Genomic DNA, 128073 nt, shown 5'->3' with positions numbered 1-128073 from the left:
TCTTAGCAGTGACACTTATTTATGCTACTACTGTAATTGTTCAAATATTACATGTTGTCCAAAAGTGTTGTAGCGTACAGTTATAATGTATTGTCAGTGTAATGGCATCAGCTGGCTGTAGATATGAAGTAGATTTATATATATTTTTTTGAAACTTGTGTTGGCAGTATTGTTACTACACACTGAGAGGATTTCAGCGTTGATGTGTTTTCTAATTACAGAAGAAGTAGGAAACGTATTACTGATCAAACTGACTGGAAAAACAGAGATTCTGATATCTCAAATGCAATTTTATATGAACTTTTATTTTTTTCTGGAGTACCTGATCATGACTCAGTAAAGCTTTGCTACAGTAGGAGTCAATTGTTTTTCATTCATTGTTATTGTTTGGCTACTACAAAAGAGATTATCAGTGATTATAGTTGGATTTATACAAGACCAGACAATCTGATTTTATACGGAGCCCCATAAGGGTCACGGCAAGATATTTTTTTGAGGACTACTTTTGCGACAACGGGAACAGCTAGTGTGTCGGTCCAGTCCAGCTGAAACACACTGCCAGTTTAGGGAAACACTCTGCAGATACTACAGAGAGGAGAGATGACGTGACACTTTACATTCTGCTTTTATTGCCCATCACTTCTTTCACAAAGCCGAGCTCTCGACAGTGAGCACAGCTGCAGCTGCTCTGCCTGGCTGCGGTGGTTGAAGCTGTGGATCTGGTTATTGCTCGAGACTCCGGCTGCATTTGTGGTTAAATCTGCGATGATCTGAAAATGGTCGTTGTAGCCTGCTGTGGCTCGTCTTAACTACCAGTCTTTCTCTATGGATCAGAAGGAATGCGAAACGGTACAGCAACATAATGTTACGAGGGAACGCACAAGTAGTCTCCCCCTCCCCCTTGGGGGGGGGCTCCGTAGATTCACTACTGTGCTGTGGACCAGATGTGATTTTTGTCTTGTTAAACCAGCTATGAAACCGTGAAAAAAAAAAAAAAGACATGTAGCAATAACTGCTTCAGCAGCAGTCTGTGTTCAAAATGAGTTTTTTAAAGTGATAGCTTGCATCTGACTTGATTTACTAGTGTCACCATGTGCCATCCAATGAAGTGCATTACTTAAGAAACAAAGGGCTTTTTTGCTACAGCATAATTTATATATTTCTACTTTTTGAGGCACATATTAAGGAAAAAAACCCACCTTTCAAAACAATTCACATGGGTTTCTTAGATCTTGTTAGTTCAGTTCTGTTGGTTATCATCAAGGAAGTTAAAGGTAATTTACAAAGTAATCAAACTGATTCTTCATATGCTCTGTTGACCATAAATAATGTGCTGACGGTGGTGGTAGTGAAACCCTTATTCACTAGACTACATATTCAGCTCTCCGTCAGTTACTTAATATTGGTTCAACTCCAAAAAGCTAATTTGACAGCATCCCAGACCACAGTATGAGATCTGTTGGCTTTTGCTGTGAACAGTAGTATTAAGTGAGTGGTAAGTACATATTCACTGTTGTTTTTGGTTGAATTTCCCCTCTGTCCTGTAGAATATATGACGTTAACATTAACTGCCTTCACAAAACAGACTTATCTTTACATACTGTCTATACATTTCCAATAATGAGGAGTCTGGGAGGACAACTCTCTAACTATGGGAAACAAATATAAAAATCAAAAACATATAATACAGTATTGTGTAACCTGTGAGCCCAGCAATTAAACAAAACTTTAAAATGGCCTTTTTCACTGCAAACAGTTTGACTTGTCAAACAGGTGTTACTAATAACATTAACAATGGCTTTGTTCTATTCAAGAGTCCCAGTAAGTTGTGACAGTGAGCCAGCATGCACAATACCAGGACCCTGAAACTGAAGCAGCTACATGAATTTCAGCCATCAGTAATTTTATTATTCATACTGTGATTTTCATACTGATGAAAAAAAGTCTTCTGTGGAAAAAGACCCATTTATTACCCTTGCACTCAGAAGTGTGGAGACATGGAGCTTGTCAATATACATTTGCTAATACACAAATTAAAAGATGAAAGACGGAGAACGTGTCTGCAGAAAGGTGGTTATGAGTGGCAGCCCTTTAAGCCCGTCTTATTTAACTTCACTTGGAACTTTTCAAAAGAGGTTCATTGCCTAAAGGGAGCAGACAAACCGTGTTGTTACCGTGTCAGCGCTGTAGCCGCTGACCTCTGACCTGTAAAGAAACTCAAATCCATCTGGTGACAGTCTGTAATGTATGGTAGCCAAGTCGCCACTGGATGGCAGCATAGTACCATTTTTACCATTTGGGTAGATGAAAGTTCATCGTTAACGCTCCAGTTCAAATCTCGACTATATGGTTGGAAACGTGCTTCACGCAATTCTGCTTATATTAAAGTTATAAGGCAGTAAAGAAGTTGAAACAAAGTGAAATTAGGCTCTTCCAAGAAGCCTTCAAATTTGGACATGGCCTTAAAAAGATGGCACATTTAATTTACAGCATTTCCCAATATATTAATAGACCACAACACGCTGTAAAGCGGTGACATCTTGAACACACAGTGTGTCAATATGTGTTATGTGCTAAATGAATCAGATCTCTTTTAAAGAAACAGGCCAGGAGTTACTGCAGCCTACAGTTCATGTTGTGGTGAGATGGAGTATATAGAGTACCAGCAGCAGGACCTGGTGACTGCATTATGCTCGTCCTAACCTCTAGAGTGTAGTGTAGCTCCAGAGCGAGTGTGCCGGCTCAGCAGAAGTGGATCTTTTTTTAATCAACTTCTGGAATTATCATTTTCTTATCTGATAAATTATTAAAAATCTACACAAACCCCGATCACAGACTCAAACTGGGTTTCAGTGAATATTTCCCCCTGGATATACTTTGCCAACTCTATAAATCACAGTCTAATATCTCCAGGTTCAAGATTAGTGTCTCATTTGCATTTTTCTCATTCTCCAGTATCACCACTCACTGCAGAGATCTTGGTGTCACTTTTGATTACAATCTTAATTTCAATCAGCATGTAAAAATAATTGTGTAGCCTTGTTTTACCCATTTATGCTGAATCTAAGATGCATTCCTCACATCCCGTCTAGACCCTTCTAAACAAACACAACCTTTACAAACTTCAGTTCATTCAAAATGCCGCTGCTAGACTCACTAATTCTAACACACACAGCCCCAGTTTTAGCTTCATTACACTGCCTGTGCGTTTTAGATCCCGGAGTAAATCTATGAATGTTTAATTCCATAAGTGTAGCCTGAGATCCTCCGGTGAGATCCCTTTTAGAGATTCCAAGATCTAGGTTGAAAACCAGGGGTGACCGGGCCTTTTTCTGTCAGGGCCCCGGCGCTCTGGAATGATTTGCCAGAGGAGATCATGCAAACTACATCTTGGTCCTCTTTTAAATCTCTTTTAGAAACGCACTTTTTTAAAATGCGCTTTGGCCTGATTCATTTCTTGCTGTGTATGTCCAATAATCAATTCTATTTTTTTTATTATTTTGACACCTTATAGTATACTTATTTTATTTTAGTTTGTTCTCACTTTTATGTTCTTTTTGCAATGCCTTTATTTCATTCATTTTATTCATTCAGATTCGATATGAGCGATGTCTGCAGCAGTTAAAAAGAAAGGACAACTGTTCCTTCAGGATTGCATCATGTTAGAAAAGACTGTTATTTGTCTATTGCCTTATTGGTTTACATTTCAAAATGCAGTGATTTGAAATTGATTGACTGCGACTGGTCCTTGCTACAGAGCAATACATAGCTGGACCATTATTAAACAGCAGACAGCCTACAGCTCAATAACTCAGCCAGGACTGCTCCCCTCAGCAGATGGGTCGACTTTCCCCCACCTTCCAAATGAATAATTGATTACGTACATGGACCTTATGCCAGGTCATGATTGCTTAAGCATGCTTAAAGCTCTGGGTGGGTTCATGGACATTTGGCTCAGGGCCCGTGCCCTGATGTCACCAGTTCAGATCCCACTAAAAACAAACATTACAAGTCTGCTCTTAAATCTGAGTATTCTTTGAGGTTGGATATCAACACTGTGGGAGGATTGTTTATATCTTGATGACCAGCTGTCCAATGTTAGTTTTCATTTTGAGAGGGATTCATTAAACCATTGTTTAAAGAACAGCAGAGGATACAGAAAAAAAACATAATAGGTGTCAAGATTTCAACCTAACATATTTCATGAAACTCTAAAATCAAAAGAAAAGGTAATGTTAGTGTATCTGTTATCGTAGTAACACTTTGGCCTTTGTGGTAGGTTTTTTTGTTGGTTATTTACACATTTAGTGCCATCAAATGGGGCCATTTTAGGGTGTGGCTTTTAGAAAGACTCACTGATGTTATTCAGGAATTTTGTAAGGAGTCAGATTTTCTCAAAGCTCTGAGTAGCCAAATTAAGACATTTTTAAAATGTCGAAGGCGTGGAAGACATGTTTTCTGTTTCTCATTTGTAATTCCTCAAAATTGTTTACTGTTTTTGAAAATGGAACAAGGCAGCATTTATTTCTGTTCTCACAACTTACTTGAACACCAAGAATAATGTGTATTTAATTCCAAACGTCAAACATATTATTTCCATTTTAAGGCACAGAGGCTTAGTAATAAACATTAGCCACCAGCACCGCTAACCTGAGCGATAACTTCCAAACATGTTTTGCTAGTTCGCAGTGTAAGATTATTTTACAGGCTTGATATTGCTATAGCATAAATGAGCCACTAACAAGGTTAATTGTTTAACTGGACCCTTCCCATGTTGCGCTTCTTCATAAACGTACACAATTCGACATTTACGACACAAGAAAATTCGCTCCGCTTTCTGTCTGAACACACCTGAAGCAGGAACATTTTATAACTGTTTGTCAGTTGTTGTTGGACATTTAAACTGAAAGCTTTTTCATCTACATGAGGAAAACGTAATTTTTGCGTTCCTAATTAAAACGTGTTTTCACATTCTGGGTAAAAGCCAGATGTTGATGAAACACACTTTTCTCCTCACATCTGTCTCCATCGCTTCCTCTGTTCTGACCGTCAGATCCTGAGGAAGTTTCCTGTTTCTGCAGAATAAACTGACCTTGATGGAAAGTTTCATCCAGCAAAAGATTAACAAATGGGGGAGCATCTGGACAGCAAGGGAAAGTCACACACACACACACACACACACACACACACACGCACACACACACACACACACCAAGGTTTGATCATTCCTCAAAAGTGCTGGTCTCAGGTGTATCGACAGTTCCTGAAAATTAAACAGGTCTCTCTCTCACTGTCTCTTCTCTATCTCATACACAGTCACACACACACACACACACACACACACACACACACAGTCACACACACACACACGCACACACACACACACACAGATGGGATTCTCTCTGTCAGTCATTACAATAAAGGCTATTGTGTGGTTTGGCTAGCTGTTGCAGGAGATAGCATTCTCCGACAGGGCATTTTGAAAAGAAGCTTATACATCTCAACTATCAAAATGGATTTATAGCCTTGGCACGTGTGTGTGTGTGTGTATGTGTGTGTGTGTGTGTGTGTGTGTGTGTGTGAGAGAGAGCGTGTGTCTGGTTCGTGTGGGGAGGTATTCATAGTCAAAGCTTTGAGATGATAAAGACGTGAGTGAGCGGTAATTGATCCCTAAAGGGCTGCATTGTGCCAGTAAGTGTGCATTATTGTGTGTGTGCGTATGCCAGGTGATCCACATGCACATACAGTAATAGTATGTTGTTGTTGAAGTCTTCTACTGGTTATTGTGCGTGAGTATTCGGATATTCAGAAGTTTAGAGTGATTCTTCCATATTCAAAAAGGTGGATGCAAACGTCTGTGTGAGACACACTATGTGTGACCCCTCTGGCTCACGACAATGTGTTTATTTATCATGATTTATGCTACGTTATTGCACTCATAACACTGTATCACTTTGCATTTGTCAGTGTGTTTCTATTATTTGGTGGTTGCCAACTGGCAGGAAGAACCAGAGCCGCATACCTCTATGGCCTCTATGGTTTCAATCTGGAATAACCGATTTGTTTGGCTACTTGGGAGCAGAGGAAACAAGTTGTAAAGGCATTTCTGACATATCATCACCTTTTTAGTTGATATGGTGAACTTGTTAGCAAACAGTTGCTCATTTGCATTTTCATGTCTTGTTTCTGGCCACCTTGCAAATGTTTGCCCTCTTTTAGCTGGCTTTAGTTGCTGAATATGTTCAGCAGGTAGTTACTAACTTTGTCTGCTGTTTAGTGCTTGAAAAGGCAGCGTACAGTGGGTTCATCAGAGCTTTTTGACCGTGGTTGAAAACGATGCTGTGAAAGCGGTGCTTGAGTTAAAGAAACCTAAATTGGTTACTTAGGGAAATGGTCACGGTCAAAGTCAGAAGCTTTGTGCACCATCCCGACCTCCTGCCTAAAGCTGAATTCACGCCAAATCAGCTGTTGCAGCAATTACTGCAGAGTTGTGTGGCGGTGTGGGATTGTCACTATGTAAGTAGAAATACTAACCAGAAATCCCAACTTGAAGAGCGATACAACGCTAAGCGACTGCACAGCGAATAACGTCTTTGTGCTCCTCATGGCATCAAAAACATCACTGAAGTGACTCCACGGCACCAAAGTTTGATGACAAAAGAAGTCACAAACAGTGACGAGAGAGTTGTAATTAATCCACTTTAAGCTAAAACTAAGCGGCATACGACAGACAATGTGAACATGGCTGCCAGTGTATTGAAACAGCACTTCCCTTTGCCTCTCTATGGTTGTATTGAAATATAGCCCTCCAAATGTCAGCCTGGTCTTTTCAAGCCGTCCTCAGTGACAAACAAGTGACAGAGATTCCCCAACACATCAGAAGATACATATGAATGAGACGCTCTCTCCCTGCAGAGGAGAGGGCTGTTGTTGCTGTTATCAGTATACCAGGTTCAATGGCTGGCCACAGGCAAGGCTGACAGGTGTGTGTGTGTGTGTGTGTGTGTGTCTATGGAGAGGATACAGTGGGGTTGCTAGGCCTGTGAGAAGTGTGTGTTTGAAAGCAGAGATTCTGTGTGTGTTAAATACAAACAAGAGTCACTGGGAAAGAAATTGAGTTGTAGGCTGGTGCATGTGTGTGTGTGTGTGTGTGTGTGTGTGCGCTTGTGTGTATGTGTGTGTGTGAAAGAGAAAGAGAGAGAAAAGGAGTGTGTGACAGGCAGACGGGCTCTGCCAATCACCCCACATGCCGACAGGACCACACATCTACCCGCCAAGCCAGAGCAGACACACACACACACACACAAATGCATGTGCAAACACCTGGCACCAAGTCTACACGAGTGTCTATGTGCACACACACACACACACACTCCCTCCCTCTCTGTTGCTGTAATTTCTCACACAGCAGAACAACTGCGCTCTCACTCTAATGCCCCCTCAGCTCTCTTCTCATCAGCTGTAATCATTAGTTGCGGCACACCTGGTGAAAGTATTGGACTGATGTCACACGGCATCAAATTATGACTCCAGATTACCCCAATATCCCCTCGTTAGACCGGTTTCTCAAAGTTGTGTACACAACTTGAATAATTTCAGAACCACATCGACATCTTCAAGTCCCAGAGTGCACTAACAGGGTGGCAGCAATAACAAAAGATTTGAAATTCAAGAGGCATAAATGCGTATAGTTTTGCAGGAAAGTCTGCAGCGGGCCATTATACCCCAAACAGGTTATTAATCTACTACTACAATAACTAATCGTAGTTTTTTAAAATAATTTAATGAAAAATGTCAGAAAACAGTAAAAATATATATATATTTTCATTTCACAGAGCACAAGCTGATGTTCTTAATTGCTTATTCAGTCCAAAATCCAAAGATGTTCAATCTCCAGTGAAATAAAATAAAGAAAAGCAGCAAATCTGCACACTTTTGATGAATTATTCAACAACTATGACTGATTTTCAAAGTGGTTGAGTAAGTTTCTTTGACCAGGAAAATTGTGTGCTTTTCACTTTTTTGGTATATTGTCTTTTTATAAATGGTACACCCAAACAGCGAAGACCTACTAGCAACATTGGTAATAAAATGAACTTCTTGTCCAGTTGACATTTTCTCCAGAAGGATTTCTAAAGAAGGGAATCACAGGGGTAGCAGTAGTTTCTTTGGACCTACAAAGATCTGGCTTCATATTGACCTGCATTTAAGACCTGAGCCTCTGCAGTGATTAATAAGTATAACACTTTGATTTTGTGTCAACTTTGTGACCTCGAGCAGACTAACAAGCTCCTTGAATGTCACCGAATGTGCTGGCAGGGTCCAGCGGGTCACATTCACGTTGTTAACAAAAATTAAAAAAAAAAGATCAAAACTGCAGAATAAAATGAAACCCGACCGGATCAAGCCCGAAGGAATTAGGAGAAATCTGAACCTGGCTCAGACCTGTCTGGCCCAATCGTATTCGGGCTGAGAATCAAAGGCTACAAGGAAGGGTAGAAATAGACAGAAATAGACAAAGACCCAGGTTGTGTTGCTGACAGTGTGAAGCCTGAAGAACTCTTGAGCTCTTCCACCTTGACATTCTCATAAGTTTAATTACTGAGTAGTCCTGAGTTTGTAGTCTCTGTGTAACTCAGTGGTTCAACAGACAGATTGATCAACCAGTAAAAATGAGTCTTCTTTATTACTACATTCGCACATCTCAGCTAAACCTCCCAAAGTAATTAGAATAACATAGGAGGAACCTTTTTTTATGGTTGACTTTTCATTATTTACACTTGGAAATGATATGATTCATAATATTTACCCTTATTTTAATCTCCATCAGGTGGAATAATTTGGACTGGATATTTATACGAGTTTGTTGGCATTTACTAATCCCTTTTTATTTTATGAATGTGTTCACCCACTGTGTCCACTGTGATGGTTTTGCATTGTGTTCTTATTATTTGTATTGTTCTGCTATCTATTTGCCGGCTCTTCATCCAAATCCATGTGGGTCCCTTGTGGTTTTGCCGTATCCTGATCTGCCACAAACACATCTGTCACACCAAACATCGTTTCCATAACAACCATTATTGAGACGGGCAACTGCAGTCTGTGCAGAGCGTCAATTAACTTAAAAGATGCACTGCCTTTGGACACACATACTGTCCATGCAAATGTCGCAAACACACACACACACACACATATAAATGTCTCATTTGCTTGACTGAAGATGTTATTATTCTACCAATTCAAACAGAAAATAATGATTAGTTCACTCATTACCATCATTTTATTAATCTCTCCATCTCTTTTTCTCTCTCTCTCTCTCTCACAAACACACACACACACACACACACACACACACTGACTGACAGCAGTGCATCACTTTCTGGTTAGTGTCAAGCTGCCTTATTCAAGTTAATTAGCGACGTGTAATTCTGTCAGTCTGCGGGCCTAAATACAGAAGGGTCCCTCTATGTGAATGTGCCATAGAGACACCATCTGCCGAGACAACAACAAAATATATTATTTATATTTTCTGACTCAGTTTTATCTTGAGAAAAATAACACTGAATCGGAAACAGGGCTTAAGGGTTCATCGTGCGGCAACAGCTCATTAAAAGACATTCAAGCGTTTGTTCACAGAACGCATCAGAGGTTCAGATAGAAGTGTAATCCTAAAGTGTGAAAATGAATGTGAATGACCCAGGAAAGGAAAAAAAAAACGGATAGTGACTTGCAGGTGTGTAAGCTTCATGAGACTCTACGACTTCTAGTCATTCTAAGAGCGTTTTCATCAAGAACTTTTTGGAAACGACCTGCAAATGTAAGAAGAGGTATAAGACTATCTTCTATTTTTAATGGCAAAGTATTGCATTAGAATTAGGTAGAGACATTCGTGTTCTACACAAGATGAATTGCTTTGACTTTGGTGACCATCATTAGGTCCAATAATCACTCACAGAACTAATCACATTCCGGTCAGCTTCAGCTGGAGTTTGCATTTAGCGCTAATAAGTAAATGTTTGCACGGTAACATGTTAAACTAAGATATTAGCATCACCTGCTAAACATCAGCATGTGAGCGTTGTCATTGTGAGCATGTTAGCATGAGGACGTTAGCATGAGAAAGCGCAATAACTTGGAGCTGTAGTTTGTGTTAGCGTGATTACTGCTGCAGCTGCCTGTTGTTTATCGAAATGTGCTGTCTGGAAAACGTTTTGGGAATTTCTTGCACCTGTTAGGGGGCGGGACTAATTACATATTTTTATTAGTAAATATATGTTGGTGAGCTCATGTCATTTCCAGCATGGCTCCACCCGACTGCAGCCTCAGCAGAGGTCTAATCAGCCTGTGTAGGTGTGCAAAACGGAAACCGAACATCGTATTCAGTGGGAAAACAAACCAAGTATGAGTGCATGAAAATGTGCTTTTGTGAAAGCGACCGACACGAAGTCGGAACAGGAAATGGAAGGTCGGTCAACAGGGTAATCGTCCGCCCATCTTCACACACACACACACACACACACACACACTATAAACACACGCGTCTGCATTGTTGCCAGACACTTAGGTTGCATTTCAATGAAAAATCTTCAGATGCTTTCATAGAACAAGGAAAAGAGGAGCAGAGGATATTAATCATTACATCCATAAAGAGAAATACAGACTGATGGAGGATGAGTCAGTCTGAGCTTTGGTTTACTTTCATTTGTGTGTGTGTGTGTGTGTGTGTGTGTGTGTGTGTGTGCTCAGGAAATAGAAGCGCTGTGCTTTGATGGTTCAGCATAAAGTAGATGTGGGGAGTTTGCTTGTTTCTTGAAGACAGTGTTGTTGTCCTTGTCATGTGTTTGTGTTTGTGTTTAGATGCCCCAGTTAAAACTCAACGCTTTGTTCCTCAAACTAATACGAGTCTCAAAGCAACACTTAGACACACACATTTTACATATGCAAATGTGGCTGCGTATACAGTGTTAGTCAGGGATTTCAGAGTTGCTTTAATCACCAAGGGCAATACATGGAGAGGAGTTTGGAGAGATGGTTCATGAATTTACAGCTGACAAAATTTCAAACCAATAACCGAAAGTCAGTTAGTCAAGACTAACAGACTATGTCAACGTGTGGATGAATGCATTAGAGCCCTGCCACTCGTTCTCTCCTCATAACGTCACACTGACTCACATCATTTGCCTTTGAAGGGTGCAGATTGATCCCAGATGGTGACGTAGTTCAGAGTTGGGGTACTTAATTTGAAAAATACCTCATAACATTGCAATGAGATGACTTCGCTCATTATCACTGCTGCATTACTTTCTACCATCGACTCCTTTCGTAGACATGGACAGCATTTCCTCCACTTCACGACCTGATATGTCTTCATTTCTCACTGTGTAACTGCTGCACAATGCTGGCTGATCGTTTCTTTATGCTCATTGTAGCAGTGTTATTGGCCTTTTCACCATTACCTGAAGTTCTTCAGCCACCAGGGCGACGTGAACATGTGTTCTGTGCAGGTGCTTTGACAGATTGCTTGTGGATTTTGCTGCCAGTCAGATGGCTGAGCTGGAAACAACTTACATTTTACAGCAGTATTTCCTTCTCTGGATTTTATAAATTCATAATATTGAGTGTCAACACTTTTTCAAAGCATCCAACCCCTTCCCAACTGAACTCATTGAACTCAATGAAATGCCTCAAAAACTTTTTTAAAACTTCTAATATGTACCTGTAACTGTAATTTGATCACTGAAAATCAAATGGCAGTGCATTACAGTACTGAGATACCAAGGAAAGCAATGTAATTACATTGATGTGATTACAGCAGTGTAGATGTAGGTATGTCGGTAACCTTAAAGTAAAAAGTAATGGTGCAAAATGATGTGTTACAGGGTGATGATGTATGTTTTGTGTAATGAAGCGCTTTTTTTTTCAGGAGACCGAGCCAGCTGTCAATTACATTAAAAGAAAGATAAACAAATGGACAAATACACTATGATAAACAGGCTTTCTGTTGGAGGCACATGATCTTTTTACTTGAACTCTGACTGATGGGCCAGCTGTAATAAGGAACACTGAAATTGTCAAAAGTGAATTATCTTTTTAATTTAGTCAGCGTGTGTGTGTAATGATGAGGAAAACACTGAATAGGGCAGAATCAGTGGCATGAATAAAAATGATCGTCTTATTAGAAAAAAAGCCAATGTACGGGCAATCACTTTATTTCCACTAGCCCATACTGCGATATAAAGCATCATATTTCAGAGACATTCAAAACTATTACTATTACATACAGTATACACATGCATTTTCTTTATGAGAACAAAAAACAATGCCAGCTATGTCCAAGAAAAAAAAAAAAACACAGCATGAAACACAAACAAGAATAGAAAACAGCAAGTTACAGCAAAGACCCTGATTGGCAACACGCAGGAAAACTTTTGAGTACAGAAGGTGACACCTTTAACTAAAAATACATCTTTGTTTGTGAACAACACATATAGATCAAACATAACATTTCAAATGAACCATGAACAACAGCCATTCAGCTGTACACCAGAATCATCATTAAGTAATAACTTAATTGGTTGCACAGTATTCCTGTTACATCTTTCCATATGCCAAGACAACACTTTTTATAACACTGACACTCTATATGTGCAACAAAACTCACTACTCACAACAAAATCAAGACAATAAGGATCATAAGAACTGTTCTGGTTCGGCTGATGAGACTGATAAGCTCTGACTTATCTTTTGTAAAGTCAAACTGAATCTCTGAATTTGTTTGATATATAATTAAATAGTAAAATATTGAGTCCAGCAGAATATTATTTTTACTATTTAGATTGAGGCCAAGATTAATAATAATAATCTGTTGGGTTTCTTGGACTTCCCTGCAAGGCACGCTGCCTATTTTTAGCCATGCTAGTTTAATGTCATTCTGTCGGTCAGTCGGTCCACCACTTTGGTCCACAGCTATTAAGTGGAAATGTTGTGCAGACATTCATGTTCCCCAGTGGATGAATCCTAATTACTCTGGTGGATCCCTTAATTCATCATCTAGAGCCATTGTCAGGTCAAAATTTTAATTTCTCCAATTCTTTGGTTTATGACCAAATACCTGCAAAAAATGACATTCCCAGCAGCCTCAGCAGTACTTCATGTTTATTGCTAATTAGCATATGTTAGCATGCAACACGCTAAACTAAGATGGTAAACATGGTAAACATTGTACCTGCTAAACATCAGCATGTTAGCATTGTCATTATTTAGATGAAAGCACTGCTATGTGAGTACAGCCTCACAGAGCAGTTAGCATGGCTGTAGACTCTTACTTATATGCTTTTTATGTATAATTTGCAATTGTACAAAATAAACTCTAATCTCAAATCTCTAATCTCTAGTTTGCTTTATTCTTTATTCTTGCTTTATTCGAGGTGGAATAATATATTTTGGTGGTCCATTTTGGGGGTTTTAGCAATGTCCAGATGTATACAAATGTGTTTTTATGAGACTGACATCATATTTGCAACAGTTCACTGAATCCTTAACTCTTCTTAACTTGTGCACACCCATACCCACACACACATGTCTCCCACCTATTCATGCGGTCAGGGTTGTGATCTGAGGCGAGCCAAGCAGCTTTGTGAATAATATCAATTCTCCATGGGAAACTAATGAGCGGTGGACATGCCCACTGGCCACAGGGGACACAATCCATTCCCTCACACTGGGCGTCTGTCAGAGACTGTGTTGTGTCTCCCCGTTTGAGTGTGTGGAGCTGTCCGCTCAATGCTCTGCCATATGGCCACTGTGTCAGACCCCTCCAGGATTTTTCTGGAGAGTCACCCTGTGGTCCTGACTCTCTGTGCCCAGACATGGCCCACTCATGCTGGGCCAAGACGAAGAGACAGTGAGGCCCCTGGATGGGAGAAGGGGAGGACGAAGAAAGAAAGAAATGTGAACATTTGGAGGGACGAGAAATGGAGAATATGGGTTGAACAAGAAAGATTTAAGGATTAGCTTTGATGCCATAAAAGGAAAAAAAGGGAGAGGGAGGAGACGGGGATGTCAAAAGCGCCAATGGCAGAGATGGAGATGCTGTCAGAGGGAGAGAAGAGACAGATTGAGGAAGACGCACAGAGGAGAAAGGACTATTCAGTTGCAAAGAGGGGAGAGAGGAAGAGGAGGAGGGCAAGATGGTGCGAACAGAGAAGAAAGAGAAATGATGAGAGAAGGGGAAAAAAAGGAGTAAAAGAGAGGAAATGGAGTGAGAGAAAGTGAAGAGGCCAGGTGCAGTGGCAGAGCAGATGGAGGGAAGGAAAGAGGGAGGGAGATAAAGAGTGATGGCGGGGGGGAAAACAGAGAGAGTAGAGAAGTTAGTGTCTCGACTGTTGTGTGATGGGGCGTGTCTGTTCCAATGCCAGGCCGCTTTTCTACACACTCGTTTAAAGACCCTGTTTTGTTTATTTTTTTTTGCTTTTTCCCAGTCTTCTCCTCTTTCTCTTTTCAAGCTTCCTCTTTCTTCGCTCTTTGACTTGAAGATTCAGTTCACCACACATACCAGCGAGACTGTTCATCACAAAAAGCAAAAGAAAAGCACCCTAAACTGTAATTTTTAAACAACAAAATACAATTGAACCACATCAACACCGCAGATCATCTGGTGTGAAAGCATAGAATAGCATATAGTCACCAATATCTGTAACATAACTATACTATTTATTACTTACTTTGTTTATGTGTTCAACCCTAACACTTCTCACATCTCACATACAACAAGCTGCTCAAAAGCCCGAGGACATAAAGCAACAGCTTGACATTTTGGGAAAGACGTTTATTCACTTTCTTGCCGAGCGTTAGAGGATTGATACCACTCTCTGTCTGGTAAAAACAGCTACAACCAGCATTAGCCAGCTTAGCTTAGCTTAAAGACGGGGGAAACAGCTAGGCTGGCTCTGTCAGACGTAACAAAATCTGCCTTCTAGCACCTGTAAAGCTTGCTAATTAACACGATATATATTGTTAAAAAAAACAAACGTGCTGGACTACAGTATGTCCTGGTTGGGCTCAGTAACTTCCTGGATTATCACTCTACTCAAGAGAAAGCAAATAAGCGTATATCCCAAAATGTTGAACTATTGTTTTAAGTATCTGTGCTTATGTGTGTTTTAATCTTTCCATTATCTCCATGTCTACACGCACACACACACACGCACACACACACATCTGTCCGACGCTGAAGTCCTGGAGACGGTTTGCCGTCACAGAAAGCAGGGTGGAAATAGCATGAACAATCTCTCTTCTCTCCTGTCACAGGGTCACTGGAGCGGCGCGGACATAAACATAATAATCCCTTTGAGCACCGCGGGGGGACAGGATGCCCATATATGGAAGCGTGGAAAAAGGGAGGCGTGGCGGGCCCTACAGGGCCGCGTTGGAGAACTTGACATGGCGGAACGTCTGAATTATATTGGAAGGCCTGAGAACAGTTGAGCATCCAGACTGTTGGAGTGGAGTGACTGTCTGTCTGGGGCTGGTGCACACACACACACACACACACACACACACACACACACACACAATCTGCTTGTCTGCGTCCTTTTCCTCTTTCCATTTCCCCCTCTCCACGCCTCTGTCCTTCATGCCTTTTCTCTCTAAAACACGTATTTTTTTCTGAACCCATCTGTCATCCACGGCAAGTTTTAAGTCCTTTATTCTTTCTTTATTTGTGACTTCTCTTCTCTCCCTCCAGTCCTCCCGACGTCTCCACCTATGTGTCATACACCTGTTAGCTTTCTGTGTGGCATCCAGCATACTCCACCAGTATCGGCTACTGAATGATCAGATTTCTCCTGCAGAAACTGTTTCACCTCCCTCGATGTGCATAAAAACTGTGTCTAGTGTCTCGTGTCAAAACTCCACTATTTAAAACAAATGGTGTTTACTGTTGTTACAGCTTTATTTACCTTCTACCAAACAAATCCCAATAAAAACTATAGAAAGTGAAGTCTTCAGGTTGTCCTGAGTATCTGAGATGTTGTTTCTGGAAAGACATGCCACTGTGAGACTTTTGACGCTTTGAGCACCAAACTCAAGTCTATTCACCTCCATTGTATTTTGCTGGCAGTAAAAGTCTCAATACCTGGACAAAGGAAACCAACACTATCAGCATAGCTATACTAGTCAAAAAAACATAGTTTCTCACTAACTCCTAGTGAGAAACTATGTTTTTTTATGGGCAAACTGACCCTTTAAGCTTTAAGAGGTACTTTATTGGCAAAACTTTGCAGAAGATATAGCCTCTTGTGTGTACTCATAGTTTGTCCTCTGTCCAGGTCTTCCCAGACCTATATTCCTTGTGTATGCTTGCCTAATATTGTCATTCTGTTTCTCCATATTGTAATTACACTTTTTTTATTTCTTGATTCCTCATCTTTTGGAGTTTTTTTTAATTCTCCAGTTAATGGTTTTTTTTGGATGTTTTTCCATATCCGAACAGAGGGTCTATTTGGGTTTTGTGGGTTTGGGATGTACAAATACAATTGACTTGACGTGACCATTCGTGAAATACAGAGGAACGAAGCTGCTTACTTATACTTGCAGTAAATCCACTCTTTCAGTTCATGTGACATTTCTGCCTGGAATGATTTACACGTCACAGGTTAACATGCAACAGTGTAAAACTATCCAAGAGTGGATTACTGGGTGTGTGAGCCAGCAGTGAGGGTGGGGAGGGTTGTAAGTTCTAAACCTACAAATTCTCAGTATAGATTACTGTTAGAATAAATACAGCTGATGTTGCTTAACACACAGACATGACATTGACATCAATCTTCTCCTCTCACTCATGTGAAAGATGGGAAATATGTGTATTTCCCAAACTGTTAAGCTATTTTTTTAAATCGACTTCCTTGCCTCATCAGATTAGCACCTCTGGGTTGAAATGACACCCTCTGAGGGAATGTAGTGATCAGAGCTGAGGAACAGCCTTGTTGCTTGTTTTCTGTACACATTACAACCCGCAACAAGTGCTATGGTTAACTAATATAAGTGGATAAATAGGACATGGGTGAGGTTTCAGTGGCAACCTCTGGCCAGCGAAAAGCAGTTGTATTGTGTACAGTGTGTTATGTGAGAGGGTTTGTAGTTACTGTTCTTTCATTATCCTGCAACCATCTTACTGAGACGTTTTACTGTAAGTCAGTGCTGTGAATACGATGTAATGTTTCTTGGACTGCTTTCATATACCGGACTCCATGCTAAATTTACCCAGTTAGGTCCTGGACTATTTGATCAAGTTTTACTGTTTTACAACAGGACTGAAATCCCGACAGTGTCCTAATTCTTTAAAGAACAGTCTTGTATTTTACTTTACCTTCATACATGAATAATTTCTTAAACGGGATGGCTCAGACTTCTGTGGCAGCAAGAGCTAGTTTAACTTCCTCACACTCTGAATAACTTAAATTGGCTTTGATCAGAGCCTTTTCTTCTTTGCAATGTGGTGAGTCATTAGCAAAATATAGCACTTTAAAAGCACAGTCAGGATGTATTGTTACACGTGGGACTTGCGTCTTTTTCTGGACCGCGGCGGTGTTGATGTGGATTTCTGCTTATGTAGGATTAGATTGGATCATTAAGGCCCTCTGCTCTCTCCATCTTTCTCTTCACCATCACTCTCATCCTCCCCTCCCTCCACGCTCCTCTGTCCTGAAAGATTTTAAATGTTTAAACAGCGACTGTGGTCAGTCATCAATCACACTGACACAGATGATTACTGAAGGCACACACACACACACAACCTCAGTCATTACTAAACACCTAATGGACACGCAGCCAGGCATTGGCCTTTAAGCACTACGTCTGTCGTGCACACACACACACACACACACGTTATACTCTCAATCACTCAAGCTCATTAGCCTTCTCTTTTGCGTCATCTATCTTTCTCTCTGCTTATTTCTTACATTCGTTTCTCTTTGCTTTCCTTCTCTTCCTTGCACTGTCTCCTGCCAAAACACCCTTTTCTACCCTTTTTCACTCTTTCTGTTGACCGGTCTCCATCTTTGCTCCCTCTCTGTCTGTCTCTCTACCTGTGCCACATTTCAGTCTTCATTTCTGTCCAACTGCATCTGCATCTCTCTTCGTCTCTCCTCCCTCCACACATGCAGGGCGTCGTCCTCCGTAATAAATCTTGTTTCCTGTCCGTTGAGGCTGATGCTGCCTGCAGCTCTATGCAGAGTGATAGATGATACAATATTGAGCCACTGCAAAGCTGCGACTGAGATCTAGGGTTCTCATAAGAAAAGGGCCTCTGTAGCCTGTAGGGAGAGAAAGACAGATAGGAGAGAGAGGACAGAAGTGTGTGAGAGGGGGAGAAAGAGGAGCAGAACAGAGCTAGAGAAAAGGGGGAAGCAAGCAAAAGTAAGACATATTGGTAAATGTGTGATCATGAATAATTGAGGCAAATAAAACAAATTCTACTCATTTCTACTTGAATGTCAAAATAATATTATATTCATACAGTAAGGCCTATGGCAGAAATGTTACATCTTCAACAGAAAAGCATGAAAGCAATATGAAAACATAAACAATCTATTGTTTTTAAATGACATGCCTTACATCAGTGGTTCCCAACCTCAGGGTCAGAACCCCCGCGAGGGGTTGCACTTCTGCAACACAAAATTATCAGACTTCCCTTCAATCTTCCCTTCAAAAGCTTTTTTTCTTGTGAATTATCAGATAATTTTACCTCTGAAACTTATCCAGGTAAAAGAAGGGAAAAGTGTCACTTGATGAACTGGTCACAACCAGTAAACAAATGCAATGTGTGAAGAGGAGTCGCAAGCAGGCATTGCTTCATCTGAAGGGGTCACAAGCCAAAAAGGTTGTGAACGACTGCCTTACACTATTGGGAAACAAGTAAAATATGGACTCCAAAAAATGTAAAAGAGTAAAAAGCTTTAATTAAGCATTTAATGTAATTTTCAATTTTAAAACATGAAGGCCTAGATTCAAAAGCCATCCATAAGTGAACATTTCACTTGCATTTTCACAAGACGCTCCGCCTGAATGCTTCAGTCAGCAAACGTACTCAAGGTTTACAATGTACGTGTAATAATTCATAATTCTTAAGAAGATGGTATGCACATTACTACGCAGTATCCTGTAATATACATTATTTAAAAAGAGAGAAAAGCCCATTTGTCTCTCCTGAAAGGCTGGCGAGTGGTTTTCTTTGGTTTGGTTCCGCCTTTATTAATGCTACATACTACATGCTAACACTTCCCATGATTTGGGCTTATTTGAGTGATCCTTTATTTGTGATTTATTAACAGGGTGGAGCAGCACGTATTCCTCTTCTGAGTAAAGAAAAAGAGAGTTAGGCCTACATCTGTAAAATATAACAAAGAGCTGATCTGAGGCAGAATACTTAACTGGAATTAGACAGACCAGTGTCTTCTGTTTGATCTTCAGAGGACGATACACAGTACTACATACAGGGGCATCAGAGAGTAAAAGGGCGAAAGGAGCAAAACCTTAAAAAGTGCCAGTTATCTCTGAAACATCAGAAACTTGGTTAGGATGAAGTGATGTATGTGCCTCCCCGTTTTTTTTCTCCCTCCCTCTCTCTCTCTCTCTCTCACACACACACACACACACACACACAAAGTGCTGCTAGTCTGCGTCACACTGTTTGCTGCAGTGTTTAGACTGATTAATAGAGCCACCTGTGGTTCTCTATTACCGATAATGACATCACACACACACACACACACACAGATCCACACAGGCATTCACAGTCATCCAGAAGCAATTGGAGGTGCGCACACACACGCACACACACACACACACACACACACACTCACTCACAAACTTGTAAGCACAATGAGACTGTCCTCACCATAAAAACGACAGCAATGTTCAAATATTTAACACGACTATGATGTGCTTACGTTTTCCTGGCTGATCTCTGGTGGTCGTGACTTTATTGTGCTGCAGAACCTCTCGGGGAGGAGGTCTGAGCAGATGTTTGTGTGTCCGACTTTGACAGCGGAGGTCGCGACACCAGCTTGTAACTGTTATTGGAGGTTTGAGGTTGGCCGAAATGGCAGAAAGCTTTTGTCACCTGCAACTTCTGTTCAGTTCACTGTGGCTGTGTAATCTTTTATACTTTTTGCTTTTCACTTTGGCAAAATTGTATCTGTTGTAGACTTTTTACTCAACAGAGTAAACAGGAGTTTGCTTACCTTGGTGAAAATCAAAGCCTTCCTGTGGTTTGCCAGCAGAAAGCTTTTAATGTGTAGCAGGAGCAGTCGGAGCTGTACCGTTTGAATTAACTGCTTAACACAGAAATTACAGCTTTGACAGCAAAAGAAAGAAAACAGTGAGGCTGTCAACTCTCAGATGACTGAGCAGCTCTCAGAGCTGCAGCAAAACTCCAAACTACAGAAACTGCAGGATGAAATGTCTAAAAGATGACGGTTGTCAGCCTTTTTAAAAAAGGTGAACTCTTTCTAGTCACATGCACGACCACACACAGTGCAGCTGGATAATGAAAGCAGGATACATGACAACAGTTGTCAGAAAGCACAGCACACCTTCCTACTGATGTTTCACAATAAAAGTCTTCCAATTGGGTGGGACAGTTTTATGTTAGTGAACTGCTTCGGACGAGAAGTACATGCAGCAGCAGAAGGTTGGGAGAACCTCAACCCTCCAACACATAATGAAGGTAAGTAGAGACTTTCTGTGTTGTTTCTCTCAGCCTCAGGTGGTGTGTCTGTTGGCTGTATCCTCTCTAATTGTAGTCAGGTGCAACATAGTGAGCCAACAACTCTCCAGGTACACTGCTGCAGGTTTGGACTAGCCTCCCTGTTTTAATTATACTGTATGTGTGTGCGTGTTTTTATAAACTACCAATACCAATATTTTAAAATAAGGTGAGACTTTACAGAGCAGGTTTTTTTTCTATGTCACTTAATTCAGTTACACACTGTCACTGTGTTAACAGTTGGCTATTTACACATCCAGTACACACAGAGCAACATTAGCATTCATTTGGAGTCATGTTTCTGTCCACCTGCCCAATACTCTCTCTCCTTTTAGCTCTGCTTTTTGGTCTCCACCAGCTCCTGAGGGAAATATCTGGTTCTTTATCTGCTAAATTCTCCACTATGTTCACCAGCTAGTCGCTAACTGTGTCTGTCTGCTGTGTGGTCCCAGGCAGGTAGCATCCAGTTGGTTCACCAGAGCTTTGTAGCTGAAAAACATCTGCCTGTGGAGAAATAGGCAGGACATAAAGTATGGGGGCCAAATTGGTTGGGAGCCACTGTTTAAATCAGAATGAGCTTTTATTTACAGCTGCACGCTGGGGTTCCTCAGGTCTGAACAGTTGTTGCTCAAAATCACCAGCTGCCACTCACTGCTGCATGCTGAGAGGAGACTAGAGAAGGACACACAAATACACACACAGAAAGACACACCTGAAGGCACACAAAATGCACTATGTGTGCACCTTACACACACACACACACACACACCATGCTGTGCAGGAGGTGTTCAGGGTCCAGTAACCTTCTCTTAACTCAGCAGGAAATGGATGAACTTCCCCACCTCTCTCTCTCTCTCTCTGTCTCTCTGTCTCTCTCTCTCTCTCTCTCTCTCCAGCAGATTGATGGGTGATTCTTGTGCTGAATAAAAGCTGTATAGGGATCAATATTATCATTGTGATAGGAACTTCATATCTTCCCAATCTTGCATGTTGCTTACCACCGACCACCAGAATCTGAAAAAACGACTTAGATCTTTTACACATTGTCCACATTGTAAAGAATACCCCATTACAAGTAAATCTCCTGCATTCAAAATTAGTTTTATCAGTATCAATATACTTTAGTATCAATCGTAAAAGTACTCTTTATTTTTATTTGTTTGGCAAAAATCACGGTTTTAGTTAAATGTCATTAAAGTAAACATGGAGTGTCGTGTGCTTCAAGTCAATGTTGACCTTTTGAGGTATTTAACCTGGACGACAGGGCCTAAATATAACCATAAGAATGTTAATCACAGTGAACTCTTTGCAAATACATTCAATATCAGCATTCTGCAACTTGTCCGATATGTTAATTAATAATGTTTCTTCAGTATGTTAACAGAAAACAGGATCTTTCTTAGAAAACGTCGATAGAGTTGTTTTAATGTTGTAGCTGTCAAGATGGAAAGTGGCACAACATGGAAATACTTAAGTAAAGTACAAACACTACAAATGTGTACATAAGTTCAGTAGCTGAGTAAATGCATTTGGTTACCACTGATAATGATTTTCACTATCTTCCTCTTGGCTTCCTTTACTGTGTTTTGATGGATAGATTCTGTTTAGGACACACCCACATACTTTTGTGTCTCACACAAAGTACACAAAGGTTCAAAGAGACACACAGACGTAAGAACATCTACCACACAAACACGTCCACACCAGCACCTTCTCTTTATCACTTGTTAAAATGAACACGTCGATACACATGCATGGACCCATAAAGGGAGTCATCTGTCACTCCGCATCAGCTGATGAATAATACACCAGGCTGTCACCAATCCAATAAGCACACACTGCCCCGAGCTGCTGGTAAATGCACAGCATGGTGAAACACAAAAACACACTCAAAGACACACACAGGAAACCACACTAATAGTCACACACACACACACACACACACACACACACACACTCTGAGCTGTGATTGATGTGTTGGAGCACTGTTCACATGTGAAGCCATGGAGGCATTATTAGAAAATTAATGACAGAGGACTTTCATCCCTTAGAGAGGGAAAGAGTGCAACACACACACACACACACACACACACACACACACACACACACGCACACAGGAAAAGAGAGGCATTATTAGAAACCTCATGATGACAGACCTGCCTTACATCATTACTTATGTTTTCTTTGTTTTCCTAATGTGACATTTTTCAATACAGAATATCACAGACCACCAGAAGCCACTTTTTCCACTCACTAAAGATAAAATGTTACAAAGAGAACAAAGGACACTGTTACAGCAAAGAGTCTCTGTCGGCTGGTAACAGTATCGGCCTGGTATGCAGGCTGACCACAAGGCACACAGTTTTAAAGAGCTCCCTATGACAAGTTCGTAATCATACAGACTGGAAAAAATGGGATTCATACCTATACTACAAATTAGCTTTTGGATGCAGGCTGCATCGTGTCTGGTGAGTGTGTCAATGTGTGGAATTGTTAGACAGGGTTATGTACAGTATATGCTTTTTTTATGGTGCCTGTATTGGATATTGGTAGTTTTCTAAAGGCAGAACGCTCACTTGACAGTTTTTTTGTAGTTCATTGTCTTCTTCCTGATGGCAGGATTCTTATGGCGCTTCATGGTATTTTGTAATTACAGTGATCCTTATTTAAGTCAAATCAAATCAAATCAAATAGGCAGCAGAAAGTTCTCAACCTATAATATAAGTTTTTTCTAGCATGGAGGACAGTCTAACTGTGTTATATGTAAGGTATGGTTCAAACAGCAGCATTTTGGATCTGGTTATTAAATTTTTTTTTATTAGCACAGAATAATGTAATCATTCTAAACTGTGTACGTCACAGGTGACAGATATCATATTAGCTCTAGCTACTTAACGTTAATGCCTCATAACTTGCCAAAAATCAGACTTGGCTAATGTCTATGCAGTTAGCATATGTGCTGTTTAGGTCACAGACAGCTCAAATGGTCCAGTAGTCAAATTCACGCGTATGATACCGGACGAACAATCGTTTTGCTTTCTATCTGAACACATCTCAACACTGCCAGGGACAGGCAGGCGTTGGATTCCCTCTAAACACATTGTTGATGCTGTTAGTCATTTTAGAAAATCTAACTGTAAAGTATGATTTCATGTAACACCGCACAGCACACAGCGAGTGAGAGGTTGCTCAGTGGGCAAGTCCGGCTTGATCAAACACATATCGACAGGTATGTGTGGGCATGAGCCTTCGCAGTGAGGTAAGGTTGGCTGTGTGGGTGAGGACAGGGAGTACAAATCGCAGGCATTCTGCTGCTGGTGCCAGCAACACCCCTTGCAACACACACACACACACACACTTGCGCCACCTACCCAGATGAAAGCGTTGGCTCTGTGGCTCCCTCAGAGGCCCTGTTGAGGGCTATTGTTGCTATTTATAGGATAAGGAGTCAGCAGGAGGCATGCCAGTGTGTACTGTACAGTATGTTGTGTATTTTTTTTTATGTTTGTGTACACACACACACACACACACACACACACACACACACACACACACACACACATATTGCAGGTGTTTATGTTTACTTATGTTCCATATCTGAAGGGAATGTGTGTATGAGTGCACTGCCTCCTTGAAGGTTTTCAATAAGACCTGCTACATTCACACTGTGGCTGGATCTTCATAACTCAACACACACACACACACACACACACACACACTCTCACTCACACAATCCACTGAGGGGGGAAAAATCCGCAGCCTTAGATATTTTAAGAGTCTTAATGTCAACAACCACCTCTAAAAGCACAAGTGTTTGTGGCTGAGCAGCCGCTTTAGATAAGCCAAAGGCTACTGAACGGAAAGACTGATATCATCATAACACAATGTGCTTGCTCTAATGGTGACTGATGAAATGTTTTACAAATGAATAACAGGGATGAAAAAAAGGAAAAGAAAAAGAAAGAAAGAAGCCGGCAAGGAAGACACTGATGATGAAATGTTTCATAAGAGAAGTGATCAGTGATGGAACGAGGGAACGAAGATGAGATGTTTGAGATGACTGAGAGAATATTGAATAAAGTGAGGGATTAATGGAGGAAAGAAAGAACAGAGAGGATCAGGACAGAGACAGGAAAATACAACATGCAAATACAAAGTTAATTATACAAAACAAACTACTTTTTCAGCTTTAGTGTAACTTTTTCGTTTGGCAAAAAAAAAAAAATCAGGGACAGTTGCCAGCACCTGGCAAACAGCCAAACAAATGAAAACCCAGAAATGAGAGAGCAATAAACCTTACACTGTGATTAGATTTGCAACAATCTTATTTGTACTGGTGTAGTGAGGAAAAAAAAAGCTTTTGTCTGATGAAATGTAATTTGATTTAGCAGCATGCAGCCAGTGAGTTCGGGACATTGGGAGAGCAGGGTGCTGGAAGCTGCCAAGACCATGAACAAATCTCTCACCCAGACGCCCACCCAGGTGGGGGAAGATGAAGAAAAAAAACATGTAATGGATTTTATACAGTTGCTAAAGGAGACATTTTGCACTTAGCTTACTTTATGTTTTCTACAAATTGAAAAATAAGATTCGGTAAGAGGCTGCACAGCATGCAAATTCAATTTGTAGCTCATTATTTTAAAAATGCTTTTCAGTCCCATCCCCTCGCTGCTGATATCGGTTCTCCTTTGTACGCTCAAAATGATATTCAAATAATTAAAGTTGATCAGTTTGTGGTAATTAGCTGGGAGCAGAGAAAGCAAAGGAAAAAAGGTGGAACAGGTGCAAAGAGGGAGTGAAAGAAGGCAGAAAGGAAGAAAAGCGAAACATGTATTTGACCAAATTGTTTGCTACACAAATAATAATTTCAATAAATGAAAATAATTAAAGGGCTGGAAGTAGTTTGTGTCTCGGCTGAAGGCGGTATATTTTATCTGCATACGTAGAAATAATGCAGATAACCAAATCAACTGCAAAGCGATGTGAGTTAATACACAAACTCACAGAAAAATTCATTCCTCAGGACGTGTGGAACCTCAATAAGGCCCAATGTTGAAGTATTTAATGCAAATTTTGAGTTTTTACTTATTATATTTTGTTTATTGGAGTTGTTGTTGGTGTGGTAACACCCATTATGCAAATGTAATATTTGTAGTTGACATTATATTAGGAGTAATGGTTCATAATACAGTAGCTAAATGGTTAATGCTGCTGCCAAACAGTGAGGCAGCCCTGTATCCACCGGCTTTCTGGGGTCTTCTACAGCTTTAACAGCACGTAATGTGTTCACCTAGCTGTCAGTGCTGCTGCCAAGTATTACTGCCTTCAAACAAGAACCAAACTTACCACATTTATAAAGGGCTGCCAGTTGGTTTATGTGGGAGCTGTGTGCATTTGGTGGTGTACGTTATAAAAGACAGAGAGGCAGGAGTGGAAAAAGTGTAAGAGGAGTGATATAACAGTTGGGTAACATAACTTCTAAATTTAACCTTATCAAAACTGAAGATGGTCGTTGGGACTGTTCTTTATACTGTAATGAATGTCTAAAGTTCTAATTACTCTGAAATTAATTTGTTTGAAATTATAGATCTATAGATTTCCATCTAATTTTTAAAATATGTTTATATTTTTTATTTACCAAAATATTAATGTCTGATACTTTCCATTTTATGTGTGTATGTGTGTGCAATCAGTGACTTGTGCTACTAAGCAGAGAGTTAAGATCTGTGTTAGTAGGTTACACTCTCAGCAAAGGCCAACCACAAGAGACCTGAAGTGTGTGTTTGCTTCTGCAGACTAACATTCACGCTGGCATGCTTGAGTTTGTACGAGCCTGTGTTCAGGATCTGGAAAGATGAGAGCATGTTTTGATCAGTGTAAGAAGAGGCAGTGGTGGTGTAGATATGTGAAACGCTTGTACGCAGCTAATAGCTAATAGGGTGGACAGGTTCTGTGCATTGTTTACTCCACTGATGCAAAGGAGTTTGTGTTGTGTTCAGGGAAGAAATTCAAAATCCAGTCGTTTACAAACTGCAGTAGCACTCACGTTATCTATGCGGTGAAATGTCCCTGCAGTCTGGTGTATGTTGGCCGAACTAAACAAGCTCTCTAACGGCACTATTCACACTGAGTTTGCAATGGTGCATCATTATGTGAATGCAAATCATGGATGGGCCTCTATCCTGAAATTCTGGCGTATTGAAAATATTTCTTCATCACCTAAAGGAGGGGACATCGTAAACACGCTGTTATGTACTGAACACAACTGAACCATATGGATTAAATAATGAAATGAATTTTTCTTGTTTTCTGTGAATGTTGACAGAAATTAATCTGTTGTGTGTTTTACGATTGTTCCATGTTGTTTCCTAAAACATTTGATAGTTTCTATGATGTTTTTATAATATATATTTACATATGCTGTAGCATTGGCTAAACATCAGCTAATAGCTGGACGCAGGCATTTTAAACGTCCTCGCCATCATTGGCTCCTCTTACTCTGATGAAGACATACTTTATGTAGAAACGTTAGTTGCTGCACCTTCCAGATCTTGCCTCAGTGGTCCTGTCTCTCGAGGCACCGGTTTGACCTAAATTCACCCTTAAACTGCTTTAACTTTGTGTCTGCATTTTGATGCTCCTGTTCATGTGTGCAAGCACATCTGTGTGTACAGTTGTGTGTTTTTGTGTCAGGGGTAGCGTGAGAACCGGGTCAGAGTAACAGTGAGATGAAGAAACGATGAATAAATGAGGGCAGGAGTGATGAAAAAAAGGAGAAGAAAGAGGTGAAGAAATGCTTATACAGAGAAATCACATGATAATGGCTCTCTGAGCTAATTAGAGGGCTAAAACCAAACTAGCCTCAAACTGTATACAGTTACAGCCAATTAAGAAGCATTGTAAAGTTGGGCAGATGGTCAGGGATGTGGGACAGTCTAGTGAAGTTATTTGAAAAAACAAATCGCTTCTCTAGACTGGAATTCTTCTCACTGTGGTTTCACATGTTCCTGCCTACTTTTTAAATGTGTAATAATATGCACACACAAATAATTCCACATTACTCTCACTTTCTTACTTTTAAGATAAATTAGTTGAGTGGGTGACAGATTTCCTACTGTGATCTTCCAGCTAATCTCCACCCGGCTGGGTGCTTTGGGTTGTGTGTTTTCATGGGGACGTGTTAATTAGGAGCAAGCGTTCATGGCTTGATTAAATTAAGAGAATCTTTGATGCTTCACGCTTTGGCCTCTCATGGGTATAAACGCCAGAACACCCTGAAACAGGCAGAGAGAGTGACAGAGAGAGAGAGAGAGAGAGAGAGAGAGAGAGAGAGAGAGAGAGAGAAGGTGAGGGTGAAAAGTGAAAATGAGGGGAAGGAAGCGTTCGAAGTAGGAGAGATGAAGGGATGGAGGGATACAAAACAAAACAAAGTTAAACAAGGGCCAGGCTCAGTATTTGGGGCTTTATTTAACAATGGGTTAATGGTTTAGATGTTATCAAAAAAATCAGATGTTAAAAATGTAATTGGTGATGCAAACACTCACCGAAGTTTAACCACTAATCAACTATTGTTTTAAATGGTTATTCTGGGCCATAATCAGCAGCTCATTCACATTTATTCTCCTCACTTTGTAGAACTGAAAGCATTTTCTGAATTAGTTTCCTGTAAACTGCCGTTATCAGGCACGGAAGGGGGTTTCAATCCCATCTTCTCCTTTTATAAAAAGCATTTTTGGTGAAATTCAGTTGAAAACTTGAAATGATTGACCTTAAATAAAATCCCTCAAATACTTTGACATACTGAGGGCCTGGCTAGTTAGTACTAGCAAATCTATACAAACACACACAAACATGTAACAATAAACACCCTTAACAATAAAAACACTCAGAACCAAATCAGTTGTTATTTAGCCTTTATTAAATAATAATAATAACATTAAAAAAAGAAATTTTTCTGTACAAAGTCTACAAACAACAGTTTGAGTTATCTGGCCAGTGCCGTAGGTGTGTGTATATATCTTAATGTATTAATGCATATGTGCGTGTGTGTCAGTGTGTATATGTGTGTGTGTATCCATCGAGACAGAAGAGGTAATACTATGTGGACATCCAGAAGGAAAGAGTTAAAGTCAAGCCAGAGAGAGCGAGAGAGAGAGAGAGAGACAGAGAGAGAGAGAGAGACAGAGAGAGAGAGCGAGAGAGAGAGAGAGACAGAGAGAGAGAGAGAGAGAGAGAGAGAGAGAGAGAGACATTAGGTGTGGAGTGTGTGTGTGTGTTTCTATATAATTATGTGTTCATTTGTAGTCATTGGTATACAAAGTTACACACTGTTTCGTGTGTGTGTGTTTGTGTGAGAGAGAAAGAAAGAAAGAGAGTCAGAGTAAGAAAGCCGTAGAGAGAGAGAGAGAGAGAGAGAGACATAATAAGAGAGCTCCAAGGCACTTGGAAAACAGTCCAATGAAAATGCATTTAGATGGACAGAAGACCCTCGATCTCTCTCTCCATTGTTCCCTCCCTCCACCTCTCCTTCTCTGACCATCATTTCAACACCTCTGTTATAATCCCATAATTTTCTCTGTTTATTTCGTCTCTATATGCCTCCTGGCTACATCCGTGCATGGAGAGAGAGAGACAAAAAGAGAGACTTTCCTTCCTCTCTTTTGCTCTTTCAGTTTACACCTCAGAGGACAACAACTTGACCCGGATATTTCACAGATTCAGAAAATAACAAAAAAAAGAAGAAGGACTTTCTGGGATTGACCTTTATCTGCTGTGGCCGAGCACAGCGAGAAAGGAAAAAGACACAAAGTAAACACAAAGAAGACAGCGAGAGGTCAGCGTCTGGTCCTCCAGTTGTACTTTTTAAGATTTCTGTCTGGGCCACGGACTTTCCCTCCTGGTCTGTCTTTTTGTTTTGTCGTCTCTTTGTCGTTTTCTCTGAGTCTCGTTTTCTGTTTCATTTTGTTCATCATATTGGCTGTCTGTCTTCTCCATCTGTCAGCTGAGTGTCTCATTGGGTATGTTTACATGCGGAGAATCACCCGCCCACTAGCCCTACTCCGATCATTTACATGAATCTTTCATAGACTTCGACTACGTTCACAAGTTAATCAAATGTTCCCGACCACAGCTTGAACAGTCCCAAACCAAACAGTAGCATCTTTAACTGCAGATAATTTACTTCAAATGCAAGGAAAGGAAATGTTGATGAATGCAATCACTGCTGCCATGTTTTATGTTATTAAAAATGTACCCATGATGCAACAGTCGCCCCATGATGTCCATCCAAATGCAGGTAATTTGCAATAGTCATGTATGTTTACTCGTAACATCTACTTCTAATGTAGAAAGTAGTGCGGCGTTCACAAAACGCAGTCCAAAGTAACGGTGTGGAGGTCAGGATGGATGCTTTAACTGTGACCACAACCTTTACAAATTGCTTTTAGTTGTCGAACCATAACCGTAAAATCTCAAATTATGCTTTAGTGGCCACAATTTTATGATGGTATATAAATACTATTCTTGGGGGAAAACAGCTGCTCACAATGTTCACATGCAACCTGAACATTTTTGTAGGTCCAGTATCCTCACCTTACTTGGACTGATGATGAGACTTCTCCTGCATGTAAACACAACCACCACATTTTTTCCCCTGTCCCTCTCTCTTTCTTCCTGTCTGTCTGTCTGTCTGTCTGTCTGTCTGTCTGTCTTTCTGTGTGTGTGTGTGTGTGTGTGTGTGTGTCTCCTTCTGTTCATCAGTCTCTCCAGCAGCACTGGCCCTCCTCGATGGCTGTCCTCCGATACAGCGTATACTGTAAGTTAGCTTTAAGGCTCGATTGTGTGTCCAAGAAAGTCAAACGGTACGATTTCCATTCTCCTCCTTTAGTCATTCCTTCTCCTTCTGTGTTTGAGCGTCCTTCATTCAGGGGGTGATGCGAAGAGTGGTGGATAAAAGGCGGGATGATTCGTCACTCTCAGTCCGTCCTCCACCCAGCCTCTTTTTAACACTTGGTCAGACCCCCTGTGCACATGCACAGCTCTTTGGCAATCCATAGGTTGCAATAAAACAATCACTGACATTTTGTTCACACAGTGTCTGTCCATCATTTGGGCATCATACAGTCTGAAAAGCAAAAAAATATAGATATATACCAAAGACAAACCCTAGAATACTGAATCTAAAGCAGGACTCCATAACAGCATGTTAGATTTAGATAAACCTTTTTTCTGTCTTCCATCTTCCTTTCCCCTCTACTCTTTGTAAAGACTGATAATCTGCAATGGAAAATGTGCCAAAATAGAAAAGGCCTGAAGAAACAATTTAAGACCACGGAGTTCAACACAATGCTAAAGAAAGTCTAAAAAAAATGGCGTAAGAGCTCTACAGGGCGACTACGAACTGAAGCTGGCTTTTCTTTACCTTTTTTTTCTCCAAACAGACACAAGTCTAAAACAAAACAAAAACAGTCACCATTACTCTTCTATGCCACTGGTTTCACAAAGCGCAGACCAAGGGCAGACAAAGGAGCAAGCGAGCACCATATGGTGGGCTAATGGACGTTTGAAACTCACAGAACTCATATCTAAAACTCTCGGAAACAAACAAATAAGAAAGTCCTTTTTCATCCTCTTCTCCTTCTTCTCCTTTAGAAATCTAGATTCATTCGAGTTGTGTGGTTTGATATCTTTTAAACTTCTTTAGCGGGATAGGCATTCTCTTGATATGTGTTGATTTCAGTCAAAAGTACCCACACTAAATGGTCCACTGGTGCTGAAGTCTTCACCGACAGTCGGAAGCTGGAACTTTTAGATTTTCGGCATGCCGTCTCTATTGGCCACATTCAAATTCAAGCTAATGAGGACAGATTCGACATTGCCCTTCTGCAAAGTACCAGTCATGGATACGTGTTAATGAAATTCTCTTCTTCATTACCAACATTTTAACCAAACACCCCAGACTGTGCTGTCATTTGTGGTCCAAATGTCCAGATTGTCACGGGTGGTGTAGTCCATCTCCGTTCTAGCTTCATTCCAGTGGCTGGTGGGTTATATTCTATGGTAGATCTGTCATTCATATTCATTTATTCATTCCTTCATTCCTTCATTCATTCACAGGCTTTTAAAATCGAGCAGGCTCTCTCCTGCAGGCGGAGGAGATGTGGTACTGTGGGTAGGGGAGACTGGGGTCAGGTGTTCCCCCAGTTTAGGCCTCATAGCATGTAGGGGAGGTCACAAGTTCCCACTGGCACGCAAATAGGTGGGGGAACTGTGGGTTGAATGTTACCCCTTTAGACATCAGAGCAGGATATTAGGAAGGGGACACTGGGGATTGAAATAACAGATAGTGCTTGGTTTTCGTGTTTTTTTTGTCCAAACCGAGAACAAAATTACTTTAGCAGGGGATCACGGGACGTGTCTTTCCCTATTGTTCCCCTCCTCCTCCTCCTTTTCATGCCTCTGAGCAGCACCTCTGCTGGTTTATCTTCACTTTATGCTTAATGCCGTCGTACAACTCAAAGTTGTAGTTCTCCAGCGTTGTGGAGGAGCGTGAGGAAAGCCCGCTATAGGAGCACGTGCAGTAGAGGAGCAGTCCTGCGCAAACCGCACCCATCAGGACGCCTAGAGAGCTCATCACGATGATGGTGAGGAGGATGGGGTCAAGCGTGTACAGCCAGGCGTTGTCCTTGTCTTTCTCTGACACCAGGGTGACGGAGGAGGGGTCCACGTCAGAGGAGGAGGGGGTGGAGAAGGAGGACGGCCACCCCGGGAAGACATACTCTGGAAAGAAAACAGGAAAACTTTAGAAAAAACTTCTAGACATATTTACGTAATGCTTCATTCATCGTAGTGAACTTCAAGTCTGCCTAAGTTATTGTTGTGTGGCACTGCAGCTGAGGTGCAGCTTGATTTGAAAACTAATGTAACTTGGAAAAAAGACAGACTTGACGTCCACCTTGATAGACAACACAACTCAACACCTTTAAAGAGATAGATTTAATTTCTCATGTGTAAGAGAAGAAATGTGGTCTTCGTTCACACAGTCTCACTTTAAGGAAATTAATTTAACCGTATCAGAGGCAAATGTCCCACATGATGGCTGATATATTCAAGAATAGCAAATTCAGTTTTTATAGACGTGGAAACATAATGAAATGAATGACTGTAAAGGTGCTCTATTGTGTGTGTGTGTGTGTGTGTGTTGAAGTGCGCACATCTAGTTGGCATAAGCAAGAAGCATGCTAAACCACTTAATGAATGTATACACATGAACAAGCCAATCTGCAATTAAGTACTGCATTTAGAGTGTTTTATGGAGGAACACACTGAAACACACACACACACACACACACACACACACACACACACAGGAAGGCAGTAAACAGACAGTAAACAGTCTTGTTCAGTGAGGTAAAGGCTGAGCACCCTTCTTGTTTCTGTCAAGGAGCTGGGAGAAACAAGGGATAGTAACACAAGCATGTGGGCACACACACACACACACACACTCACATGCTGTTCACAGACACACACACACGCTCACACACGGGAAGTAAACTGTGATTGTAACAGACAGATGTTTTCTAGGTGCCCAGGAGGAGGCTGTCTGTCTCACTTTGTCTGCCACGTAACATGAAAGAGGAGGAGAGGAAACACATGCTAACATGCCCACATGCACACACACAGACACACTTTTCAATGAATGCTCTCTCACACTCTGCCCCTCTCTATACACACTGGTGCACACACACACACACACATCAGAGATTGTCTGTCACTGTTGCCACAGGCTTTTTTCTCGTGGCACCACATGTAAAACGAAGAGCCGTGGGCATGCCTCTGCTGAAAGATCTATTTCACTATTCTTCTGGTGACACTTGTAAAACAGCCAGTACTGCCTCAGGCTGAGAGGAGGAGAGAAGAGAAGAGAAGAAGACTTCAAATCTCACCTCCATCGATGGGGGGCTTGTGGTTGGAAACATGATCCTTTCCGAAATCCATAGGCCTGGGATCTGTTAAAAAGACAGAAAGAATAACAGTATTAATCTCAAGCGTCCAGTCAAGCCGGAGCTACTCTATAGTCCACAACAAGTTGCGATAACATCACTCCATCGCTTATGTTGTCGGCGCACAAGCGTCACTTGTAGATGGAGATCAAACTACACAAACAGCTCAAAGAGTGAGTGATCTTGTTTAAACTTTCTGAGGAGATCAGGCAAGAGATCTCCTATAAACCTTTTTGTTCTGTTACTAAACATTTCGCTGAGACTACCTGCATAAAGCCAGCAAGTTTCATTATGTGATAAGCATCATTGCTCTTTTTTTATTGGCTTAGAAATGGAAAAAGAGTCAAGAGGTTGAGAGAATGAGTAGAGAGAGAGAGAGAGAGAGAGAGAGAGAGAGAGAGAGAAAGGTAGACTTAACGGTGAAAAAAAGACACAAAACTGTTTCATAGAAAAATATCACTTTTATTAACTTCACATTCGCCGCAATATATTTTCTCTTCTATTCCAAGACCATGAAATTCAACAAGCTAAAATACCACATTATATTTCAGAGGCAGGCCGAAGTGCAAGGCTTTGAAGGGTTTGGAAGCTCAATTCTGCTTCAATTCAGTTCTATTCAAGGAAATTGATATTACAATCCTCAGAAAAAAAATCGAGCAATACCTGGGCAGCTGATAATAATTTATTGCTGGGGCAAAGGAACCCAAAAACACATTATAAAATGAAACCGTAAAAGATATACAAAAGACAAGAGGCAAAAAAACTAATTTAGCAGATATGAAAAAAAGATACAGAGTCTCATTTCCGCTTTTAGATAAGGTCATTTTTCTATCAGCCCATTTTAACATGTGGCATCCAGATTATACCTTCTAAAAACTGTCTTTACGAACTTCCAATACAATACAGTCTGTAAGTAATAGTAAGAGATGAATATTTTTAAATGAGACTAGCTATCTGTGAAATGAAAATATTAAATATGAGGTAATTTCCTTTAAATTAAAGACTCAATCACCTCTTTAATTGTTTGAAATTGACCCAGAATTGACTTCCAAACCCAATTAGAGAATAAACAAAAGACATGGACTCAATTCAAATATAACAGCAACCAACAAACCCGATGCTAAATGGAGTGTATTCGTTCTCAGATGTTTAGCTGTTGAGTATTTGCTCATTTAATGGTTTGATTGCGAGCATGGGTGCCTCTATTGGCTTTTGTATGTTTCTCTGTAGTTCAATATTTAATTAGCTTGAAGTGCAGGAAAGTGAAACCAGCGCAAGACAAAAAAGACAATCATAAAGTTGAGGTCTTTCCTTCACAGAGGCAGAGAAAGTGCACAGGAGTAAATATAACAGATGAAGCCAGGGATGAACGTTGAGGCAGTTTACCACTTTAAGGCTGGTTTTATTTAGTCTCAGTGAGTCTAAATTAGCCACAGTTTGAATTAAAACGAATTCAAATCCCTTTGCTGAGGCCACGTGTCAGAAAGATCAGTCTTTGCTGCTTCCAACAGATTTACATCAAGAAAAATCTTTCTGATTAATAAAAAAAAAGAACAAGAAATCAAAGAGCAATAAAAAACATTGTTGATTCATTTGATAAAAATGACATCATCAAGGTAGATTTTCCAAAAACTTAACGTGTGGTTGTACTTTACCCCTAAAATGATTTCCCATCACCGAAATTGACGGCGAAAAGTGAGAAATGAGAGTAAAATATTAAAAAAACCCATCTAAACCAACCGGACAGACATCTTAAAGCAAGTGGCCTGCAGGTTATGAACATGACTTCAAATAATGTTGGCAGAAGTATCAACCATCCTACTGAATAAAATAATGCTGTCAAAAAAAAAAAAGCAGTTCATGTACAGAATACAATGAAACAATGGATACCTGCTAAGCTAAATATGGCTGATTCCAGTAGGTACGCTGTAAATTATAATATTTTATGGAGGTCTTACTGAAATGTACCCTCAGCACATGCACATGAAAGCGCCTAATCAGCCATCTGATGGTGTACATGTACAGTCTCACAACAGACCCTCCAAATTCTAAATTCTCCTTTCTCACAGTCAACTCAAATCACCACAGGCCTTGACAAAACATTAAATCGCTAATCAAAAGAAGCAGGATAGCAAACGTGAGATGCTCGGACATTCTTTGGACGACTGTTGAACACTTTCTAATGATCCTGGCTCAAAGCCCTCAGGCTAGGATCCTGAGAAGAATCATCACGTGGATCTGAAAGGAGATTAAAACTCCCTGTAGCCCCATTTTATCTCCACTCTCCAATTAGTAAAGAGAAGAATAAAAAGGGGGCTTTTTTTTTATTATTCAGACACAGACATGGATGGCTCTTTGGCACCATATGCTGTTCCAGTGGGGGCTTGAGGACCTGTTAGAGTGCTTTCACTCGTAATATTTCTCCAGGAAACAGGAGGAGGAGGCAGAAAGAAAAAAACAGAGATGGCCTGAGGGCTAGAAATGCTTACCACAGGGTTTTATGAATGCAATCAGCTCCATTACCTAATTAGAAATATTAAAGGGCTTCAAAGTAGTCTGTGATGGAGGGAAGTGAGGGGAGGTTGATTTAAAAGCGTTGCATGAGGAGACGCCAGCACATTTTCCAAATCTCGCAAAAAGTTTGATAGAGAGAGAGAGAATGGAAGAGAAAAGTGCAGAGGGTAGCACAACATAAATACAGTCATATATCATTCCTCTGTTTGAATTTCAGACCCACATTGATTGGGTTACAGCGCAGGGCTGCTAGAATGAGTCACATAATGTGTAAATCATACACAAGTCGATTGAAATGGAAGGGAGAGGGGATGGATATGCAAGCATAAAATCACTAAAATACTTGTTGACTAAAGCACAAAAGCACATTTTATGATACACAATTTGAGGAAATAAGTCAATATGGAGAGCTGCAGAGTGGACGCACTCTCTGGACATGCATGAAACAATGATTTAAATGACTGCATTTGCTGGATCCTTTGCTACCACAGGTTTGTGTTTGTTGGACGGTGTGTGCGGCTGTGTGCGTGCTGTGCTTCTAATGTGTGTCTCCATCACACTGTCTATTCTGCCAAAAGACTTCTTTCATCTGCTTTTGTGTTTGAAACAACCTGCCCTCCTCCTTCAATTCTCTCCCTCCTTCTATCCAAACCCCAACCTGCCTCCCTGTTAGCCTTCCTCTCGGAGTAAGAGAAAAATCTATCTTTAGAAAGTATAGAGAGCAGTTTTTCTTTTTTTTTTTCTTTTCTTTTTTTTTACTTCTTTCATCTTCCTCCATCTCTGGGCGCATTCTTTGGAGGGAAAAGGGGGCTCGCTTAATGGGCCCTTCTCCTCTGAGAGATTTTGCTCTCCTCCATTTCTGCCTCTCATTTTCTCTCCTGTGTTTTTTACTGGGAGGATTTGCGATGAAGGGAACGAGTAGAATAGGAACAAGCAGGTTCTGATAAAAAGGCTGGGGGATTTCAGCACGAACAAAATGATGTAGGGGTGCAGCACATAACACGCACAAGATGGTGGGCTGCTGAGAATTCCAGAAAATAAGCAGCAAAGTGGTGTGCCCAAATTCACAGGTGTGGATCTGAATAGAAGTTGATTATAGGCTTCTCAATCCAGAAGCAAATGTATATATATTTTTTGTTTTTAAATCATTTGAATAATCTCCGCATATCATACTGATTTGCATCTGTTTCCTGTCTGATTTAAGCTTGAAACATGATGCTTTCAAACGAGGGACAAACATTTGCTGTTGCAAAATGGCTACAACTTGAGGATTTGACATCAAATGAAAGAGTTAAGATCATCTCAGTGAACACAATCCACCCAACTGTTGCCTTTAAACAACAGTCAGTGAGTATAAAAAAATAAACATTGTATAACTATTATACATTAGAAGTACATGTAGGCCTAATGTAACATGATTACAAAGAAAAAAAAAGGTTCTTAAATCACAACCAGTACATTACTCGACTTTCACAGTAAATGTAAGAAATTGTCATAAATCATCAGAGCCTTCAATAAATAATTAAGAAGCAGAAAAGTGCTAATGTTTCTCTCAACATTGCAAAATAACACGTAACCAAAAACTTCAAAAATACATAATTTCACACTCGCCTGGTTCATTTTCCATCACCAGTAAATAACACATACAGTTAGCAGATGATTAAGAAAACATCAGGAAAGCTGTGTTACGGTAGTGCTGCACTGGAATCAGTCTTATTTGACAGATTACTGTGAATGAAACGATCAAAGGAACTGACCGGTGACCCTGGATCAGTGGTTTTCTAAAAAGGCTTCATAAGTAAGAAGCTCTTTCTCACAGCATACGTTTGGTCTCACCTGTTGAATAGAAGCGAGACTGACAACTTCGTAGCCACGTGGAAACCACATTCTCAGGTTACCAGGCTGATGTGAGAAACATTCTGAATTTCACAAACGATTAATAGGATAACACACGAAACGACTTAACAGCCGTAAAGATCTGAACTTGCACAGACTTCAAAGAAAAATTTGAACAGCAGCTTTAGATCCTCAACACATATGATTTTTGGATTTGCTTCATTTCACCCAGTCTAATGTGTGCAGGACATACAAAGATGTTTAGTTTGAACATTAACAGACACAGGCATTGGATTTACCAAGAGATCCAGGCAAAAAAAAAAAAAAATGTATAGAGTCCATTCATACTCTGAGGCACTACCTCGTTCTGGAGGTGAAGAGGTAATAGTTTTAAAGCACATCTTTAAAAAGGCATATCAGGATGTAATGAAAAATGCACTCAGGGTACGTGAGACTCGATCATTATCAGCCAGTGAAAAGTTCTGAAGTGTCCGTGCATATGAGACTTTTGAGCCTCTGTGTGTTTTTGATGCAGAGAGTGTGTTTGCTTCTAGGTCTGCAGGATGTAAGCTGTCTCATCCTATCTTTCCCTCGTGTAAACCAGACAGAGAGCAGCACAACACTGATTTCCTTGTTCGCAGACCAAAGGAGCCGCCCACGGTGGACGTGTAGCTGTCTATCTGTCACGGATGGACGGCCAGCACTAATTCTCCCTATACCTCTTCCTTTTCTGTTACTTAATCTGTCTCTGTCACTCGCAGTCTCTCAAAGGCCAGTGGACAAATAAACCGCGGCTTCATTCAGACCCGAAGGAATAGCCGTCTCTCTTCATGCAGCACACATTGTGACTTCTATCTCCCTGTACCTGTGTGTAAATCCCTTCTCTGTCGGACAGGGTATTTGGAGGCAGGCAGTGTCCAAGCTGCAGATCAGAGCAGGGAGAACAGACATATCCTGCTCTGACATTTATAGAAGAGGAAAATACATTGACACAACACAGACATTGTATACTGCATGTGCATAAGTCCACAGTCTGTTAGGCAGTCTACCTGTGATTTGCTTGTTATTGAGTTCTGATCATAGTCCATTTCATTTCCAGGCTGGGGGTGCCACGCTTCAGCACATCAAAAAAGTTGCACTTTAATGTTGTTATCAGGCCCCTCATCAGCCATCAGAATTGGCAATTCAATTTCTTTCATCTACTCTCCCCTGTGAGGGATATTGGTACAATAATGTCAGGAGTTCATTCTGCCCGCCAACAAGGAAGTTTAGCAAAGGTGCATCCTGATGAGTGAATTAGATCAGTCATCAGCGACAGGACCTGCAGTGTCTCTTTCCGTGTAGGTTCTCATCAGTGAAGAGTTGTTGATAATCTAATCTAATCCTTCTCACTCCCTTTCATTGCTTCATTTGAACAAAGCATTCTAATAAAATGATATCATTCACATGTAGTCCAGTTGTTTTCAACACTGGGAATCATAGCTGTCATCTTTCTCCAGCCTGATGGTAAGCATGGGCTCAAGACTCGGCCCAGTACCTGGGTACAGGTGGTTTTGGTTGGGGCTGTGGATCAGATTATAGCTGAGGTTTTGGTTCTGGTAGCAGGTTTGGTGACCTTGCTGATTTGGATGCTGGCTGTTGTGGTACATCACTGACTGATGATGACTACCGCTGGTCTTCTTGGTCGCCCAGTGGTACCGATGGCAGCACAGTATCACCACCACGGTTACAGTCACCAGCAGCAAGAGGGCACCGCCTCCCGCCAACACATAGTACCAGTAGGCAGGGACAGGCTGCACCGCCACTGTGTCTACTGTGGGCTCCATCCCAGACATGGCACCCCCTGGAGGGCAGGAGGACACATTACTGGTTGGCACTATGGACGAGGGAGGCAGGCATGCAAACCTCATTGGAGAATTAAAAACTGTTAATTGACCATTCGCTAAACCCCTCTCAGAGGCAGTCATTGTCAAATCATGGCTTAGAAACCGCAACTAGGCATGGCAGGTCTGTCAAGCTTTGGATTTCTCCACATGCTGAATTGTGTGTCAGGCTGTAATAAGAGCGATACTAAGCATTTAAAGAGTTTGGAGGGTTTTTCTTGTTTGTTTAGCCCTTCCAAAACAAAAGCAAATGTGTAAGGAATGGATTAAACAGTGTTTATCTGCTCTATCATAAGCTGCAATCATTAGCATGTCCGGCTAATTAGCTTACTACCTACAGTAGCAAAGAGCATTACTTTCAAGGCCAAGGAGCAACCTAAAACTAAACTTCTGACTTAGTTTGTGGGGTTTCAAACATACTGTTTGAAAATACAAATAAGTATGTAGACGACCATAAGCTTAGCAGCAAAACAGTGCAATGTTAGAACAAAACAAGTCTTACATTTTTCCTTATCATAATTATATATATATATCCTGTTTTGGATGCTGACTTTTTGCCTGGGATGTGTAGCTGTAGCCTAAGTTGTTTAGCAAAATATCATGTGTGTTGCCATAAAGTGCATATTTAAGACCTCCTTTACAGGCTTCTCATTTTAAAATGAGCCAGCTGGAAACATTAAAAAGTCGGCCAGGGACAGTGTGTTTAACCAACTCATGGAGCTAACATTAGCTTAATATAGCAAACCAGCAACAGCTGATAAAATCGGCCATTTCAGCTGGCAAAATTGATGCTGTATGAGTATGGAAAGCTTGACAGGCCTAGTAACAGTAAAGAAGGGTGTGGGAGCGAATGGTCAATTTCTGTAGCAGTGAGCTGAAACTATTGTGCCTTGCTGGTATTCAAGTAAACATAATATGTAAGATCGACAGCAGGCAAAAAACAGACTGTAAGTTTCCAGATTTATCTCACTTTTTCATAATCCAGTTGCAAACTCGAAGTCATTTCAAGTCTTCATTCTTCAAAAAATCGCTGATGCATGTATGTTTTGATGCTGATTTTACTCACAGTATTTCTGGTTGATGCAAATGTCACAAGCATTAGCTGCACATTGACACGCGAAGGCTCATGCCATGCGTCCGGTTCAATCAGAGAGAGCAAAGCCTTGATTATGCAGTGACTGGCTGATTTGGACAAAGCGTTGGGGAGTGTTAAGTGGTTGTATTTGGTAGGATGCAGCTGCTTTTATCAGGGCAAGATCATTGAAGGGAGTTGAGTGGGGGGACAAAGAGATGGAGAGGGAAATCAGAGAGAAATTACAGGGGTAGAGAAAGGATAAGAGAGAGACCTTTATTGGAAGAAAGAATGGAGTGAAATAGAGAGGGGTGGTAGAAAGCGAGGAGAGAGGGTGAGAGGGAGGGGAAGTGAAGGGAGAGAGCTAATCCTGCCATGATATCTTTAATCCTGCATTAGAGGGTTTGTCTGAAACTTCAATACTCTGTCAACTCACTGTGAAAGAAACCCGCTGAGAGACAGGTTGTGGAGAATGAAAGACAGAAAAAAAAGAAAGAACGTGAGCAAGAAAGGAAGAAAGAAAGAAAGAAAGAAAGAGGAAATAAGAGCCGGGCCAAGCAAGAACTTGATGGAGGCGAGAGAGGAGAGAGAAATAATGAAAGGACAGAGGAAAGAGAGTTGCAGAGAAAGACACAGAACCTCAAGGAAACCAGTGAGCTTAATTTTGTCTCTCTTTTTTTTAAGTTCAGACATATTCTTTAAGGGTTTAAAATTGGCTTTGATTGTAAAGCTGCTCTGCACAGGGAGCCTTCCCACCAGTGGATTAGGACACATGATTTCTCGGGCTGCAAAAATTGACCGTTACTTAGCTTTTTTTGGGAGAGGGATCTAAAGGGGAAGAAGGGGGAAAGTTTCTAAAGCAAGCTAAAATGTGTGGCTTTCAAGGAACTTTGGTTTCACATCTTTCTCATTCCAGGTCTTTCGCCTCACACATCAACAATCTCGTCTTATCTGAATGAGTGGAAGTGTGAGTCCAAATTGAAGCCAGAATTAGCCTCTTTTCTGTGCGTGTGTGTGTGTGCATGTGTGTGTGTGTGTAGCATGATCTCTTTCCAGAAGCCAAATGCCACCTTGGTTGCCATGGATACAAAAACCCAACATTGTGGCACGCTGGTTCACGTCACACCACACTGAAGCTGCACTGTTAATATATCGTACTATGATTAAGGAGGAACATTTTATATTTTATCTCCTGTTCTCCTGACTGATTTTGGATCAGTTGATTTATTTCATTTAATACATTTTGGTCAGTTTTTCTTCACTGGGCACTTTCTCAAATTCTCCTTGAATTAATTTTCTGTCTCTGCCTTAATCACCTGCAGGACGTTGACAGAAACCACAGTTAACTGACCAGAGATGAAGAGCACGTTCTATATTTCTTATTCATAGATCATGGTCGATTTGAAAAGTTTCAAAAAACCTAACTGTCCACACGCTAACTCTTTAATTATCCACATCAAGACACAAAAATAAATAACAACTGAGGCATTTATATATATATACAGTATATATTCATACTATATGCAGTAAGTCTTGAATAGGGTTCAACTACGTCTGCTCACCCAAAGAGAAACACTTTAGTTCTTAGCTCATTTTTCAACAGGCGTCCCAGAGGAGAAACTGAATCCTTCTTTCCGGGGCTCGGCCTCATGAAAACACACGCATGTTAGAACTGACACTGTTGTCATACAGGGAGTCATATGATACCCGCTCAGGGTCCAAGAGTAGTCTAAGAAACCTGCCAGCATTAGGTCAAATACTGAGCGTATGAGTCGAGTGAGTGTTCTGAGTTTGGCTCTCGGCTTTTACTAGTTTTAGGAATGGTATTTCTGTTTTTATTGAATTGAACTGAGGTGAACAAAACCAAGTGCTGCTCAAGTATCTGACAGTATTCAAGGAATGTTTTTGATCTATTCACACACACACACACACACACACACACACACACACACACACACACACACACACACACTAAACTGACTAAATTAAGCACACAGCATCAGTAATATGGATGCAAATCAACTGAATGGTTGGCAATTATTCTTATTTAAAAACAAGAAACACGTCCAGCACTATACATGTGTGCTCCAGTGGTTTGCACGTGGTCAAATACAGTATATTTTTTATATGAAGTCCGACTTCAGTGTCAATGAGGCCCAGACACCTTTGTTCATATTTTGTGGGTCTCTAAACAACAGCAGTCCTGCAGCCAGTGTTTTAGGCCCCAACCCAGACTTTGAAAACAAGAGAGCCAGTGGCATAATCTGTCGAATCCCTTTTTATCTGGGTTTCAAACTGGCCTTTTTGAGGATGAAGGAGAGACAAAGAAAAAGGAAAAAGAGGAAAGGGAAGTGGGATGGTGGAAGTTCTGCATTTCATTCAGGTGGAAGCAGCAGCTTGCTGGGCAGAGACATAGAGTGAAAAAAATGGAGGAGAAGGAGCAGAGAGGAGAGGGGAGGAGAAAACGACAAGGCAAGGAAAGGAATGAAAAAGAATAGTTGAGATGAAAGTAAAGAAGCAGAGAGGAGGGAGGAGCAAAATGTAGGAAAGGGCAGAAGAGGGGAACAAGAAAAAGTAAAGAAGAGAGGCTCCTTGTATGGTGTTGAATGCAGAGAGAGAGAGAGTTTACATGGTGACAGCAAATCAGGATGGAGGGATGGATGCGGGGTGAGTGTGCTGTTCTCTACAATAGAGTAAACGTTAAGGACAGGAGAAGCAAGTTCTGCTTAGTTCTTTTAATTTCATCTATAAAAAGACCAGAGGGAGACTGTTTCACTTTGTCCCAGCGGTTCAACCACGACCTCATGACTTTAACCTTTGTTCCTACGTCACGTTATAAGTTGTTTACAATATGAGCAAGAAAAAAAAACGCATTCGCTGTGACTTAACAACTGTGTTGCATACATGTAAACCAGTGATCACGCACAACACGGTGCACACCATTAGTCAGTCTGTGGAATGTGCAAATACACCTCGATGTTACTCCGTTGCAGTTGCACTTGTTGCTTTTTCAGTCTGCCAATGTTGCTGTTGTAGGAAAAATCCTGTGTTTCTATTTGTCTACGTAGTGGAAAGCGCCATTTTCTCACCGAGGAACATACGAAACTACATAACCAAGAGTATCAGCCCAGCATGCAGGGAGTCATGCTGGAACAATGCAGTGGATCCATTCCATCAGGTTGCAATGTTGTCACCATCATTTGCTTGAATGTGGATAAAGTCCACATATCAAAATCTACCAATAAAGTATAAACACTGACAAAGTCTTACTAAGTACTCTTATAAAGTACTAAAAATGTAAGAAACCCTGGTTAGATCTGTCTGGAAATGATGTAACAGCATGAGGGTTGAAGTTTCAGTTGGAAAAAGTGTGGTTTATGTCTGTTTATCTGTATGTAACATATGTTATGCACTAACAAGGTCACTCAGGGCCAGTGCAGTGCTGCGAGCTGAGCTTAGCAACAAGCAGAAAGCACAGACATTTGGCACAGGAAGTACAAATGGAACAGGAAGTAGAACTTACTGGTTATGCCAGGAGTTAAGGCAGGGAAAGGCTCTGGAAAAGAGAGAAAAGAAGAAGTGTTATTGATGATGGTTAGTAACTGATATGTATGATAAGCACTGATAGGACCACAGGGATAAAAATCTCCTTTGGTGATGAAAGTTCAGATAACTTCACTGGAGCTGCACCCGGACAGAACTTTGGATTTCATTATCAATTGTATTTAAAGTTTTCTACTGCTTTAAGATAGAGTTTTTTATTCTTAATGTTGTGATTAATATAATGAAGTGTGTGTTCAATGTAAAATCGGTGCTTACTTCTTTATACAGTATATGAGAAGATAGTAAGCATCAACTAGCCTCTACAGGCCTCGGTGTCAGCGCCTTTCCATCAAGAATGAGTTAAACCACGAGGATGAAGCATGATTAATACATATTTGTCTAAACGTATTTTGATTAAATATATTTTGCATTCTAAAGTAGCCCTTTACGATATGAAATACCAAATATATCATCTTTGGGATTTTCTCAGTCTCAGCGTACTGTGGCATATTCTCATAATTAAACCGACATGGTACAACTATAGTTCTGGTGATTTTTAACAGAAATGCATTTTGATAAAGCTGAATCGCAAAATTGCAGGACGCTGCACTTTCTGCACTTGTTACTCCCTTTTAAGAAAATCAATAGAGATTTGTTGAGTTCTGAGATGGTGTAGGAGTCTAAAGGCCCATAAATCTTCCTGATCATTTTTACAAAATGGAGAGAAAATAAAGAGAGGAAGACAAAAGAGTGGGCTGACAGGGTTGGAAGAGAGGAAGTGTGCCTCCCCTGTCTCCCGCTCTCTTTGTGTGTCATGTCTGACTTGCTCTCAATTTCTTCTTTTTGCTTTGTCATTCTATGTCTCTCCTTCCTGTCGTTGCGCTCTAACTCTTTTTTCCTAAGGTGAGACGCAAGGTGTTAATGGCAGCAGACATGCCGGGCCGAGAAGAAGAAAGGAGGGAACGGATGAAAGATGGGGGTGAAAAGAGTGAGTGAAGGGTGAGGAGAAGGGAAGGGAAGGAAGGGTGGAGGTAAGTTAAAGGGTCATGGGAACAGCGACTGAAATTTACTGCTGTTTATTATTTGCCGGAGGATATGACATCTATTATGAAAGTGAGGGGGGGGGAGCAGATGGAAAACAAGAGACTATGGCAGCACAAGGAAAGAAGTTGCAGCAGTGTGCTGAGAGAAGATGAACGAAAGAAAATAAAAGATACGGAATAAGGGAGCGGGTGAATAATGAATTACAAAAAAATCACACATTGAAAGAGGTAAGAGTAAACATGTCTCCTCTCCGCCAGCCGCCAAATACGAGTCTTGTTCTGACCTGCGATTGGACGATCAGTGTGATATGTAACTGTGTAGCAGAGGCCAAGACACTCTGATTTTTCAGCTAAAAAACCTACAATCCCCATGATGCAACTCGATAGCATCTTTCATCAGCCCACATCTTTCAGTCATCAGTGTGACTCCCCATGACTAGTAAACTGATCTTTATGTGTTAAATCGTTAGAATTCCCTCTTGACGAATCTGCACAAATGTACTCATTAAAACATACCATCAGCCCATGAGGTGACCAAAATACCAATTATAGACATCACCATGATTTTACTGTGTTGGATAAGAACTTAAATGAAAAAGACGTTGGACAGAGATGAGCCAGATTAACCCCAGGCGAAATTAAACAGGGTTGAAAGAGAAGCAGCTCGCAATGTGGGAAGCCAGTTTACAAGAGCGTGTGGGTGTGTGTGTCTTCATGTGTCATGGTCGTTAACGTAAAACAAGTGCGGTGGTTTTTAAATGTCATGATACATTAATGTGTGTGTGTTTCTGTGGGCCAATGTGTGTGCTCACATCAGGCTAACATCACTGTCCTGCTGTGCTGAGTGAAGTGGTGCTTTGCTACATTAAATGATAACAATGTTCCCATTATTTCAAATGACAGAGAGAACAAACTGTGTGTGTGTGTGTGTGTGTGTGTGTGTGTGTGTGTGTGTGTGGGTGGGTGGAAATTATGTTTGTCAAACAAGGATATGTGAAGGATTTAAAACTTAATCCAGTGTCTAGCTTGTGTATTTCAAGGAAGTTTGCATTTTTTTTGTTACAGTAATAACAAAGCATCCATAATTGAAGCCAATTGTTGTTAATAATAGTCTCACTGGCCAGATTGTGTGTGTGTGTGTGTGAGAGAGAGAGAGAGAGAGAGAGAGAGAGAGAGAGAGAGAGAGAGAGAGAGAGGGACAGACAGGCATTTGAACTACATGTTGCTCTCTCATGTAATCATGCATGAGCACGAGCACACACATTTCTTTTAGGTGCTCTACGGCTCAGCGACGGCTCAGACTGAGTGGGGAAAAAAAGGGCCGGGGATAGAGAGAGAGAGAGAGAGAGAGAGAGAGAGAGAGAGAGAGAGAGAGAGAGAGAGAGAGAGAGAGAAGGAGTCATAAAACGGTGGGGTGGGGCGGTATAGGAAAAGACTGAAGAGAGAGAGGGAGATATGAAAGATAGATTAGAATCCATGCCCAAAGGCCGTTTGTGGCCTACTTTCTTTTTTTTTTTAATATATTTTTTCCTTTTTTTACGTGTGTGTGTGTCTATGTGTGTAAACGAGAAACATTAGTTTTTTTCCCCTTTTCTCTCTCTCTCTCTCTCTCTCTCTCTCTCTCTCTCTCTCTCTTTCTCTCAACCGGTCTCTGGTGAAAACATACCATAAACAGTGAAGGAGTCAGAGAGACAGTTGAGTGACTGAATAAAGCCTACGCTGACACAGACAGGTCCTGGGACTTACGTGTACACTGCTCCAGCTCGATGCTGTTGCTCATGTGGATGTTATCTATTCTGATGTGGCCTCTGGTCGGGTGATCAAAAAAACCCTCGAACACCACCTAGATGAAAAGGAGAGAGATATTACGACAGGCTCCTTCTTTATTATGTTGCAACAAACGATAGACATTAAACTGTAATATTTCAATAGGATTGCTCATCTATCATTTTGGCGTTTAAAGACGTCCTTATTCACACACCTTGCATCGCTTTAGCTACAGACGGGAGATCTCTGTCCCTGGTTATGTGCAGCAAAGATCAGCGATAGCTCAAAAACAACACTCACCTGATACTCCTTGGGGCTTTGGGGCAGGATGGTGCGGCCCTCCCTCCAGTGAGACCCCTGGTCCCCTTTCAGAGCCCATAGCAGCGTCTCCTCCTGGTCGCTGTCCCTCAGCAGGACCCTCAGACTCCCCTGTGCCTCCCCCTGGAGCTGGTAGTAGAAGACGAGGCAGAGCGGGCCTCGCTCCGGCCCCACCTCGGGGCTCAGCAGCCGGGCTCGCTTGCGCTGGGTGTGGGCGCCTGCGTCCAGGTGTAGGTAGTTCCCGGAAAAATCTGGAGGAAAGGAAGAGACGGAGAGGTGGCAGATGCTACATTATCGTATCATTGTAAGATCAATGATGTATTTCAGATTAATGAGTTGTAACAAATGATAAATTAGTGGCCTTTAAACTGATACATCGCCACTCTATTTAGCGTAGGGTTGTAAATATGAAGCCACATGTATGGTTTTCTCTTTGGTTTTTGCATTTTACTGATTTAATGGATTCCATTTTAATGGATTTGCGGTGTGTGACAGCGCTGCTGCAGAGAGCAGATTCACTCTTCGCTGGTGAAACAGGCCCAACGTACAGTGTGATGTAGTAATGCAGTGGGATGTGGTTGCTTAGAGTTTAAGGCATTACCACCATCATTCTGTGGTATGAGGCTTAACCGCAAATGAGACTGCCATTTCATCATGGCCGCTAATGGCTATGGATACAAATATACACACACACACACACACACAACCCTGCTAAAACAGCCCTAATCATTCTGAATGCTGACACCTCGTTCTTTTGCTCTCCTCGTTTTCGCTACTCAGTCAGCACAACCATCATACCAACACAGTCACAATGCTTGTGCACGTGTAGTGTATCTGCGTGTGTGTGTGTGCATAATGGTTCCTCAACACACACACACTGTATCAACTTTTAAACGAAATCTAATTCACTGCCTTTGTCTCCTCTCAGCTCAAAGAATTGATGGGTAGAGAGTGAAGGAAGTAAAGGGAGGGAAGGGGTGAGCCAGTGAAAGAGTGGGCAAACATGAAGAGAGAGAGAGAGAGAGAGAGAGGCAGAGCTATAGTGTTTTGCCAACCCCAAACAGGACCATTATCATTAGCTTGCTGCTGTGTTTGGCTGTTTGTCTAGTTTGTCTATTATGGCCGGAGAGTAAAAGCTTCGCTGGAGCTGCAAATAGTCTTTTTATCGACAGAGAGACACTGTGTGTGACATCGCATGAGCTCATATCTATCTATCTATCTATCTATCTATCTATCTATCTATCTATCTATCTATCTATCTATCTATCTATCTATCCACCTATCTGTTCTCCCTCCCTCAGCTAAGACAGAAAAAAAAAATCATTCAGACAGATTTTGCAGCACATCACACTTAATGAATAATGGATTTGGGTTGAGGTAACTCCGTTTCTTCACTTGGAGGCAATGAAAAAGAGGACCTAAATTACCGTTGCTCATTAAGTACAGTTAGAGAAAGTTGCAGTGTTTTTCTGTCTCTCCGCGTTTGATCTTGGCAAACGTACAAAGGGAGGGAATTAATTAACAACTCTCCATGGGAGAGATAGGCAGGGATGTAGAATTGGCTCCGAGGGAGGGAGGGAAGTGTGTCTGTTGGTGTCTGTTTGCATGAGTGTTTGTTCGTTTATATTTATATCTGTGTGAGTTCATCTGTCAGTCATTGCGTGTGTGTGTGTGTGTACTTGCAAGTGCCTTGTGTGTGAGTATGAGTTTGTCGTTTTGCATTCGCGTAGATGTGCGTCGTATTTATGTGTATTCATCTTCACTTCCACACAGGGCTGAGCAGTGAAGGTGAGCATGGGCAAAGAAGAAGTAGTACATGGTGAACTACAGTACAATGTCAACTCACGTTTTCACTTGAGATGAGTGCACTTAATAAAGTATGACTGAGCCATTACTTTTAATATGTGTCACACTGACTCCTAATATTCCTAATCACCACAAATCAGCAAATAGCATCTAGTAGTTTCAATGAAGCTGTCTCATTGAACTGAGCTGCACTAACGCAAATACATATTTCCATGGTTACCAAATGATTAAGCATAATTACATGCAGATTGCTCTAGAGATTTCTTCCTTGACAGCTCCTGTGATCAGCTCATGAATCAAGTGCGTTTTACAGAAGTTAAGCTTTTCAGTTCTTTCTAAAATGACTTGCTTAATATCACACAGTCCTGATTGTCCAAGTTCACATGGAAACGGACCGAGTTGTTTAGTCCACACCGGAGTTTGAGTGACAGTGTTCACACCAGCCTAAAGGAACCGAACCACTGGCAAACAGGTTCGAATCAGTTACGTGTGAAAGCACAATTATATATAGTTTACATAATAAAATATGAACTTTTGGATTATTATATTGCATTATACTGTTACAGGTTCACAGAAAAATGCACGTTGTTATGAGCCAGTGGGATGGTAGCGGCTGAAGGTGGAGCAGCGTCTTCGTGACACCTTTTGGAAATCAAAACAAACTCAAAGTGATATCATCAGGTGTTAGAAACTGATATTATGATGTCAGTTTTTTAACTCTCCCTTATTCTCGTTTCCTCTCCTTATCAAAAACTAAACCACTTCCAACAACGAGCAATGTGAAGGGTTTCTTTCGATGAAAAATCTCCACAGGGTATAGAATTTGAGTCTTGGCCTATCTGAGATCAAAAGAATAACTTATGAGCTCTGTTCAGGTCGGATTTTCTCTTTTCAAACCCTAAAAGGGGCTTTCAATGACAAGGGTTGGGGATTTGATTTGCATATCGAGACAGCTTCCAGACAGGGCGCCGCGCTAATGTTTCTGTAGAACAAGACTTAATGTCATGTTGCTGTCTAACACGGAGACAGGGACGCTGCTATATCAATTACACACACTCATACGCGCACGAACACACACTCATAACGCCACATACACTTACGTACGTTTGCAGGCACACACACAGAATCCTAGTGTGATGTAGAGCCTTGCCTTATGTCACGGCCCTGTCTGTTTATGAAGGAGCTGCTCAGTCAACCATAAACTGGATGGCTTCAACAGATACAGAGAAAACCTTGGTGGATGGCAAGGTCATGTGTGTGTGTGAGTGTGTGTGTGTGTGTGTCTGTGTGTGTGTGTGGGAAACAAACCCACACACCTTGAGTGTTTAATACGCAGACAGTCCCACCTTGAGCAGTTTGTGTAAGATGTGTAAGTGTGTGTGTAAGTGTGTGTGTGTGTGTGTGTGTGTGTGGAGCCTCCGGGGGAGCTGGAGAGCTACGGCAGCACTTCTGTCAAAGCCATCATCTGACTTATCTGACCGCTCTGGGCGATGTGTGTGTGTGCCTCATGGGTGTGGAAGTACAGTAAGTATGTGTGTGTGTGTGTGTGTGTGTGTGTGAGAGAGAGAGAAGTACGTGAGGCAGTGAATGTGTGTGTGTGCGTGATGGATAAAACAGTCTTGGTTATCCTCCTGCTGTCTTATTAAAGGCGGACAGATGTGGGAAAAGACAAGTACCACTGAGGGAAATGGGAGAGAGGTCAGTGAGGAGAGAAAGAGGTGATCACAGTGATGGAGTGAGACGGCTGGAAGCGACATGAAAATACAGAAATGATATACTGCAGTGTGAGTTCGAACCGAAAAAGACTTATAGAGGAAGGATGGAGTGAAGGAAGCACAGTAAAGGCAAGGAGGAGTGGGATGATGAGGATTGAGAGCAGAGAGACATTTGTAGTGACATTAGAGGCAAATAAAGAGGACAGGGAAAGAGCAAACAAGGAGGCTGAAGTAAGGTCATTACAGTATATGAAAGAAGCAAGCAAAAGATGCTGCAAGAGTGATACAGAGATACAGTGAAAATGTGAGGAAGGAGTAAAACTCCAAGAAGAGGCAAAGAAAGAAGAAAAAACTTAGAAAAGAGACAACAAAGTATCAAACTAGGTTAGGGAAAGTGAAACTGCTCAAACTCCAATTAAGTCGTCGTACACACTGTTAGCAGATCAGAGTGAAATCCTTGCATCATAGTTGCTGTCAGTGGTTCCTCCCAGCACTGGGATCTGTAATATTCCACCACAGGACAACCACTTTGCTCTTAATTAGCTACAGAAGTCTTTGTGCTGAGGAAGGTCAAACATCTCAACACGACTGCGCTTTCTTTTTCTGCGTTTGAACAAAGGAGAAATATCTTGAAATGAAGACACCCAGAAAGACGAGAATTGAACTGTGGTTCTAATGGGAACACAAAGTTTTCAGAAAGTTTGAGTGTTTAATTAGAGGAGAAGACCTGCTCGGAAATGTTCTTACAGGTCCTCACCCCGTGGAGCTTTTAAAAGATTGAAAGTACTGTTGGTGACAGAGACAGAGTGTGGATTGGGAAGTTTGTGCAGTGCGTCTGTGTGAAGTATCCGAATACAGATTAGAATAAATGGATACTTGTAAGTATTTAAGGTCTCATTATAAAATGTAATTGTAGTGTGTTATTGGTTACCAACAAATCAGTTCTTACTGTCTGATCCCAGCGCCAAATCCTGCCTTGTTCCGTGTGTGCTGTGTCCGTTTGAACTGCTGCTGGCCGTGTGCAGGGACCAGCTCACGCCTGACTGGGGATCAGCCGACCAGCCGCACAAGCTCTGCTCAAAGTCGCATACAGCCGACAGGGACGGTGTGGTGGCTGTGAAAGAGACACACAGATTGTGAATAAAGACGTTTGATAGTATAACGGCAACATAACTAATAACCAAGTCCCCTTTCAGAGAGCACCATATCAAATTTTAACTTTTTTTTCCTCAGTTTCTTATCTTATCATCCTATTATGAGACTTTATGCCAATGGCTGGCTCCTTTATTTTGATAGTGCTTTGAGAGAGATTCCCATTGTGTTTAGATGTTTTGGCAATAGTGCTCTTGTAATATGACATCTCAATAAATCATGCTGAATACAAATATTAGAGTAAAAGAGAGATTATGTGGCGAGAGAATGGGCTAGACAGAAGAATCAGTGGGGAGGATAAAAGAAAGCAAACATAGACAGAAAATGGACAGAAAGAAAGCAGCGCAGTGACGGGGGTGTAGATGCAAATCAAAAGGAGAGACCTGAGAGGAGAAAAAAAAACACATAAATAAGAAATTACATGACAATAAAGAATAGAGAAAGTGGAGCATTACGACATACACTTTGTACTCCTGATGCTGTATTCAGTTTAAGTCACTTAATGGATCCAAATGGATCAACAAGGACCTACATCACTTTACATTTACCCCAGTAAGGCTACTCTCCTGACAGCCGCTGACCTATAGCTGTGAAATCATATTCCCACTATGCATGTGTGTGTGTGTGTGCATGAGGAGGCGCGATCCTCTGGCTGTGAGAGCTTATTTTCACTCAAACAGAGCTTCCTGTGGGACTCTTGAATCTAACAGACTTCAAAGCCCACAGGCCCTGTGGTGCGCAGTGACATCATGAGTTTGACCTTAAGAGCAGGAGTGTGTGTGGACGAGAGACAGAGACAAAACTAATACGTGTGTGCTTTCAAGAAAGATGGGGATACTGTGCGTGAGACTGCTTGAACTAAGTATGTGTGTGTGTGTGTGTGTGTGTGTGTGTTTACCGGGTCTCATTGCAGCAGTGGTCTGTTCCTCTCGGGGCAGGGTGGGGGTCACAGTGTCAGGTACAGTGGTGGTTTCTGTCAACAGGAGAAAAAAAGGTTGGGTGAGCGTTCTTATGGAAGCCTGGTATTCATATTAAATGATGTTTTGACCATTAGGCCCTGCAGTGGCCTAACATAACAAGTTATATTCACTTTGTCTGCAACATCATCAGCTAACAGCATGCTAGATAATAACATGTCAAGCTAACATCACCGGCAGCATAATGCTCAACCTAGCAAATCTCTAAACAATAATCCTCAGCTACCACGTTAGCATGCTAATTAGCAGTAACACATGTATTACATCACACTTTACTCTTATTTAATGGAGGCGTTGGCCTGAGTTAGTCTGCTTTAATTATGATTAACTTCAGTACAGTACTTCAGACAATACTGGACTCACAATAACCTAATCTCAGCTCTTCTTTTTAAATATTCACTATTTGTTCTACAGCCGCACACTGGGAAAGAGTAATATTTCAACAGTGCAGCCGTGATGTCTGAGCAAAGCAAGATTTAGATATAATAGGCTAACTAATGATGTTTGTACATACGTCACTATTGTTTTTAAGTCTGGAGTTTGTCATGATCCAGGCAGCGACAGAGGGAGCTGAGGCAGGGAGCTGAAGAGTGTGCCACACCACTCATTTTACCCACTGCAGGTTGGCGCGCACACACACATACACCCGCAACGCTATGATGATAGATGTTGCACTCACACTGACCTTGGTGCACAGCAGCATGCGACCAGTGTATGATAGATCAAACAGAGGCGCACACACACAGACACACGTCAGCAGTGGGGTATGTCAGTGTAACCCCAAGACCTTCTGGTCTTAATAAGCAGCTTTCTACTGTTGGTTAAGATTCCTTAAACAGCCCTGAATGCTTTACCAGCTCCCTCTCACGCACACGCTGGTGTAAGTCAGTCTATACGTTGAAGATTGTCTGGCTTGCGTGGCACAAGGCCGACACCACAAACCTCTCACCAAATTATTCTTAGAAATGACTTCTTTCGCTCTCTTATTATCTGCATTTCACTTCATGGTCTGTCTTTGTTTTTTCGTCCCCTCCTTCCATCTGTCATTCTGCTCTGAAAATCCCCTCCATCTATCTATCTTCTCTCTGTCATTTGTCACAATAAATCTGACCAGTTTCAGTTCTGCTTTGCAAAACCACCATCAACACCACAAAAAGCTCTTTCTACACAAACACACACACACACACTAACATGCTGATCTCTCTTTTTCTCTGCCTCTCCGGCATGGACGTGAAACCCTATCTACTGTTGTTTCTGTTTTACCACAACCGCAATTTTCTTCTCCATAACTCTTTCTCTCGCTCTCTTTCTGTCATCTCTCCCTGAGGCAAATTTTGATTTCCACCCGTCCTTTGCTTTGGTCTGCCCGCAGATCTTTCTCTCTCTTTGTTAAGATTGTGTCTCTTTCTGTTGCCCTTTTCCTACGATCTCCGGCTCTCCTCTCAACCTTTCAGCTCTTCTCTCTGTGCTATAACTCCGGTCTGGTGTTATTTTATGTCGGTTCTAACCACCAGCTCAGTAAATCTGAGACCACTGTTGATTTACTGCTTGTTTGGTCATTCTAGATGTTTCCATGACTCACTCGGTGATCTGTGTGTGTCTTGTTTAGTGTGAACTCTTAACCTTTGCTAGCCTTTGCTAATAGCTTTGAGTTCACTGCAGCGTCCATCCCTCTAATGTGTATTGTGTGTGTGCATAACTTGATTGAGTTGTTAACGCAGTCTGCTCACAGTGAAAGTATGCAGGATTATTATGTAAGCCCAAACAGAGTGGCCTCATATTGCCGTCCCAACACACACATGGCAAGCACACACACACACACACACACACACACACACACACACACACAGAATTAGATATTAACATTGGATAAGTAGCTCCCAGCTGCTGACATTAAGCTGTTTTAATTTGGTGCCCTTTACCACTGTAATTAGCCCCCCATATGGAGGGGAGAGAGGGGGGAATGGAGATGAGAGAAGGAGAGACAGAGACACATAGAGACAGATAGAGAGAGAGACATGGAGAAGAGAACACAACCCTTTCCACCTCTCACCACCATTTTCCTAATTAGTGACCACACACAGCTCCTGTCAGCTTCCCATTTCTAACTCCATCTCCATCTCCACCCGTCTAATCCAATTTTGCTCCCTGTCTGTCGACTCCTCTCCTGTTATTTCTCCCTTTCCCCATCCTCTTCATCATCTTCCTCCGCCCTCTTACTTCTATCCATCAGGGCCCACTCTGTAGCTACTGTAAAGGTCAGTAAAATAATTTAAATGAATTACTTTATAATTAAATTCACTTTAAATTCGTTAATGTGGTTATTATGTAATAAACTTGTAATTTCCCCACTTGATATTGCAGGACGTTTTTTTTTTTTTAATCTGCTGAACTAAAACTTGTGCATGGCAGAAGTGTGTTTAGTGACTCGTGTGGAAAGTGAGGATGATAACACAGTCAGTCATGTTTTAAACATGAGGATTCAGACAGGGATGTAAAAGAAACACCAATCTTTACATCTGTATTCTGCAGATGGGTCATCCCAAACACCACTGAGCTACAGCAACCTGCCAGACTCTCCGTCTCTTTCTCTCTCACACACACACTTCAAACTGAGAAACTGGAAAGGTGTTCGGTTCGGTTAACCACACACACGTGTACACACACACACACACACACACACACACACACACACTGTCATAGGCCCCAGGGCTCATTGTAAAGCTGCTGACTGAGCAAGGCGAGGCGGAAACAGAGAGACGAAAACTGTTCAATTATGGAAAGAGCTCTGGGTATAAATCTACCTCTGTCAGCCTAAATAATGACTACTGACACAGTCTGTGAGAGTGTGTGTGTGTGTGTGTGTGTGTCTGAGGAAGAGAGAGAATATCGCCCCTACTCAAATTATTGGTGACATGGTACGTGTGTGTATGTGTGTGTGTGTGAGGGGGATTTCCTTTACTTAATGACTATGCGATTGACTGACTGACTGGATGTGTGTGTGCAGCTTAAAAAATGTCTCCTTTATAACAGGGACCTCCACTGATAGTTAACTACTGTTAGCTGTTAGCGCTGGCTAACCTGTCTGCTGTGGGTATTTATTCACTGTAAGCAGAATTTCCTTTGAAAAAGGCATTTTTCTATCCACTGTGTTCTACTCATTTACTGCAAAAGCTCCTTAACAACTTGAAACGGCAGCAGCTCTGTACAGCATAGCACTGACTACAGCAAGATATACTTGCAAGAAACATAAACAATTTCTGACCAAATTTGGGAACCAATCCTACATTTTATATACTACATGGTTATATGCAATGCTAAAACTGTATGCTGCTTTTGGAAGGAGAAGAAAATTAGTTCTTAGTGAAAGGAAACCAAGCAAGATTTGATTTCTGGCACTACCAAGAATGTGGCTGACACCAAATGAGAAGTGACGGTGGAAAACATGAGTGATTTTGGATGAAAATCATTGCCAGCAATCTGAATGACAAATCAGACAACTGTACGTAAAAACCTAAAGTGCAGGTCTGATTTGCATGTAGCTTAAAGTGCTGGACTAATTATGACTCCCTCTTCTGTAGATGAGTGGGTGGGAAAATGAGTTCTGTACAGCAGGAAACTCGAGACTAAATGCCTAATTAGCCCATTGTACAGCAAGCTACCAATAATATCTGGTTTGTTTTATGGTAAGTGCTGCACTGGACCGCAAGTTTTAATGCCTGGTAGACGGGAAGGAGAGTTTCTGTAACCCAGTAAAATGTGTTGGTGGTATAAGACCGAGCACATGACTGTAGTTAAAAAAGCCACCATTAATAGAGCTTCAAGTGTGGCTAAAGAAGCAGAGCCGTGCACTGAAAGCAAAGAAGCTCTTCGTGACAGGAAACTACAGACAGTGAATTGCTCATTAGCCGATTGTGCAACAAAGCACCACAAGGTATGCGATTGTAATTGTAGCCTTAAGTGTGAAGCTAAGTACGACAACAACTGAGATGATATAAAGAAGCTGCCGGCGATGAGTGGCTGACTTCATCAGTGAACAGTAGTGCGCTACAAAGGAAATGAGTGTGGAAGTGTGGGAAAAAAAGCATTAAACTAAGTATGCCATTAACTGCTCTGGAGAAAAGAAAGACAGCTTTCTAGATCAGCAAGCAGTAATATGTTGACAAGCATATGGTTTAAATGATTTCCAATGCCCAATCAGTACTTGTTGGCCATTAAATTAAAGGTAGATCGACAGACTGTATGTAAATGTTGGGTCATGGATAAAAATAATTGCATATTGTGTGTTTCTCTGAACATCCCTGAAAATATAAGCCTATGTTATTCCTGTGGCTTCAAACATCACAGAAGCTAACAACAAGCATTGTCTACTGCTGGGCTGTGTATTACAGTAAAAGACTCAGCTTGAGAGTGAACTCACAGATCAATTTAACACTTAAAGTGAGAGTCAGTGAGAGGAGGGATCAGAAGTGGATCTATGACTCTACAGTTGAATTTTTGCATAAGCTTTAACAAGGGATGGATGGATGGATAGATAAATAGATAGATAAGCATGGAGAGAAAAAAAGAGGCAGGGATATATGGGAAATACTGCAAAACCTAAATATTTATATTGGAAAAACACAAGCTTTTTTTGCACACAGACACATATAAATACACATGCACCCGCAATGAACCAGTGCCCAATCCTAAGTGTTGCCATGTGTGATATTTCAAGGAGGAGAAGAAGGAAGTGATAAACTTAACTGTCCCCCTGAAGTGATTGTAGCATGATTGTATATGGTTTAAAATAACTGTGGAACTTCTTTGGGTGTGTGCTTGACTTTCAGGCACTTGACAACGTCTTTGTAACACGTCCCATTGCAAACGTGGCCTATTTGTTGGAACAAATAAGTCAGGAGCAGTGCTGCCGAGCACTGATCCCCTCTGCAGTGGTGGGCAAGGGAATGTGCTGTTGGTGTCCTGTAAAAACCCCTAACAGGTACCCCTGTAGGAACTAAGACTTTAAAAACAGAGTCAGTTTCCATTTTTACAATCCTGTGTTTGGAAATTGTACAATACCCGATCTGTGGCTCGGCTTGGCTGTGCAGTCGTGACACATTTACTGCTGGTGGGAGATAATATTAGCTTTCAAAAACTATAAAGTAAAGGTAGCGCTGGCAACAGGTGTTGCATTGGATTCGAAAGGTTGCGACAGGTGAGGGATAAATTATAAAAGAAAGATGGGTCCATAGAAACAATGTGAGAAGAGCGAGAGCAAAAGGGAGAGAGGGAAACAAGTCCATGAAGGGGAATGAGGTCAGGGGAAAAGGGAAGGTGAGGACGTAGGATAGATGGAGTGTCTATGTGTGTGGTGGGGTGTTACAAGAGCCTTGGAAGGAGACGGGAGTCATTAAATTCTTCTGATGGGGAGGGAGTCAAAGGGGTGGAGACGGAGGGGGTACTGCAGAAGCCACAAACATTTGCACACTCTACCTCCCTCTCTAACATTATTTTCCATTCCTGTCCATACAGTTTATAAAAGAGCAGGTCAGGTCTGTGTGTATGAACTAAAAGTCTTATCTTTTGATTAGTGAAGTAAGCCACTCTGTTGCTACCCAGCAATTCATTATGGTTATCTATCAGTTCATTTTAAATAACTTTGTTTACAATATTAATTAAAAATGAAACAGTTATTAATAATAATGATTTAATAATATGTCTACGCATTGCTTGCTCTTTGAATACTATTATTTCTACTTACTACCAGTACAAAACTATTTGCTAGGATATATAACCACATTTACAGCCTACTTCTGTGCAAAGTCATAAATGCATTAATTACCTTTTATTATATTTTGCAATCTGGTTGTTGTCTTTACTGGTGAATGTAGTGTTTTTATAATCTCATTACTGTACTGTCTGCGGTGGGAGGAGGAGTGGCTGGGGAGAGATGAGTGGGTGTAAGTGAGTACAAATCCTACCAATCACATGAAAGTATCTGGATCGGAGCCACGGCTCACATGTGAAAGCGATCAGCAATCTTGGACCTGGAAAACAGACACACACACACACACACACACACACTTGGCTAAACCTGAACGACTGGCTGGAAACCTGGAACAGCGGAACACCTCTGCAATGTTCTAGAACAAGAACTCTAAACAACATTCCCTCCAGGGTGCCACTGTAACTATGGAAGTGTGTGGGTGTGTGTGTGTGTGTGTGTGTGTTTTCCACATCCAACATCATCAGCATGTGAAAGACAGACACGGTGAAGGTTCTTGGCTATCAGTCATCTAGCATATTACAAACTCACTATTATTGTAACCCTTATTTATCCTTCCTACGTGGACATTTGACCCAGTAGGCTTCTCCAACAACACACATTCATCACATTCATAAACGTCTACGTTCACACTTACGTGCAAACGCCTCTTTTCTTGGACTGGACGCTGTTTGAGAGTAGCTGTTGAGGTATTTCCCCTGTTCATCCAGAGATTCAAACGGACACACGCCAACCTCTTTGCTATAACTGGCCTTACTTCACACACTAGATGTTTTAGTGAGAGGCAACTGAAAGCATCAGCCTGAATGATGCAGTCTACCAAATGCAGCGCCCCTATTTGGCTAATCATTGTGATTTCGTCGGAGCACAGACGTAAGAAGCATCATTTCTGTCAGAATGTGGCTGGCAGTGTCTAACGTTTCGTGACAAGTGAAGATCCATGATCCAAAGAGCAGCAACAGCAGCAGATGAATGAAGACAAAGCTGTTATTAGCCACTCTGAGACACCGGACACAAAGCCGCTTTCTCTCTCTGTCTGTGTATTTCAGTGTCCCTCTGTTATTTTCCCCTAGTACCCCACCCATAGCACCGCAGTTTTCAATGGAGATGAGAACCTAAGCATGTATTTACACAACTAAGAACAAACCTTTGTCTTCATGCCAAACAGGTGGTGTGTGTGTGTGTGTGTGTGTGTACATATGTGCCTGCCTGCCTGGCAACAAAGGTGTGGAGTGAAAGAGATGAGAGCCTAGCAGATGTTCTGATAGCTCAGTCATTTAAAACATGAACAAAACTGGCAGCTTGGCAGCTCTCAGTTCACATCCAATAGTCGGGGTTACAAGACCTAAATTACATGTTGCCTCCACAGCTAGCGTGAATGATCAGAATGAGTTCTGCAATAATATTCTGGCTTTTGTTTCTGTTTTCGCAATGAGGGTTTGGCGCAATAATGAGATGCTAAACCACATTATTGTGTGCCCCCTAAGAACCCTGTATCCGTAATTTTGGATTTCTTCATTGTAATTGGGTGCTGAGATTGTCTCTCGCATGTGAGGAAATTGTTTTACAACCCCGGAGCCAGGTCAATGCGCTTCATTGTAAAATATAAAAACAATACAGGGGCAGTAATGGAAAAGCAATTTCTTTGTGAGTTTGCTAAAGCTGATGTTTAGAGGATATGAGGTTTGTGACTGACATCATATTGTCTTTGTCTCTACTTTTGAACAATGAATTAACTCGTCTTAAAGCAAAACAACATGCTGTCCAAATCAGTCATTTGGAATGCTAAATATGGACTGCAACGATTAGTCAAAAATCAATGCCAATGTCAAACATTTGCTGGTTCCAGCTTCCTAAATGTGAGGATTTGCTGCTTTTCTTTGTCATTTATGATAGTAAACGAAGGGTTTTTGGGTTTTGGACTGTTGTTTGGACAAAAGAAGCAATCTGAAGACGTCACTTGGGATTCTGGGAAATTGTGATGAGCATTTTCCACATTTTTAATCGTGAAAATAATCGTTAATTTTAGCCCCTAGTTAATTATATTATATACATATCATACATACATGTAAAACATTTTAAACAGGTCCGGGTTTGTTATTTAAGTCAACATGGAACAGAGGTCTGAAACCAACAGCTGAATAGTAGAAAGGCCGCTCTGATTGCTGCATCCACTGCTGGCTGGCCTGTGTGTGTGTGTGTGTGTGTGTGTTTGTGGGTGTGTCAGCGAACATGTGATTGCCTTACACTGCTGATGTCTGCTTTTATTTATTCATCGATTCATTAATTCACCCCTTTACTTCCTGAGCAGTGCTGAGGCAGGCGGGGCTGTGGCCCGACTGCACGCTGAAGCTCTTGGAAACAAAAGGAACTCCTGCAATTCCAATTTTTAAAGGGAGGAAGGACGTCCCTTTTTATGCGAGGTAACCTCATGGATAGCATGCTTGGTCAATAGAATAATAAGGTCTTGAACTATTTTGAATGCTGTTAGAGAAATGGAAAGGAAGGCGACCTCATAGGAGTTCATCTGAGCGGAGATGGAAAGGTGCTGTTAGGACTTTTCCTGTATGACTTTACTTTATCTTCCTTCCTATCTGTAGCCCTGTGTGTGTGTGTGTGTGTGTGTGTGTGTGTGTGTGTGTGTGTGTGTGTGTGTGTGTGTGTGTCTGAATTTATAGAAGAGGTCCACTAGAGTTGAACGTGTGTGCGTTTTTGTGTGCTTGTGACTTATGTATAAACAGCTATGTTCAGTGGACTGAAGCTGATGCACTCTGTTGAATATTTTATCTCTCGTTACAACTCAACACACACACACACACACACACACTCACACAAGCGAGAGGAGAAACAAAGCCTACTTTAAGTCAGATGTGCTTTTCAGTTTTATTGTTTTCATTTATAGCTCTAGCAAAATGATTGCGACTTCATGACTGGTGAGATCATGTGTTTTTCAGTGTTATTATCCTAACGTCACTTAACGCGTCGACAATTAAAAACCAGACAAAGTGAAATTCAACAGAATCAACTTGCTCTAAGCCATTAAGATGTAGGATTATCTTGGTGTGTGATTGTGTGTGGTACTTAGGATGGTAGCAGGAGCAGTTGCTGTGGTGTTCATGTAAAGCGGGAATGGCCTGTTATCATGTCTACTGCACAGATTACATCCAGAAGGCAAACATCTGGCACGCAGACATAGGCAGCCAGACCAGCAGACAATCGCTGAAACTGCAATAGCCAAGAGGTTGATCCGTACGGTGATCATGGAGATGATGGCTGCAGATATGACGTGCATAATGTCAGCAATGTGTACTGGCAGGATAAAACACTGCCGGTGCAATCACATAGGTTGCAGTCAGCATGATTGGACATGTCACATTTATCTCCGTTAGAGAGAAACCCTTTGCTGCCATTCATGATATACCACTTGTACATGCTAGAAATTCAGTCCAGTACAAAGCTTTATTATTTTTTAAGTCAAGGTTTCTCTGTGTTGGGTTTTTATATCAGCGTGTGCATATTTAACACTTGGCTTACTGCCAGTCACCTGAAACTCAAAATGATAAAAGGAAAATTTCTACCGGGAAAAAACTCCTATACATGCCACCTCTTATGTCCTCTCATTAAGGATGCCATTAACTGGGGGAGGAGTTAAATTAGAGCTAAATTGAATTGGAAAAACCGTAAAATGGACAGAAGTAAATAGGCAATTATTGCATATAGTACAGTAAGCCTGATGATGGATGAAAACACATTGTTCAAGGGTTTCCCTAGATTTTCAGTTTTTCCACTGAGTGCTTTATCGTTCTATTATATGTATTATAATACATAACCCTCCATGTAATCTCTATGGTAATCACAGTACTCACTTCTCCTACAAAGTAAAATCTTTCCCTGATGTAAACTGTTGATTTAAATCAGACCTGTTATTTATGACTGGATTTTATTTTATTTAACTTCAGTCATGGTAACCTGTTAAAACCTGTGTGAACAGTGGAGGATGCCCCTTCTCTCCCCATCATCACTAACCTCTTGGCTAGTCCTGACACATCTAGGATATATTGTTCCCTTTGGACTCTCTCTCTCTCTCTCTCTCTCTCACCCCCCCACACACACACACACACACACACACACACACACACACACACACACACAAAGTTCAGAAATACAGAATCCTAGCAGCAGGCCATCGGTTGTAGCCCACTTCATGTCCACTGGGATCAGGTACGTGTCGTTTCCTGTTCTTGTCTTCACCTTTCACATGTCACATGTGACTAAAGTAGTAAGATCTGATGGCACATCAGAGAAGAGAGGAGAGGAGGAGAGGAGAGGAGGAGAGGAGGAGGAAGCTGGCCATAACAGAAGCTTTTAAAGTGCCATTTGTGACTAAATACAGATGTCTGGTGAAGAACACCTTTAAGCAGAGTACAATTATTGTTTTTAGGTGCGTCATTATTGAGACTGTATCTGGGCTCTGAGTTCTTCATGAAAAATATCACAACTTCAGAGATAAAGTCTACGTTGCTGCCGAATGTATGCAGCACATCATTGTTGCTCAAGCTATGTAACACATGTGGGGAGATTTGTACAATGGCCTGCTTTATTGTTGAAGTTATTGTACAGCTGAGAATAATTTGCTTGCCCCCGCTAACAAGCTCCATACAATACAGTAACATATTGTAATAAATTATACTCGCACAGCTCAATAAAGCAACATATAGACTAATGGTCTGCATTCATCACTCTTTACACTAAATCATCACTCTTTATAAACAAAACCAAACCTTGAGTGGAGAAATTAAATGAGGTGGAACATAGTGAAAAAGAAAAGTGTAGATCAGAATAGATCATGGATTGATCATGGATACCAACGTTCAGCAGACAATGTACCGCACCTAATCCTTCACTACACACTAGCTACATGTTATTAACATAATAGGCTGTGAACACAATATAGTACACAGCTGGCCACATTAGTAAAAGTCCCATGACCTAGACATGTTAATCCCTGTCCAGACATGCTGCAGTACCTCCTATAGAGCAAGATGATTAACAACCACTATACAGAATGCACATGAGTAAGTATGTGCACACGCACATACACTCGAATACACATATATACATACACTATCCACAAAGCCACACATACTAAAGAAAGACAACACACAATCAAAATGCTCAAACGCAGATCCAACAACGCGCACAGACTAATTAGAGACGTCAGAGAGATTAATGGTGTGATTTACACAGGACATTTCAGTCACTAATGTGATGTTTGTAATTATGTTTATGGATCATGTAATATACATGTATGTTGAAGTATCATAATGATGATATATGTATGCTTGCTCTTGATCACAGCTGATGGATAATTTGTCTTAATAGTACTTTTTCAAGGCTGTGTGGTATTTTATCTGTGGGCCATAAACTCTTATATGAACAAGTGTGTTTGTGTATTTATCTGTGTGCACAAATGTACATTCCTGCAGTTGTGAGTTCATCTGCATACATAAACAGTGTGTGTGTGTGTGTGTGTGTGTGTGGGTTGCATGTGCACGTTCCTCTCTGGAAGTGTGTGTGTGTGCAGCCTTCTGTTATCTTACTCATGCACGTGTGTGTTCTTACCAGGCAGGTCACAGCCAAGGACCTCCATCCTCATGCCGATCCCAGCGGGCGACCACCGCTCCGGGAAGACTCTGATGTACTGGGCCACTATCTCATCAAACCTCCGCACCTCTGGAGTATCGTAGTGGCCGTTCCCCTCGAAAATCTAAGCGGAGGCAAAAGGCATGTTGAGAGTGTTGTTATTCGTGTTCGGAGAGTTGTTAGAGAGCGCTTTACTATTTTCATTTTACAACAAGGAAAAAGGAAGAATCAAATTCCCCTCCAGTATAAACGATGTTTTCCTGCCAATTTTGACAGTCCTAAGTTCCATTTGTGCACTCAACAGGAAAATATGGCAAAGTTTCTGTGGCCTGCTCCACTGATGACAGCTGCTTTTTTGACTGTAGCTCATGATCACAATAAGATCCAACTGTGTCCGCCCAGTGCTGATTTAAAGGGAAATGTGTTACAAGTGTCATTGCTTGTCATAGAGTTTATCTTAAAGCCAAAGCTGTCTGAGACGTGTCTAAGACATGAAATGATGAGTGATAAGCTTTACTCCATGTTTGTTTGATATATGTGGCATCTGTCAGAGTGGGTCCACTGATACATTGTTCTGTAGTGAAGACAGCATCGAGGATGAGTATCCTGAAACAATAAGATGTAAAAGCTGCAGAGGTAGTTAAATTTGTCATTTCGCCACTCTGCCGTTCACTTCTAATTGAAAAACAATAGCAAAATGGAGAGGCTGTCTCTCCAAAGTCATATAACACTTCTAATCAGCATTGTTTCCAAGCACAGTATGACACGTGTCATAAAAATAACAACAGAGACTGTGTTTCCTTTGATTGTCAAGTAATTTTTTGAGGCGGCTTGCTGCAGCCTCTGGCAAAAAAAGATTTATTACAAGCTGAAAACTGAAGAGACTGCACCGATCCTCTCAAAATGTGGGCTGTGAAAGTTGTAATATTGGTTTCATTAATTGAATTGTATCTTCTGTCTTCCCCATTTCTGTAACTTTAAAATGCGTATGATGAATTTCCCAGGATGCTCATTTAAAAAGACAGGCAGATGAGAGAGAACAGGGTTTTAGCATCAGGAGAAAAGCCAGCCACTCAGTAGTACTATTAAAGCATTTTAAGACAGAGTCTCTGAAAGGAGAACAGAGTTTAAAGTGCCCTGTCTCACTGTGCGTTAGACAGCCAGCAGTGTTGAGTGGCGATGCAGGAAAGACATTTTTAATTAACACCCATGAGAGACAAATAGAGGAACGAGAGGATGAGACACAGAGAGTACAGAGGACTTAGAGAGAGGCAGTAGCAGGGAGAATGAGGAGTGAGGTGATTAAATTAAATTATTATCAGAGCTGAGGCTGTAATAAAAAAAAAAGAAATCCTGAAAATGACAAAGCTGAGAGAGAGACAGGTGTAGAGAGGGATGTAAAGAGAGGGACTGAGTTGAAAGACACCTATAAATAAACTACAAATGAGGGAGAACTGACAGTGACAATAAGAGAGAGAAGAGTACATATGTATGTGTCAGACAGACAGAGATTAGATGTGTGTGTGTTCCCCTCCTTTACCTTAGCGAACCCTGTCTTGCTGTCAGTGATGTAAGTCCAGTCTTTGCCAGTCAAGCTGTGGGCCAGTTTGTACTTCCTGACAAACGCTCTGTTCTCAGCACTGGTACTGCCCTCCAGCCCTCTTGCACCCTGGGTAATAATGCCACGCACCATCTTGGGCACACCAAGGTCCGCCTGCAACACAGACAAGCATATAACTATCGTTGTAAGATCACTCTGTTCTTCAATAGTGATTCCAGTGATTTTGTGGTGCTCTAGTAATGATGGTTGTTGTTTGGAGTTTGTTCTATTAGTCTTTGTTTTGATGGGATGACGCATTTTGGACACAGTTTAGTTCCAGAGACTTCTCCCCATAGAGAACGGAGAATATTGGAAATAAAAAGCAGAACCAGTGACAATGGCTGCATGTTACATGGAAAAGGGGCAAAAAGATGCTGACTGAGATATAAAGAGGCTCCAACAACATTTACTTTATGGGGAAGTAAAATGAAACCCACCTGTAGCCACTCTTCTCCAGCTATGGGCTGTGTCGGGTTGGGAAACCAGCCTGACCGACTGGCCACCAGCCTGGCTGCCCCCATGGAGCCGTGGATGTCCCTCATGGACGACGCAGAGATCTGGGAGTCGGGTAGCAGCCCAGACAACATGCCCTGCAGCTCTGAGCAGGGTGCATCTGGACAGAAGACAGAGAGAGAGAAGGGATTAAGAATACTTTATGTTACTGCTGGGCATTTTCTAAAGCATTAAGTAAAAGTGGGAAAGCTGGTCATTTTTCTATTAAAATCAGCTCTCAGCCAGAATGTTGATACTTTTAGTTTTGTTTTTCAAAGAACCGCAGTGTAACACAGTTGAAAGCAGAAAACTTTCCTCTCTTTCTTAGTGTTTCAAAGATCAGTACAGCATCCAAGAACTGATAGTCAGCTGCCAAAAAGCATTGCATTCATGAGTTGTCTGAAAACCAAACCCACAGGACAAACAACAAGAAAACTTAACCGATGTGAAAAGGATACTATGAGTCGATCAGTTTTTTGCATTACAGTAAAAGGTTGATGTTTGTTTGCCTTTGTTGAGTGAACCAACATTTTTTTTCCAAAATGGTCTCTGGATACAACTCCATTACCACACAGTAATAAAATAAAATTGACCAAAAAGTTAACTAAATATTTACTGTGATGGATTTTATATCTCAAGTCTATGAAATGAAAATGTGAAATGACATAAGAGGGTGTCAGGAAGGTAGACATTCAATTGAAAAACTGCTTTGGAAATGGTCAGGAGTGAAATTCAAAGTAATTTGAAGTTAACTGGCATATACACGCTATTATTATTTGCCTTTAAAGGCTATTGGATTTTCACTAAATGTAAGGACACAGTCTAAAATGTTAACTTTTCTGTTCTCTAAATCCAGTCTCGGCTAAATGAGGTTGCTGCATTGCTAAACATCTTATGAATCAAAAACTCTTCATGAATGAATGTGACTTAGAGGTCAGAAATAATTTGGTGTCACCGCTTGATCTTAACTTGGAGCAAAACTTGTGTGCGATTGTGACATGAATTGTTAAAACAGCGACTGGTGTGTTGCACTCCGCTGCTTTTCATCAACCCGTTTCATTATTTTTCTTTCCTGCGGCTGCAAAGTTGATGCATAACTTTAACAAAGATACCAAAGGGGATTGTTCGTGGGGAATTGAGCCAGAGAACTCCCAAATGGAGGAACTAAATGAAAGCATGTTGCAGATCAAAGTGATGCTGTTTATTACACTGACAAATGTGTTTTAGTCTAACAAGCATCAGTATGTGTTATTGCCATGAATAATGACAAAAAGAAAAGGCAAGAAAACAAAGTGACTGCCTCTATTCGAAAATGAGGGGATAAAAAGAAGAGAAGAAAAGAGAACGTGAGGGAAGTAAAGAGGAAGAGGAAGGTGAGGAAGAAAAAGAAGCGGGATAAAGGGTGAGGAAGGTGAATCGAAGGACAAGGAGGAGATAAAGAGATAGCAAAAGGTCAAACTGAAAAATGGACAGCAAGTGAATAGAAAGGGTGAGAAAGATAAAGAGAGATGCTGGTGAAAAGGAAGAGAGAGAGAGAGCAGACTGACAGTGAAGGGTGACGGTGATTGATGGTGACATTATTCGGGTCTACATGGAGATGAATGTTTAATGCTGTGACGTTTGCAGCAGCGCACCATGGTAAATAATGAATCAACAATAAACAACAACAGCTAAGCCAAGCTAGATGAGCTCCCTCAAGCTCTAAATAGAATAGAAATAGAAAACTGATTAGCCAGAAGAAAATTCTATTATTGTTTTTGTTTATTCTATGTTTCTTATTTTTTGCATCCATCTATTTGAGCATCTGCACTCCAGCAGGCTTTTTTAATACAGGAGTGCAGTGGGAGTCGCTGAGAACATCATCTCTGGAGATCACAGTGGCAGAAATAGCTAGATATCACACAGCAGCATGAAAGCCCTTAAAGCTCACGCACGCACACGCACACGCACACGCACACGCACACACACGCACACGCACACACACACACACACACACACAAAGTGATACATGCACCAGCACATAGAAGTTGAAACATACTTCCACTCACACATGCTCTGATGTTTAGCCCACACATGGGCGCGCACACACTCCCACTGCGCTTTTCCTGATAACAGGGTCGTACAAAAGCCGTAAAGTACATCATTGAGGCTCTACCTAGCCGTTACACATGCACACAGCTGCGCACACACACACACACACACACATACATATAGTTTTGCAAACACACACACTGACTACACAAGCCTGGTGAGAAAAACGATAAAGGTGCTAAAAATACATGATTGATAGGTGCTGCAGGGCTAAAATAAAATGAGATTAAGGAAGGAGAGAAGGACGGATGGAGGAACCGAACGAAGAGTTGAACGAGGCAGGGACAGGGAAGATTTAAGGGAAGGGAAGGAGAGGAGAAAATAAGAGACAGCAGGAGAAAAGTGGGAATGGAAGCTGTCAGCAGAGGAAATTGAAGGACAGAGGAAAAAGTAGAATGAGAAGGAAGAAAAAACAGAGCGACATTGAAGAGGGATGGGTAGAAAATGGGAAAAAAGGTAGAGAGAGAGACATAAAAGTGTGATTTAAGTTAATGACATGTCACTGACTGACTGCTTTATGTCTGCCTTTATAGGCCTGTGTAGGGCATTATCACATCCCCCCTGGCAGTGTGTTCGGGTGTGTGCTTGTCAATATGTCTGTGTGCAGGAAAAGCAAAAGGAAAGATACTGCATTGCTATTAGCGGGTATGTTTATAAAGTTTTCTCTGCAGGTTATGTAGACGTATCTTGCTGAAACTGTGGCATAGCAGTGTGTCTTCCCTCCGCTTACCTCTGAAGTAACAAACTCTGTCATCCTTCTCAACAAACTAGTCTGAAGCTGTCAAGACTTTGCATGTAAAGTCAGTGTTTTCCTCAGGCCCGTGATGGATTGCACACATTACGAGGCAGCAGAGATGGGCAATACACGGGGAAACAGAAATGGCCAAAAGATGTGTTGAATTGGTTCTCACTGCTGAGAGTATAGTGGGAAAAGTAGGGTGATATATAATGCAATTTCATGTGTTAAAGTAGGGTAAAAAATAGCCAATTGGTAGACAAGAACACAGGCAAGGATACCTGATGCCACATCCCTGTCTCTTTTGCCTGCTTCTCTCTCCCTCTTTCTATCACACACACACACACACACACACACACACACACTACACACAGGGACACACAAGAAGTATCATATTGTTTTGGTGTGATTGTGATTTGTGTGGGTGCTGAAATAGCCCTCCTAGATAAGAGCATATCTGTCCCTCTCAATGGCCACCACAATGGCAGCAGAGAGAGGCCCTAACCTAATAATGATACAGTGGAGCTGGGACACACACACACACACACACACACACATGCGAGCGCACACACACACACACACACACACACACACACACACACATACACACACACACACACACTTGAATGGATTGAAACTCTCTCTTACCATTTCTATAACACACAGACACACACACACACACACACATAAACACAGACAGTCTAATTAAGTTTTATCTATTTATAGTATTGAGCTGATTATACTGGTTGAAATCATGTTTGTTTGCCAGGGCTGCAGATGAAAGCTGAGAGCCTGTTACTCTCTGATGTTATCACCCACACATCACACTCTAGTATTATTCTATTAGGACTGAGTGTGTTTCTTTGTGTGTGTGTGTGTGTGTGTGTGTGTGAGTGTGAGTGTGAGTGGGAGACAGAGAGGGAGGATATGTATATGAAAGAGCGAGGGCAAGAGTGTGACTGCACAGGAGAGTGGGTGTGTTGTGAGCATGTGAAGGAAGGAGAGAGAGCTGACAGACAGGAGAGGAAAGTAAGAACAGAAGCATTGGATGGATGGATGGACAAATTAAGGATTTATTTATCATTAGGTTGTGTGAATGAAGAGGAAAATAAGAGCCTCTCCCATTTTCCTGTTCTTTTCCAGGAAATGTTTTCTAAGGCGGGTTATTTTTTGCTATGACCCACCTTCTGACCCGGTGTAAAAGCCAGTATATCACTGGCATAAAATTTGGCAAGACCACTATCGTGTTTTCATAATTTTGTGAGTCCCATGAGGAGGCAGGCCAGAAAAAGTCTGAGAAACTCTACAGAAGGAAAAGCTTCATCTTTCTTACCCGTAATCTGACAGCCGTAAAGCTCGAACCGCAGCGCAATGCCGTTCTTCCACGTCTGAGGTTTGATCCGTACGAAGCGGGCCAGGACCGGCTGTGGGATCCGATTGAGAACCACCTCCGTGGCGTCAGAGTTGGCATGGAAAACCTATAGAGAGAGAGGAACAGATGGTATTTAATGATACTACATTAATGTAGGGATTTTCTGTCTTTCCCTTGTTAACCTCTACATGAAGGGAAGTCTCAGGGTCTTCTTCAGGACGCTTCATGACAACAGAGGAGCCTGCACTGACGCAGATCCTCTTGGTCAACAGGACAAAGGATAAAGTCTGATATCGCAGACTCATAAAGCATTCAAAGTTGTTTTGCTTTGATATATGTCTGTTTACTGCAGGAAGAGTTTTCTGTGACAAAGGTGAGGACAGCGGAGTAGTCTTATTAACCCTGATGTCGTTCCTTTGGTCAGTAATTGAGATTTTAGCCGGCTGGTCAGTTGCAGCCGTCAGTAGTCCACCACTCTGGACCAGATGGGAATTTCTACAACTACTAACTATTCGATGAACTGTCCTGAAATTTTCTACAGACATTCATGGTTCCCAGATGATGTCTCCTAATTATTTTGGTGATCATCATCCATATTAGGGAAAGTTATATACAGCTATACTTTTTGTTTAGTGCTAATTAGCACAATTTAGCATGTTATATATATGTATGGTTTACACTGGACTTCACTGTTAACCTGACTCAGGCAACATAAAATTACAACAGACTAATCTCTCTCTTCTACACACACACACACACAAACACACACACACACACACACACACACACACACACACACACACTTCACAAAGGAAGAAACGAGTGCTAAGGTTTTCCAACACACTCACACACACACAATCGGAGGGCATGCAGTGTCTAATAAATCAAGGGTGTGAGTATGTGGGAGAGCATCCTCTTCTCACATCCTCTTGACTCAGCCCCTCACACACACACACGGGAAAACATAATCCTGACTCCTTCACGCACAGAGAGCAAAGAAAAACACACTCCGTCACCCCTCAATGCACAGACACACACAACATGATATTCACAAATACACTGCTTCCAGACACAACACGCACACACATCAAAGAACACACTCTGCCTTTCCACTGCCTTACGAAGTGCCCTCCGAGCTCCCACACTCCCCACCATGTGCACACACACAACACACACACAATCATTTCCTCCAAAAACACACACAAATACAGATAAAAGGGAAATTGAATGCAAGCGCACATGGCCACAAGCACTCTTTTTGTCTCTTGACACCATGACTTTATATCTCTGTCTGTCTGACAGAGTGTCATGTCTCTCTCTCTGCCTATGACTGTCATCTCGGTTGGGTTCACCACATAAAACACAGCTGGGCTTCTGCTCCTCTCCCTATCATTTCACTTTCTATCCTCCTCTCCTGTCTTTCTTTTTGACATCTCTTTCTCCGCCTCTCTCTCGCTCTCTCTCTCGCTGCCATGATGATATACTGCTGTAAATTTAAGGAAAAAACATCTTTCCTGTTGTTTCATTAGAGAACCTCAAAGGCTGTTTTCCCTCGGTGTCTCTAACACTCTTTCTATTATGTTACATCAGTGCTGAAAACACAACATAGTGTGTTTATCACAGAGAGTAGTAAACCTCATCCAACAGAGCCAAAGGCCTTGCAATTACTTGCTTGGGCACTCATTTATAGATGTTCGCTTTGTTTTAGGGGTGTGTGTGTCTGTGTTTGTGTGTAAATTCACTATTTTCCTCCTGTTTGGATTCCATTAAACAGCAGGACCCGTCAGGGGTGACAAAATACGGATGAAAGGAGTTTCTGACTTGCAGGAGCAGGAGCAGGCTACCAGGCCAGCTGGGAATTGAACCCATGACCCACTGGGGGTACGATACAAAGTCCGACCCAGTGAACTCATGCCCTTACATTGGCCTTAATACCAGAAACTGTGACCAGTTAAATGAGGGGCCTCAATGCCCCAAAAGCCTTAATGGGATTGTAGTAGCGGACTGTAATTACAAGTGTGTGCTGGTATGTGTGTGTTGGAGTGTTGGTGTTTAAAAGTGTAATTATGAAGTCTCACTCTAAGGACTTCGAGGCTGGCGGGTGCTTTCTGATTTCCCTCGGTGCACACTGAAACACTTCCTCAGCAACAGAGCCTCTGTGTGCACAGACAACCACACACACTCACACACACACACTATGTATTTGCTTTTATGTACGTTTACATCTTGAGTCATCAATCTGGTGTCCATTTTTTCTCTCCATTGTCGGCTTTGGTCGAGGTCACCAAACAGAGCTGCGACTCTATTTCAGCTTCTGCTAGACGCAAACTTTTCACTGTTACAACTGCTGTTTTACAATCTCTCAAGTAAACCGAAATCCCTTCAGTAGCAGGCTGAAAACATGATAAGAAAATACCAGCAATGGTTGCTGTCTGAGCTCACCACCACACACACTGATAATCTTTATGTGAACTGTCAAGTTGTCAAGAAATTATCTCTTGAATATTGTGAATCAATGCTAAGCTGACCGCACTGTCAAAATTTAAATATATTTTTCTATATAGTGCATATTTTACACTGCTGTGTGACTTTATGTTGAGTTTTAACCTCCCTGTTTGGTCTTATTGACCCACGTGGGAGCGACCACAGTAAGTGCAATGTGCATAACCTATTTGTTAACATGTGTTAAACAGCCATTAGTCAAAGGTAAAGCTACCTTAACTCAGGTTTGCTCTCTTTTAATTTTCAGAACATTGCTTTTTTTTGTTACGATATATCCAACAGAAGCCTCCCCTCCAGGTCCTGGCTCTGTAGTGAGGCTCCACAGTGAGGAGGTGTAAGGGGATATGTAGCGTCCCTGAGGTCTTAAACTCCTAAATTCACTGTTAACAGTCTCTTTCTAAAAGGCTTCTGCAACAATCAGCTAATGGACTACACCCGCAACCCAGCTCAGGTTGTTATGTGTGTGTGTGTGTGTGAGAGACAGAGAGAAAGGGAGACAGAGGAGGATAGAAGAGGTGGAAAGTTAAGCATCTGTTCACCCCAATGTTCATGGTGTCAGCTTGCCTCATCTCTTAACACAGGTGGAAAATTCACACACACACACACACACACACACACACACACACACACACACTCGTAGGCCAAAACAAACAAGCAAACAATACTGTTTAACCCCAATACTATAAGAGCAATTCCAAGCAAGAGAAATCCTTCCAATTCAAATGGTGCTTTCATCTCTCAGAGCAGGTCAAAGGTGACAGTCATGAAGTGAATACTGTTTTCTCCTTCATTTACACACACCCACTCTGCTGAATAATAATTAATGTGCAGGGCAGAAGGACGCATATTGTGTAGCTGCTTCTGAGTTGTAGTCAAAAGGCAACAAACCAGGTCTAACGTGTAACTACAGGATAGAAAAAGAGCATGACGAAGAATATGCCCACTGATGAGAAAGAAAAGAACAGGTGTGTGTGTGTGTGTGTGTGTGTGTGTGTGTGTGTGTGTGTGTGTGTGTGTGTGTGTGTGTGTGTGTGTGTGTGTGTGTGGCCGTGTCGTGAGCCTGCAGGGCCACAGTCAGTCAGCCAGTGAGGACCAGCGCAGACACGCTGAATTATTCAAATGTCTGTGCTGTGTGTGTTTGGTGTGTATGTGTGTGGATAGAGTTATAAAATAGTAAAACACAGCCCCTTCTCCTCTCATTTCATCACACAAGGACACACACACTTCGGGGAGGTAACCTGTTTTTGACAGCTGAATCCTGGTAAGGGTGACAGACCACAAATCTCAAAAACCAAATGACACACGGCTCAGGTCCCTTTCCTCCTTTCCTCTCTTTTCCTCTCAGCTTTTCTTCCTTCATTTGTCACAAACTCTTTTCTCCCTCTCTCCTTTGACCTCTCCCTCCCTCCTGCCTTCCCCTCACTTCGCCCGGCCCCACCCTCCTCCCACTACTCTGCCATTTTATTTAATTTCCCCTCTCCTGACATCCTTCCAGGCTGTGTTGCTGAGACCTCCGATCTATCCGGAGGGATTTGCGGTCAACACCCTTGTCTGCTATTCTCATTATTCCTCCTTTCCTCCGTGCCTTCGTTCATCCGTCCATCCCCCTTTCTTTCGCTCCGTGGTTCCCCTGTGAACACTTCTTTCCCCCCTTCTGCTTCTTTCCTTCACTCACTTGTTCCCCTATGAACCTCGCTTTTCTCCCTTTGGTTTCCACCTCTCTTCCTCCCTCTGTGCCGCTCAGTTTCTCCCCTCTCTATCAGTTCGATGCTTGACTGGTTGACCTCTTGCTTGTGTTTTCTTTCTTTCTTTCTTTCTTTCTGTATTTCTTTGCTAATTTTTTTTTCAACTTTTCTACACTTTTCTCTCATCACGATCCCTCTCCCTCCCTCTCATTCCACCCATGTCTGCCTCCTCCATCCCTCTCTCTCCATCCATCCTCCCTCCCACAGATTAAGGTGGGAATAGGAGGTTTTAGTCTTGGCCGAGGTCCAGTGTTGTAATGGCCGCAGACAGCCCTGCCTGCAGCAATTCAGGAGGGCTACGTAATGACATTTGTACCACGTCGAGCTTAAATGTACCTCTCCCAGCAAAAGGTCTCAGGCTCCTCCAGATGACGACTCAAACTGAGACAACATCATTTCTCAACTCGAGACCTCGGGTCACTGAAAATCGCTGCTTTTCTCTCGTCATGTGGGCAACTTCCCATAACCAGGCCCGCAGCCAATTTTGTGCACTGAATCATAGAACAGTTTAAGTAACACTGATAGTATCTTTTTTTTCTGTTTCTGCATAATGAAAGTTCAAATGAGCAGTCGAATGATCTGACATGACCTGATCGTCAAGGGGGGGTTATGAAAACGGCTGCTGCTGCTCAGTAAAAACAGGAACAGAGGAAAACAGAAACATTTATGAATAAAAAGAAAACAAAGAAAACTTTTCCAATAGAGAAACAGCACAGCATATTGGTTCTGCAATGATGATTTCTAATACAATCTTGTTCGCCTGGTATCCCGCCTGTGTCTTAGACTTGACATATACTTTGCCCAGCTGCTTCTTTCCCCTCTTTCTCTGGCAGACTTGAGTCAGTATCTGTCATTCGTGAGCCTGTCAGTAAAACGTAGGAACAAACGCTGTACGAATATTACTTCTCCTTCTCTCCAAAGTTAACATGTATTCCATATGACCCATCTGGTTCACAACAGGCCTTTAATGACATTATCAAATACATTACAGATGAGACAAATCATCATGATGTTGTGTGACAGTGGCCCCGCCCCTGTGGGCTGGCTCCCAGATGTTTAAAACCAGAGTGTGTGTGTGTCTGTCTGCACAGTGGCTGCTTTGTTAAGACTTACTCATCTGAGACAATTTGTTAGCATACAAGAAAGAGGTTGTAAACATGCATTTGTCCACATGCATGCATGTATTTGTGTTTTTGTTATGTAGATACATAGTTGTGTGTTAGCATGAGCACAGACGGTATGCTATGCTCATACTTTTCTTTTCTCTCCATCCATGTGGCTCCCATTAATTTTTGTCCTCCTTTAATGCCTCTTGCTCATAAAACACTAATTCAATAATTCTTCCAGATTAACACACACACTCTCTCTCTCTCACACACACACACCAAACCATCACTGCAGCCAAGCACAAAAAGTAATTTGTTCGAGCAGCATAAACTAGCCTGTCTGTTTCGTGATGACTTTCTCAGAAACGAGGGGAGGGAGGACGGCTGATGGAGTGTCGAGGGAGGGAAAAGAGGAGAGATGGAAAAGTGGAAGTGGTGGAGAGTGGAAGGATGAGGTGAATGAAGATGTGAAGGCAGTGAGTGTGTAGACAAGGAACGAGGGTTTGATGGATGAAGAGATTTTGAGGGAATTGGTGAAAGGGTGAGTGAATGAAAATGCCAGGCGAGAGATGGATGAATGAACGGACAGTTCAGAGCAGGTTCAAGAATGTAACCCTAAAGGTGTTGGGCCACCTCTATTCATGCCTTGCATAGGCAGAATGCTACTTTATCTTAAAGTAATAAATACATTCTTCTATGTGGCTTAGGTGTAAGTTCAGAAAGAGGAAATATCACATGCTTACAGCTGATCCATGCATGGAATGATCCAGGATCTGCTCTCAATTATAAGAAAACATTTCCTTGAATCATCCTGGGAATGCAGACACAGCATTTTACACACCCAAACTATAAAACACTCTGCCAAAAGAGTATTCTTTGCCATTGCCATTATTTTTTATATATATTTCTAACATAAAACCCCACACTCTCACTTACAGCCCAAAAAGTTGAAAGAGACCGATGCTGACTGGCCGTCTGATGTACGTCAGCTGAGGAGGGACATTAGGCTCCCAGATGCTGACGCCATCGTTCCATCATCAGATAAATGACCAACACTCTCGTCTTTTCTGCTCTAACTCTAGCTCTGCTTCCTCTTTCATCTCTACCTCTCTCAGGACAGAGGGAGCACCAACACACAAAGACCAACTTGTAATTTTGTAAACAGTTTATTCATACGTCCGGTTAATGTTCAGATGGGATGTTGATTTACAGCAGTGGATCAAATCGAACAACTGAGGTCCCTGAACCACCAGATGACTGCACAGACTGACTCACCAGGGGGCCGAACGGCTGAAAAGACCCATACCATTTGGCTTGAGGTTGTGTGCGTGTGTGTGTGTGTGTGTGTGTGTGTGTTTGGAAGACAATGCAGGGATATTCTACCAGAAGCTGCTCCTCCCCTCCTCCTCAAAGACACACATTCATATGCACACACACACTCCCACCCCTCTGTGTCTCCCTGGGCATTCAGCTCTGAGGAGAATCAAGGGGGATTATGGGTGGTGACACCAACAACTAACCTAAAAACATCATCATTAATCCCTTTTGCGCATTGGATTTTTGTTGTTCCACAGCCTGGTTTCTGCAGCATATTTCAGCAGTTTGACTGACAACACAACTGACTGAATGGTGAACTTACTGATCGATTAGTTGAGCTATTTCCAGAGGGTTGATTCATTTGCACATACTGCTTCAGTTAAAGAACAAAATGATTCTTTTTAAGCTTAATAGCTGTAAACCTGATTTAAAAAACTTGCTTCACACTCACTGCCTTGAAAATAAAAATTATAAATTGTGGGATGATAGTAGAAGGAGGTTCTACTATCATCCCTCAATTTATTTTTTTATTTTCTTCCTAACCGCCTTTCTCCACAACTCCCTGTGTTTTATCCATCAATCACTTCTCTGGGAGTTAGCTACATCTAAAAGCCTTATGGGATCTGCAGTCCACAGAGGAGCCCCAGATGGTTAGAATGAGTCTCCTGTTTCCCTCTCACTGCAAAAAGAAGCATTTGTATGTACGCGTCCGTGAGTGTGTGTGTGCATGTATTAGCGTTCATGGAGCAATAAGGGTTTACAGCACAAAGCTAGACGTGGCGTTAGACCGCAGGACAAACATATGTGACCACTATAGCGGGAGGGAGAGCGGCTGTGATGGAAAAAGCAGCCACAACCACTGGAACGCTCCTCTACTTTAATTGCAGTTGCAACCATTTTAAAGACCCTCTGTACTGTCTGCTATGTTTCTACCCGGCACCCACAGACTGCAGCACACTCGCTGATGATTCATCATGCTTTAACACCTCTGAGAGAAACAGCTTAGAAACGTGTCCAACCAGGTCGACGTTAGGCAGAACTCTGACCAGTAAGTAACAGAAACCAGATGGGATGTGAAAAGCAGACTGTGCAGTGTAAGTGTAGCTGCATTCAATGATGTAAGGTATCACTTGGAGCTTGGAGACGTGTGCTGATTCTGGCTTGCTCATAAACCCTTAAATGAAGCCAACTGAACAGGCGGTGGAATGGCTGTAATTGCAGACACCGGTTGAATTTTGGGCTTGTGGTCAACTCTTGCTGCATATATTCCGTCTCATATTTTTCCCTGCCTCTTCCATGCGTGTGCATGTCGAGGCATGTGTGTCACCTAAGACCATCCAGACTTTCTCTAGTCACCCTGAACTACTTTGCAGTCCATCCCATGGCAGGAATATGCGTGTTTGTGTGTGTGCATGAGCCTACCTTATGATTCTTGCCATGTCTGTAGACCATCCAGTCTTCTCCATTGGTGCTGACCTCCAGCTTGAAGGTGGTGACATGGTACGCCTTTTGAGTTTCCTTCGAAATGGCACCCTGGGTGGCGATGCCTGTAAGCACCTTCAAAGTATGGAGGTCCACCTGTTGGCGTGGAGGAGTGGAGGTTTTAATGAAAAAATAAACAGCAACATAAACCAAGCATTAAAGAATGCGAACAAGCTGAGAGCTGATCAGTCAACTGAAGGAGTGTCTGGTGTAGAAAAGGCAGAAACACAAAGTGACCCAGTGGCAGCACTGCTGATGAAGTTTTACCAAAAACAACGAAATTAACAATAAAAACCAAAACTTTTAGTAACAAAATAATAACTGAAATCACAACCAAACTCCCTAACCTTCTGAATCTAAAGCTATTTCTAATCTTAGCTCCAAACCCAAATCATACACCTGACAAAATGCCCTCTTGCTGAAGCTCTTCAAACATTAAATTGGTTAAAGATAGAGATAAACACACAAATATACACCTGAACCTATCAGCATCCATCTCTCACCTTCACCACTCTCCTTTTCCTCTTCCTCTCATCTCCAACTTTCTCTCTCTCTCTCTCTCTCTCTCCTCTCTACGTCTCTCTCTCTCTCCCGGCAGATCAATAGTAATGACCTGGGGCTCATTTTAATTTCCTCCCATACAATAGCCATAATCACCTCCCCATCCTGATTGTGGATGCTACGCTACGTGTCTGGCATGCTGCTGGCTGTGTTGCATTATACATGGACAACACTGTGTGCTGTATGCGGGCTTCAAGCTCCCTCATTTCAAGGTCCCTCAAGTAGATACACATTTGTTTTGCTCCACGGTGCCCAAAATGAGTATATCAAGCAGATCAATGCTGCTCTCTAAATAACAATAGAAAGTTAAAAAAAAAAGACATTTTCCCTCAATTTCTAAGACATAATGAAAATAGAGATTTTATTGTTTGGGGAATATATGTTAACACTGCTAATGAGGAGCTCCTGCCAACAAGACCCGCTGTGTTTCAATGGACCAAATGTCGAGAACTGCAGGTTTTCAAGGACTTCAATTACTTCAACTAATCAGCTTTGTTGGCAACTAAAAAGACTGGACATATCAAGACAGGATATTCATTTCCTGTAACTTTTTGCTGCTGTAAAATTCATTTTCGACACCACTACTTGTGTGGAGGGTCATCATAGCGCCATTTGCAGTTCCTTACCAGGTCCGCAGCACACCTGAAACTGTTTAACATGAGTATTTCACATTTTCAAGCCCTCAGTTTGCATGAATTACGTTCTCTGGTACGTTGGGACTGTGATTGGAGATCCAAGCATCTACTTTACAAAACAAGGTTTTATATGGAAGAAAGTAGGGAATGACAAGGAGAGGCTGCAGATAAATAAAGAGCAGGAGATGAGAAAGGTCTTTCAGTAGGTTAGAACATTTATTCTCCTCCATTGCAGCTGTTGAAACCTGTAGATTAATCAGAACTTGTTGTGTGTGTGTGTGTGTGTGTGTGTGTGTGTGACTGTGCGTCCCACTGGGGTATAGTACAAAACACTGGGGGAGGTAAAATGCTGCGTTTGTTATCTGTCAGAGAGACAGGTGTTTTAGATTACTTCTAACACACACACACACATGCCTGCACGCTTTAGGCCAGACAGGCATCCACCAAGACAACAAATCGATAGTCCGGAACCAAGGAGAGGAACGGATGAGAGGAGGAGCGGTGAGGAGTAAAGGAATAAGAGAGAAAGAAGAGAAGGAGGTGAAGACTGAATGAGAGAGCGAGAGAGAGAGATGCTAAGTGAGCCTTCCCAGGGAAGGCTTCCCATCAATCACAAAGTTGTTAGAATAACAGAGCCACCAGAGCCCACATCATCAATTTGCGCCACACCTCACTCGACCAGACCAGAAGAACACAGAACAGAACAGACCAGACCAGACCAGACCAGAACAGACCAGAACAGAACAGAATAGAATAGAACAACACATAAGCTACATCAGAGAAAGTGTCTTAGAGAGAGATTTAAACCACACACGTGGCTCTTGAGCCAACATAGCAACACACACACATGCCTGAACTGCATGGGTACACACATCAACAAACACACACTCAAACACCCTCACACACACATGCATGAACGCACACGCACACACTCCGTTATACGAGACCACGGGGTGCAAGATGCAAGAAGGAGAGGCATGTTGGCATTTATGACAGCTGCTTGTCAAGACAGGAGGTTGCACACACACACACACACACACACACACACACACGCACACACATATGTACACACAGACACACGCACACACATGCAGGGGCCTTGCTCTCTGCTAGGTGTTAACGCAGGGGAACAGCTGAGAGCCTCTGTGGAACGCAGCGACCCGACCACAACACCAATGACCAGAGAGAGACGGAGAGACACCATGAGAGAAGGAGACGCTTCATTTCCAGCCAAGCTGTCAAGTCAATTTCAAAGATCTGATGTGTCACGAACAATAAAATCCATATCAGGGGTCTTTCCATGGGCTGAGGAGATTATATAGGAATTCTGAATGTCAGAAAAATGGAGAGTCTTTCAAGTGATTCATGTCAAGCAAATTCTTTAATGTCAGCTAATTTTGAGAGTGAGAGAGTGAGCTGTCAGCTGCAGTTGAGGTGAGACAGGAAGGATGTGCGAGACTGATGGGACCTTGGCCTCATGCTGCCTCTTGGCCACAGTCCCTTCCTGTGTTTGCCGGCCCAGAGTTCGGCCACAGTGGAGCTCTCAGAACTACTGCTTCCATCCAACATCTGCCTGTGGCTATCTGGAGTTTGTGTCAGTGTTCCTACAAATTAATAGATGAGGTGCTTGTCTGCTTCTTGTCTCTTTGAGAAAAACACTGATCACTCACTGTCTCCTTTACTGTTAACTGAACAAACCTTTTATCATTTCTTAGAAGCAGCACATCTTGGGCTATCCAATCCCAGGCTTTAAAGAGGATGGACTATGTTAGCCACGAAAGTCAAGCCAAAATCCAGCGAGCTATTATTTTTACAGTCAGGAAAATTGAGAATCAAGCAGCTAGCAACCTGACCAGCTGGCAAACTATGAGAATGGCTCTTGAAACTTGCTCTTAAAATTGCTCTTAAATGCTTTAAATGAAGGAGAGCTCTTGTCATCAATTAGAAAGAATTACGCCTATTTCAAAAAGCGTATTGTCAATGAGTAAAGAAAAACCTGTGGGCAGGAAGGTGACACTCAACAAGATGATCTGTTGTTTACAGGAGGCAGAACAGAACAGTGCCTTGCGGGCTGGTTTGAACCTCACCCCTCAGACGGCACAAAGTTGGCACTGTGATAGAATACAGGAAACAATGCCTTACCCAGGCATCTAGCTGCTAAACCTTGATATCACTACGCCTTCCACTCGCTCTCTCTCTCCCACACACACATACACTGACACAAATATAGCTGTGGTGGAGTTATTATGTGTGACATGTCAGCACAAGAAAAAAAGGATGCTATTAAAATAAGAGTGCAATCTGTTTTTAGTGCGAGCAGAGGCAACTTTTTCAAGAATAAGATTCTGTATTTCAGGATTGGGATCTTGGATTCGTGCCACATCCTGATAAAAAAGAAAATAACCCTCAAAACAATGCTGCACTATGTGTGTACCAAATACTTGTCTCCTAGAAATTATGTTTATATATTACTAAATTGTTTTCCCACTTATGTTGTGGCGACAAACAGCCCAGGACTGTGACACCAGAGACCAGGGGTCGCAGTCTTATCTGTGGTTAGTTATAGGCAACAAAAGCACTTACGGTTAGGGAAAGATTGTGGTTTCAGTTAAATGTTAATAAACATGTTGTGTTGTTCTGTATTAAAGTGCCGCCGGTGTGTAAACATAGTAATGTTGTAGTCACTTTGAGAGGATATTGTGTTGCAAGATCGGATATTTTGGTGAAAAACAAATGAAATACATTGTCAGCGAACATTTTACTAATACGTTCAGTACAAACATGTTCTGACTTGCCAGATATGTTAATTAACAACATTTCCTCATTATGTTAATAGAAAACATCACCAGTCGCCATTACGTTTCCTTCAAAATGCATTTGCTGTTGCAAATGAGTTGTATGTAAATGCAATTTCTGGGGGACAGGGTTGGTGCATCTCACCTTCTGAGCAGTATTTATGGATTCAGTTCATGTTTCACAGAGATAAAGAGAGCAGTTAAACTTGTCAGATCTAATTCAGGATATGTTAGGCCATAGAGCATGTGAGCAATGGACAATGGTCAATGGAGCCAGTGAAGCCAACTTTGTTTGCACCACAGCTCCAGGTTGAGGACAAACTCGTACCTGTATGTACTCCCTGTTGCTGTCTTCGTTGGGTGTCCACCCGTTGTCGTTGTAATTGAGCCGGGCCTGTCGTGGCAGCCAGTGTTCATCGTAGAAACTTGACGAGGCTGTGATCTGGTCATCAGTGATCTTTCCTGACTCCAGACCGAACGCATTGCTACAGTGGAAAGCTTCAGGACAGGAGGAGTAGAGGAAGAGATTTAGACCAATGTTCTAGCATTTTCTTTTTATTTTAAAGTAAAAAATGCAGTACTAACTTAAACTTACTCTCACTGACTTCCTTGTGTGTCATGTTGTATCGGGCCGAGAAGCCATCTTTAGCCACAGCCATGTCAGTGTGGAAGGACAGGGAGAGAATCCCAGTAGATGATTGGATCTCAGGAGGCACCCTGGTCCCACAGTATCGACCAATCAGAGGGCCCACTGTCAATCACAGAAAAGGGAGTATTGGATGAGCCGAGAGTCTATTAAAATGCTGCCAGAAACATACATGTCATCATTTGCTTGTTTGACTCATGACACAATTCCCCCAAACTGTGTTGAGAAGCCGCAAGGTTGTCACTCATCCAGGTGTCAAGATTTATTATTTTTTATCATCATCATCAATCCCGTTATCCCTTAACAAACGTGAGGATTGTTTCTTCCTTTCTTCCATTATCTCTATCACTCCCTCCTCCACTGACATCTACTCATCGCTCCACCGTCTCATGTCATCGCCTCTCTTCCCTTCATCTGTCAACTCTATCTCTGGACTGGACGTGGTTTTACTATGTGTACTATATATATATATATATATATACATAAACAGTATCAGGGTGTGTAAATCCAAGGATCTAAGTGATTCCTCTACTGTCTTCCGCTCTAATACCACAACTTGTACATGTCAACACAAACAGATGAGTGTGATTTAGAGCCCTGGGTGTGTGTGTGTGTGTGTGTGTGTGTGTGTGTGTGTGTGTGTGTGTGTGTGTGTGTGTGTGAAGGGATGGGGGGGCACCGTTAGTAGATTCATCCTGCTACTCCCTGACTCCGCTCTCTCCCTCACACTTACAGATACACACCCGAGGAGGCTTGTGAAGGAGGAGGAGTTGGAAGACAAGAAAATAGCCACAAATCGATCAGTGCTATTGATTTTTTTCCTTCCCCTTCGGAGCGGGTGGATATTTGAAATATGGCTCTTGAGCAACTCTTTTCTTGACGGTGGTGAGGAAAAAAGGAGAGAAGGGAAGAGAAGAGAATCTCAAATCCGGGATGATTTCTACAAATAAATGACCCATTGATGCTTGAAATTCTGGTCAAACGAATAAAATATATATATTTTTAGGATTTAATATTTAATATTTCCAGCTTACAGACAAAAATTGTCTCGTTTCTCTTTCTCCCTCTGTGTTAGATTTAATATCAGCAGCGTGTAAAGTTGACAGAAGGCGCATTTGTCCCTTGCCTGACCCCTGCAAACACATATGTGATAACACACACAATGATACAGATGCCATGGCTAGTTGCAGTGTTTTTTCCTTTCTTCCATCATCTCTATCTGTTTTCCTCTCTTACTGCTTAGGACTCTACCCTCACTGCAAAGGGTGAAACTAAGTCCTTCACCTCTGAATCTCATCCTGTATGTTTCCTTCCCTTTCAACCTCCTCCCACTTAATTTCAGTCTCCTTCCTTTCCTTTCATCCTGCTATCCTGCTTGTAGTCTCTCTCCGTCACTCAGAGCAGAAGCCTTTTATCCTCTCGTTCTTTTCCATCCCTCTCTTTTCTTTCTGGTCATTTTCATTTTCTACTTTACTTCTTTACCTCTCTTTGTCTTCTGTTTAATCTGCAGAAAAGAAGGAGTAAAGATGTTATGGCTTTTTTCTGTTCTCCCGTTCTCCTGCTCTCTTTTCTTTGTACCATCTCTTTGACTTGTCTTTACTCCTCAGGCTAAATTCATATACACAGTAAAATGATTCATAAGATGAAACTATCCAGTCAAATTGTTTAATTTGTAAAGCTAAAAACAAAAGATGGCTTTTAGTATTATTAATGGCATAGAAATAGTATCACACAACAAACCACAAATGAAATAATATAAAATACTACATATGAAAAATATTTTCCTCTTTTCAGTCCCACTGACTGATCAAATCCTCCTGCTTCTCTTTCCTCCCAGTCCTCCCCTTGAAGGCAGACCAGAGGTCATCTGGCCTTCATTTATTCATCCCATCATCTCCTTCCTTTGCTCCAGTCTTCCCAGCACCGGAGGACTTTTTCGCTGCCCTTCCACTGCTCTTCTTCTTCTCTCTACCTCTTCCATCTCTTGAAACTACATCCAAGGTCTTTGTGCCTCAGATTTGTCCTTCTAAACTCTTCCAGTCCTTCCAGCAGCCAGACCAGAAATATCCTAGCCCTCTTCGGTTCCTCCTCTCACCTCCCCTGTTTTCTCCCTCCTCTCAGCAACTCCTACTTTATTTTCCCCTTGAAAAGTGATGTTGTTTCTCCACAGTTGGTGCCAACATCCTGCCTGTAAGCTTAGCTTTCATCTACCAACACATAGCTACTAAAATAGTTGCTACTCCACCTCAGTCAATAATGATGTAGGCAGGGCAGAATACACACCATTTTAACTCTGCTCTGTGTATTGACTCCTGAAATGGCTGAATTGTTGTTTCACATCTCCATCAAGATCATAATACATCAACATTTTTATCAAAATTGTCACCAACGACATCATTGTCATTTGATCACGTTCCCAAAACAAAACAAAAAATCCAATGATCAACGTCAATCAGTGCCTCACCTCCTGGGAGCCCGTCCCACACTTCCAGCCAGTCGTACTTGCAGTCACCCTCTCCGCCCGGCAGGGGGTCGTTCTCCAGGTCAAAGGTGAGGAAGGTGAGGGTCACATCCATGCTGGGGGGGACAATGATTATGAAGGAGCACTCCAGGTTGTGGGGGTATTTGTCAGGGAAGCCTGGGGACTCAATGAGACCCGTGGGACTGGTGAAGTTACGGGAACAGTCTGAACCTGGGATGAAGACACAGAGACAACATGTAGATTAAGATACATATATTAAATAGACAATGTATATTTATTGCAGGTTGTGGTTGGTATAACTCATTAACCTTGTCTGAAAAGATAAAAACAACATTTATTTAGAAAAGGCTGTAGACGCCATAGACTGTGATTATACTTCAAACTAATGATATTATTTTTGGCAGACACTCTGAGGTGCTGTTTTTAAAGGAGAGAGCTTTCAAACTCACAGCGAACTGAATACCTGCCTCACAATTTCATTATTTCCCAGTATAACTAACTCAACTTTCTTGACCAGATAGAAGTAATCTCACACTGCCTATGTGAGATTACACATGCCTCCACATTATGTTCTTTAAATGCAGTTAATGTGATTGTTTTGAAACACGTAGAAGATGAAAATCCAGTATCTAGAGCACAGTTAGGCCCGCTGAAGCCGTAACTTGTGTGCTGAAGTAACTGTAGCTTTATGTAGATGTGAATCATGTGGGCAGACACCTAACCCAAGAGTGATGTAACTTCAAAATGGCCATGCAGGGAATAAGATATGCAGCTGATTCAGGCATGCCAACTCCAAAAAAACGCAACACACGTTTCAATCAGCAGACTTTTGAAGAGTACAAGTAAGAGAGCGAGTCTATAGAGGCCTGAGTTTGGGTGTCCATGACTGACAAATGCATCTGCTCGTGTGCTGTATCCCTTCCAGCTCCTGGGAAAATGCAGGGGCTACCCCAAAAGAGATATTGCTCTTTGGGTATTAACAAAGACATTGAGGGACTCAAGTGAATTAGACGAAAACGAATAAAGACAGAGAAAGAGAAGAAGAAGGAGAGGAAAACCAGTGGGAAATAGAAGATACGTAAGTGAGAAAGACATGCAAGAGAAAAAGAAAAATAGGATTACCAAAGACAAATGTAGAATCTGTTCATAGTATCATGGCTGAGTGTTCAAGCAGTTATGAGAAGCTTTGATATGTACTTGCACACACACACACATGCACACAGTGATCTGGGGCTCTTCATTTCTGATTGTTGACTGTAATACCCTCTCTATTAATACTCACACACGTTATGGAGTGTATGTGGTCGTACCAACTGGACCATTATTCCAGTCCACCCAGTCATGTATGACCAAACACCCAGACAGACAGACACACACACACACACACACACTGTCTAAGCCTCTTATGGTAACCCATTTCTCTCCAGACTGTTTGGGTGTCTGCTATTGTGCTTGCGTGAGCAAATGAAGAGAAAGTGAGTAAGAACACATTAAGGGAGAGTGTGTGTATCTAGCGTGCAAAGTGCATTTAAACATCTGTGTGTCCACGTACAGTTATGTGTGTTTGTAATAACCTGTCTACATCAGATGTATTTCAGCCCCATTTTTCATCAACAGATAAGCATCAGTCTTTAATCAATACAGCTGTCTACACTCTCGGTTTAATCACTTCCAAAGTGTGTTTTTAGGCTTTAAATCTAGTTTCTTCTGTTTCTTCTGGTCTACAACTAAAATGGCTAGTTTTGCTTTTAGTTTTATGCCGAGATGAGTACGGACTCAGTCAGTTAGCAGACTGAAAGATGCCGTCAGAAGCAACGTCTGCATATGTGTGTGTGTGAGACTTCATTGTTTTATTTCTAGTAAGTCTGTGACATTCATAATGAAGCATGTAGGTGTAACCAGGACTACTGATGTTGTTTTTCCTGTCTCCGCCCTTCCTTTTCATTTACTTTCATTTTGAATCAGCTTAAGTTCAAATTTGTCATTTGACTGATTTATGATAATTCTGTTAGAATAAATCAATTGAAATTCACCACATACTTTTCCCCCATTGTAGTTTGTTTGTTAATCTAAATGAGTGCCTATTCCACTACAGCATCTATTTTTAGTTTCTGTTTGTCTGTTTGTCTTGATACATCCCCATTTGTCTGTTTTTCTGTCCCACTTTCCAGTCTGATTTGCTTGTTATTGTAACCTTCTCCCTCATGCAGTGACCTCAGATGTGAGCAACCACACACACACACACTGTCTCTCACGGGGTTCCCCTTGCGTCTGGCCCCCCTGCAGAGTCAGTTGCTGGATAGCGTGGGTCTGCGCAACTATGAGCATGTGTGTGTGCGTGTGTGTGTGTGTAGAGTGAACGCCTGACCAGCTCTGTTGCCGGCAGCGATTTTATTCCCTTCTCATTACTTCATGTTCATGAACATCGCAAAAACACTTGTGCCCTCCTTTCTCCCTTCGCCACGATCTCTCTCAGTGTAGCTCCCGTCTCCACCTCATCCCTCCTCTTTGCTGTTTTTCATGTACACTCAAATCCAAAAAGGAATATATTTGAAGTCACTGCTTGTAGTGTGCTCTGTACTAACTACATCTGTCTGTGTTCAATGACTTCTCTTCTGTCCCGTTAAACTCATCTCCTCATTAATTTCTTCTTCCTTTTCTCTCCTGCTGTTCTTCCCTTACCATCTTCCCATGAAGCTTTTCATCCTCTACAGCTCCATCATTCACTTCCCCTCCCACTGTCTCATTTCCTATTCTTTTCTCCTCACTTCCCATCTGTTTGAATTGGATAAGTGTGAAAGAAACATGTGTTTCACTATGGGGTAAGGTTAGAGGAAGTGTATGTGTGTGTGTGTGTGTGTGTGTGTGTGTATTGGGGGGGTGTTGCTGGGTAGATCTGGCGCTGGTGCTTATGGCTCACTGATCTCTGGGAGACAGGACAAGGTCTGTCAGTGCGTGTGTGTGTGTGTGTGTGTGTGTTTATATGGAGCTGGCATTTCATTCATCTAAATTATGAGTGCATATTTCCTATATAAATTTGTCTCTGTGTGTTTATGTGTGTGTGTGTGTGTGTGTGGTAAGCTGGCATGCAGACATCTACATTCATTCAAACTGTCATGGCGATGGGCTATTAGTCGGATCAACCCCACAATTATTCCCTCCTTCCCTCCACCAATCTCTAACGTGCGCACACACACACACACACACACACACACACACACATTGACAGACACACACACCGCAGGCCCACACACAGCTCCTGCACAGCCACAGCTTGGTTTTTCCACATAGTTCCACGTATTGTGAGATTCCACCTCAGTGTCGCTGACACTCCTCTGACATTACATTTCAGCCTCTGTCACTGAATCGCAGCAGGAGTTTCCCTCCATAATAAACTCCCTATTCAGCCAAATTACCCCTGACATACCAAATCAAACTGTCACAAGACAACCACCCCTTTAGCTATCCCAATGCAATTTGCTAAAAGCTCCAACCCAGCATGACTTTGATGATGTAATTCAGGGAAATATTTTCAGATGTATTCTTGAGTTTGACATGTAGTTGAAATTGAGGCATCTTCGAACATTTTCTCAAAACACTGCCTTTGTAAACACACTTTATTCTAATATTTACAAACAAACCATAAACACATCGTTTCAACCTGAAAGAAACATCTGCAAAATCAATATTCATCTGGCATATTATTCTTTGATTATGAAATCTCCATCCGTAGGTGGCAAAGGGAAAAAATAGCTTTCAGACCTATAAACTATAAACACACATCTTCTCTTGAGTGATGATGTTTTAAAAGGGCACAATATGCTGCACTGAACAAGGAAATTATTTTTATTTCAGGTTTAGGTTTGCTGTGCCTTTTGAAGGTAATCATGCCTCTGCTGTTTGTTACATTAACTCTACCACAGAGCACTTTTCTCTCCTCACTAGGTCGGATCTGGATCCACTTTCCTCAATGAAAGCCAGAGGAGGGAGGAGGGAGCGATGTGATTGGTTGGGCAGTGTGATAAACTGACTTGATGGGTAGTTGGACAGAGGCAGAGAGGAAGTGCCTAAAGGTATTTGGTACAAGGTAAACAACAGCAGTTATTGGAAGGATTGTCACGATAGCTTCCACATTACACCGCCCGAGGAGTGAGTGTGTGTGTACTTGTGTTACTCACAGAAATCTGTACACACAGTTGCACTATGGGGACTCACTTCTCATTTAGGTCAAAAGCAGGTCCCCACAAGGTAAACCATTAAACTTTAAAGTGAAGATTTGGTTTTTGGTTATGTGTTGGTGTTAGGCATGTAGTAATTATGATTAAAGATACGATAGGTGTCCTGGGAATTAAGTTAAGTCAATGAAAGGTCCTCCTAAGTGACAAAAATAAGTAGTGTGTATGGGTGTAAGTGCGTTAACGTTTGCGTGCAGACATACAAGCTGCCCTGCATTTGTGAGTAACCGTCAAGCCTGCATCAGTGCATTCATATATGTCTGCGTGTGTGTACGTGTGTGTCTGGTGAGTTCTGGGTCACAATAACAGCTGGGGGCGCACTGCCTAGACAGTGGATTCTGATTGGTCGTCACATTCTGGTAGCTGTGTTCGTATTGGCTGGAATTTTACTACAATATCCATAGTAACAGAGCTGTAAACAAAGACAAGTGTGGCGTGTGTATTTCTTTTTGTATTTGTCCAAGCCCTTGATTCTTATCTCTGCTACATGCATGCATCAGTCTTTGTTCATATGTCCTTATATTTACTTATATTTACTCATTGTATCTGTACTATAATGCTCTGCAAATGTGACTGGAAATTAGACAGAAAACACACGCATACATTTGTGTTTTAGGCGTTTTCCATGGTAGGTTCCTGTTCCTGTACATGTATGTGTGCCGTTTCCAGACTGATTAGACTGTAAGTAATGGCAGTAATGCAGTAGTAATTAGAATGCTCAAAGAGTGGGGGGCAATCTCCCTCACAAACTCGCAGACCTTCTCATTACTCCAAAACACCCAGTCACAGGAAGGGATTGTGTCATAGACAACTTAAATTAAACACAGAGTCCCACAAAGGGATTTTACAAATTAGGTTTTTACACATACTTCATTATTCAAACAGAAACACTGATGAATTCAGATTTTCTGAAAGATTAAAAATGAAATAAAAAATAAAAGAGCTAACCCTAACCCTTTTCATGAAGATTTTTAAAAGTATAGCTGTGCTTGAAACATCTTCACTATAAGTGCCACTTTTCTTGTTTTCCCCCATATTTTCTGTGTAGTAGTGAGAGTATATTAGCTGGCAAGTGGAGACCGTGGAAATACACAAGAGGACTTCTTCTTTCTTTTAGGTTAAACAGAACAGAATGTGCAGGGTAGCACACATAGATACACATTTCACCGTGAGGCTATACAGTATATATAAATATAACACACACACACACACACACACACACACACACACAAGTCACCCACGCAACCAGACGTTCTGCTGCACCTTCCAGAATAACAAGATCTTGTTAGCAGTATGGCAACAGCTTGAATGTTCCAAATGGCTCCACCATTACTGCCAGGGAAGACTGGACACAAATACACACACACACACACACACACACACACACACACACACACACACACACACACACACAAAGTGACACAGACGGAGACAAATTGGAGGAAGTCCTGTACATGCTATTGTATAGTTATCGATGGAAGCGGCTGTCCTTAAAAACAGAGCTCTTGTTGGTGTGTGTAGTTGATGGTGACCTGGGTAGGATTCCCTCTAAAAGGAGACAGTCCAAACAAATGACAAAGTCCTCTAGCAGAAGTTGGGGTGGATGGATGAGTCAACAAAACATCAGACTTTAACGCAGGGGACTGCTGTTTGTTTCCAGTCCAGACAGCCATCACGTGTTTCTTTTAACCACGATCGCTCTTTGACTTTGATCAAGTGCTTATGACAGTAGTAATAAAGTAAACGTAGTAATCAGTAGTCATTTTAAACTTAACCACAATGTTTCCCTAACCTTAACCAAGTACATATTTAATGCAAACCCTGATCTTTCCCTTAAACCAAGTCGTCTTAAACCAAACCATGAGCATAGCGTTGCCACATCATAAAACAGATTTTATATTGCAACTGTGATTTGTGAATGATGTTGTCCTGCCGATAGAGGTGTCATGATGATGGATTGATCAGTATTAAGATTGTGGAAGTTGAAGGACTGCATGCTGTTCTTTGGGTAGAGAACATTTCACCACCCTTGGATTTACAAAACGTTTTTTTTTAAAAAACAGTTGCAAACTGAAAACTGGGTAAAAGAAATGTTTTGCTTAGTTCATAAAAATGTTACACACAACACAACTTATAAACAACATAAACTGTGAACTGAATGTACTGTAGGAAAAAACTGGATCACTAATTTCTGTTCCTATATGTAAGCATCTAAATGCTTCCCATGAAACTGCTGTAAGAGTCTTGTCCGGCAGGTTGTAGAACGTAATAAATGCAAAATCAGTTCACTGATTCACCTATATCTCTCTATCTGTCTGTCTTTCTCTCCCTAGGGTGCTAGGGTGTGAACACTGACACCCTTGTTGTTTTAAAGTCCATCAGGTGGACTGTGTCAAGCGCAAGAGACACACACACACACACACTCACACAGAAGAAATCCCAACAGGCTGGTGCCAGCAAGTGAGAAACACCGACAACCGCACGTGTTGTGTTAGTAACCTCAGCCCTCTGTGTGTGTGCGTGTGTGTGTGTGCGTGTGTGTGTGTGTGTCTCAGGGGAACGGGGCCCAGGACTCAATTAAGCAGGCATGTGTGGAATGCTTTCAGGGGGAACGGGACAAGATGGCTGTGGGGCCGACACTATGCGCCCCTCTGTCTCACTCGCCCTTGATCTCAATTGGTCTTGCTTTGGCTGACCCATGGCAGCGTGAAGGGGAGCCATGTCAGCCACACACACATATACACACAAAGTGCCATGAAGGGGAGAGATGTCTCGCCTGGACAGTCTAAAGGGCTCTCAAGGGTCCTCTGCTGTGTCTCTCGTCTCTCTCTCTGTCTCCCTTGACACCAGGGAAATAAACGAGGCTTGGTCACCTAATGAAGCATGTCGAGTCCTCTATGAGTAGCTTGTAATACAGTTACTAATAGTCTATTTTTAAAGGTGCAATCCTTCTAAAAATCCTGTCCACTTTTGTTAAGTCTGTCCATGTGTGAGGGTCATTTACAGTGATAATGTCCCTCTTGTGAGTCTTGGATTCTCAAAATATAGTCTTTGGGTATACTGTCACTTTATCAAAAGAAGAAAGCTTCTCCAAGCCATACAATGTCACATACAGGGACATCCTGGAGTTCCTGGGTTTAAAGCGCCAATCAATCACAACATTCCCTGTTCGAGTCTGGCCTGAGACCTCTGTTGCGTGTCATCCCCAATTCATTTTTCCTTAAACAATACAGTGTTTAATATTTTAGGAACCTTGGGATTTGACTAAAACTTTTTTAAGCTATGCCTGGCTGTGCGACATGTTCCCCACCCTGCTACCATCACCTTGACTGACTACCTGTGTCGAAAGTAAAGTTCTTTTCCTCGAGCAAGTGCAAGAGAAAATCAAATACGACAGTAGCATCCATTTACCGGTTTTGAAGATCTCGTAGCGCAGTGAGAAGCCTGCCCCCTGGTGGGCGTAGTCCGATACGAACTTGATGTGGAGCGAGGGCCCTGACGATATGATTGGTGCGGGGGCGATGTTGCTGCAGTGTTTCCCCAGCAGGTCAGCCGACTCTGAGTTCCCATCATGGATCTCTACATAGTCATACCTGCAGAGGACAAACAAATATCATCCCATGTATATTGTGATTAACTACATTTAACTAAAACTCACACTGCATTGTTGTATTACTATCCTGAGATTTGTGGCAAGTCAATCAATCTATCACTCTCAGTGAAATCTAATACTACAGGGACAACGTACAGTACTAAATATCTACTACTGTACATGCTTGATGTACAGACATTCAATGAGTGTACCGATGAGGTGCCTTGCAGAGGAGGGGAGAGGAGACTCTAATTTGAGGGAAAGGAAATTGTTAAATCCTTTCAAGCTGTTTTGACTCTGATGTTATTAGTTCTTATTTTTTTGCTTTATTGTTTTTTTCATCTGGCAGGCATCACGTTGGATTTGGCCACAAAACATGAGTAATGAGCAAATTGTTTTTCATCTATCAGCGGCTAGACAGACTTCTGTAAGCACAGTTACTATCGGCAGAAGCACGGGTGTCATTATAATTCAAATGAATGCAGCAGAAGACAGTTCACAGATGGTGGAGGAGGAAAAGAACCACCTGCATGAGGCAAAATGGGAAGAGAAACTTTTTTTAAATTCTATAAGTGCACTGTAATCGAGTGATTATATACTCCAATTGCTACGGGCTTCATGGTCCACAGAACACCATTTTATGTATTATAACTATACTATAATACAAACAAAAGGAGGGTGTGAATGTAAGATGATGTGCTCCCTTTCAGCTTGCATAAGGAAACGGGCGTGTCACATATGTACTGAAAACTGATTCCCAATCTCACACGACTAATTTACCTCATTTTCTACTTGTTACGCTCAAAGTAAATGACAAGTTTGATAATATTTTTGAAGCAATGTAACGCTTTAAAAGTAAATGACACCCAAACAAGTCTGTTATTGTACAGGCAAATAGACCTAAAACAAGAAAATGTACCTCACATGTCTTACACTAGGATCAAAGAGTGTGAGAGGGTGTGAAATGGTCAAGCTTTGTGAACTATGGATGAACCCTGCAGCCTTTGATGCTATTATAGGATTAATGTGGAACAAATGACTGTAGTTTACATCTTTGCCCAGGTCTAATTCAATAATGTTTGTAACTCAGCCTGAGGGCCTTCAGTCCTCAGAGAAATTCACATTTTCCACTTTTTAGAATGGATTTAAGTTGCTTCAGCATTTTCCTTCTTTTCTTTGCTGACTATTACAGGGGGAATTATAACTGATCGTGTTGGTACCAAATGTAAGGGAATATGATTAACAAGGATTCCTCAGTACCTAAAGATTAAACACAACATAACAATGTTCCTGTCTTTTCACATTATGTCATATCAACAGCTACAACTTGTTTATAGTTCTTTTCATACATACAAAAAGTCAAGGAAGATGCACATTAAGAATTTACCTAAAAACACACTTACATAATATTTTTGCTAAACATTACACAGCAGCAAAAAGGACTTTTCTTCTATCCAACAAAGGGAAGGTTCTGACTTGAAATCTATTTTTATTCCCGTTTCTTTCATGTTTTCTGACCACAAATGTTAGGACCCACAGCAGGAGTGTTGCCTCTGTGTCTGGATACCAAAGACACACCTGCCTGGCTCTAAAATAGCTTCCTGGAGGGAAATTCCATGAACAACTTGCCATGAAAGAAAAAGAAGAAACAAGTTTGAAATGAAGGGAATAGATTCAAATTTTCTTACAGTCTAACTTGAACATCAATCTGTTCTGACCACAGTGCTGTTAATTACTCCCATATTAAGCTTCCTACATTTCTCTAATGTAATCAAATGTACCTTGTCTTTTCCATAGAGTTTAAGAGGTATATTTTAAGTACAACATTTATTTACAATTTAAAAATAACATGGGCCTCTCAGTGACTCAACAGATGAAGGCAAGTTTCGTGTATCGTGAGATGATAAAAGTACCACACATGGTGTTTTGTTGCTACTGTACAGACAGATTAAAGATACATGGATATAAAAGGGGTGTTAATCTTTTCACTATTTGTTAGCATGCATTCACAGTTATGTGGACTATCATTCCTGAGCTCGGAGGCATAAACACACACACACGCACACACACTGGTTTTGTCACTTAGGGGGACATTGCATGGACTCGTATTCATGCCCTGGACACTTACCCCAAGCTTAACTTTAAAGTTTAGTAGTTTGACTTTTCCTCAAAGTCCGTCACCTTAATGTGACTGCGTGAGTACAGTTTTGTCCCCACAGAACTGCTTTCACATGACTTGACATGAGCTGACATGGACAAGATTAAATAAGTGATGGATATTTTATGCTGTGTTACATTGTAATCCTGTGTTACTCCAGCTGTCAGAGTGACAGAGTAATCAAACGCTTGTGTGCGTGTGTGCATTCGTCTTATTACCTCTTGTCTTGTAACAATAAGACATGAAGAAACCACAGACAATAGGAGTGGATTCAACACTACAGAGCCCTCGTAGCTTTATAAAAGGCTGCCAGACACAGTGTCATGTGTGTACAGACACACAAAAGCGTGCTTTTTGCTCCGGCTCTTTACTGTGTATGTGCATGCAGAGCATATGCAGTTCATGTCTGTGTGTGTTTCTTCTGTTTCTCTGACAGGTGAGCAAGCTCCCGACATAATGAGGGTCATACACCTCCCACTCTCCCATCATGCTTTGTGTCTGCTTTGCGTAGCACTAACACCACAGTTACGACGCAAGCTGTCACTGCACTGTGAGCATGTGTGTGTGTGCTTCTGTGTGTGTGTGTGTGTGTGTGTGTGTACGTGTCACAGTTCCTGTCATATTTTCCCAAGACAGCGCCTCATCCCTCCTACTCTTTTTCTGAAATGACAACTTTGTTTAAGGGCTACTCGTATCCAGACAAGATCTCCTTTTCTTTCCATTCCTGGCTCACTCTTTCCCTAATAATTTTTTGTTGTTTCACTTTTCAACGCTTTCTTTTTTTTTTTTTTTCTGCTATCATTATTTGTCTTCTTCCTCTTCTCTCTCTGTCCCCTTTTCCTCTCTAGCTGTCTCTAACGTACTGTCAGGCGCATAACCGGTGGCCGAGAGCCAATGCGTGGGTGAGGCAGAGGAGGCAGAGATGGGGGGGGGGGGTATTGGAATTTGTGAATATTTGAATTTAAAACTAACCTTTATTAACAACACCTCATAGGGAACATAAAGAAGGAGATAAATGAACATAGTTAAATCTCTTCTTCTTCATTTACATATTTTTCAGTTTCTGTTGTCAAACAGCTGAATGGGTACAAAAACCTGATTTGATCACGGCTCATACATGCTACCTGTGAACCAGGCATACAGAAACTCAGTCTGATAAAATAAACATAAAGACTGGGTAACAACAGCTGTACCATGTGATTAAAAGTGCGTTAGAGCAGTTTTGCTCGTTGACACTGAAAATGTGAGGCTGGCCCTTTTCAGATTTTTCCACCGTGGAGGCTGTTTAGAAAAGCTCAGTTTTCTGGTATGGATGAACCACCAAAAATGAAGAGGTAAAACGATTTCAAATTTAGCTGGCATAGTGCAGACGTGGTCAGGGAGAGAACATGACACTGCATTTACCCTGCCAACTCCTCCCCTCAGACTGACAGAGACAGGTGTCCCTCCATCCCTTCCTCCCTCCCAGCAGCTCTGTGCCTTAAGGAGAAAGCAGAAAGACATACGCAGCTACTTCTAAGTCAGCACACACACACGTACGCAAACGCACAAACTTTCTGCCTCGCACATAAACACTCTGATACACACACAGAGCCTGTGGCCATGAGCTTGGATGGATCTACAGAAGGGTTTGAGGTTTCCTCCAATTCGTCTGTGTAGGAGGTACACAGCTTCTAACAAACTGTTTAATCCCATCATCTCTCTCTCTCTCTAAATATTTCACAGCAGCCAATCAGTGATTTTCTGAGGCTTGCCATAGGGAATGACAAGAAGCCTGAATTTGTTTCTCCCCCACTTTTCCCTGAAGTTCTCTTGTTAACCAGCGTTGTACGAGATGTGTTCTCCTTACTCACATGAAGGAAATGATGAAAAAACAAATGTTGGTTCCAACACATGTAACATGGGAGGTTGCGGCTGCACAGGAGGACAAGCATTCGTGGTGGTCGTCGTAAGCACAGACTGAGTTGTGGAACTTAAAACTGACTAAAAGATTTGACATTAGGGAGAGAGGCATGTGTGCTTGTGCTTGTGTGTGTGTGTGTGTGTGTGTGTGTGTGTGTGTGTGTGTGTGTTTCATGAGCGGGAAAGCTCTCCAAAGCCTGTCTGACGGGAACCAAGGAAAAGGTTAGGATACAGATGCACTTCCACCCCCTCCTCCCCCGTGCTCCTCCCCTCTGCCTGGGTCTTAATTGCCCTTCACACGTTGTCTCTCTCTCTCTCTTTAGGTCGGGAGTTGTCTTCTTACACCTGTACATTTCTTTCAAACATCGGGGGGGGGCACCCTTAGCAGTAGACAAAGCGTCTGCACCTCACGGACACATGCACACACACAAACACAGTAAAAAGAGCTGTAAGCAGACCAGACTTGTTGTGATGTGTGATAGTGAAAGTCCATTAGAACATTAACATGTCATAAATTGTTAATTGATCCAAGTTAAAATTACAAACTCAAGAACTTTGTGAATCAGCTCACTAAGTTAGTTATTCATTGACTTTTTTTTTAAACTTTGCCATCTTCTCATCCACATTTCGTGGAAAGAGAAGTGAAATCGGTGGCCCCAAACAAACATGTTTAGAGGAACTGAAACAGTCAACTATGAGTAGATTCAAACACAGAGACACTCTTTCCTTCTCCAGTCATGTGGATGACGCAACACAACTCAAGCTAAATCCCTAAGATTTATTTTAAGGTGGTTCATAGGGAAGTAAAACTGGACTGTCAGGCTCTCTCTCAGGACAAGAACAATTATGGAAGTGGTGGATTCAGCTGAGCCCTCTGGCTGTTCAAAGATGCCTCCAGCAGCACTGTAAATTCCCACAAGGCACGACAGGTTCTAGTTCAGCAGCAGCTACTGATGTTTCTTACCTACTCCTACTTCTTATCCTCATGCATTACATCCATGGAGACAAAGCATTTCAACCACTACACATTATAGCAACCATTATACTGCATTTGAAACAAAGAGTAGAGCCTAAGAGGGTATTCTTAATGTTAGCAGACAGTGCTAAAACACCAAATCCCAGCTAAGAAAGCTTCTTGCATATTACTACTGAATTAATTCAGTAGACCAATAGATTCTGATACAATTATAAGCATCACTTGGCCCCTGATACAAAACCTGTTGAAGTAGGGGTCCACATAGCTCTCATAGCGACTGCCTCAGTCTTGAAATTGGTTTCTAATTCTCATGGTACAATATGTCCCTCACAGCAAGTTAATCATAGTAAAATGTTTTGTTTGCGTGGACCTGTGGATAAGCCCTGCAGCACTAAAGCTGTGTGTTTTAATTTGGTGTGCGTTCAGGTTTATATGACCCACACATCCGCCCTCTGTATATATAGTATTCATATACCTGTGTAGAGTAAAAGCAGCCGTAGGCAGTCTGTCACTGAGGTAGTTCATAGAGAGTGAGGAGGATGACTGACTTCACTGTTATCAAGTAATAGGCCTATTACTGCAGACAGATGGACAGTGTGTGTGTGTGTGTGTGCGTGTATGTATGCATGTGTGTGTGTGTGTGTGTGTGTGTGTGTGTGTGTGTGTCCAGCAGTAGTTTCCAGGACAACCAATCGATTCCTCATTATGGCCTTAACAGACATTGATCAGGGTCAGTCCTTCAAAGACACACACACACACACACACACACACACGCACATATACACACACACACACACACACACACACACACACACACACACGTACACATGCAGTCATTACAGTAACAGACATTGATCAGGCAGACCTTCAGGGCCTCAGGGAATGTCTGTAAATCAGACCAGTGATATTATTATCATTACCTGTAGTACCTGTGTGTGTGTGTGTGTGTGTGTGTGTGTGTATGAGAGAGAGAGAGAGAGAGATGTCCTAATATCACCACCTTTGGAGCTTAACAAATCTTCAAATTTCAGACCTTTTTCTGTAACCCCCAGGGTTTTGTCCAAAGTCACTCAATCAAGTGTTTGATGTCTAAGTGTGTAAATTTATCCACTAATGCCCTGAAAAAATTCACAATGGAACAGAAAAACGTCCTGATAGGGCTGAAGTGTCTGGAGTTCATGCACTCTGGGCATGTCTCATGTTTTTGGAGAAACAAACTGCCTGACTTCACTATCAACCACAAAAAAGGAGGAAAGCCTATTAGTTCTTGTTGCTGAGCAGTCGGAGGCATTTAGTCTCACGGACAGTAATTACCACAGCTTTAGCATAAGCTTGAAGTCACCGTTAACATTTGTAGTTTCAGGTACGTTTTTTTATTTCTTTGAGTTGCTGAAAGTTGAGAGTAATTAATGTCTGATTTACGTTCCCTATAACAGGAAGCTGACAGAGCAACAGCAAGACGCCTGCAAAAAACGAGGCAATGCAAACGTCATCGCAACAGTAGGGGTTAGAAGCATGGTTCGCATCCCTTTTTTAGGCAGCTAGAGTAATCGTTGCCATTGTTTGCCTGGTGGGGGACTGTGATTTATCTAAAGCAGGTAAATAAACCTCAAACTGTGTTGTACCGCACATCTGGGTCCCAAGGTGTTCTCTTGGCTCCTCTCTCTGTAGCTTTCTAATAACATTGTCTTTCAGCTCTGCTCTGGGACGCTTGTCTGGACGCATGACTCTCCTGCTGGTAGAGTCGCCGTGATGTTAATTCAAACATGCAGGCAGCTGCTAAATGCCCACAGCTGATAACTGAGCATCCACCGTCACTCAAAATGCTGTTCCTCTCTCTTCCTCTCTCTGTCATGCAGTCTCTCCATCTCTCCCTCCAACTTTCTCTTTTTTCCCCATCTGCCCTGAGGCCAGTGTCACATCACATCACTCCACCTTTTGCTCTTCTCATGGTCATGCCCCAGGACTTTTGCCTGCAGGTCAGGTGCGCCTGTACGTGTGCATGTGATCAAGTATTCCAAACTTTCTATCACAATGCGTGTCCTTTACAGGTACAGTATGTTTTACATGGTTCATATTAAAACAGTTGCTTCAGATTAAAGGTGGGTCGCTGAGAGAGGAGAAGAGTTGAGGACAGAGAACAGACCAAGCCAGCATGAAGTTAAATGATTGATTGAGGCGGAGTACAAAGACAAGGTCTAAATCATTAGTGAAACCATTATCGTTGACTGCAGCTTCTCTGTCATATAAATCACTTCTTAACTCAGTGCTTTACTCCACACTTATTGTGTAAGCCACATAAGCGTGAAACTGCCTACGTGCCTGTCTGCTTGTTGAGCTTTCACTGTATATGAGTTTATTTGAGAGCCCAAAAATGCTCCTCTGTGTGTGCATTTGTTTATGCAAGTGTATGTGAGCCTTATACTGTGTGTGTGTGTGTGTTTCTCTCATATCAGTATTACAGATAGCATCTGACCTGGGTGTGATATGAGGTAAAGGAGGAGCTGCAGAGGGTGGAGAATGAGGAGAGGATGAGAATAAGAGACAGACATATAGAAAGGGGATTTAAGTGATGGATAGACACAGACTGAAGGATAAAAGAGGATGAAGACAGATATAGGGTGAGGAAAAGTCTATAAATGATAAAGAGGGAAGAATAGATGCATTTTAAAGAGGGAGACAAGGAGAGGGAGGGAGAAAATAAGACAGGAAGAGAGACAAAAGGGAGAAAAGAGTGTGGCATTTGGCTTGCTGCCGGTGTTTTCTCATATGCAATGCTGAATAATGATTTGGCCTATAAAAGATTGGCACATTGCGGAGGGATGAGGGTGAGTAGATGAGAAGGAGGGGAGGGAAGGGAAGGAAAGAAGGGGAGGTGAGAGAGGGGGAGATTGAATAAGAGGACGACAGAAGGCGAGGAAATGGGATGAAGAAAGAGGCATGCAGGGAGGAGAAGGGAAAGGAAGGTGGGACAGAGGAAGGCGCAAGAGCAGATGAAAGATGATAGATGGGGTCCATTGGGCAGTGGTGAGGGGGCGGGAGGGGGTGAGGAAGGGTGAGATGAATGGAGGGGAGAGGAGAGGGAGAGAGCCAGGAGGAAAGAGGAGAGGAGAGAGAGAGAGAGGAGGTAGCTGTCAGGATGATTTGAGCCTGCCCTCAACGGACCCTGACGCTGCACTTTTCCCTAAGCAGCTGTGTGTGTGTGTGTGTGTGTGTGTGTGTGTGTGTGTGCGGGTGTGCACGTTCTTTCCAAACACTCCAAATAGAGATCTTGCTTTCAGAGACAGAGCAGTGCAGTGAGCTAAGAGGAAAATGTGAAGCAGACAACCAACCGCTGCCTCAAAAGGCTGCACACTGTACACTTTAAAAAACAAGATTTTGCAGAAGTTCTCTGACCTTAACTATCTTGATAGTTGAAAGGTAGTTGACATAGAGAATATCACTTTCTGTCAGGTGAATTTGCATCATAAATATTCATCATTTAAGAGAGGTGCTGTCTTCTCTTCTATGAATACAAATACAAAGTAAATTCAGGGGCTTTTCTCTCTCGCTTTCAATATATTCATGGCAAAGTCCAGGAGAAAAGGAATACATCTAAAACACTATCAGAGAACTGGACTTGTTGCTATGTAGAGTCTTGGTGTCTTATTGTTTGCAGGGTTAAAGCAATAGTTTTGGAAATACGCTTATCTGCTTTCTTGCCGCGGGTTAGAGGAGTAGATTGATACCACTCTCATGTCTGTACAGTGAGTATGAAGGTGGAGCCAGCAGCAGTTAGCTTAGCTTAGCACAAAGGCTGGGAACTTAGGCTTGCTCTGTTTAAAGGTAACAAAATTCACAGACTTACGGCACCTGTAAAGCTCACTAATTTACATGTTTTATCTTGTTTATTTAACGCGTACAAAAACTGACAACCAACTATTTCTTGGCCGGTCGCCGTGACTTTCAAGAGTCTTGGACGCTAAGCTAACCATCTCCTGGCTGTACCTTCATATTTAATGTACAGACATGCAAGTGGTATCAATCTTCTAACACTACAGATACAGCTGTTGGGCGTTACCTGAAACCTGTCACCAGTGACACCACCCCAAGTCCCAGGAACTCTGCCTCTGATTGGCTAGTACTCGTTTCCTCCGTTAGTTAGGTTGGTTAAGGTCATAGTTACAGTTGGCCAATCAGAGGCAGAGAAGGGCTGATACTTTGATGCAAAGGAGGCGGGAAAACATAACACATGTGGTACCATGGTGCCTGTCATGTGATGGGAAATGGGAAGTCATAGTGAGTCATGATTGGCCATGGCTACGCTGAAATTAGCAGCGGCACAAGCTGTCTGTCAGTCTTCCTGTTCATCTCTCTCACTCTCTTCAGCTGTCTCCCTGCACTTAAATTGCTGCTGTATATGAATCTTAATGAAAACATCTCTCTCTCTGTCTGACCACCTCTCCATTGATTTTGCCTGCAGAGCCAGCGGGGTGCTTGACAAAATGTGATGCATTATAGATTACAGATTACCATCTTAAATTGCAATCAGGACCATAATAGATTGGACTGCTTCAATGTAGTGACATAATAAAACAGCCCTTGTCTGACCGGGGCACACAGATTCATAACAGTTGTGTGTGTGTGTGTGTGTGTGTGTGTGTGTGTGTGTGTGTGTGTGTGAGAGAGAGAGAGAGAGAGAGAGAGAGAGAGAGAGAGAGAGAGAGAGGGAGATGCAACCGTATCATGTCTTTTTCTATGTGATAAAGAAAGTATAAATATTGCAAGACAAGATGAGTGTGTCTGTGTGTATTCCCTCTCCATAAACTGAGGATTAACAGTTGTTTTCTGTTTCTCAAAGCTGTAATCTACAAACTTGAGAAAAGAAAACATATGGATAATGTTCTGACGACCATATTCAGTGAATCTGATTATCTGAAACATTAAATTAGAGAGAAAAAGGAAAAGAGGGGCAAAGGTGTGTTTCAGAAAGAACAGTCGACAGCCAGAGGCGGAGACAGTGACACATACGCTGGTGTGTGTGTGTGTGTGTGTGTGTGTGTGTCAGGGTTGTTGCTGACAATCACTTGGTGACCACGTACGTCTGCCCCCAACAAACACACACCTAACAGCTCAATTTCAGCCTACCGTTGCACACACACACAAACGCAGACACACACGGTCCAGGCGTTGGGCGCCTGTAGACTTAAATAGCTCTGCGCTGTAGGACACTTGTAAATAACAGTCCTATTACACTTGAGATGTTACCACCAACACTGCAAATACCTCATTCTTACTGGCATGGTTATACAATTACTTTTCCAAAAAATGTAACTTGTCATTACTGGAAGCAAACTGAAACTACGAAAATGTTTAGACAAAAACCAAAAGTCTTTCAGTGAAAAACACACATACTGTATGTGTATACTATAAATGAATAAATCAGAGCCTGTTGTTTATAGCAGTACAGCCAGGTTTTCTCCTCCTGGGAAACTACTGGACTTTAAATGGATGTAAGAAAGAGAAAGAGGAAAGAAGGGCAGGGGGGGTGGAGGGGAGAGAAAGGGGGAAAGAGAAAGGGGGTAGAAAGAAAGTGATCTCAGGATAAGAACTGCAGAGTAAGACTGAAAAATGACAAGGACAGGGAGACAGACGGAGAAGTATGTTTTTCATTTCCACAGCACAGTGCGAAAGTGAAGCAAAACAGAGCAGAGCACAGCAGGCCTTTTCACCCTTTCAGCAAACAGCCAGCCGGTGAAATATTGATGCTTCAATTCCAACAAAGAAATGTCTGAATGATTTTGGTACATCTGAGTGGGGAAATTCACCTATCTATAATTGATACCGTTGAAATGTTAATAACTGGATGGGAAAGCACCGGAACAGAGACATAATGGGAGAGGGGGGAGAAGTGTAAGTGTGTGCGCGTGTTTGTGTATTTGTCTGATCTCTTGCCTGTGTCAGAGAGTTTGTATCTGTGGCCATTGGACTCCTGAGAGGCAGTGGTCTCTCCCCTACCACGTGTAAGATGCATCCATACATGACATGGCAGCACCACGAAGATGAGGGACGACCAGTAGTTCCATTTACAGTAAGGCAAATGACACAAGACAAAAACAGTGAAGACATATATATGTTTTTGTGTGTCTTCCGCTCAGATAACAAGTAGCTACGCCATCCCAGCATCTTTCCATGTTTTAAATTCAAACATTAGCCTCTGCACTGCTCATTGAATAAAATGTGTCATTCATTTTTTTTAATTTATTTATTAAAAAAATATTTTAATTAAACTTTTAATCATACTGGTGTATTTTTGGGAAAATTGCCATTTTATGAGCTGGAGCTCCTTTTGCACCCGCTGCCATCTGTGAAAAGGGGATCTCTTTTTCGATAGCCTGTCCTAATTTTTTTCCTCAATTTTTAAAATGTGTTAACTTCACAGTGTTTGTGCTAGATCAGAAACCATTGCACATGCTGGACCCAAAAGCCCAATGAGACTTTTGTACTGTAAGAAAATTGTGCTCTATGAGTTAACATGACTTCACTCAACTTAAATTACCAAAAAGATTGTCTGATTGTCTTGAATGTTTTCATTTTTTGCTCCATGCCCCTTCTTACCCCACGCTTTGTCCTTTTATCTCTTTTTACAGTTTCTAATATTTTAATATTCTTTCATATTTCTCTTCAAAGAACCTTGGAACCTATAAAAAATGATTTGCTATTATTAAGATTTATGTTATTTAAACTTTACTATCATTCCTTCAGTAAGTTTTGCCTCTTAACCAGTCTCAGACCACTCTGCCAGCATTTTTCCATGATTTCCCAGCATGCCTGTTTGCCTGTGTCTCTGTGTGCTGTATTTTCATTTCATGCTGCAGGACTGCCTGCCTTTCTTTCAGTCTCACCATGCAACCAAAGCCAAAAAGCCAAAAACAACGAAGGACACCAAAATCCTCTAATCTGTGTTAATTCTTCCTAAGTGTGAAAACCATACTGGAACAGTAAATGTGTTGTAATTAGACTTTGATAATTAGAGACAAGGGGCCGAGGGAGGTCCCAGAGTGATTATTATGGGATAGCTAAAGCCAGACAAACAGGAGGAGAGTGGGCTGAAGTTCACCAAATACACCCAACAACTCTCACACAGAGACAGGCTGGTGGAGACAGAAACTCCAAAGAGACAGTAAGAGTGAAAGTTTTTTCACAATATTGTAGTCAAAACTCTCCTCACTTCCCAGCCTTCCTTAGTTGCAATCTAACCTCTCAAGCAATCCAAATCTTTTCATTACATACTCTTAATTCACTTGTTTGAACTCTTTTTCTCCAAATCCCTTTGTTTGCTTCCCACCACATGCCCCATCCATCCGTCCTGTCTTTACCTGCAGTCCAGTTTCTCTATCTCAAAGTGCGGGTTGAAGTTGAGGACGATGCGTTGTGAAGGCTCTGGGGCCGTGATGACCCAGCGACAGTTCTGGTGAGGTGGGTACTCCAGCGGGTAGCCGGGGGTGGTGATGTAGCCGGCATCGCTGGCATCTAAGAAACCACCGCATGGCTCAGGCGCTGGATGGGGAGAGAGAGATGGAAAGTTAAATCATCTTATATACAAGTTAAGAAAAGTCAAGTGGACACAGAAATATGTTTATTTTCTGTGGCCTTGTGTAATATATCGAAATCTTCCTGTGCAAGTACTGAAATCAATGAGTACGCTTGTTTTGCCACAGGTTAATACAACTTCACACATTGGCATCGAGTTTCGAAATGTGATAAAAAGAGCTAAGACAAAAGAAATGGGAGACTTCTGAGGGAACTGTAGGAGGAAAGGGGAAGAAATAAATTCCTATTGAAAGACAAACATTTTATTGCAAAAACAGACAATGAAGAAAGAGCGATCAGATAAACCTCTAACAACAACACGTAGCTATAATAACTCCATCAGGATCAATGCTGTTTGCTTATGACTGACCAGGAGGACGTCAACGTTTCTTTACATATCTGTTGATTAAGCATGATTTCATGCAGGGAAAACTGATAAAATGCAGATAAGAGTTTGTGTTTGCAGAGACAGGATATGAGAAACAAAGAAGTGTGTGTGTGCATGTGTCTATGTGGATGAGGTGTCTAAGGTCAACTCAGCATCATGACACAAAGACTGCATTCTGACCCATGAAGACTGACACACACACACACACACACACAGTGAACGAGGCCTCCAGATGCCACAGTTACTGTCACAGAGCGTATCCACTTGTCGGCAGTCATATGTCTGCGTCGTGTCATTAACAATGCCACTCATTCACAGGCGCAGATGTACCCTGACATTGATGGGTAACTCATATATATCTGTGACACCGAACGGCATAACACACACACAACCCTACTGTATTACATCTATGGCATCTATTGTACACCACGCTGGCTGCCCTGGTTGACGGATCACGCAGACTTTCTACATGAGCTGAACTTCTTCATTGTCTAAGATCCGCAAAGTTAAACCATCATGGTGGACATACTGAGTGCCATCTTTGTTAAGTCCTAGCACTTCCAATATAATGGCACAGTATGAGCCACAATCTGCCAGAAGAGACTCAAGAACCAAGGTTGTTAGTTTGCTCATCTAACAGCCCCAAAATAACACCAATCTAATATACTGTAAGCACATAATATAAGTAATAATATAATGTCTGCTAGTGCTTGCAGACAAATTACTTATTTTAGAAAAGTGAGTATCTTAAGTGTAGTCTTGGTGAAGGGAGAACACTAAAAACAAGTGCTTGGTGTTCGTTAAGTGGACTTTTATTTTGGAAGAACGATTTTATCCAAGAAATTATTCTTGCACAAAACTGTGATTACACTGTAAGCAGATGCATTTTCAACAAATATTTTGGGCAAAAATGATGGCCATGATGGACCAGGTTAAGCTAATAAAAACAGCGTCTGTGAATTTTGGCTGCTTGCTGGGAAGTGTTTGGCCGTTGAGCAACCCCTTAGATCATTTCCTGTTTATGAGAGAGAAAAGCAAACTCACAATCAGGCTCCTGACTGTCTGTATTATTGTTTCAATCAGGACTAAATGTGCCTCAAGAAACCTGCCTGATAAGGAAAGAAAAAACTCTGTGTGAAGACCGTCTAGCCCGCTGTGCTGTGACGTTTTATTTATTGCCACTGTGCTGAGTGGGGTGACATAGCCAAGTCAAACTACTCAGCAGAACGCAACATATTTTTTACGCTATAATTAGAGTGGCTACTGTAAACCTACTCTGAGGAGTCACACATGCAAACATTAACACATGCACGCACGGCATAAACACTTTCTCAGACAACAAAAACAAATTGAAACAAGAAGGTAAAACAAACATCTAAAATCTCACTTACGACATGGCTGCAGATACGTATGCACATGGACTGATGCGTACGCGCTCATGCACTCAAGAGTCGGCGAGGGAAGATGAAAGCAGAGGTCAGATCTCATCCCACAGTGCGCAAAGTGATTGACACTTTGGCGTCTATATCTGGTGTCTACCTCATTCTGTCTGCAAACAATTAGTGATCACCCCTCAGTATCTCTCTGCATCTGTCTGTCCCTCCCTCATGCTGTGAGCCAACGAGTCCTGTCTATCTCCTCCTATCTGTTTCCAATCTCCCTGGTGACATACAGTAATACAGGAGTAGAGTTACAGGGCCTGTGTGACCCGGCCAGGCGCATTTCATCTCAGCACCACCTGGATTAGTGTTTAACCACTCTGGAATCTCACAGCACCATCAGCCAAACACCACTTTTAGCCCAGCGCTTAGCTAACTGTCTCTAACGAAAAATCTGGGATATGCAGAGGCGGTGCAAGGGGGAAACATCTAGGGTTGTTAGAGAAATGTAACTGATTAATAAACTAGTGCTTGGGACTCATAATGCACACTTAGTTGTTATTGGGATAGGTCTTGAAATGAAAAGAGTACAAATGTGTTTTCATTAGATTCGGTCCCCCCATGAGACTCTGAATGAGACACTGAAGGTTTATTCTTTTTTATAGAGGACTACTTTACTTTGCTTCAGCTTTTGACCTACTTTCAGCCATCTCCTCAACCAACCAGTGGATACACAGTAGACAGTTGACACCTGTAAAATCTAATTAAATTCAGTACAGTAACATTCCCATATAAATCTTATGTTTATGTGTCAAAAAGATATCTACACTATTCTCATATTTTCTGTTGGTAAAAATGTGGTGGGATGTTGGTGGCATGCTTTGCTTTGTCTTGTCATCCTCTCCTCTCTTCACCTCTGGCGTGCAGCCGATAAAGACAGCACCTCCAAGTGTCTGATGGATACTCGCTGGTGTGAACGAGAGGCAGACGCTGTGTGTGCGTGAAGTATTATGTCTGCTCTGCTTTAAGGGTCTATCAATCTCCGGACACACACACACACAAAGTCATTCAATGATTATCACATCCAAACAGGGCAGGAAGTGACACACACTGAGGTGATGAGTGCACAGACATTGCATGAGGTGCCACTAATCAAGTTTTAAGTGAATTAAATTCAGTTTGTTTATTTGGTTCATGTGCAGAGATATACATACATTAAAAGTCTGCTGAGGCTGAGCTCATCAGTCATTATAATATAGAGTTCCTGCAGTGATAGACCGGTAAACTGGAGGAGTGAAACATCTTTCTTTAAGGAGGGACAGCTAACAGCCACCTCTGTGTCTACTTACCAAGAAACTGTATAAATACAGCTTCCGAAAGTAAATCTATGGCAATGCTAATTTGTATTCCACACAATACAGCGCCCTGCCCTGCATGCTGGGAAGAAAGTGTAATGTCTATGTGCGCCTGTGTCAGAACAGAGGAGATGCTGAGCTGGGAAAAACCCTGAATTCATGTCAAGAATTATCAAACAGGTAAAAGTGACAGAGAGAGAGAGAGAGAGAGAGAGAGAGAGAGAGAGAGAGAGAGAGAGAAATATGACAATGTAAAACATTCAATGAAATAAGGAATATTTACAGTAAATGACCTAGACACACACTCACACATACATGCACAGGATATACTGTGTATATATGTACGTAATATATAAGTTTAAATGTTCATATTTCTGATATTGTGTATGTTGACCTACAGAAATTAGATCAAAATTGCAGTAAACCCTAATTGACGTGTAGTGCAGCATCATACGGGACTCTAAACTCTAAACTTTGGCGAGTTGATACGTCACGTTCATAAGACAGTATCAGCATAGGATGAAACAGAAGTGCCACATCAAAACATCACCAATTTTCTCTGTCTCAGCTGGTCCGTCCCTCACAGAGGACACAAACACTTCCCTCCTCTTGACCCCACAGACTTCACACAAGACAGTCTTTCTCTCAACCACATCAGCATGCGGGATCTTCAGGGAGAGGTTGTATTTAGACCGCACATTCACAACAAAAGCACAAACACAAACCGCTGAACAACCGCTAATCCCCCTCCGGCTTAGACACCACTGAATTCAGACCACACACACACACACACACACACACACACACACACACACATACACAGAATAAGCAGCAGTAAACGGTGCTAAGCAGTCAAGAAGGGATATAAGACAGGTCACTGCATTATTTATTGTCCTCCGCCACGTTTAGTATTGCATCCTGATAACACCTATTCAGCAACTTTTCCCCACATGTGTATACCTCAACACACACACACACACACACACACAGATGCCTCCATACAGAAATGTAATAAACTTGAAGTGCAGAAATGCATGCACAGCAACATGCACACTGAGGGGGCACACAAACTATCGCACAAAGTCCCAAACATGTAGAAAAGCTCACGCTTCCACATGGATCTGCTTTGCAAAATTGATCTAGATCCTTGTTTGTTGGCCCCGAATGCAAATTTTCCGACCTTGTCTCTAAGCTCTCTGATTTGACTCTAAAGAGACACTTTTCAGCCGGTCGCAATCGATTTGCTAGTCTGCATGAATCGTGCTAATGTGTTGGACCGTAGTCTGCATTCATTTTCATTGGTCAGAGCCTTTAATGAAAGCATCAGTGGTGTGGTGAGTGTGTATGAAAGGGAGAAAGTGTGTCTCACCCAGCTAACCAGAGAGCTTTGTTAAAAGCGAGGCTATTATTTGGCAGACCAACTTATCATCTACCAACATTGGCCCCAATACTCAAAACAGTACAGTGAGTCTCACATTCTCATTATTGTGACCTTGCTGGAAACAGGTCCCTGGATTTAACCATCTGCATCAAAGCCTGAGGGGGGGGGGGGGGGGGGGGGGGGGGGGGGGGGGGAGCAAATGTTCCCATTGATTTCAATGCATTTTTTACTGTTTACAAGGCATTTTCAGCAGGATGGCTTGTTTCCAGCATCATGAAGCACTCACAAAACGCTCCAGGCATTGTTACCTTAAACGGTAAAAGTACAGATGCATTTGTAGTAAAAAAGCTTTTGTGTGACTCTGTGAATATGAGAAACACTGAAAATAACGGGCTGAAATGTCTTCTTTGGATCAAAACCAAGGAGTTTTTAGTCATCAAAACCTGGGAAACCTCAGGAATGGACAGAAGAGAGGGAGAAAGGGAGAAGGAGGCTGAGCAGGACGAAAGAAAGAAAGAGAGAGAGAGAGAGTCATGCCAGAACATCTGTCTCTCATCATCTGAAAAGAGAAAGTCAGCAGCTCAGAAAAGCACACTGGACAGAAAATACAACTCTTTTGCACACACACACACACACACACACACACAAACAGGTGGGGTTGTGCTTTTCTCCAGGTGCCCTGCATTAAGCCACAGTGGAAAACTACAGAGAGGAAAGAGTGTGTGTGTGTGTAAAATAGAGAGAGGGATGGCGGATGACTACAAAGGATCTGAGAAACAAAGAGAGTGATGGGAAAATGGAGAGGTGAGAGACAAGGACTCATAGAAAAAAGAAGGATGAGTGTGTGATACAGAAAAAGAACTGACATGAGAACAAGCTTCAAGACACTACCTGATCTGTGGGGCTTTAGAGGGGAGAGCATAGAATATGACAGCGGGAAAAGGAAGATAAGAGAAAGATTTAAGATCAATAACAGAGAGAGTATGACTGAAAAGCTAACTGAAGGAGAACCGTATGAGAAAGAGGCGAGGGGGACCAAAAAGAAGTTTAATAGAAAGGGGTAGATATAATGTTCGAGAATGACTAAAGAGGAAGAGTTTTAGGTTAAATGAACTGAGCCGAACCTGTAGATAATGCAGATGACACGACCAGGACGTAGTCTGCCTGTTCCGCTTTCAGTTTTCAGTTAACAGGTCGTTGCTGTAAAATCTACTTATAAATAAAGGTTAAATAAACGCTGGTACTCGTGGCACCCTAAAAAAAAGTATTCTTCTGAGTCTGAGTATTGCAAGAAATGCTTCAAGTACCATGACAACCAGTTATGGCCAAAGATATTCACAATGTCATACTGTTCTTAACTACATCCAAACATAATCCTGGCTGCAGCCTCAGGTTTTAGTTAGAAATTCTGTGTACGACACAATGAAACTGCTGTCTTGTAACTCTGGAGCCTGTTATCACTCTGTTGTGATTATGTAAAGAATGTGTGTTGGTGTATTCCTTTAAGCAACTTGTGCAAAAAAAAATGTAAAAGCAGCCTACTTAATGCTGTGCATGAATGAAGTCACTCTATCAAGCCATGTGAATGGATTTCCAACTGTTGAGTTGAACAGATTGACAGTCAGGGAGAATAGACAGGAGTAAAAAAAAAACCAAAAAAGTGGATGAAAGAGTAAAAAGATTTCCCACCGTGGCAAAGTGGGGTGAAAAAAGAGGGTGAGGGAGGTTTCTTAATCGGAGCGAGGGAAAACACTGACAGAGGGAGGTGTGGAGAAAGAGACAGAGTGCACTATTAAAGGAGAGGTGAAGTGGCGTGAAAAGAGGAAAACAACAGGATGATTCGGCGTGAAGGGAGAGAGAAAAAGGAAAACAACCTGTGGCCTCGCACGATACTGCTCTGGAGGGACTACTGGGGACACAGCAGGCTTAGCTTACACACACACACACACACACACACACACATTTTTGTTGTTGTGTGGAGGTTTGAAAAGAAGCGAGGACAGACAAATGTCCTCATTTGAAGGATGTCCATGATCTCCCCTTCTCTCCGAGGACATTTGTTCAAACACAAGAACACACACTCACACACAAGCTGATCTCCCCATCCTTTCTGATTACTCCAGTCATTACCAATGGCCAATGAAGACACTGAGAATACTAACAGTTCACTAATGACATGATAACTGTAATTAGAAGATCCTGCTGGACCCACTAATTGTCCTTTCCCTTTTACAGACGAGAGAGGGGGGAGAGAGACAAAGAGGGAGAACGAGGGAGAGAGACTGTGTGGAAGGTTAATTAGCTTAATGTTTATTCGCTCACTGCAAACTAGGTTGTTGAAGTCAGTGGACCAGCTCCACCGCTATTATTCTAATGATAGGAAGACTATGGCCCTCTCGTTTGATTCTCAAATTTCTTCCTTTAAATGTGTGTGTGGGCTAATTCAAATGTGTTTTCTGAAGATGTATTATTTCTTAGATGTGCCTTAAAAAGTGGAAGAAAAGAGGAAAGAAAAACACAGCAGTCTGAATCACTAGATGAATAAGGATAACCCTTAATCCTGAAAGCTGGCGGGAAACACCTGCTACCTGCAGGATCATTTAAATGAAATCAATTTTGAAGAAAGTGTCACCTGTCACAGATTAGCATACTCAGTTGTCACATACAAAGATTTGAATTTAACCATCACAGTTAAGTGACTATTCCTAAATAAATGTCATTTCGTCATCACTTTGTGAACAAAACCGTCTGATTTGTCCTTCAATCAAATGGCCTCTGTTTCTAACTGTTACCCCAAAGGAAGCTGAAAAACTTTCTGATATATCCATCTAGATTATCCAAAATCATCCCTCATCATAATGTACTTTCATTCTTCTCAAGAAAATTATTTAGAAAAGTATATATTTTGCCTATATTATAATGACAGTATTTATTAATAATGTGCTTGGCCAGAAACCCTCCTGTGCTTGACAGAGGGGAGGAATAAATCTGGGTTGGTTTACTGCAGGTGGCTCCACTCAACTACTGCTTCACACTCTGCTGCTTTCCTCTTATTTCACTAATGCCCTCTCATGCTCTCTCGCTCGCCGTTTCTCCCCTTTCCCCCTCTCTTCTGCACCACCCAATGCTCCTTGCTCTCTCCCTCTCTTCCTCTTACTCTCCATCTCTGCTCACTGCTTCTCCTTTTATTGCTTCATTGTTTCAGTGTGCTTTACTGGGATGAAAGTTCACAAGCCATATCGGTAAAGCATTTCCTGGCCTTTTGCGCAAGTGAATCATCTAACACATCTGATAATGCGGTAGTAATACAGAGTGACTCACAAGGAGGGAAAAACAATCATAGGAAATTAAAAGAAAATATGGAACTAACTATACAGACAAACATGTATGGATGAGCTGATTTCAGAGCCACTAATTGCCCCTTCTTTTTATAGCCAGATGCAATCAATTCTCTTTTTTATTGACTTGCCATAATACGCTGATGTATTTCTAGCCTTTCTGAAGTACGCTTGCCTGTCTTCATATGCGCTGAGTAATTATCCATGGAAACACAAAATTACAGTGAGAGGAACAAATACAGTTAAGTTCATATTTATAGAATGTAATATCTGCAATATTTCAGGCTGATCTTTTCTAACGCAAAGTTATTACACAGAGCAACTAAGAGTCAATTCATTATGTAGCGAGCTAAAACAGGGTGTAACTCCCATCGTGTGAACAAAAGGCACGGATGGTTTGTTTTACTGATGGCCAATTGGAGCTTACAAGGCCTTATGACCCACACCGATGTAACATTTAATTATTACAAGCTGCCCCCACGGGGCAACACAGTACCTAGTTGTGTTAGATGTGAGGCTAAAGCTCGAGGCTAGAAAGTAACTAATGCATCAGGAAGCCCAGTCACACAGGATACATGGTCTAAATAAATTTATACAGCAGCAAAACTCTTAAAATCTGCGGTAACTTAACGGTGAAAAGCAAGTGAAAGCATGCTGCTGCCTGCTGTGGCTCATGCAGCCATATTGTAGCATATATATAGCAATACTGAAATGCACTATGTAGGTGGAGCTCTTGACTTTTTCACCCCAAAAGCTGGACAAGAAAGAAAACATTTAAAACCTCATTCTACTCGTTGGAGCCATCAGAAAAACAGCCTCAAAACCCAGCCCTTAATGCATACCTGTGGGCACTTTACCCGACTGCTAGCTTACTTCTCACACTGTGCATCGCAGTGAGCCTGTTTCATCATCCAGCATATTTCAGCAGAGACACTATAGAAGCAGACAGCTGGTCTTGAGTGGCCAATTATGTCCGTTTATCTCCCTTCCAGGCACAGCTGTGATCAAACGGAATGAAGAAACAGGATCAAACAGCGAGGCTAAAAATCATTCTTCCGTTTCGTTCACTTCTACTTGCAGCTTCCCTCTGCCCGTTTCTGTCTCTGTTGCTTCCTCCCCCTGAACTCCCATCCCTCCCTCTTGCCTCTCTCTCTCTATATATATATACATACACACTTCTTAGTCTCACTATGATTTCCTTGCTCATCTCTCCCAAGACAACGGAGCAGAGGCATCTGTAAAAGTTTACTGCTGATGAAGCTTCATCCTGCCGAGCCTACTGCTGAGCGTGTACCAGCGGAGAGATCTCAAAGGGAGCTTGAGGGGATCCCAAGAAAAATGAAAGTTCATCCGTTGCCAGAAAAATATCAACAAGTCCTCATATCAAAATAGGTTGTTTGTCAGTGCCTTTCAAAACAACATATATTAGTGTTTTATAGTGTTTAGATATGTTGTTGTTTTTTAGGAAACATGGTCATGGTTAAAAGAAGAACTACCTGGTTACGGTTGGGAAAAGATTCTGGTCATGGTTAAGAAAAACAATGGCTGCTGGCTGGAGACGGAAGAGAAACCCCGGTCTCTGGTGTCGAAGCTTAGTTTTAAGTTCAAATGACCAGTCGCCCTTTGTCTGGATAGGACAGTCTTGGAAATGCTGTAGATTTCACACACACACACACACACACACACACACACACACACACATACAGTGTCAGCAGTTATCAATTATTTGTGAAAATCTAAACAGTTAAGAGGTGACGTCAGCCCAACCGGCTGTTCACAGCGGCCTGAATTGACTTTCAGATTTCAGTCGACATGGAAATCTCCACACATAGCAAATCCTTCCATGGTACATATCTTCTCACATCAGAGGTGAAATGTGACGCACAGAAAGCCTCCACTGTGCACTGTTTATCCTCCAAAACAACATTTGGCAGACGGGCCTCTCAATCCAAGTCATGAGATCTGTAAAAGCCCTGCTAGCCTCCTGAATAAGCCCTAAATCAATAAAACCTAGAATGTAACCAACTCCTCCACAGCTACCCTTTCTCTGTTCCCTGTTTTGCAAACACACTTGTATGTCAAAGCAGAAAGTGGGCCTTGAGGAGAGATTTAAAAAAATGACTCTGCCAAGTTCTGTCTCTTTTTTTTTTGTTGCTTCGACAGCTATGGGAACTCATTAGAGGCAATGAGAGACCGTCTGGATGTTTGTGGTGAAAAACTGGTCATCAGCCCCACAGATTGAGCCTTCAGTCTCTTTGAAGGCAGACAAAAACAGACATTTTGCTTCTAAATCCATAATAAGAAGTGTTGTTCCACTGTATATATTATTGTATTATTATAAAACAACTAGTTCTCATTGGCTGATACACTTCAAGTTACCCAAAACGCACACCTGTGGCCGCTAAACAGTGAATTTAAGTATTGATGCTTTGACCTGCAGTCACCACAGGTAGACAAAAGAAGAGTTTCCCAGTGTCCGCCGTTTGCGTAAAGATGGTATATATACGCTTGTAAACATACGTAAAGCGTTTAACGGAAGTCTTTGCCTTGTCGCCTTTAATCGACTCTAATGGCAGAGCTCGTGTCGTTTCTCACATCCGAGCCTGTGTATGCACAAAGGTCCACTGCTGTGAGTGAGGACGGAACAGACCTCCGCAGCCTCGCTGGTTGGAGGCAGAACGGAGCGGGACCTCCGTGCGTCTGGAGCGCCGGCGCTCGTCTGGTCTCCGGTAGACGGAGACAGTAGCCCGGTGCAGGATCCACCGCCACCTCTTCACACAACCGACAATATAATCGTTGGTGAAAAAAAAAAAAAAAAGAAGTCTTTCGAGGAATGTCATCAGACTGTATCATAACGACAGCTTACGAGATCAAACCAGTGCGGTAAAGTCACTATAAACTAACTCTACACAGACAAATGGCTCTCACATTAGTCCCCATAGGAATATTATTGGAACATCGTAGTGATTTTTCATTATTCAACAGCTCTCCAGAGGACAGCCATTGATTAAGCTGCATAGTAAAATCCACAGCAGGTAAGATGCTTTTCAAGACGACAAAAATCAATACTGATACCAAGCCAACATCCTTCGGTTGTTACAGGACTGCGTGAGGCCAGCAGTGCAGCGGGGCGGGATGGAAGCGAAGACCAGATCCGCTTGTGAGAAAGTTGTCCGTCTTTACAACCGGGCGGCATCAAGCACGAACCCGAACGCAAGCGACCATCAGGAGACGAATTATGGCTTTCGTTGGAGGAAAAGTAACTGATTTTCATCACTTGTTGTTTACTCACTTTTTTTTCATTTTACCTCGCGAAGACGGGCCATCCTGTAGCAGCCCCCCCCCCCCCCCCCCCCCTCCTTAATGTACTAAAACTGAACTAATCAATGTTCCTAATCAATGATTATCAACGCATTATTTGAACGGGAGTGAAGGCCAGGGGAACCCCTGTTGTCACAATATGCGTAATGATTTTGGTTTCCCTGAAATATTAATGTTTACATTCATTACACATTTTGGTTTGACGGTGAAAGACCACTTTTCTCGTCTCTAATGGGTTTAATAGACTCCATACTTGGGATGTGGATTAGGAAAACGTTCCCTAAAAAAGCGGTTTAATTTCCATTTAACACCTCCGTGTGACAATGTGATTTGAGCGGGTAGCAGAAGTGTCAAACTTACCTCCTTCCTCTGCTTTGACTGCTGAAGGCGAAAGAAAAGCCAGTAAACATCCACAAAGCCATATGTATAAATCCATCTTTTCCCCTCGGATGTGGAGAAAGACCACCTCTTCTCCTCCTCAGTGGTTTTATTCTGTATGTCTGAGACAAAGCTGCAGTCCAAAGTCCTACTTCTCCTCTCCTTTTTCCACAGTTCTCTATTTCTTTGAAGCGCAACACAAGTAGTGCCCAGAATCCACTACAAATGCCGGGCTGCGCTCACCGGGCTCTCCAAGAATACCGCGCTGGTTCAACACTGTTTTTTCGAGCTTTGTCAGTGTGCGCTTCTTCTTTTAAGGAAACGAATCAGCGCAAATTGTTCTGAAATGAGCGCAATTTCTACTGTAAACGCATTTTGAAAGCCTCACAATCCATTGCGGTGCGCACAGTCGGCACAGTGACAGTGTCCCCGTCAGTCTCAACGCGCGTGGGGATATAAACCTCGCAGACAGACAAAATCGTGAATTAAACAAAAAAAAAGTAGAAATTACTGGTTGAAACCAGCAGGAACCAACAGAAACGAATGCCGACAACCACTAAGTTTGACAAAACCTGAAAAAAGTAACACCACTCTTTCCTCCTCGTCTCGATAAAAATATCCCCAAATCTTTTGCTCTGGTTCTCTTTCCCGAATGGCGCATTAACTCTGCAAAATGATTGAGAAAGAAAATATAATTCCCATGGATTTTCCTCTTAATATACTGTCCCGATAACAGTCCGTTCTTGCGCAAAAGATAACACGAGCTCTCCTGCAAGAGGCAGCTCCGGCGTGCGTGCGTAAAACGGACCGGGAGAAAATAAACGTGCAGCCTCTCCTCTCTCCTCATGTAAACTGTGCGTTTCTTTCGCTGAGACAAGCTCCTCTATGCCCGCTCCCTTTTCTCTCTCTCCTTGACGCTCAGTGTATGTCTCTCTCTCTCTCTCTCTCTCGCTCTCTCTCCCGGCAGCTCCGGCAGTGCGCTCCTTCCCCTCCGATCTCCGCCGGGTTTGTGGCAGCGAGCAGGACTGCTCACTCAGTCCCCTGTCTCCATGTGCGTGCACGCAGCGCGCGCGAGCGTGTATCGGATTACAGTAGGCACCTCGGCCCGCCTCCATATAGCCCCTCACTGATTAAAGAGCAGTTTCATCTCCCTCTCTCTCTCTTTTTGTCTCACTCTCTCTTACCTTCCTGTATCTTCCCCACTCTCTCCCTCTGATTCATTTCGACCAGATTCTTCATCTATCCTCCTCTTTTATATCCTCCCCATCTCTCTCTTTTCTCCCTCCACCTTTTCCTCTGCCTCTAGAATGAAAGAGAATAGAGGGAGGTGGGAAGAAGAAAGGCAGAACACAGGGAAAGAAGAGGCCCACAGCACAGCTTTACCAGCTTTGTAGTAGTGCTGGGAGCTTTAAAAGGAACCTGCTGCTGGTTTACAGCATTACAACGGAAACACCGGCCATGTGCATGTGGAAACTAATGAAAATGGAAAGAAGTAACTTAGTAATCAATTACCAAAAATACTTTCCTAATAATCTTTGACTTTGAGTATGAAGATTAACTGCAGCATTTTCTTTTCTGTGAAAAAGACAGATGTACTTGTCATGCAGAGCAGCCATTGTGGTAATAATGGTTGAGCTCTTGAATGCAAACATTCACACACACCTTCGTGCACACACACACACACACACACACACACACACACACACACACACTCTCTTGTCTGCAGGCCAGGGCAAAATGCTGTTTACCAAGGGCACATGGGTCAGTGGCGAACAGAATCTAAACAAGGGGAGGAGGATATAGACAGCAATACGATGCCGACACACACACACACACACACACACACACACACACTTACAAATAAACATGTTCACAGGCATGGACACATTGAAACACACACACACACACAGATATGGGGTTGAATGGCAAGTAGCCAGGGGATGATTCCACAGGGGGAAAAATGAATTTAAATAGAATGAATTTATGTACACTTACAGTTTAAAATGTGCTACTATTTCTCTCTCTCTCTCTCTCAGTAGTATAATACAGGGTGGATGTCAGTGGGAGGTGTGTTTTAGGGCCCGTAGCAACACCAAAGCTTGTGGTCTGAAAAACGAACCAAATCTTGGCTCTCGCTCTGCCTTCCCAGGACACACCCTGCACGCATTCACACACAGATGCACACACATACAGGCCATAATGACACAGCTGAACTCACCATTGACCGCTCAGTAAAAATCACGTTGTGCACCGAGTTATCTCGTGGGAAGAAAATCCCTTTTAAATCACCACAGAGAAGAAAATCACACGATTGCTGATGGGGTTGTTTTTTTTTGTTTTCCTTACATCACAATTATTTATAGTCCCCTGAATTTTTCTGACACAGGCTTTTCTGAGAACAAGCAATCTTAAACAGTGATCAGTTTCACTTTTACAGTAAAAGGCCTAAAACTACCAGCAGGCAGGTGAATCACTGGTCTCAGTTCAGGATAGTGGATATGTGACACACACATGCAGGCGCACACACACATTCGCACCATCAAACTGTCACTTGGATGTTTCCTAACATCTCTGGAGGTCTGAAAGTATTAAGTTCTTTTTCCATGACAGGTTTGTGTGAGTGTGTGTGTGTGAGTGTGTGAGTGTGTGTGTGTGTGTGTGTGTGTGTGTGTGTGTGAGAAAGAGAGAGTAACAGTCACCCTACTCATTCCTCGGGTCCCTCTAGTCGGACGACCTCTGTAACCTGTCCCTGTCTCCCCTCTTGCTCCCCTCGTCCTGTGTCTTTCCACTGAAAGTAAACTCACCTTGGTCAACTGGAATCTGTCAAGAGACGAGAGCAGAGAGAAGTCACATGCTAATATCAACGCATCATTCAACTGAGCTGTTAGAAATGTCTTATTTTGGCCAGTAGAGAACAGGTCGACACACCGCTCGGTTAGGAATCTAGATGTTGAGCAGCAAATTGCTGCGGATACTGGTAAACGCACAGTGTGTCATTTCTGCCGCTAGGGTTCTCTCAATCAAAACAATAACAAAAGACGTAGTTTGATGATGTCATGAAGTAGTGTGGGATCGTCATTGTTTAACAACCACCATTGCCGATGAAAATCTATCTGACGTGAGAAATCATGTTCACAGATGAGGTCATGTATTAAGATGTTTTCATGTTATGTTTATTCACGTTACAGTACAGTAACATTAGCTAATGTCGTTTTAAATGGCTAACTTGCCATCAGGTGAGTCGACTAGCTGTACAGCTACTGTAGCTAATGTTAATGCAGTTGTGGGGTAGCCCGGCGCTGTTATCCTTGGTCAAAACAGTCATACTAAAAATACATTTATGAGCGTGTTGAACACTGTTGTAACGTTACCGTATGCATTAGCTTGGAGGCTGGCATGATCCACTCATCATAGTAGCACATCCTAGTAAACTAGATTGATATTGAAATATCATATCAATAAAAAGGTCTCTACTGGATTACTGTGTTGTAAAATGGCAATTAATGAAAAAATGACACCGAAGTTATAGCAACTAAAGGGGGTAAAGGGGATATGACACCACCAACCAAATGAAACGCACCGTAGCCTTGAATAAAATTATGGATTTCTCTGGGTTCGAACATTGTTGGAAACATTTGGGATAGCGTATTGTAATGTAATAGTCAACTTTTTAGCAACAGCCTTTTTTTAACATTTTGTAGTGGTGTTTAAAGATTTACATTTCAAAAGGTGTTTATATCCACAGAGAGGCATTCAGTCCTTCAATTGAATGGAAAAATTTTAAATTGTGTGTAATGCTGAATGCAAAAAGTTCAATCTTAGTATCCACAAGTTGGCATGGGAGACTTTACACTGGAAAAGTAAGCAATAACTTCTGTGAATCATTCTGAATTCACACCAATCCACCACATGGTCTCGAGCCTTCTGGACTTTCCCTTCACGCATTCTTCTATATAACTTGCAACAGTATGTTGTGAAACTAGGATATGCTACTCCATGACACCTTTTCTGCTTGCCAAGCAGTGGACTGGGTTTCCTGTAAGTCGCCACTGACATCACTGAGAATCCATTTTAGATAAATGGACAGAAATGCTGCTTGTGCTCACAGACAGTCCCAGGCTGCGTTCGAAATCGTACACTACTATACTATTTATAGTACTGCATAGTAGGTGGATTGTTCGTACGGGAGAAACACCTGGGTGTACACTAGATTAGCAAGAATCTCTGAGTATACGACGTGAGTTTATTGGATAAACTCACCTGCACCAAAATGCAATTCAGACTGTGCAATGGTGGTAAAATAATTACGAATGATGGAGAGTGAACGTGAAACAGAAGCTACTCAGGACGTTAAGGTACAGATGATGCTGTGTTTTTGTGTCACGTGCTTGCCAGAGATTGCTCTGTGTGGCAAAGGTTGTTTTATTCCTTCACTTAAGCCTCACCTGACACTTGTGGGTTCAGTTATTGAATGGAGAGAAGCAAACTCCAAATGCACGTATGTAAAAACATTCTTGAGTGTGTGTGCGTGCGTGTTGCAACTGTGAAACCAGCAGAGGGTAAGGTGATCCTTGCTCTGCGTCAGGGGAAGAACTTGTCTGCTGGCCTGTTGACAAGCACTACTGGCCCTGTCCACGCCTTGCCAACACACTGCATCACTCTCGTTCAGCTGATTTGATGAATGATTTCAGGCATTCATTTCTTTCCTTTCATTGCTTTCTTAATCGGTTGTCTTTTCAGCACTATCTCTGTTGTGTATCTAATTTTTGCCACCTTTCCTTCCTTGTTCACTCTGACACACACCATTTTTTTCCCCCTTTTAACCATTTATTTGTCCTTCCCTCTTTCATTATTTTTCATCTTGCTCTTCCTTTCCTTGCGTTTCCTCCACACAGTACCATTCTCCACTCCCTTTTCCCTCCTCCCTCCCAAGTGGGATTCACTTTCGGTAGTTAAGCAATACAGACCAACTGCCTTCAGAGCCCCCAAGCATGAAGCTGTTTTTCTTTTTCTTTTCAAAAATATCAGTGTTTTTGTAAAGTGCTCCTCAAAGCAAATCTCCCATAAAGGCCCCCGAAAAAATAAGGTCAGCCCTGACCATTGGAAAAGAACCACAAACAAATAAAAACCTCTGTGTGACCCAATTCCAAAACAACATGCACACACGGAATTGAAAGTCAACTTAAAAACTATTGAAAGTAACAAATAGAAACTGCTATTTAAAACACGAGGAGTCTTTGCAGTAAGTCCCTTCTCTCCTTCACCTTGTTCATCACTGCAGCAGCTTCTAAGGATCCCTGTAATTTAATGTAAGTTATATGGAACGATGGCTCAGCAGCAAGCTCGGGATGAAATTAAAATGACAGAAAAGCTGAATGTGAAATGTGACATAATAATAACATTACCATATCTGCAACTTAGCAACAACACATTTGCACTGCCCTCTGCAAACTTGGCTTCTTTTTGTTGTTCAACAATTTTTAACGCCTTTAGAATAGTACTGTATTACTAATACTACTATTACTACAGTACTGAACTGTATGAAAAATACTTACTCTTGAGGTATCAGGTCAGGTTAGGGCTGTGCCACTTTGGGAAAGCGCCACGCATTAACCTCCCTACTGTACGCTTTGTTTTGATGTTAATAAAGTGCACATGTGTGTGTGTGTGTGTGTGTGTGTGTGTGTGTGTCTCTATGCTCACACACAGCTTCATCAGTTCAGGCTGCAATGAGGTTCAGTAATGTTAGTACATTTAAAGTAACCACCAAAATGTTACCAGCCCACCAAGATTTCTCCGGATCCTCGTGATTACCACTTTACCGCTGCTTCCCTCCCTCCATCGTCTGTGAGGTTAATGGCACATGGAGAATGTGGTGATCTCAGAGGGACCAGCAGCTCTGTGTCCATCAACTTCTCCTCACCTCTGTCCATATGTGTGTGTGTGTGTGTGTGTGCCTATGAATAAATGTTTGTGTACGTGTCTGCATGTCGGAGAGTTAAAAGATGTCTGTCTGAGTGCATAGTTGGAAGTTCTCTTCGGCGAATTAGATATTTCTTACCTGTGTGTGAGTGTGTGCAGCATCAACATGTTGGCACCTCCAGACTCCGGGGACGCTGCAGTGGCTGCATTTTGACCACTTTTTCACCCACTGTCCAACTTCCTGTTTAACATCTCTCCCAGCTCACCGATCACACTTCTTCGCCTCTCCTCTTCTCAAAAATGTAATGTCATAAATTTAGAGCAAATGCATAGACAGAAAAGTGTAATAATTGGAAAAAAATATTCTACATAATAGCATACCCCCTATGCACATGCAAAATAAAAACATTCACACATTTCACCTGACAGCTATCAGCGTGTCCCACAAACAGACACATTCACACACAGAGTAAATATTTATGTGTGCATACATCACCCATGGACTGACCATATTTATCTGTATCGCGGCAGATATTTCATCTCCGGTGTGGGTACACAAGCACTGAAAACACTCAGTAATGCAAACACACACATTCACATACACACACACACACACACACACACACACACACACACACACACACACACACACTCCCTGTGGCCTCATCAATAAGCCATATTACTGAGCAGGTCTTACAGGAAGCCACAGTAAATTAGTGTGTCAACAGTTAACATGGGCTGCACTGACATACTCATTTACTGCTGGAGCAGAGCTGAGACATGCTACAGGGACACACACACACACACACACACACACACACACACACACACACACACACACACAGCAGAGTATAGATATAGACACGCAGATCTGTGAAGATTTACACACATGCAGAGATGCACATTTGTACAGACACACAACCACATAGATGGATGTGTAAAGAGAGGCACACACACACACACACATGGAGCTACAAGGAGTACAATAATCAACATACATTTACTTGTTCACATCCTGGAAATACATATATATATATATATATATATATATATATATATATACTTTCCACATTTACCTGTATATTATTATTATTTTATTATATTATTAGTGTATTGTGCGTATATGTGTGAGTGTGGATATTTGTGTCTATCATACTATGTCCATGCGCATGTGTGTTTCTGTGTGGGTGCACAACTAAGTAGTGATAATCACAGTACAGCCTGTGGAGACTGCAGGGAGTCCACTCAGCTATTAGCAAGGACACCGAGGTGAGAGAGAGAGACAAACACACACACAAACCAGCACAGACACTCACTGATACATAGACACATACAAACAAGCAGTGTCCAGGGATCACAGTAGGCCGTCAGAGCTGAGCAGAGTCTGTGAAAAATGTCTGCTCTTTCTAATAACTTTATTGTCCAGCTTTCTCTCTTAGCTTTCCATATCTTCTGTCTCTTTTCCCCTTTTGTTCTCTCTATCCTTTACCTATCTTTTTCTCTCCTTTTCTACATTTTTTCTGCTTTCTTCCTGGGTTTTCTCCCTCTGCCTCTTTCATCCTGTACCATTTTCTTGTCTCCCCTCTGTCTGACTTTCTCATTTACCCCCTCTTACCCCCTCTCTGTTTCTTCTCTCTGTCTCTTTCTCTCTGTGCGGTTGTAGATAAGGATGTCCTCTCTGGATGTTTGACTCAGCTGGTAGCGCAGCAGCAGCGGTTAGCAGCTTAGTGTTGCTAACTGCTGTGGAAATGACAGGCAACGCAAAGATGTCAAGCTGACTTTGTAACTGCTACTGCTTTTGGAGTAGTACATATCAAACTGATATCAAAGCCTGTTTCAAATGGACTGTAATTTAACTGCAGTAGTCCAAGTGTGGGTTGCAATAATCTTGGGTTCATAATTTAAGTGTTAATTAAGACTAGATGTTGAATTTAATGTATGCTCTCACAGCTGTTGTTTGACACATTTAGGAACGAAATGGTTCCCTGTATAAATAGGCCTTTAGCTGAACAGTGATTACAAGTCAATAAGATGAATGGCCTATGAGCATTGTTGTGAGTTTTAGTTGTAATTTACTTGTATGTCTTGTTAAAAATGTGTTTTTGGTGTTTTTGCACTGCACTTCCTGGAGATTATTTTCAGTTTGTATGACCACTGTCAGGTCTTTTTCTATTAAAGTGGAAGTATGAATATAGACATTTAAAGGTCTATATATACTTAAAAAGGACTATCTGTTCAAACTGGGCGGCCCAATTTCTGTAACTTTCCAACAGTCAGTAATGCTCATTATTGTTAGCAATTGGCCTGATACAGCTGTTTTTTACACACTGGTAGATGCAGCTACATGTGTGATACCTGTAAATGTAATATTTTATTTTCCAATAATCTGTCTCTTGTCCTTCTCAGACGTCTTCCACTTATTAAAGCCCTTCTCCTTTCACACTTGTTCCCACTTTGTCAGCTAATCTAAAAAAGTATGTACAACTTCACTCTTTCAATATGGTGGATGATGCGTTGTCTGACCTTGTTCTATTTGAGTGTATGACCACCTTAACCGAACCGAACATTGAGTGCTTAGAATGGCAAAAGGCAAACAAGCAAAAAAGCTTTCAAGATTTAACTATTTAAGGTTTTTATGATCCTAGCAGAACAAAAATCTTTGTGCACTTTGGAAATGCACAGGCACTAAGCCGGGGCATCAGTCAGGTTACAGGGGTTTGTTTTCCCTGTTCCTCTAAAGTCAACATTTTATAGTTATAGTATAGTATACTGTGTTTATCACCATCAGTCACTGTCTGACAAGACAAGACAGTTTATATTCAAAAGAAAGGGGGGAGAGGAGAGACAACACCCTTCACACCCATCCAGCTCTCTCCCCCTTTCATCCCCCCTCTATTGTTTTCTTCACTCTTTTATTATTCTAACTTCAGATCAGTTCATTAGTCACCCCATTTTTCTCTATTCAAGGCACCACCAATAGAGCTTCAGTAACTGGAACTAACTGTACTTTAGTGTATGGGAAACACACACTCACACACACACACACACACACACACACACACACACACAGTTTTCACGATCCACTACCTTCCAATTGCAGACAGTACAGTGTATGGTATATTTATGGCATGTATGGTGGTATTGTTAAAGAGAAACAAAAGACAGACCTGTTTATGGGCAAGTCACTCAACTGTAACACTGGGAGTACAGAGAAGCATGGGTCACTGGTCAGTAGTATGTAGTGTACACACACACACACACACACACACATACTTTCAATGACAGGACGCAGAACATCTTCATGTCCCTCTCTGTCTAGTGGCAGTATCAATAACAACAGCCTTAGGGAGATGTGCGAGTGTGTCTGACTGTGTCTGAGGAGTGGATCCCTTGGGCCGTGGAAAGCACAATAACATTGTTTTTCTTTGCGGGGGGAATCCCTTGCTGTTTTAGCCGACACAATCTGATAGGATTATCAGTAATGGCTTAATTACACACACCGCCATCAGCACTCACACAAATGCAGAGACAGAGTGGTCTCTGATCATTGATAAGATGATGGGTCAGGAAACCTAACACTGATAAAAATGGCCTCTAACCCCTTGGAGGGCTGATTACATAGACTGCGTTGGGGTGTGTGTGTGTGTGTGTGTGTGTGTGTGTGTGTCATGTTACACCATGAAGCTTTTCTCTCTGTCTTTCTGTCTTTATCCTCTCTTCACTTCTCTTGTCTTTTTTCCTCCATTCATACCCTCTACGCCCCCCTTCCTTATTTCCTTCCTTCCTTCATTCATTCATTTATATTTATGT

General features: G+C 41.9%; 1 protein-coding gene across 2 annotated transcripts; it reads right to left on the bottom strand.

The window, feature by feature from the left end:
- Positions 1-32216: 32216 nt before the first annotated feature.
- Positions 32217-118399, bottom strand: LOC139292000 (neuropilin-2-like). 2 transcript variants are annotated; one of them, XM_070914105.1, is made up of 18 exons: positions 118324-118399; positions 106588-106768; positions 94013-94194; positions 86349-86576; positions 83834-83989; positions 83567-83736; positions 79188-79343; positions 71057-71201; positions 66842-67017; positions 66345-66518; positions 64784-64928; positions 53316-53390; positions 52215-52379; positions 47727-47995; positions 47406-47502; positions 44597-44629; positions 33712-33774; positions 32217-32545 (listed from the first exon to the last, which is right to left on the bottom strand). In XM_070914105.1, the coding sequence occupies exons 1-18, from the start codon at positions 118397-118399 to the stop codon at positions 32217-32219; spliced, it is 2820 nt and encodes a 939-aa protein (XP_070770206.1). The 2 variants fall into 2 exon arrangements, with proteins under 2 accessions (XP_070770206.1, XP_070770205.1); XM_070914104.1 differs by having other exon boundaries at positions 33712-33780; positions 44600-44629.
- Positions 118400-128073: the final 9674 nt, after the last annotated feature.

This window comes from Enoplosus armatus, chromosome 11 (assembly GCF_043641665.1).
Source record: "Enoplosus armatus isolate fEnoArm2 chromosome 11, fEnoArm2.hap1, whole genome shotgun sequence".
Taxonomy (NCBI): Eukaryota; Metazoa; Chordata; class Actinopteri; order Centrarchiformes; family Enoplosidae; genus Enoplosus; species Enoplosus armatus.
This window is presented reverse-complemented; position numbering and strand designations above follow the sequence as displayed.

What these genes read in the sequence shown, in the direction of transcription:
- LOC139292000 (XM_070914104.1), bottom strand. Translation starts at nt 118,399, where the DNA reads ATGGATTTATACATATGGCTTTGTGGATGTTTACTGGCTTTTCTTTCG. An exon ending in ATAGAGAAACTGGACTGCAG is followed by an intron (nt 94,195 to 106,587) that starts GTAAAGACAGGA and finishes TGTCCTCTGCAG; the next exon opens with GTATGACTATGTAGAGATCC. An exon ending in GTGGGACGGGCTCCCAGGAG is followed by an intron (nt 83,990 to 86,348) that starts GTGAGGCACTGA and finishes TGTGATTGACAG; the next exon opens with TGGGCCCTCTGATTGGTCGA.